Consider the following 113,644-nt stretch of genomic DNA (forward strand, 5'->3'; position numbering starts at 1 on the left):
GCTGGAGAAGATGGGACCTCATGGGGCTCTGCCTGTTCCAAGTCTATGGGTCAGAGCTGATGGCAGGTTTGGGGCAGTGTTAGGGGCTGCTCTGCTGCAGAGCATCTATCTGGGACCCTTCAGCACTGTGCCAAGCTGTCCAAATGCAGCGATATTCCCAGTGACCCCCGTGTCCTGTCTCTTTGACAGCTCTGCCCTGCCCGGAGAACAGCCAGTACCAGCTCTGTGGCTCCGTGTGTCCTGCCACCTGCAACGACCGAGCGGCCCCTAACAACTGCTCCTTGCCCTGCGTGGAGACCTGCCATTGCAACGAGGGCTTTGTGCTGGATGCTGGGAAATGCATCCGCAAGGCCGGCTGCGGGTGCGAGTTCCAGGGGCGTCTCTATGCTCCCGAAGAGCAATTCTGGGGGGACAGCACCTGCACCAGACGCTGCGTGTGCGACCCACAGAGCAGGCAAGTGATCTGCCAGGCCACGGGGTGCAGGACTGGGGAGCAGTGTCGGGTGGAGAATGGCCTCCAGAACTGCTACCCCATCAGCTACGGAACCTGCTCTGCTTCCGGGGACCCTCACTACACCAGCTTCGACGGGCACAGGTTCGACTTCCAGGGCGGCTGCCAGTATTACTTGGCTGGGCGGTGCCAAGAGAGGGACGAGCTGGTGGATTTCCAGGTCCTGGTGCAGAACGACCACAGGAGCCACCGAGCCGTGTCCTTCATCAGAGCCGTGGAGGTCCGTGTGTACGGAGTGAACATCACAGTCAGCAGGGACTATCCGGGCAGATTCCTGGTGAGTTCAGTCACTGCTCTGTTCTTCTTTCAGTCTTTGGTCATCATTTGTCCTACTCTTTTTGTGAGGTGAGCTGTGAGCTTCTTTGTCATTTAACTGTCCTGTCGTGGATTCACAGGGTCTGGCCTATGCCCCAGCCCATAACCATCAGGAGTGCCCTCTTTAGAGGGCCAAACCCCAAGGGTCCACATAGTTCCATAGGGCAGGCACACGGCCTCCACCACTCTGATGCTGGCCTTCGGGCAGCAGCAAACCCTGTCCCTCTCCGTGGCTCCTTGCAGTGAATTCAGCCACGCCAGACTCCTGCGGGTGGCTTGTCCCTGCCCCTTCCAGGCGCAAGGCTCTCAGTGAGTATTTGCAGGGACACCGGCAGCCTTTTTCAAAAGAAGGTAATGATTCATTAGTCCCCTGGCTACAGAATCTGAAAGTCCCTAGGTCAGCACAGAGAAGCAAAAGTTATGGCCGAGTTCAGACTGGCAAAGGCCCTCCGGAGGCACGCTGCTGAAGGAACCAGCTTTGCTTCTCTTCTCAGTGTCCATTCCTCTGTTTCTCAAACCCAAGTGATTTCCACAAGTGTCTCCATGAGCTCAGCTCATACCACAGACACCCGACATCGGTCGTGCCATTCTCCTCCTCCTGCACACCAGGCTGAGTCTGCATGCTTCGCTTGCCTGGCCTCCCACTGTTAGGTGTCAGTAGTTCAGTCCTTGCGGTTCCCATTGCCGTACTGGATTCTCTGTTGATATGGATTGGTTTCAGCCAGTCCTTCACAACCCATTCATATCACAGCAGACAGTTATGTGACCCAAACACCTCAAATCTCCTGTTCTGCTCCAACAGCGGCTGTTTAATTCTTCTGCACCCATTGGCTAGCAAACCCTTGTCAAATACATCACTGCCATGGATATCCTTCATAAAAATATTACTGCAAATTCCCACTTTCATCACATCACCAGGATTTTCTTCTTTTTTTCTTCTGGTCTTTCTTGTTCTTTGAATGTGCAACCATTGTCTTACCTGTCTCCTTAAGTTTTGGTTGTCATGTCTTCTTTTTCACATTCACACACGGTCGGCACCTGTGTGCGCATGTGTTTGTTCATCAATTGTATTTTCTCCCCTTCTCTTGTATTTGTTGCTTCTTGGGGAAGGGGGACTTTCCCCTACCTTTTGTGTTCTGACATTTTTATGTCTTCTTCCATTTTGCCATCAAGCTTCTTCATCTTTGTGGTGTGTCATCAATGTGGAACTTTCCTTCATTTGATGAGTTTGGTCGTCATGGCCATCAACAAGCCTGTTCTGTATCCTCAGCCCGTTTTTCTTCAGTTTTTTATGTGGTTGTTGTCATTGTTGAGCCTCTCTTCATTTTCAGGTTCAGTCACTGTTGTCAAGGCTTTCTTTATTTTGTTAATCCTGTTTGTGGTGTTTCCCCAATATGAAGCCACATTGTTTCCCTCCTTTATTAAAAGGATTTTGCTACACTCAGACTCTGTGCTTGCGAGAAGGGAAGTATTGCCTCCTGGAGGCACCCCGGGGGGGGTGGTATGTAATTGTCCCAGGTCACTGGGTGGGGGCTCGAGCCGGTTTTGCATTGCGTTATTGAAACGGAACCCCTGGGTACTGAACCCGGCCCTTGTTGCTGCCAACTCAGAGGGGCAGAAGGGTTGCATTGACAACAGCAAGTCTTTGTTTTTGTGTTTGCTCATTGCTGTGGTCATTGTTATCGAGTTTCCTTACTTCCTTTTCATGTTTCATCAGCATCATCTTTGATTCGCATTTGGTTGTCATCTTCATACAGCCTTCTGTGTTTTGTGGTGTCCATTATAGTTCAGCATCTCCGTTTTTGTGTTTGGTCATTGTCAAGGTGGCTTCCTTCATTTCAGTGTTCAACCAGTTTTCTTCATTTTCAGGTTTTACCATCAGCATCTTTGTCATCATCATCATCATCATCAAGTCTTTCTACATTTTGCTGTTGATCTGTCCCTCATTTCAGCATTTGGCTTGATGATCATGATCATGATGAAAAACAAATCTGAATACAACCTTGACAGTGATGACAGCCATTCTGCATTTGTAGGTTTGGTCGTCATCATTGTCGCAGTCACCAAGCCTCTCTTCAGTTTTATGTTGGTTTGCTGTCAGTCCCATCCATCTTTTTGTCAGTTTTGCATTTGTTTGTTGTCATCACTGTGTCTTTCTTCCCTTCTGTGTTTCATCATCATCATCATCATCATCATCATCAGTGAATCTTTTGTCATCATCAATCGTCATCACTGAATCTTTTTCATCTTTGGGTTTCTTTCCTGTCATTGTCACTCAGCCTCTTTCTTCTCATTTGCGATTAGTTACTGGCATCAGCCAGGCTTTCTACATTTCATGTTTGGTCGTCTTCACTTGCTATTGAGCTTGCTTCGTTCCCAAGTCAGGCTTGATGACCAAATACAGAAAGGAAGACATACCCAATTAGGCTGACAACAACCATTCTTCCCGTTTGTGTTTAGTCGTCATCATTATTGATCCTTTCTTCCTCTTTGTGTTTTAACAAGTCTTACTTCCTTGTTGGGTTTCACTGTCATCATCTTTGAGCCTTTCTCCACTGTTGGGTTTTGCATTTTTAAGCTTTTTTTCAGTGTTGGATTTCTCATCATCATCATCTTCAAACCTTTCTTCATTGTTATGTTTTGTCATCATCCCTGTGGGGTGATGCCATCCCTACGCACCACTTAGTGGCATGACACAGCATTGCAGCAGCCCTGCCTCGGTTTCCTCAATGGAGTCTTCATCACATTTCTGTTATGGATGTAGCTCAGTGCTGTAGCCTAGACACTGAAAAAGTTCAACCCCTCCTGGGGTATCAGAGTTCACAAGTCAAAGTCCAACATAAACACAAACCAAAAGACTCTTTGGACCCAATGGGATCAACTTTCATCCCTCTTCCTTTCAGGTGGGCTCTGGATGCAGTGGTTTCCTCAATGCCCACCAACAATTCCTGTTAATAAATCTAGTTAACAGCTGGTGTCATACAGCAAGGCCCTGGCTGCCATGGTCTTCAGTCTTTTCCTGGCCCAACCATGCCTCTTGCATGATGTGGGAGCTACCAGGCTGCTCCCCTTCCTGGTCAGTCCTAATGAATCTGTCTCTGTCCTTTTTACTGCACCCCCATCCAATAATAATGATAAATGGAGATATACCTATCTCATAGAACTGGATGGGACCCTGAAAAGTCATTGAGTCCAGCCCCCTGCCTTCACTAGCAGGACCAAGTACTGATTTTTCCCCAGATCCCTAAGTGGCCCCCTCAAGGGCTGAACTCATAACCCTGGGTTTAGTAGGTCAATGCTCAGACCACTGAGCTATCCCTCCCCCTATCCAAGACAAAAGGAAGCAGACTGAGGCTGAATGACCCTCAATGAGGGTTGTTATCTCTTCCAGACAGGGTTTGTACATCCCATCACAGTTACCTTCAAGCCTTTCTTCATTGTTGGGTTTCATCATCATCATCATCATCGTTCAGCATCTCTCCATTGTTGTGTTTATTTGCTGTCATTGATCAGCCCACAGCCTCCCAACTTGGCTAGGTTTTCGACTTTCTTCATTTTTGTGCTTGCTGTCATCACTCAGCCTTTCTCCAATCCTGTGGTTGGTTGGTGTCCTCACCAAGCCTTTCTACACGTTGGCCTCTGGCCATCACCATCATTGTCAGGTCTGTCCTCATGCTTCTGTTCAGCAATTGTCACCCAGGCTTTCTTTGCAGCAGTGTTAAGCTGGGCAATAATAACACAACAATGGAATGAGGTCATCATGATTGTTGTCCACCCTTCTGCATTGTCATGCTTAGAATTGACATTGTGGGATTTGATTGCTTTCTTCATCACCAGTTTTCATGCACCGGGATACTTTTCAAATGCAAAAATAGAAAATTAATAAAATATTCTGCAGAAAATGTTGAGAATTGAAAAATCAGACCCCTTCAACTATTAATGGAATAAAAAAAGCTTTCCAAATGCTTCAATTTTTGCTCTTTCTCCCCTTTCCACTTCTTTGGTGAGCTCTACTAGCCAGGTGAAAGCACAATTAAAATGGATCAGACTTGTTTTTATAGAACCTCAAGCATTTCAGTGCAAGGTGGGTAACCTGTGAGCAGCAGTGCTATGCAGCTGTTAAATTGGCTGCTTCACCTCACCCCAGAAGAAGTTGCATTTCAGAGCCAGGGAAACCAATCCTTGTATATGCATTTTATTTCCACTGATCACTTCGCAATTGCTCACAGCTGAACGGCTCACTGATCAACCTGCCATACAGCACTGATGACAGCAAAATCTCCGTGTACCAAAGGGGGCAGGATGCAACGATCCAGACGGATTTCCATCTCACCTTCGCCTTCGACTGGCATGGCCGGGTCACCCTCACTGCCCCAAGCACCTACGCCGGGGCCCTGTGCGGTCTCTGTGGGAACTTCAATGGCGACAAGGGAGATGAGCTGATCATGAGGGACGGCAGAGTGGCCCCAAATGCAACGGCCTTCGGGCAGAGCTGGCGGGTGGCAGAGACACCTGACTGCGCTGAAGCTGACAAGGGTGAGTGCTCCAATTTAGCTAGAGGAAAGAGAGGCAAATCCATGGGGAGCACAGGATGATCCTAGTGAGTGATCCTAGGGCCCCTCTGAGAGCACCACTGCAAAGCCCCACCGAGGGCTACTTCCAACGCAGCATGTACGACTATTGCTCCTCCGTCATGTGCCAGATACACCAGATACACTAGCTACACCGCGGCCTGCCAGGCTGCTGGGGTGACTGCAGAGCTCTGGAGATCTCACAGCTCCTGTGGTAGATTGGGCCAGCTTGGGCATTCCCTGTGGGCTGGACATTGGTCTGGGCTAGAGACAAACCGTGGCAAGGTGCTCTTTCTAATAGCGAGACGGGCGTGCTCAGGAAGGGCTCCTGGGAGCAGAGAACAGGGTGCTGTGGGGAGCACAGGCTGAGGGGATCACAGGGGCTGGCCAGAGAGGAGATTTGGGTGGGGTCCCCAGCAATGGGGGCGGCACACAGCCCACAGAACGAGGAATGGTGTTTATTAAAGAGAGATGGCTGCATTCGTATTTTTAACTTTTCTTAGAAAAATGGCATATGTTTTAATGCCCGAATGTTGGCAAAAACTAGAAAATTTGTCTTCAAAATAATATGCTCCGGCTCAGGCCCAAGTTAGAATTATTTCATTATTTTATTGCTGTAGTGCTGGGCATCCCCATCCTGGACCAGTACCCCATTGTGCCTGGCTCTGTACATTATTACTGTGATTTATTTGGTGCATTATGGTAGCTCCAGTCCTGGATCAGTCCCCATTGTGCCAGGTGCTGTGCATTATTGTTGCTGTTTATTAGGTGTATTATAGTACCCCCGGTCATGGAAAAGGACCCCATTGTGCCAGATATTGTGCATTATTATTGCTATTTATTAGGTGTATTACGGTAGCACTCAGGCACATCAGTCACGGCCTAGGGTTTTATTGTGCTGAGCCTGTACGTTATTAGTGCTATTCCTTAGGTGTATTATGGCAGCACCCAGGCACCCCAGTCACAGCCCGAGTCCCCATGGTGCCAGGTGCTGTACAAACACAAAGACTGTCCCTGCCCTGAAGACCGGCCCATCTAGGTACAGTAGAGCCCTACTTTTATGAACATTCATCTTACAAACCACTCCTCTGCCTCCGATGTGACTTCAGCCCTTCAGCCAACATTCAAGGGGCTGCGCAGGTTTGAACAGACCCCTGGGCTGAGGCAGGACCAAGTAACCCTAGGCCAGCCCTGACAGGTGTTTGTCCAGCCTGGGCTTAGAAACCTCCAGTGATGGGGATCCCACAGCCTCTCTGGGAAGCCTGTTCAGAGCTGAACTTCCCTGGTAGTTCAAAAGTTTGTCCTAATATCTGACCTAAATCCCCCTTGCTGCAGGATAAGCCCGTTCCTGCTTGTCCTATCCCAGTGGACATGGAGAATGAGTACTGGACTAGAAGGGAGCATGGCTCCTGGAGCAGGTTATCAAGCTGTCCTGCAGTGACTGAAGCCTGTGGTTACCGGCTTCAGGGCAGACTGTTAGGAACCGGAGCACAAACCCCAGACTGGTGGTGAGTGCTATACACAGATTTCACCAACCAATTATCACGTGTAAACCTCTCAGGCCCTATAACAGCCTAACCATGGAGTCACAGACAGCCCCCTTGGGTACTCTGATCTACCTCACCACCCACGTGTGCTTACCTTTAGGACAGATGGTCCCTTACCCCAACAATCCCAGCAATATTCAGGTTACTGCCACTCCCAAAGGGCCAGTCCCTTTAGACCTCACTCCAAAGGCAATGCTTGTATAGGGTTACCATATGTCCAGGTTTTCCCGGACGTGACCTCTGATGTCCTCCGATCTCTGTTCAGGCGGATTTTTGAAATATAAACAAATGTCCATGAGTTTTCCTTGCTCGTCCCCACAATTCCCGGCGTGCCCTAATGGTGGAATGCGTGTTTACTGGTTTGCTGCCTTTACTTCTGCGCTGCTGCTGGCAGTGGCACTGCCTTCAGAGCTGGGCAGCCGGTGAGTGGTGGCTGCTGGCCGGGAGCCCAGCTCTGAAGGCAGCGCCGCTGCCAGCAGCAGCACAGAAGTGAGGGGGATGTGCTATGGTGCTGGAAAGGACTGACTGCATGTTTGATTTCCATTTATTTTTGAGGCCATTACACTTGTTATTTATAAATGTTAGATATTCAAAGTGGAAAGAAACTACAGTAGAAACTGTATCCCCCATCTCCCCACCCCCCATCTTCTCCTCCTTCCATCTATTTGGGAATTTGAAATATGGTACCTATGCTTGTAGCCAGTCCCATAATAAACCATCCACAGGTTCATTGTATAGAAAAAGGAAACAAAGAGTTATTGACAAGGTTAAAACAGGTAAACATAGATGCACACAAATTAGTTCCAATCTTAAGTTTTGAATAGTAATAGCAGCTTCCATAATAAGCAAGCTTTATATGTCCTGTAGGGCGAACCCAGGCTAAGCACTGGGGATCTTTTGCTTGTGCTTAGTAATCCTTGTCCCTCAGAGTCCAAACAGCACAGAGCTACAGTTCCTCCTTGTTAGCAGGGGCGGCTCCAGGCACCAGCGCACCAAGCGGGTGCGTGAGGCGGCAAGCCACGGGGGGCAGCCTGCCGGTCGCCGTGAGAGAGGCAGTCAGGCTGCCTTTGGCGGGATGCCTGCGGGAGGTCCCACGGTTTCGGCGGCAATTCGGCAGCAGGTACACCGAAGGCGCGGGACCGGCAGACCTCCTGCAGGCGTGCCGCCAAAAGCCACCTGACTGCTGTGCTTGGGGCGGCAAAATACATAGAGCCGCCCCTGCTTGTTAGGGCTTTTTATCTGCTTGCACTTTTAGGGTATCTCTACACTGGAATTAGACACCCATGGCTGGCTCAGGCCAGCTGACTTGGGCTCACAGGGCTTGGGCTAAGGAGCTGTTTAACTGTGGTGTAGATATTCAAACACAGGCCGCAGCACAAGCTCTGGGACCCTCCCGGTTCCTGGAGCCCAGGCTCCAGCCCAAGCCTGGATGTCTGCATAGCAATTAAACAGTCCTTACCCAAGCCCCGTGAGCCCAAGTCTGCCGGCATGGGCCAGCCACAGGTTTTTAATTGCAGTGTAGACATACCCTGAGCTGCAAACTCAGCTGATGGGAAGGAATTCACTTGCACAACTCCTCTTCATGGGTGGGAATGCAATCAGCAGTCTTTTGTCCTCTTTGATGTTCCACAATAGTTCATCGGGTGTCAATGGGCCTCCCATGTGTGGCAGGACATAACACCTTTTGGGGGAGATCAGCACTTCACACTCATTAATGTATCTCTCCTGTCTGGCAATTTACACAGTCACAGAGGTTTATAATACCAAATCTTAAATTTTACCTTACAGCAGGGGTTCTCTCAACCTTTTTCTTCTGAGCCCTCCACCAACATGCTATAAAAACTCCATGGCCCCCCTGTGCCACAACGATTGTTTTTGTGCCTATCCAGTAGATTAAAAGCTGTACTAAATGGATAGCTATGCAGTTAAACACAGAAACACACAAACATCTATAATATAAAAAAGAAAAGGACAATATAGGTACAAAAATAAGAAACTGAATATTATTAAATTTTTTTTGTTTTACTTAGTGTGAAACTTGTTGCTGCTGCCTATCAACAATTCTGCCAAGACGTGGGGATGTCTTTGACAAGCACATGTGCACATCATGGTCAATGTTCCTCCTGGCTCGGTACTTTCTTTTCATTGCTGTCATGGCTGAAAATCCGGCTTCGCATAAGTAGGTGGTACTAAAGGGGATCAAACCTTTCAGCACTGCAGAGGACGCAGTGATGTATTCATGGGAACTCTCACCCCAAAACAGTCCCAGTGGCATCCCGTTGAACCTGGTTCTGAGGGAGCTGGCTGACCAAAGGGCAATGAGCTCTTCTAATAGTTTTGATGGGACGTTGGACAGAAGTTTAGCTTCAGTGTTCTCACTAAAGGGGGTTTAGAGTCCACGTGCGTGTAGCAACTTGTTCCGTTGCGAGTTCAGGAAAATAAGCATTACATTTGTTAAGATGCGCGGCTAGTTGAGGTTTAATTACGTCAGTGTTCACTCCTGAATGAAAGAACGTAAGAGCTCAAACATATCAGTCGTGCCCCCACAGACCCGAACTTTCCAGAGTTGTAGTTTTCTTTTGAATGCCTCTATTCTTTCACGCTGGGCAATAAAATTAGTGCTTCCACCTTGCATAATTTTATTCAGCCTATTCATGTCACTGACTATGTCTGTGAGGTAACTCAGCTTTGCCAGCCACACATTCTCTTTCAGCATGTGGGAAGGTGGGTTTGAGCACTGGCCTGCTAAACCCAGGGTTGTGAGTTCAATCCTTGAAGGGGCCATTTAGGGAACTGGGGTAAAAATCTGTCTGGGGATTGGTCCTGGTTTGAGCAGGGGGTTAGACTAGATACCTCCTGAGGTCCCTTCCAACCCTGATATTCTATGTCTGCAGATTCAAGTTTCTTAGCAGCTAAGAAAGTACATAACTCCTCCTTAAGATTAAATATACGGGCAATCATTCTGTCTCGAGATAGCCACCTCACTTCTGTATGCATGAGCAAGAACTGGTGCTCTGCACCCATCTCCTCACTACATGCAGCAAAACACCTGGAGTGTGTTGCTCTGGATTTAATAAAATTAACAAGGTTGCCGCTGTGTACGGAACATGGTGAAGACCTGGTTCAATATCTTTTGCAGCAAGTGCTTCTCGGTGTAAAAAGTAATGTGTCCAAATAGGGCAAGGTACAACAGCTTTTGTTTTGCACAACACTAGTCTGTTTTCCGGTCATTGCTGCGGCTCCATCAGTGCAGACCCTGCTGCAATTAGTCCAGCGGATTTCTGCTGAAATCATAAAATCATCTAACAGTTTGAAACCGTTGTCTGACTTTGTTGTCACCTTCAACTCTTTGCAAAATGAAAAAAACCTCCTTTTTTCCATATTCCGCACCTACCAAACATAGGCAAGTAAATGGGGCATTTTTTAAATGTCTGTGGATTCATCTAGCTGTATGGCAAAATCATTGTCACACAGCCGATCAGTAGGGTTGCCAACTTCCTACTGGCACAAAACTGAACACCATAGCTCTTCCCCCGCCCCCTGCCCACACCTTTCACAAGCCCCCCACCCCCACCCCCACCCCCCGCTCACTACATTCCCCCTTCCTCGGTGGCTCGCTCTCCCCCACCCTCACTCACTTTCAGGGGGCTGGGCAGGGGGTTGGGGTGCGGGAGAGAGTGAGGGCTCTAAATGGGGGTGCAGGCTCTGGGGTGGGGCCAGAAATGAGGGGTTCAGGGTGCAGGAGGGGGCTCTGGGCTGGGGCAGGGAATGAGAGGTTTGGGGTGCAGGAGGGGGCTCCAGGCTGGGGGGTGGGGCCAAGGGGTTCAGAATGTGGGAGGGGGCTGCTGCAGGTTGAGGCAGGGGGTTGGGGGGCAGAAGGGGGTGAGGGCTCTGGGGTGGGGCCAGGGATGAGGGGTTCAGGGTGTGGGAGGGGGCTCTGGGATGGGGCATGGGGCTGAGGTGCAGGGGGGTGAGGGCTCTGGGCTGGGGGTGCAGGCTCTGGGGTGCAGGAGGGGGCACTGAGTTTGGGGGGATCAGGGCTTGGGGTTGGGGTGCAGGAAGGGGTATGGGCTCTGGGCTGGGGGTGCAGTCTCTGGGGTGCAGGAGGGGGCACTGAGTTTGGGGGGATCAGGGCTTGGGGTTGGGGTGCAAGAGGGGGTACAGGCTCTGGGCTGGGGGTGCAATCTCTGTGGTGCGGCTGGGGATGAGGGGTTTGGGATGCAGGAGGGGGCTCCGGGTTTGGGGGGGCTCAGGGCTGGGGCAGGGGGTTGAGGCTCGGGGTTGGGGCATGGGCTTCCCATGGGTGGCTCCCAGTCAGCGGCGCAGGAGGGCTAAGGCAGGGTACCTGCCTGTCCTGGGGCACCATGCTACACCCCAGAAGCAGCCAGCAGGTCCGACTCCTAGGTGGGGGGAGCAGGAGGCTCTGCAGCACATGCTGCTCTCACCCGCAGGAACCGCCCCCGCAGGTCCCATTGGCCGGGAACTGTGGAACTGGTGCTCAGGGAGGGGGCAGAGCACAGAACTCCATTGGCCCCCCACCCCAGGAGCCAGACCTGCTGGCCACTTCCAGGGCGCAGCACGGTGCCCCAGGACAGGTAGGGAGTAGCCTGCCTTGGCGCTGCAGCACTGCCGATTGGACTTTTAACGGCCTCGTCGGCGTGCTGACCGGAGCCGCCAGGTCCCTTTTCAACCCGGTGTTCCCGTCAAAAACCAGAGACCTGGTCACCCTACAGATCAATGAACTGAGAAACTCTCTTCTGACATAGAAGTGATCCGTCGTTTGACTGTCATTTGACATCGGTAATTTTAGCCTTGGCCTTCTCCTCTCAAAACACTTCCTTTGTTATTTCAATAGCACATGGCATTATCAAAGTCTCAGCAATCATACACTATTTTTTTGTTTTAGCAATTTTCTGCTCCACTGTGTAGGATGATGACCATAAAAGCTTTTTATCTGCAGTAGTTGTGGATTTCATCACTGCTTTAGTATCAAAAAGTTCCCTGGCCTTTTGCTCAAAAAATGAATGGTGCTTGTACTTACAGATTTCGTGTTTTCTAATGAAATTTCTCTGCAATTTGCAGGGTTTCAAACATTCATTGGAGAGTACTTGTGCACAAATTACACACTGCGATTGAAGTTTATCTCCACTTCCAGAACAAATAAAACCCGCAATTCAAACAGCTGTCTTCGTATCTCCTAAATGTTGCAAGGTTATTAACGGGTTTATGTTTCTTACGCACACCACCTCCAGGCGGCTCTCCAGTCCTTAGGGTGGCTGAACTTGTTGAAGGCAGTTCGCTGTCATCACCTTATGGGGGGTTGGTTGTTTCGAAGCTGATGGTTGAATTAAAAATATAACACCAATTCAGATATAACGTGGTAAAGCAACGCTCCGGGGGTTTCACCTATAACGTGGTAAGATTTTTTGGCTCCCGAGGACAGCGTTATATCGGGGTAGAGGTGTATCTGTATCAGATATTTATTGTTCACGTTCACAACCATTTTTCCTGTGCTGTGTAACTTGTCCCGCTCTCGCTGAACTCATAGCTCCCTCCTTTCCACCTGGTAAATGGAGCTACAGAACCTGCCGGCATTAGACTCACTGGGCCCAGGGCAGAACCCAAGGGGAGCTGGAGTCATCTTGTTGGAAAAATCATAGTGCTAATGAAGCCTTTCCGTATTAGGCCTGAGTAAACCAAAGTTATGTTATGCTTGTCCAAACTGTGTTGGAAAGCTTACAGAACTCATTAGACTGAAGGCCGTGTATCTACCTAAGTCAGCTATTTCGCTTATCAGTTTTGTTTGGCTCCCCAAGTATATGTTGGCTCCCCAAGTGTATGCAGCTGTGTTCACATGTATGCATCCAAAGTATCTAGTACAAAGGGTCAACGGATGTATCTTGTGTCCCCTTCAGAATGACAAATGTATCCTCAACAGATGTATCTTGTAGCCCCCACAAAATGATATATGTATCCTGCATATCCAATTATCCCCTAACAGATGCATGTACAGGTTCTACAGGTCAACCAAATGACGTAGACAAACGTAGGCTAAGTTGTTTGTTTCGGGGTATAAAGGTAAGCCCATCTGGCCATGGAAGGTGTGTGTCTCTCTTCTGGCACTAGCCGATCAGAGCACCCGCTCAGCTGACCGATCAATAAAGGGTGTGGTACTTGTCTTCCTGTCTCCGTGCCTCCTTGGTGTAATTAGGTAAGCTCCAGGGGGAAACGAGCCCTTTTGGCTAACAAAATGGCGACCACGAAGGGACTTCTCTCCCTGTTGGGGGCGCTGACCGGCGGCCGAGGACGGCTCAGGAGAGTGGCCACCTTGAGCTATTGGTTTGCTCAAGCTCCGGGTCGCCGCAATCGGCCGGGACGGCTACGCCCCCTCCACAGAGAACTCCAGCTGACACGGAGGCAAGACAGTACCAGAAGAGGGGAGTCCACCTGCCAGACGTGGCCACTCCGGGCGTGGTAAGTGCGTTACCTCCTGGGTTTGAGGATTAACGCCCCCGAAGAGTGAGGGTTGGGACATTGGGCCCCTAATGGTAAAGAAACCCACAAATAGGAAGGTGTGTGTGGGTAAAAGCTTTCTGGTTAAGGTACCTAGGTTCAGACACGGCTAATGAATAATTCCATTAACTCCACGAGTCCGTGGGCCGTGCTGAACAATTACTGGGACTTAGAGCAGCCCCAGGGCTGGCTTTTCTTTTTGGTAGGGGTACTTTTGTTTCTTGTTCTATTGGTATGCTGGAAGCCAAAACTGTAACCGGGTCTAGGAGCGTGTGAACCCATCTTCTCCCCCCCCCTTCTTTTCCGTGTGGGTAAGGGACAGTCTAAACATTCCACCTCACCCCCTAAGGGTACCCCAGCATATTATATGTACGTACATTATGGTTCTAAAACCTGCAGGTATTTAGAGAATTGGAATCTTTATACGCGTGAAGATCCATCTAAACAATGCCCATTAAAAGGGATCTTTAATCTAGATAAGATCATATATCTCAGAGGAGCTTTTAATCACCAAAGAAAAGCCTCTGACACAGTGTGAGCAATTTGTCTAGAAACGGGTTAATTTAAAACTCAGCTTCGCCCAGAGATAAAAAGAGAAAGTTGTTTTATGCTCAAGGTCAAGCAAACCAAAGGCAGTACAAGTTACAGAACTGAGATTACATTTGCAAAGCTTAACTGTTTGGTGAGATCCAACAGTCTGACTTTGTGACGGATGCCGGTGCTGGTGTGGCTTGGTGACACTGGAGAAGCCAGAGGTAGCTGACCTGGACTAGAATCTCTGAAAGAGACACCGCAGGAGATTCCAGGGTGTAAAAGAACAGCCTTCCCAAGAGCAGAAGCATGTTGGAAATTCTGAACAAGCTGTATACAGGATAATCTCCCGTCCACCTATTCCCCTTTTTTGAATGTTATATACAGACGTGGCCAGTCTGGATATGTGTAAGTATGGGGCATTCATATTTTTTATGAGTGATGTGGAAGCGTTCCCAACACTCTCCATTGTTGTTTTATCATTTTAATGAAGCTTTAAAATTTGGTTATATGGTGTATTTTCTCTATCCTCCTGCAATGTCCTGCAATGTCAGCCTGATCACCTGACATGAGGCATAAATTGGTAACAGAAATTTGTCACAGTTTGGTGAGCAATAGAGAATGGGGAACCCTGTAGAATTTACACCATCTATTTTGTTTTACCCTTGTTGTTTTATGTTTGTTTTATTTGGTTCTGTTGGTGTTATATGTTGAGGATTGCATAATTAAAGGTGTGCCCACTCTCAGCTGCAGTAAGTCTGAGAACTGGAGAAGGGTTTAGCATTCCTCTCTCCACCCTGGTTGACCAGGAAGGGTGGCAGGTGAAAGGATCTACCCCCAGTCGTAGCAGGACTGGGCAATAGAGTAGTTGGAGAAAAAAAAATGTGTGTATTTGATAACTAGAATTGAGCAATTAAGAGCATAGATCATGAACCAGGCAGCAACTCAAACCTGCGCCCAGGGTAAGTTGCAGGCCTTGAGACAGGACTTCCAGTTAGAAAAGGAAGCCCTGGCTAAGCAAGTACCAGTCCTTTAGGGACTTGTTAAAATTTACTCATTTGTGCTCAGCATACGCCGTAACAGCAGTGTGTTTGCTACAAGAGGCAATTAAATAGTTAAACGCCAGTGGGCCATGCATTTTGCCCAGGTGGCGAGCCTCACACGGGAGGACTCGGGTAGTCTTGTGAATAAAATGTTTTAGGCAAAAGACCAGAAGGGTGGGGGCAGAAGCCCATGAAAGAAACGGTTCAGCAAAAAAAAAAAAAAGGATCGGGCCCAGGCAGGCAGGCAACAGACAGAGAGCTTGGAGAACAGGTTGGAAACTTTTGAGGGTCTCGTGGAAGGAAGAAGTAAGTGAGTATAAGCATGGGGATTTCAAATACTCAGAAGGATATTTGGAATGGCGATTTGAATTGGTAAGTGGCTGTTGGGAGCCAAGCAAGTGATATAAGGAAAGAGCAAGTGATCTGAAGGAGAGTGAAAAGTTAACTCTGTAGTTGCTGGAGGGAATAGTAGTTGAACTTTGTAAAAATGCTAAAGAGAAAAGTTCTTGGTGTTTTTTTTTTTTAAATGTTTGTAAATAAATTCAGGCAAAGAAATTATTAGATTGCAATCATTTGGCTATGAACAATTTTGTTGAATTAGCTGAAGAATGTATACAGTGCTATGTAAATGAAAATTTATTAGGCTCTAAGGCACTATAAGTGGTGATGTTTTCTTTCAGTGTTTAAAAGCAGGAGTTAAAAGTAAAAAGCAAGCCAGAAAGCATCTGTATTAATGCAAATTATCTAACTGATAAGGTAGAGGCCACTGAAATCTGGGCTGTCTATGAAACACATATAAGACAATATGGGGTAATTCCCTTGTTTTGCCTGAAATCAACAAGGGTATTTGTATATTTTAAGCAATAATTGACTGCCCAGAAGGGGTAGACCTCTGTTTTGGTCTTTCAGATAATCAAAGAAAACTAATGCCAGCTGAACAGCATTCAACGTATCGTGATTTACTGGCAGAGTAAAAATATTTTCATGGGATGGTCTGGTTTGAAATAAAGCAGAAGGCTTGAATTGAAATGCAGATATTTGTTTTGTTCAACTTAAAATACAAAGTGTTTGGATACATCAGAAAAATGTGATCTATTAAAGTCTAATATATTTTCTTAAGTAAGAGAAAGAAACTACATTGGCCAAATCTTTTAATTGAAAATTGTTGTTAAAATTTGCATACTAACAGTCTTTGGAAGCGAGGACATGAAAAGTTAACCCACTCCCCATATTGTGCATGGCATCCTTCTGGCTACCTCAAATTTCTAGCCAGAGGGCTGGGGATGGTGGGAAGCTATTGAACTAGAGCTTGTATTAAATGAACTCATCAAAGTGGGTGTGCTTGTCCTGGCTTGTTGTTCCAAAGCTCTGTAATAATGTTATTTTAGTAGAAGGGTATATGTGGCATATATTAAATAATAAGACTAATGTACTGTATAACAGCAATGTGTATGTGTTCATTGTTAACAAAAGGTGTATAAGTAAAAAGTAAAAGTCAAAAGGTGTATAAGTAAAACGTAAAAGTTTCCTTTGTAGGTTAAAAAAAAAGGAAGCCAAAAAGGGGAAAAGGAAAAAGAACGAGTTAAATGAGAAAAACTTTAACTAGCAAGCTCAGTCCAAAAAAAAAAAAAAAAAAAAAAAAAAAAAAAGAGATACACTGACTTCGTTCAAGGACACTTGGCTAACAACCAGAAAAGGGGGGCTGTACAATCTGCAAAGACACTAATGCAATGTGTTAGGTTTCCTTTTTACACAGGTAAAGACGCACTACCCGAAGACCCTAGCAGCCCTGCCACTCCATGGAACCTGGAGACCGGATCAATGTACAGGTCCACCAACGAAGACTGCTTTGGCTCCACACTGGAAAGGCCCTTATTGAGTCCTGCTGATTACCAACACCGCTGTGATGTGCCAAAGACTGATTGCTTGGACCCATGATTCTCACTGCAAAAAGACCCGTCCACATCAGGAGAACTCTCCTATATGATTAGCCTATTCTTTCTTCTAGTTCAACTGTGCTTCTGGACAGCAGGGAAAAAGGACAAGGTGACGTGCTAGCTAACCTCTCCCTTGTCCACTGACAGACCAACTGTGCCTTTGAACTTTTCTAGAAGAAACACTCACTTCACTGACACTGCCAAAGTCCAGGAATTCCTGACTAAAAAGGACATTGAGAACTGACCCTGGTGAAGAAACCCGAGGAATTATACACTGGCAGAAAAAAAACTTGTGGGACCCATGTTTGGGAATGTGGAATTAATTGGATTTTGGGGTTTATTCTACAGGCTGCGCCCTGTGTTTTGGATAAATCCTTTAGTATGTATTGCCCTTCCTAATTGGATTTTAAATGACATTGTCTTTATCCAGTTTTCAGATCACTTTTACATACCCAGATTGCTCACAAGGGGCTGCCATTAGCTTAGCACAACAAAGAGCCTGGGTTATTTCCTCTGGAGAAAGGGGAATTGACCAGATCCCTGTGGGCTGGGGCCAATAGTGTTGCAGTCATCTGAATTATTTTTCAAAGCCAAGAATATGCTAAGAAATTGGGCCAACTAGAAAAGGCCACTAGCCTTATTTTTGAAGCTCAGCTATCTTAAGTATAGGCTGGAGTTGGTAAGTTACATGTCATTTCCACCCTTAGTTCTATAACCCAGAAGTTACTGACAGAGATGGTATTGAATATCACTGAGGCTGGGAAGGCATTGCAGTGGGATCTAGTATGTTTAAAATTTCAGGATTTCCTCGATGACCAGCTGATGGCCATTTGAAGTGATCTTGAGCACCAGACTTGACCCACTGCCCTTACAGACATATCAGGAGTACCATCTGATCTGTGGTCATGAAGACATACTTGGACACTTTCTGGGTGGAAGTGTGTACATTTACAGTGCTCCTTCCAAGCATATGGACCGGTTGGGGTGGGTGTGGCTCCCACATACCGAATCCTGCCGGGTCCATGGGGAGGATGCATATGGGATTAAATTATTCACCGAGACATCTGGGAAATTAAACCACTGGGTATACCTACCTGAGTTATAGTCAGTGCCCCGATCCCTTAGTTGTTAAATGAACAAGGTTCCACTCTTTTGTCCATGCATTCATTCCTGGGTTGGGGGTGACTAAGCTTAAAAGAGCAGTTGTAAATATTTCTGCAGGGCTTCATTGCTTTTTGGCCTCAAGGTGTGAGAAAACTCAGCCAAAAGGTTTGGTGAGTATTCTCAAAGGGGGGAGTTGTTGGAAAAATCATAGTGCTAATGAAGCCTTTCCGTATTAGGCCTGAGTAAACCAAAGTTATGTTATGCTTGTCCAAACTGTGTTGGAAAGCTTACAGAACTCATTAGACTGAAGGCCGTGTATCTACCTAAGTCAGCTATTTCGCTTATCAGTTTTGTTTGGCTCCCCAAGTATATGTTGGCTCCCCAAGTGTATGCAGCTGTGTTCACATGTATGCATCCAAAGTATCTAGTACAAAGGGTCAACGGATGTATCTTGTGTCCCCTTCAGAATGACAAATGTATCCTCAACAGATGTATCTTGTAGCCCCCACAAAATGATATATGTATCCTGCATATCCAATTATCCCCTAACAGATGCATGTACAGGTTCTACAGGTCAACCAAATGACGTAGACAAACGTAGGCTAAGTTGTTTGTTTCGGGGTATAAAGGTAAGCCCATCTGGCCATGGAAGGTGTGTGTCTCTCTTCTGGCACTAGCCGATCAGAGCACCCGCTCAGCTGACCGATCAATAAAGGGTGTGGTACTTGTCTTCCTGTCTCCGTGCCTCCTTGGTGTAATTAGGTAAGCTCCAGGGGGAAACGAGCCCTTTTGGCTAACAATCTCAGGTGACCATCTGTGGGGACGGACCCAGCGCTGGGTGGGAAGGTGTTGAGAATGACCTATAGGCTGGGTGGTCCCCACCCCAGGGGCTGATGCCGAAGCCTGAGCCCCACCTCCTGGGGCTGAACCCTGTGCCCCACCACCCTAGTGAGCAGAGCTGTGCCTGCTGCACGTGCCCACAGCCCACATAGGCTGGGCTGGGAGAAGTTTCATGGGATTGAAGCTGACCCCTGCTGCTAGGAGCTGAAGCTGAAGCCCAGGGCAGTGGGACATGTCACCAGAGCTCCGGGCTTCAGCCCTGCGGGGGGCACCAGGGCTCCAGGTTTCAGCCCTGCAGGGGGCACCAGGGCTCCAGGCTTCAGCCCTGCAAGGGGCACCAGGGCTCCGGGGTTCAGCCCTGCAGGGGGCACCAGGGCTCCGGGGTTCAGCCCTGCAGGGGGCACCAGGGCTCCAGGGTTCAGCCCTGTGGGGGGTGCTGGGGCTCAGAGCTCCAGGCTTCAGCCCCACAATTCCAGGCTTCAGGCCCACAGCTCCAGGTTTCAGCCCCACGGGGGCACCATGGATCAAGGCTCCTGCCCCATGGGAGGCACCAGGGCTTGGGGGGGCGGGGGGCTCAGGACTCCAGGCTTCAGCCCTGCAGTTCTGGGCTTCAGCTCTGTGGGGGGCACCAGGGCTCGGGGATTCAGCCTCACAGGGGCACCAGGGCTTGGGGCTTTAGCCCTGTGGGAAGTGCTGGGGCTCAGAGCTCCGGGCTTCATCCCCATGATTCCAGGCTTCAGACCCACAGGGGCAATGGAGCTCTGGGCTTCAGCCCCACAGCTCTTGGCCTCAGCCCCGTGGAGGCACCAGGGCTCTGGGCTTCAGCTGCCGGCCCCCACAGAAACTGGCTCGTGGACCCCCGGTTGAGAACTGCTGCCTTACAGTATGGAAAGCAGATGTTATAGGCGAGATTAACGCAGGCAGCAACTCACAAGCAGTCCATCAAGCCTCAACACTGAACACATGCGTAGAGCTCTAAATGCCTATTTTAACCATACCGGTGAGCCAGACTGGCTCCAGCAGGGCATTTGTCAGCGTTCCCCGTGGGCCCCTCGGCATGAGCTGACCCCTGGGCTGCCAGCGTCACACAGGGGACCAAGGGCGGGTGTGGAATCCCTGTCACTGGAGGTTTTCAGAAGAGTTTGCACATCCCTAGACCCGTCAGAGCTGGCTCAGGGCAGGGGGGCTGAACGAGATGACTTCTCAAGGTCCCTTCCCTTGGGCTCTTTCTCTGTCCCTTTCTTCCACAGAGACTGCTCCAGTAAAAGCTGTTACCTCGCTAGGATTCTATGAGGCAGCTGGACTCCAACAGCAACATTTCCAAATGAAAATATTTTGGGTTTCGATTTATCTCACCCAGATCTGCACATTCCCTCTGATCTTCTCCTGCAGGCCTGTGACACAGTGGGAAGTAATGTTTTGCATGAGTACTGTGTATGCCTCAGTTTCCCCTGTGCGTTACACAAATACCTAGGCAATGGGACAAGGGGGTGTGATTTTTTGCTGAGACCCTAGTGGGCAAGTGTGGCTGCCTCTATCTGCCTCCACGTAGCTAATGGCCAAAACACTCTGTAATCAGCCTGGGGCCTTGGCCATAAGGGCCTCCAGCTGCCACCTGTTTGGTCTTGGGCTGCCCAGCTTCACCCCACTCCCATCAGGATTCAGCCAATCAGGCTAGTGTTTGGGGAGGGTTAAATACACCCCTGACCAGGCCCCAGGCCTTTATGCTCCAGGCTTGCTCTAGCAATGGATTGGGGAAGGACAATACAGCCCCCTGGGGCTTGGGTAAAGGATGGCTCTGTGTGGGGCCAGCCTGGGGTTCTTCCAGCTTATGCAGGTAAATAGTGGGGGGAAGGGGACTCTGTGATGCTTATGGGCCTGGGAGGTGAGGGGCCTAGCTGGGGCAGGGGGGGCTGTCATGGTTCTGTTCTGGGAGAGCCCTGGGGGTGGGACACAGCAACTACTGTAAAAAGAACAGGACTCCTTGTGGCACCTTGGAGACTAACACATTTATTTGAGCAAAAGCTTTTGTGGGCTACAGCCCACTTGATTGGATGCAACTGCTGTGTGGTATGAAGGGGACTGCTCTGGCTAATGGTAATGGCTGCCCCTTTCTCCCCTCAGCGGCTCTTACTGTGAAATGTCACTCAGACGTGGGGGAAACATCTCTAGGCAGGGGGTCTGGATTCCCTCTAATGGGTTTTCTGTGCTGACCCTGCTATGATGGGGGGGGGGGAGGGAGAGTGATAACACCTGGATCTTCACCCATTGATCTCCAGGTGTCCTCCGGGGCGGGGGAGGAACTGAGGGAAGGGGTTTGCCCAAGATCACCCAGGCCTCCAGAGTTCTAGCCCAATGTCCTAGGCTGGTATCCCTTTAAATCAGTGGGTCTCAAACTTTTTTACTGGTGACCCCTTTCACACTGCAAGTCTCTGTGTGTGACACCCCCCCTTATAAATTAAACACACTTTTTTAATATATTTAACACCATTATACATGCTGGGGACAAGTGGGGTTTGGGGTGGAGGTTGACAGCTCATGACTCCCTGTGTAACAACCCCCAGTTTGAGAACCCCCTGTTTTAAAGAACTTGTGAGCCTTCTCATGGTGCTTGCTGTGTTCTGAGCAGTGGAAGCTGGGAGTGTACAGTAACTCCTCACTAATGCTGTAGTTATGGTCCTGAAAAATGAAACTTTAAGCAAATCCAATTTCCCCATAAGAATTCATGTAAAGGGGGTGGGGTAGGTTCCAGGGAAAATTTTCTTTTTGCCAGATGAGCTAGAGAGATATACATGCTCGATAAGTTTTAAACAATTGAATACTGTACACAGCAATGGTGATTGTGAAGCTTGGTTGAGGTGGTGGAGTCAGAGGGAGGGATATTTCCCAGAGAATGCCTTACTGCTAAATGATGAACTAGCACTGAGCTGAGCCCTCAAGGCTTAACTCATTGTTAATGTAGCCTCACACTCTACAAGGCAGCATGAATGGAGGGAGGGGAGACCCACACTGTGTGTGAGAGAGATGTGCATTTCCCCTTTAAGTATGCTGATCGCACTTAAGTACATTGTCTTGTTAAATTAATCAGCAAGCTGAGATGCAGCTGCTGCCAGGAAGCTTCCTCTGTCTTGAGCTTTGTCATGTGTCCCCCTGCTCTATGGAGACAGGGGGAGCAGGGGGACACCCTGACATTAGCCCCCTTTTTCTCCCTCCCCTGCACAGCAAGCAGGAGGCTCCAAGGCAGAGGGCAGGAGCCGCACATGGCAGTGTGGGGAGGGACAGCTGAACTGCTGGCAATTAGTAGCCTGCTGGGTGGCTGCTGTGCAGGGAACTTAGGGGAGCAGGGAGCTGATGGGAGGGGGAGAGGGAGGGGGCTGCCAGTTCAAGCCCCCACCAGCTAACTATAACGAGCTGCTCTTCCTGCAAGCAGTGGACAAAGCAGGTGGCTGCACGTTAGAAGAGAGCATTGCACAACTTTAAATGAGCATCTTCCCTAACTGATCAGCAACAAAACAATGTTAACCAGGATGACTTTAAGTGAGGAGTTACTGTACCTAACAAGACCTGGTGCATTGTGTAATGCTAGTAGCCATGGTTACTCTGGACGCAGCTGTGCCCAGGAAGTGACTGCTTATAGGAGGAGGAGCAAAAGTCAGAACTTCCCAAAGTGCCTGAACTCTGAGGCCTTACTACTTTTGGCAGGGCAGATGTGGGTGGGGGCAGGCAAGATGGTTGTACCAAAGCCCCCCCAAACCTCTCTGTAAATAAAGTGGAAGGGGTGGGGCAAACTTCTCTTGATAGGCTTGGGTTTTTTTTGGTGCCCAATTTCAGACTTTAATGGGGTTTGGGTTTTTTCTGTGCCTCTTTTGGAACTGTCCCCCAGAACTGCTAGCCATGCCTAGAAATCCAGGCTGGCCCAGGGGCTAGGACAGTAGTTGAAGACTTGGCAGACCTCATCTGCCACTGCCTTCTTGGGCAAGTCAGTCTGTGTCTCCCTTTGCCATCTGTAGAACAGTACAAATATTACTGCCCTGCCTCCCGGGGGGTGTTGTGGGGATACAGACACTAAGGAAGGTGAGGTGGCCCAGTGCTATGGTAATGGGGTGGCACAGACAGACACCGTTAGCTGTTGGCCCTACTGGATTTAATGTTCTTGTCTTCCAGACGTGCCAGCCAAAAGACTGTTACTGTGGCTTATCCTGGCCTTGCTATTGGGTGAGTAAAGGGTCTGAAACTGACTCACTAAGCGTGCTAATGAACGGGCTAGTGCCTCCACTGGAGAGGACAAGCCTGGGCCTGCTCAGCTGTATCATGGTCCCTACAGTGTAACATCTCGTGGTGGCTTTCGTTTCCTATTTCACTCGCTGCTGAGCAGTGACAGGGTTGTAACCACCATTACATTTTGAGCACATGGATTTCTGCTGCTACAGTCTGAGCTTAATAAAAACCTTAGACAGGGCAGTGACTCTACCCATGGTCACCAGCAAAACTGGGAAGAGAACCCAGGTGAACTGATTCTCAACCTTATTCACTGGGCCACACGGCCTCCCCTAAGCTAATGGAGCATATTGCAAAAGGCGATGTGCCTCCCCCTCAGAGCCAGCAAAAGTGAACAGTCTATTGCTGCTGGCTAGTGGAGTTAATCCCCTCTAAGTCCTAGAGGTCCAGGTTGTGGCTATTAGGTCCTGAATTGATAGAGTTGAGTCAATAGAGTTTTTTATTGTTTGGGAACCAAACTAAGAAATCCAATTGGATTCAAATCAAAATCAACTTGGAATAAAAAACTCCAGTTCAAATTTGAATTGGTCAAAACATTTAGGTTGCCTCAAAACAGCATCTGTTTGTCTTTTCAGTTTGACCAGCACTAGGGTCTTTCATCCTCTTTGGCTTTAAAAATTGGCAAAATTTTTAAGTTAAATGAGACACTTTGCCTCTTCTGGGAAGGAAGAAAAATCAGCTTTCAGTTCAATTTGACACAAATTGTCAGATTTCAGAACCCTTTCTCAATCTAGCTGAGAACGTCACCAGCTCTCATCAAAACCCTGCCAATGACCCACATTGTCTATCAGGCTCTATTCTTTTCCTGCTAAGCCCCTGTATAGGGCAGGGAGGAACTTTACCCCAGTAACAGACCCGATTCATCTCCCTCCAGGTCCTTGCTCGGCAGACCCACTGGGCAAGGAGTTCGTCACTGTTTTCATGCAGAACTTTGTCTCTTCCTACGGCCTGCCCAACCTGGAGCTGCACATTGCCAGCTACTCGCCTAACACCACAGTTGACATCACAGTGAGTAGCTCCTCCTTCCACAGCCGGCTGCTGCTGCTCCAGCCAGGGGAACCAGTCTCCGTCCAGCTTCCCTCCTACACAGAGATGCTACGCAGCTCCAGGACCAACCACACGGTTCTGGTGGTGGCAGATAAGGAGGTCTCGGTTGTAGCCTTCAATGACAAGCTCTACACGACAGCTGCCTCTGTTCTGTACCCAGTGCGGGAGTGGGGCCAGGAGTATTACATCTTCACCCCATCTGGGGAGCCAGATGTAGCGTTCAAGGAAATGGCCATTGTCAACCATGGCCAACCCAACTTGGTGGACATCTACCTGAAGGGCTCAGTGATATTTGAGAACATCCGATACCGGGCCAGGACCAGGCTCCGTCTCTCCATGAGGGAGCTATCTGCTGTGCAGCTCCAAAGTAAAGATGACCTCTCAGGCAGTCGCGTGGTAGCACAGAGACCTGTAGCTGTCTTATCCGGCAACACGTGTGCTCAGCGGAACAGCCAGTGCAACCACGTCTTCCAGCAGTTGCTGCCAGTGCCTAGCTGGGGCAGCTCCTTCCTGGTGCCACCCCTGCCCTTCCAACCCCATTACGACCTGGTGTACATCACAGCAGCCCAGCAAACGGAAGTCACTGTCCACAAGGGAGCCAACGTCCAGGTCACGAACATGACCAGAGGGCACGTGGTAGAGCAGTGGGTTGGGGAGGCTCAGGCACTGTATATCACTAGCACAGCAGGTGTCCAGGTCTTCTTCTTTAGTACTGGGGCCAGGCTGCTGGGCAACTTCTCCTTTGACCCATTCCTGCTCAACGTGCCAGCAGCTGGGAGCTACTGTACATCCTACCTGGCCATCTCCCACCCCTACTTCACCAGCTATGTTCTCCTCGTCGTGCTGACCTCTGCTGTCTCTGGGCTATCATTCAATGGCAAGCAGATGCCCCCATTGGACTGGCACAGCATTGCCAACACCAGCTTTTCCTGGGCTGGAATGGTGCTGCCCCCAGACTCTGGCTACAACATCCTGGCTCATCCCCATGCCCCCTTCGGGCTGACCAGTGTGGGGATATCGCACATGAATGGCTACAGCTCCACGGCAGTGTGTCTCGACAAAGGTGGGTTGCTGATGGGTCTGCTGCGGGGAGGGTGGGCAGCTGGGAGTCTGGACTCCTGGGATCTAGTCCAGACCTTGGCCAAATCAGTTCTGCTCCAGATGGCTCAATATCCAAGAGACACACCAGGGTAATGGCCAGGAATAGAACCCAGGAGTCCTGGTGTCCAGCATACTGAGGAATCAATGTTCAACAAGGGCCACTATCCCTCAACCCTCTTCTCATCCCTCTAGTCTTGGGTCCCTGTAGTTCCATGCAATGCAGACCAGAGGAGAGATGCAAGGTGACCAGTGGTGAAGCATTCTGTTATGCAACCTCCAGCAGAACTTGTTGGGTCTCCGGCCACTCCCACTACCGCACATTTGATGGGCAGAGCTACGAGTTCCCTGGGCGCTGCACAGTCATCTTGGTCCGGACAGATGGACTCAGCCAGAGGCTACCAGCTTTCACTGTGACTGCCCGGAAGGGCTTGGCTGGCCTGCCGTCCCTGGTGATGCTGGAACTGCCTGATGATGAGCTTGTGGTTGAGCTAATGGGGCTGGATGCAAGTCATGCCTGGGTGAGTTCTCCAGGGGTGCACAGGGCTGGCAACTCTGCTGCACAGGGGATGCTGGGCTTGGCTAGGTTTTAGATGGGAGAAATCAAGCCCACTTCAGGTTCTGCAGGGTGGGGCTGCTCTCCCCTTGTCAGTACTGACATGGTGCTGGGGGGGGGGGTGCATGCTGCAACGTGGGGCGGGGGAAGCTTGGCAGATGGTGCTCTCCCCTCAGGACAGATCCCAGTGTCCCACTAGAGGGGTGGGGTGCTGTTGCATACCTTGCTGTGAAGGCAGCACCACCTGTGCAAGCAGATACAGGGGCATCTCTGCAAGAGCTCCGGTCCCTTTTTTAGGGTGACTAGATGTCCCAATTTTATAGGGACAGTCCTGATTTTTGGGTCTCTTTCTTATTTAGGCTCCTATTACCCCCACCCTCTGTCCCAATTTTTCACATTTGCTGTCTGGTCACCCTACCCTTTCTGGACCTACTGGGTCTGAGCATTGCACTTCTGAGCTGGTGGCAGCTGGGGCTGATCTGCACCCTATGGTCCTCCCACTGTAGACCAACTACCCAGCTGCTTGTCCAGCACCAGGGGGTTCCCCCTCATGCTGGGCTCTCGAGGTGGGTACATGGCCCTGACTCTCAGCATCCCTAATGCCAAGTATCCATGTCCCAGGCTCCCCTGCGCTGGGGAGGGACTGGGCTTTCATGGATTGGGTCAGCTGATACTGGATGAGCTGAGACCCCACCCCAGTACCAGTGCGGCTGATGGTGGGAGTCCTTCCAGAGTTCCATGACACCTCCTGACTGCTCGGCTTTTGCTGTCCTTAGGTCAACCACCAGCGTCAGCCCCTGCCTGTCTCCGTGGAAGGAGGGAAGGTCCAGGTCTCCCAGCACGGCGAGTCCAGTGTTCTCAAGACAAGCTTTGGCTTGCGAGTCCTCCTCAGTCAGCCGCACCACATAACCATCGGCATCCCCAGCAGCTACCACGGGCTGGTCCAGGGCATGTGTGGGAACAGCAATGGCAATGCCAGTGATGACTTAGTTACACCAGGGGGCACTCAGGCTCCAGATGCTGTTGCCTTTGGCAACACCTGGAGGGTCCCTGGTGGGAAAGAGCGGCCCTGCTGGAGCAAATGCATGGGGCGATGCCGTAGCTGCCTCTCTACCAATGTCTCCACTCTGCTTGGAGGCCAGGAGTTGTGTGGCATAGTTAGAGCTACAGAGGGACCCTTTGGCCCCTGCCATCTGGTGGTTCCCCCCCAGGAGTTCTATGAAAGCTGCCTGTATGACCTGTGCATGAGTGATGGAGCCCAGAAGTCCCTGTGCCCAGCTCTGGCAGCCTATGCTGCTGTGTGCCAGGCTGAGGGAGTCACCCTGGATGGCTGGCGGGAGGCATCGCACTGCAGTGAGTATCCCGAGTGTGTGAAGACTCATTGCCAGCAGCTGGCAATATGCTACACTCCCATAACACCTGCTACCCAGGGAGCCCACTGAGCCTGGAGCGCCTCCATCAAAGTGCCAGGAGTCCTGGATCAACTGCTAGACCAGGGGTGGACAAACTTTTTTTGGGGGGGGGGAAGGGAGCTGAGGGCCACATCTGGGAATAGAAATTGTATGGCAGGTCATGAATGTATCTCAACCCCAACTTTGGGAGCAGGAGGGGGTGAGGGCTCTGCTTGGAGGTGCAGGCTCCAGGGTGGGGCTAGAGATGAGGAGTTTGGGTACAGGAGGGGGCTCTGGGCTGGGACCAAGGGGTTTGGATGGCAGGAGGGAGATTAGGGTTGGGGCACAAGGAGAGGCTCAGGGGTGCAGGCTCTGGGTGGTGCTTTCCTCAAGTGGCTCCCAGAAGCAGCAACATGCCCCTTCTCCAGCTCGTACACGGAGGTGCAGCCAGGCGGCTCTGCATGCTGCCCCATTTCACAGGCACTTCCCCCACAGCTCCCATTGGCCAGGAACTGCAGCCAATGGGAGCTGTCGGGGCAGCACGCAGAGTGGAGCCCTTTGGCTGCCCCTACATGTAGGAGCTGGAGTGGGGTCATGCTGCTGCTTCCGGGAGCTGCGTGGAGCAGCCCCCAACCCTACTCCCCAGCTGAAGCATTGGAGCTGGGCAAGCCCCAGACCCCACTCCCCAGCAGGAGCTCGAGGGCCAGATTAAAATGGCTGGTGGGCTGGATCCAGCCCGTGGGCTGTGGTTTGCCCACCCCTGTGCTAGACCCTACCCCTTTTCCAGAACCAGGGTTAGAAACTAGAAATGTTGGTTTCCAGCCATGGGGGCCCCCCTTGTAACCCACTAGCTCCCACACCCCTCCCAGAGCTGGGGATGGAACCCAGGAGTCCAGGCTCCCAGCTGTCTTCTCTCTCTCTCTCAGCCAGTAATGGCTGGTGTCCTGTCAGCCCCACTCCACTGGGATGCAAAATTGGTATTGCCTTAAGGGGATGACTAAACCCAGATGTCTCTTGTCCCATGTGAAATTTAAATCCTCCTACAGGTGGGAGTGTGAACCAGCCTCCCTGCTGGGAGCAGGGTTCTATCCCTGGTTCCACTTTGCTGGGTGACCACAGGCTGGCCCTCTCTCTGCTCCCATCTGGGGATAACCCTGGGTAGGCTGCCAGCTAGTGAAGTGGGTTGAAATGGAGCAGCTTGATTGTGGGTCTAGATTGTGGGTGACCTCTGCTCTAGCTGAAGTGGTGGGGCCTCTGCTGCTCAGGCAGGAGGATCTGGCTGTTCTTGCCTGGGAAACTCAGCTGACCTGTGTAAGCAGCATGGTGACTATGTGGATCTCACAATTGATTGGCTGTCAAACAAGGGCAGGCCTATACTTCTGTGAATACCTGGGGGGGAGTGACCGGGGGGGGGGAAGAGGGTGCTGGAGAATCAGTACATGAACCCTCTGGGACTGGAGAATGGAGAGCAAGGAGAGAATGGAGTTGCTCTATAGCACATTAGAGGCCTGTGCTGTCAAAGGCTCAGTTCTAGCCCTGTAGGAGATGTGGTGTCCCTAACTTCTCACCATCTGAACCCCACAAGCTGGGAGAGGTGATCTCTGCTAGACAAGGCCATTTCCTACTAGCAGCTGATGGCTGTTGCCTCTTCTCTTCCTCTTCCAACTGCCTTGTCCTCTCTCGTTTCAGTGCTCCAGTGCCCCGCACACAGCCGCCTCCAGACCTGCGCCTCTGCCTGTCCAGCAGCATGTTCCAATCTCTCTGCCCCAGACAAGTGTCCTGCCCCCTGCCAGGAGACCTGCATCTGCCTGAATGGCTTTGTCCAGCGTGCTGCAGCCTGTGTCCCCCATGGAGAGTGTGGCTGTGCCCTAGAGGGACGTTTTCTGGAGGCAGGAAAGATCTGGGGGGAGTTTTGCCAGAGCATCTGCACCTGCCATGAGGACACAGGGGAGATGGAATGCCACAATGCCAGCTGTGGAGCACAGGAGAGCTGCCAGCTGGTGGATGGGGCATGGGACTGTCATCCTCTTCCTTATCTATCTTGCCTGGCTTACGGGGACTATCACTACATCACTTTTGATGGGCACAGCTTTCAATACCAGGGTAGTTGCAGCTACCAGTTGGCTGGGTCCTGTTCTGATGATGTCTTCTCCGGCATGGTCCCGTTCTACATCCAAATCCACTCCGGCATGAGCCCACTTGGCACTGCCACCAAGTCTGTTGAGATTGGGGTGTATGATAAGGTTATCTCCCTGAGCAAGCAGCAGAGCAGGGCAGTCCTGGTGAGTAGATAAGGCAGAAACTGGATTTCCCACTGGGGAGGATGGGCAGGAATTGACTCTAGAGTTTTGGAATGGAATGAAAACAACCTTCCTGCAAGACAGGTGGATCAAAACATTCCTTGTCAAAATCAACTTCAACCTTACAATCTTTTCTATAGAAGTTGAATCTAATGGGAAAGTTGACAGCCAAAAAGTCAACTTTTGACTAAACCTGAAATGTTTGCTTGTGGGGTGTGGGCTGTATTGTAGGTTTTTTCATAACCTCTGGGTGAGGACATATGTTCTGATTAGTCCTCAAAAAAGCTCCTTCAACGAAAGCTGAGCAGCTGATCTTGTCACTAGAGCTGTGACTCATCCCAGTTCCTACAGAATCTCTACCTTAATCCAGTTTTAAGAACTCCATAAACCTACAACCCATCTGGCTGCTCTGGCCTTAAAATTCAGGAGGGAACACAGCTAACCTGGTCTGACGTCAAACCTAAGCCAGTTTCTCAGTCATTCCTGCATCAAGTTATTAGGCTGGATCAGGTCTTGGTTTTGTTTGTCAGGTGAGGTAATAGCTCTTACTGGCTCAGCTTCTGTTTGGTGGAAGGGACAAGCTGTTGCACTTCACTTCTGGGGACAGTAACCAGAGTGTCCAAGCTAAATACAAGGTGGGACAAGCCTGGGAACTTAAATCCATAATTCAGCTGGATGCTAAACACCATGGACTTGGCAGACAGAGGGGTTTATGGCCTATTAATCTTAAAATTCACCCTGCTGCCTGCTAATCCTCCATTGTCCTACAACTGCAGAGGTTAAGTGCCTTCCTACAACACTTAAGCACAAGGGGTTCACATGTCTATCCCACCACACGTCTTGGCTGGACACTGATTACCTTCTCCAGACCTGAGACACACTTTTGAGCTTCAGAGCTCTCCAACAGAAGTTGGTCCAATAAAATATTACCTCACCCACCTAGTCTGTTCCAAATCTTGGTTTTTAGTCTCCATGTGATGACGGGTAAGGTAATCTTTTAGACCAACTTCTGTTGGTGAGAGACCGCTTTTGAACATTGCAATCAAATTTCACCTACAGGGGAAGCCATTCTAAGATCTGTACCTTCATTTCCATTGTGTGTGGCTGGCTTCCAGCCACAGTCCCCATATTTGTGTGCAGGCAGCTGGCCCGACATGCTGCTGTCTAATAGTGGCAAAGCCTCCTGCAGGCACCTCCTTATTGCCTTGGCTAGAGTCGTGCAGGAAAAGGCTCACCCATTCTGAGCAACTTCAAAATGTCTGATTCCAAATCAGAATGAAGAAAAACCATTGACTTTTCACAGGCAGCAAATGCTAGAAAACTGGCTTAGAGGACCAAAACAGGACTGGTTTTTAGGCAGCTGGAGAGGTGCCCTGGTGGATGCTAGTCCTAAGCAAGGGGCCTACAACAAGCAGGAAAAAGCCCTTCAAACAGAATTCCTCTGCTCCCAACCCCTGCAGCTAACCATGTCCCTCTGACCTTCCAGGTGGATGGGATATTGGTCCACCTGCCCTATATCCTGAAGAACCAGCTTGTGGTCTTCTGCACCAGCTGGGATGTGCTGGTGAAGACAGACTTTGGCCTCACAGTTGCTTTCGACTGGGACAGTCGGCTCCGGCTCAGCCTCCCTGCTGCCCACGTTGCCGGGGTGTGTGGCCTGTGCAGCAACGTGTCTGGGAGCGGAGGAGCAGCCTCAGGAGTTGGAGGCATGCAAGGCACTGCCCCCGAGTGTGGCCCTGCCATGTGCTATGGGAACTGCACTGCTTGCAAAGGGGCTCAGAGATACAGGGCCAGGGACCGCTGTGGCATGATGATGGCTGAGAACGGGCCCTTCATGTGGTGCCACAGCACCATAGACCCCAGCGGGTATTTCCAGGCCTGCATCTCTGACCTCTGCTCCCACCAGGGGAATGAGACTGTTCTGTGTCGTGCTCTGGCAGCTTATGCAGCCGCCTGTCAAGAAGCTCGGGTTCCTGTCGGGCTGTGGAGAAACGGGAGCTTCTGCAGTAAGTGAGAACAGCTGGACCTGGGTGTGGGGTCTGGTGGGTAGAGCAGAGGGGCTGGGAGCCAGGATGCCTGGATTTTGTTGCTGGGCAGTTAGTGGGTGGCCCAGGGTCTCCCACCTACATGACAGCATGAAAGTGATGGGCTGGCTGGAGCAGGAAGAGGATAGAATCCAGACTTCCCCTCCATTATATAGGTTCTGATCACTGCATCCACCTCCCAGCTGTGCTGTTATTGCACAACAGATGGGAACATGGGTGGATCAGTGGCAAGCCCAGATCTGCCTCTGCCTCTGTACATTTTTTGGGGGGAGGGGCAATGCTCCTCTTTGGAGATAAGAACAGGGGTCTGAGCAATATCCACCTAGATAACCGTGGCTCTTCTCTGCAGGCCCCCCAACGGGGTGGTGAAGCCCGAGAGAGCCACCTCCCCTGACACCAGTGGATCCCTCCAGTGCTGGAAGAGGGTGGCACGGTGGCTACAGGGGGATGCTGTTGGCCATACAAGAGACTGGGGGTGGGGATAACAGTTGCCCCTCTGGCTCCAGTGTCAAAGGCCCTGGGCTCAGTCCCTACCCATGGTGGGATGGTCAGGCAGCATCCTTGAAGCTATTGGGGTGGACTTCACCCAACCCTCTGCCTCTCTTTCCTGCAGGTCCCAACTGCCCTCCAAACAGTCGCTATGACCCCTGTGCCCCGGCATGCCCTGCCACCTGCTGCAATATCTCCCTCCCACAACCCTGCCCACTGCCATGCCAGGAGGGCTGTCAGTGCACCCCAGGCCATGTGCTCAGTGGGGACCAGTGTGTACCCCCAGCAGGCTGTGGTTGCCTGCACCAGGAACTGTACTGGCCACTGGGCAGCTCCTTCTACACAGCAGCCTGCGAGGAGAGGTGCAGCTGCCAGGCCCCTGGGAGGGTGGCATGCCAGCCCCACAGCTGCAGGGCCCATGAGGAGTGCAGCATCCAGGCAGGAGTGCGAAGCTGCTACCCTGCCCTCTTCAGGACCTGCTCAGCCTTTGGCAGGAGCAACTACATCTCCTTTGACCAGACAGCGTTCATCCTCCGGGGGAACTGCAGCCATGTCCTGGCTGAGACGCAGGCCGGAGGTAACCTGACCAGCTTTGCTGTCTGGCTGCTGAGAGGAGCTAACCAGGAGACGTGGCCAGAGGTCAGGGTCTATGGCCATAGACTTACCTTGTCCCAGGGCACTGCAGCCATCCAGGTGAGTAACAAGCATGTCATGTGGGCTCTGATGCTGGTTTGGATGGAAGTGGGGGCTAGTGGCTTGGAGCAGGGGATCAGGATTCCTGGGTTCTCTTCCTGGTCTGGGAAGGGACTGGGAGCTGCTGCCAGAACAGGGTATTGGACTCCTGGGTCCCACTCCAGGAAGGGAGCATGGGCTGATTATCCCAAGCTTGTGGGGGTGGGAATTCCAGCCTGGTCCCTGAAATGAGCTTGAGCCCTCTGGGACTCAGGGTTCCCCCTCACTAAAATGGGGTTAATTCCTAGCTGAGATACCAGCACTCCAATGCATGCCCTCCCCACAAAACTGATGGAGCAGAAGGCCTAGGAAGTGAGGGTTTGCAAAACCTGGTGCAGGAGGCTTCCCACCAGCGAAGCTTGTAGATAATGTTGGGGAGAGGGGGGGAAGAGACTGATATTCCCCCCCACACCCTTGGCTAGCAAGGAGATGGCCAAGGCAACCACAAGTACTAGGGCCTATGTCCATAGCTCATAGTGGCTGCTCCCACAAAGAACAGCTGCCCCCTGCTAGCTCGAGTGGTCAGCCTGTGCCAAAGTTCAGATTTGGACCCTGCTGGTGACCTGAGGGTTGAGGTTTTTATAGCCCATGGCCTTGCTGAGCACCGGTGCCTGTTCCTCCCCAGGTGGATGGCGTGTGGGGCTATCTGCCCCTGGATCTGAATGGCTCAGTGCACATCTTCCTGCACGGCAGAATTCTCCGCCTGGAGACTGACTTCGGCCTCCAGGTTGCCTATGATGGGGCCTCGCTTGTAATGATCAGCATCCCGGGACCTTACCAGGGGCACATGGCTGGTCTCTGTGGCGATTACAATGGTGTGTCAAGTGATGACTTCACACTGCTGGATGGCTCGGTCTCCCCCAATGCATCTGCCTTTGCCTCTGCTTGGAGAGCTGGCGTGGGACAGGACTGCTACACAGAAGGGGAGGGCTGGCAGCCCCCATGCTCCAGCCATGAAAGCCAACGTTGCCGCCACCTGCTGTCCAGGGACGGCCCATTCAGCAGTTGCCACTCTGCTGTTGAGCCCACGGCCTACGTCAACAGCTGCCTCTCTGATGTCTGCCTGGGGAACAGCACAGCCATACGCTGCGGTGTGATGGCCAGCTACGCAACCATGTGCCAAGCTGCCGGGGTTGCAATTGGCCACTGGAGGGACCTGGCTTCCTGCTGTGAGTTCACCCTCCCCTTCCCTGGACTAGATGGTGGGTGGGCAAAAGGGAATGGGTTAGTGGAACCCTTCCTCGGCCGGATCAGAACCAGCGAGGCCTCTCCCCAGGCAAGGACTAAAGGAAGGTCCCATCTCTGGGTATGGTGCTACACAGCATTGTAAGCCCAGGGTTTCAAGTCTGGCTCAAGCCTGAGTCCAGCTGAGACACAGGGTTCAAGCCCTATTGCTTACCTGTGTAGACACGGCCTCTGCGGCTCACCTAGACAAGGTGTGACATGTTCTAAACTCCTCCTGAATTAGGCCATGGCTAAGGTCTGGCTTATGCTACTGGCTTATAACAGAAGTATGTTACTCTGTGGATTTTTTATACCCTATATAGACAGCAGGAGCCTCTCTGTCAACATAGCTACTGCCTCTCATGGAGGAGGATTAACTACAGTGATGGAGCATTCTCCTATCAGCATAGTCCTCATAAAAGCACCGCAGCTGTGCTGATGCCATGTTAAGTGTAGGTGTAGCTGTGTCAGGGGTGTGAAGAGGTGTGATCCCTTCTTCCAACATTGGAAGAAGCCACTCATGTAAATGCAGCTGTACCAGCAAGTTGGTCCACTTTTAATTTTGTAGTCTAGACATGCCTGTATGGAGCCAGTCAAATGTGCATCAAAAATATGGGGCCTGAGTGTTCACTTTCACAAAGCTTCTGCCTTGATCAGAACTGTCTCCTGTCCAACAAAACACAAAAGCCAAATTGAACTATAGGGGATTTTTTTTTAAATGTAACTTTTTTCTGAAGTTGATTAGATCAACACTTGTCCATGCAGGGGAGAACTGGCTTTGAGATCGCTCTAGTAAAGACTCTGGTGTAGAGAATCCTCCTACAGTGTAGAAGAAGCATTTATTGGCTCAGGCTGGCAAGGATTCACTTGATATCACACCAGTAACCTGGGCAGTGAGGCACCACCAAAAGGGTGGCAGTGTGGCCTAGTGGATAGGGCTCTGGGATGCAGGAGACCCAAGACCTATTCCCAGCTCTGTCACTGACTTGCCAAATGATGCTGGGCAGGTATAGCTCTTCTCTGCCTCAGTTTCCCCATCTGTACAATGGGGATCATGACCTGTTTTGTGAAGTGACTGACATCTGTGGATGAACAGAGCTATAGAAGAGCTGGGTGTTATGAATGTAGGTGCTAACAGTGCTGCCTAGTAGTTGGAGCTGGGTGTCAGGACTCCTGGGTCCTATGTCCAGCTGTAGGCAGGGAGTGGGAGCTGGGGGCCTGGGCTCCTGGGTTCTGTTCCTAGCTCTGGAGGGAGAGTCCTGTGGCTGGAGCAGGTGAAGTCAGTACAGTGGCATGTCCTGGTACACTAGAGTTGCAGACTGATGTACCTCTGGCTTCTTCCGCCTAGCCCTGGACTGCCCTGAGAACAGCCACTATGCTCTGTGCATGGACCCATGCTCTGCGGCCTGTCTGGCGAAGGAGGCTGGGGTCCCGTGTCAGCGGGGCTGCATGGAAGGCTGTGAGTGCCACGAGGGCTACTACTGGGACGGCCAGGCCTGCGTAAGGCCGGGAAGCTGCAGCTGCTACAGCAACGGCACCGCCTACAAGGTAGGGAACAAACATGGCGCTGTCACCGTGGGGGCAGTGTCCCAGCCTTTCCCAGAGCTGCAGCTGGGCATCTGAGAGGGAGCTGATGGTGCTCTTCATCCTATGGGAAAAGCTGGATGAGGCCAAAACCACCAACCTCTTCCATGGAAACAGGAAGTGCCAGAATGACTCTGGGAACATCAGTGTTTGAGCTGACTTCAATCTGGGGCCACCTGTGGGTGCCTCATGGGAGACGTAGTGCAACTGGTGGGACTGGGACTCCATCTCCCATGAGGCACTGCAGCCTGCGCCCAGATAAAATGTCTGGTCAATTCTGCGGAACATCTGGGGTGTGGTTTTTGTTTTGTTTTTTTGACAAATGATTTTCTGATATGGAAGGTGGAGTGATTAGCCAACCAGCCCTAATTGTGCTGCTAGTCAGTCTAAATACACAGGTCTGTTGGGCTGCCCATAGGCATTGCTCCTACCAATAGGACCTGGAAAACCTGACAGCAACTATTGCTCCCCAAACTCCTCAAGTAGCAGCCACTACTGAAGTATGGGGTGGGAGAGAACAGAAGAGTGACCTCACTAGCTTTAACAGGAGAGGAAGGGAATAGAAAAGGCTAAACAGCAGGATCTCTTCTATAATAAATGCTATGGCTGGGATCTATTTCTATAGATTGGTCTTATCAGTGCCTTGGACAATGGCATGTAGAATACAGTGCACCATTCTGGTTCCCACACTCTCGAGAGATGCATTCAGACGGGGGTGGGGTGCAGAGAAGGACTATAGGGGGATAGCGAGAAGGCTTGGTTTGTTTGGCCAGACGCTTGCTGAGAGGGGAATCTGACTGCTGCCTATACATACGGCAGTGGGGAAGGCCAGGCAGGGAGAACTGGCCAACATTTCATTAACGTTGGCCAGTTAAGCCTCATTGTTCTTGGGCCAGGAGTCCGTTTGGGCATGGAATGAGAAGGTTGCTGATCAGAGTGAGGTTCTGGAACAGCTTCCCAAAGCTACCCAGCCTTTCATGAAGGAAAATGCTCTTGAGATGCTGGGCTAAGCTGACAAGCTAGAAGATTTTATCTATTGAGACGCTAGCCTCAACAGCCCCATTAAGTAGTTAAGCTTCACCATTTTAGAGATGAGGCATGGAAGGGAAGCAGCTTGCCCAAGGATGGCTATGGAGAATTTTGTAAGTGAGACCTAGGGATAGAACCCAGGAGTCCTTGCTCCAACCCCCCCCCCATAACCCCCTAGTCAGCCTCTCAGCTAGGTTTAGAGCAGGCCTGTGTGAAGAATGGGACTTGGGTCCAGACTCTCCATTGTAGATCATAGAATATCAGGGTTGGAAGGGACCTCAGGAGGTATCTAGTCCAACCCCCTGCTCAAAGCAGGACAAATCCCCAGACAGGTGGGGGGGGGTGTTACCCCAGTTCCCTAAATGGCCCCCTCAAGGATTGAACTCTCAACGCTGGGCTTAGCAGGCCAATGCTCAAACCACTGAGTTATCCCACCGCCTTCCAATGGCGCCTCTTTAACTACAACAGCTCAGTACACAGCTAGCATCCTGCTCTGCCCCCAGGGGCGCACATCCTCCTGGGATCTCCTGGGCACTGGCAACAGGAGAAACAGAGGTGCCTTCTGCATGTGGCGTGCACACTCCTCCTGAGGACTGACTCACTTTGGTCTAACTGCAGTTGTTGGGCCCAAGACCAGGGCATGTGGGTGAAACTGATGCTGCCTTCTGGCCTCAGGATCCCAGACTGGAGCCAAGCAATGGTGTGTTGGCCTGTTTTCTCTCCTAGCATAGCTCTAGGCAAAGCCAGCCCTGCTGGAGATGGGGGTTAAAGGCAACCCTCTAACCCAACAGGCTATGCTAGCTCTGCCTGGGTTGGCACTAGGTCTCTCTGCAGGTAGCTGGCACAGATGGCACTAGCCTGCCTTCAATTCCCTCCACTACCACTGTCCCCTTCTCTCCAGCTGGGAGAATCGCTCCTCTCTGCCTCCTGCAACCTGCAGTGCATCTGCCTGCCCTCAGGGAATCTGACCTGCACCCCTCACCGGTGCCCAAGCGGGAAGCCCTGCAGACTGAGGAATGGTGTGCGAGGCTGCTATGCGGAGTGGCATCCCTGCCTGGTGGCCCCCGGGCAGCTCCTCTCTACCTTCGATGGCTTGTCCGGAGCAGCCCCGACCAGTGGAGCCCATGATGTGAGCAGGATCTGCGAGCAGAACACCACAGGCTGGTTCAGGATCGTGTTGGAGAGCTGGCAGTGCCAGCCAGATGCCAGACATGTGGCCACAGTGTACATGTTCCTCAGTGCGGTCTTCATTGCCATTGACACAGAGGGCAAGGCCTGGGTAAGGACTGCCTCAACAGGGCAGGTTAGATCTCTTTGATCCATGGGGATGTAGTTTAGGATTGCCTTTATCCCAAACACACAGATCAAGCCACTCTAGCATCAGGAAAATCACCTGGCTCCCTGCACTATAGGGATTATGAAACATGGCTGGACAGCTTTTTCCAGCCAGTAGAAGGCAATAGTACACTAGCAGGCCATCTCTAGCCACATGAAAATTACTGCATGAGCTGCTCACCTGAATGGTGAGGGAAGATCTCATACATGAGAACCAAGGTCACTGGGGAGGTAGACCAGGCCAGGGGCCCACTTACTGTGGTATCTGGTCTCCAAAGGTGCAAGCAACTCAACAGCAGCCAACATCTAGAGAATCAGAAGTGAAGCACTGGAAGGGACCCAAATCCAGCCCCCTATGCTAAGGCATCTTACGACACTCTAGAGACCAGAGCTGAGCAACCACCTTCTAATCTGTTCCTTCTCCTTACCCCGTTAGGTCAATGGCCAAGAGGTCTCACTACCCACCAGCATCGATGCTGAGCTGTCTCTAACCAGGTCCCAGCAGGGCATTGTGGTCCAGTGGCTGGAAAAAGTGGAGGTCCATCTCAATGCCACTGGGGTGCTGGAGGTGATTGCAAATGGGTTGTATGCTGCTCAGCTCTGTGGCGCTTGTGGGAACTTCAATGGTGATAGCATGGATGACTTGATGACACGTGGAGGGACACCAGCCTCCAACACCCAGGAGGTCCTGGCTTCCTGGGTAGCTGAGGACTTCTCCTCTTCATGGTAAGTCCTAGCTAACAGGGTGACCCATCCCTTCTGGGGAGGGGATGACAGAGGGCTGCTATACAAGCTACTTATAGAGGCAGGATGGCTGTCTTCAGACCCAGGTTCAATTCCCCAGCTCTACCACAAGCTCCATGTGACTTTGGGCAAGTCCCTTAGTTTCTGTGTTGGTGCTCCGTGGTACAGATGGGGCACTGCTATTACCCCATCTCCACAGGAGTGTGAGGATAACCTAGAAATACAGGGCAGGAAGAGACCAAGAGGTCACCCAGTCCAGCCCCTGCACTGAGGTAGGACCAAGTAAACCTAGACCATCCCTGGCAGGTTTGCCTAACCCAGGGCTGGGCAAACTTTTTTTTTTGTCCCAAGAGCCACATCTGGGTGGGGAAATTGTATGCAGGGCAATGAATGTAGGGCTGGGCAGGGGGTTGGAGTGCAAAAGGGAGTGTGGGAGGGGGCTTGGGGCAGGGGTTGGGGTATGGAAGGGGGCTCAAGGCAGGGGTTTGGGGTGCAGGCTCCAGCCCAGCACCACTTACCTGAGCAGCTCTGGGGTGGCAGCAGGGCTAAGGCAGGCTCCCTGCTTATCCTGGCCCTGCGCCGCTTCCGGAAGTGGCCAGCATGTCCAGCAGGGCTCCTGGTGGTGGGTTGGGGCAGGCAGCTCCGCCACACGCTGCCCTTGCCGGTGGGTATCGCTCCCATTGGCTGCAATTTCCTGTTCCCAGCTAATGGAAGCTGTGGGGGGCGGTGTCTGCAGGTGGAGGCAATGCACAGAGCCCTCTGCCCTCCCCTAGGAGCCGCAGGGACCAGGAGCAGGGCCAGAGCAGACAGGGAGCCTGTCTTTCCCCTGCTGCACCCCAGGGCTGGCAATCCCGTGGACAGGATTGAAAGCCCTGATGGGCTGGATCCAGGCCGTAGTTTGCCCTCCCCAGTCTAACCTGTCCTTAAACCTCCAAAGGCAGCGATCCCACAACCTCCCTTAAGCTCTGGAATAGGCTTCCAACTTGCCTTAGAATTAAATTTTTGTTTCCTTAACTATTTGCAGGAAGGGAGATTTTTATTCAAGTCCCCATTACTGCTTGTCCTACTCTCAGTGGCCATGGAGACCAATTGATCACTGTCCTTCAGCTGTGTTCTCCGGTCCCCACTCAGTCTTGTCTCAAGACTAAACATGTGCAGTTTTAACCTTTCCTCATAGGTCAGGTTTTCCAATCCTTTGATCTTTGTTGCTCTCCTCTGGTCTCTGTCCAGTTTGGCTCCCTCTTTCCTGGAGCATGGTGCCCAGAACTGGACACAGTACTCTGGCTGAGCAGAGCAGGACCGTGACCTCCCAGTCTGTCTTACAACCCTCCTGTTAATACACCCTCGAATGATATTAGCCTTGTTTACAACTGCATCACATTGGGCCAGATTCAATTTGTGACCTGTTTACACCCAGCTTCTTGTCAGCAGTGCACCCACCTCGCAGTAACTCCCTGGTTTGTAGCTGTGCATTAGGCTTTCTCCTTCCTAAGAAGCTATGGTCTGGGCACAGGATCCCTGCCTGATATCTGGACTGTGCCATGCAGGTGCTCAGACTGGATGGGCCATCATGGTCCCTCCTGGCCTTAAATCTATGAAGCAACTTCTCCAGCTGGCTCTGTGGACCAGCCACTAGATGAGGGTGTTGCCCTCTGCTATATAAATATGGACCACTTGGCTGCTGGCTTCCTCCCTGACCCAGGCTCGTGTGTCTACAGCTGGAGCTGAGACCTGCAACCCCAACCCAATACCAACTGGTGCCTGGTTAACTTGCTGTGTAATGCCCTCCACATCAGCCTTGAAAGGGCATTACCACTAGTTCCTACCCCTCCTCTTGGTAGAAGGGTCTAGTGGGTAGGGCACAGGGGGAGGGAAGGATCTGGGAGCCAGGACTCCAGGGTTCTATCTCCTATTCTGGGAGGGGAGTGGGTTGGAACCAGGGGGATGGGTGAGGGCACTGGGCATCAGAATTCCTGGGTTCTATTTAATTCTCATGGGATGGGGGGGGGGCTGCTAGGTGTGGTGCTCCTTGAAATTTGGCTACACAGAATATGATCCTGACTGCAACTAAATTGCACTGGGACTAGAGCCATGCTCCAAATGCAGGCATAAGAAAAGCTTCCACTTGCATGGGGACTCAACTGACCTGCTATGGCACCTCCCTGAGGCCACTTGTTCCAGCCACGTCAGACCTACTGCTCTCCACTGATCTATATTTTTGTTTGTCCATCCCAGCAGTGGCAGAATCCTAACTGGAGGGTCCAGTCCAGATCAGAGGCTCGGAGCTGCAGACTAAGACTTCAGTGTTCAAATGTAACAAAATAAAGCTGAAATCTCTTGGAACAGTCTGGTCCCTTGTCTATTCCTCTGTCACCTTCAGGTGTCAGGGCCGTGTTGTCAATAAGGACCTAATACAAGGAAATAGTGAATGATTCATGAACACAGATAACAGATGCCACCCAGCACAATATCCCTCACACTGGGGGCAGCCCTGACTTTGAGGCATGTTCAGGTCCATATATAGTGCTCGCCAAGCCTGTCACATGCTGTGAACTAGATCTTAGGGGACTCATCCAGCTTTACACTGACTCTAATGGAGTCACTCTGGATTTACACCAGAGAACTGGGGTGTCCATGTACCATGCCAAGGGTGATCTCTGCTGTGTTGCCCAGAGATTAGAAACTCTCACCTGAAGAGTCTCAACTTCAGTGCCCTCCTATCCTCCATACAGCTGGTGGAGGTTTTCCAGCCTCTCTGACTAGTAATGAGCCTCTGTCAAACACGTCTAGGGGCTTTTGGCAACTTTTTTTTTCTCAAAAGAAAACAGGGGTGGGGGGATGACTCTCTGGTGATCTTATTCAAAACTAAAGCTTTGCAGTCATGGGCAATGCTCAGCTTCTTTTCCATTCCCCGTGTTGGCTGGGTTGGGGAGGAAGGTGCATTGTAAGAGATGGGTCTGGTCTGATTTTTAGGGTGTGGGTGGTGCTGGTGGCTCCTGACGTGCATACAGGAGGGCAGACTAGATCTGGTGATTCCCCTTGCTCACTTCCTGTGTAAGGCCCTCCCCATGAAAGGGCAATACCACTAGTTCCTACCCTCCTCTTGGTAGAAAGGCCTAGTGGGTAGGGCACAGGGGAGGGAAGGATCTGGGAGCCAGGAGCCTTTTAAGTTATTCAGCCTCTTTCTCCCACCCCAGGGAGGTGGGAAGAAACTAAGGAACAAGCTACACTTTGGGGGTTGGTGTTTTTTGTCTTCAGTGGCTTTTTTTTCTTTCCTCCCCACTTGTAAGACTTCTTTTTAATCTCTCGAGGGCAGTGGCTTTCAATGTGGGGGCTGCAGACTCTCAGATTTCCAAAGATTTTTAGCAGGGCTGCAAATGAGAAGCTGAAAACCACTGCTCTAGGGCATAAGTTGGGGATCTTCAAGTGTCAAACCTTCACAAACTGAGAATCTCAACTTCCAGAAGATGGAGGCTGAGCTCAGCACACTGCTCCTTCTCCCATCCCCCTCTGTCTGAGGGACTCTGTCCTCCTCCTCCACCATAGAAGCATGTCTGTGCCCCCCCACACACACACTTATCTCCATTCTTCCCCATGCCAGGGTCTCTGTAGGTACCCCTTTTTCCTCCTTTCTGTGAGGTTATTCAGTGAGAGGATGGGCTGAGATGGAAGGGTCTTGACACAACAAGGAGCAATGGTCTCAAATTGCAGCGGGGAAGGTCTAGGCTGGATATTAGGAAACACTATTTCACTAGGAGGGTGGTGAAGCACTGGAATGGGTTCCCTAGGGAGGTGGTGGAATCTCCATCCTTAGAGGTTTTTAAGGCCTGGCTTTGACCCCCTGGCTGGGATGATTTAGTTGATGTTGGTCCTGCTTTGAGCAGGGGGTTGGACTAGATACCTCCTGAGGTCTCTTCCAACCCTAATCTCCTATAATCCTGTTTAGGGGAAAGTAATAGACATGGTTGCAGCTGTTTGGTCACCAGCTGTCTTTTTTTTTTCTCCCCCCACCCCCATCCATTTTGAACCAAAATGGCTAGGGTTGTGCCTAGGGCTGCCAGAACCCTTCCTGATACTAAGACTTGACCTACTGCCGTGTCTAAAAGTTGTTTAAGGCCTTACTGTGCTTAGTCAATGGAAACACAGCCTGGTGCAAAGACCCATTGATTGCCTTCTAAAAACATCCATCAGTTTCCTTCTGTAGCCTGGACAGCCAGTGACAGTTGTCCTAGCAGTGCTTTGGGATGGCCTTGGACTGAGAGGCAGTGGGCTGTATTGGTTTGAATCCCAGATCTATCCTGGGGCTTCCTTCAGTCAAGGTGACTTCATGCTGCTGATGGCCATCTGAGAATCAGGAACTCTGCCGTAGTTCCACATAAATAGGTGAAATGGTCACTTATACCATGGGCTCAGCAGGGTAGGTACCGGCATGGTTGGCCCTGTTCAGACATAGTGGGGTTCTGATCTGTCTAGGACTCTATTGTGTGCTGGACTAGAAGCTTGGTACTGGTTCTCCAATCTCACAAACCAAGGCCTAACAAGATCCAAGGGATGGAAGCTGACATGTTCAGAAGTAAGGTGCAAAATGTTTAAGGGAGAGGGTAACTAACATGGGGAACATCTTACCAGGGGTCCTGGGCAATTCTCCATACACTGTTAAATCAAGATTGGATGTTCTTTCCAAGAGATCTGCTCTCATTCAATTAACTGGTGTGGGAATTAAATTCAGTGAAGTCCAGTTTTATGCAGGATGCCAGAATGTGTAGATGACTACAATGGTTTGGGCTTGTCTATGAAATCACACTTCACTAATGCCCCGGGGCTCTGAAACGCTCTGCCAAAACCTTCCACGCGTACCCTGCTAAGAGGGATAACACAAGCGCAGGGTGAGACAACGAAGCTGCACAAGGGTATTGAAAGGATTGCAAGGATTTATTGCTGTAGACACACTGATTGATATTACAGTGGCTTATAACTGGCCCTCAGGTATCACAAATACCTTGGGGTGGTTTGTGCATTTGTTTAGACAATTGCTGAGTCCAATGTCGGTGCAGTGCTGATCTTTGATGGTCCCAGGTGGAGCTATTCTTTGCTAAAAGAGAGAAAATAGTAATTAGCATCTACACTGAGCCAAAAACACACATGAACTAGAGCTGGGCTGCTGCTGGTTTGTGGGCAGGGGGTCCACAGGCCAAAAATTCATTTTGGGTCATTTTGGTTCACTCTCAACAAACTGAAAACTCAAAATTGGTGTTAGCTGGAACACAACTTGTTTTGACCAAATCAAAAGAGTCTGTGGCCACATTTAAAATGGAAAAATGACAAAAAATGGATAAATTCATTGGGGTCTTGGCAAACAGAAAATCAACAACAAATTAGGGTTGGGTGAAAAAATTTTCCTGGAAAACTGAATGAATTTTGTGCTTGTTGTCCATCGAACGTGTTTGGGATTTTTAGGTAAAACAAAACAAAAAAAAGCCCCCAAACTGAAATATTTCAATTTTGAAATGCTGTTGCAGTACCTTATGGAAGCTGTAGTTCAGGTTCCTCATATACCGATTCTCATCTATAGGCCAGGTTCCCAGGTAGGAATATATCTCCCATGATGCACCAGTCTTCCCTCTTGGTGAAGGGAGAGGGTCTATCATGGCAGTCACCTGGCTGTGTTGCATCATGGGAGATATACTCCAGCAAGGGAGCCCAGCCTATACATAAGAATGGTGACATGAGGCACCTGAACTACATCTCCCATCAGGCACTACAGCACCATTTCAAAATCTAAATATTTTGGTTTTCCAGTACTCAGTTTTCAATTAATCTAACTTTGTCATAAGAAACAGACACTTTGAGAGCGAGAGAGAGAGAGAGAGGAGAGAGAGAGAGAGGAAATAGTTTCAACACAACCCCAATTTTTCAAATCAGTTTTAGTAGAAATTTTTCAACCTATCCTAATCTTTACACAAGGCTCATCCCATCCCCACACAATGGCCTTGTAATTAAAGCACTGCATTTGGATGTGGGAGATCTCGCTTCAGTCCCCAGCTGGGAAACAGGCTTCCTAGGTTCTCAAATGCTACAGCAGTGTCTCCGCTCCTGTTCTGGGTCATGTTGTAAACCACAATTTCTGGGCCTCTGTTTCCCCACGTGTGAAACAGGCATGATCATCCTTCTGTCTGGCTAGTTAGAGACACTGGGGCAGGGAGCTCTCTTGCTATGTGGCAGGAGGTACCTGCAACTCATGCAATTGCAGGAGGTGCCTGACCCGGTGACAAAGGGAAAGCCAAAATGAAACGCAAACCCCACCCAGAGGGATGCGGGGCAACACTGCCAGGGATCCTGGAAGTGAGCTCTGCAGTGGGCCACCACTACCAGAGTACCGATGACTAGAGCTGAGATATGGTGGGAAGCTATGTTGGCTAGATGGCTTGAGAGAGGTTGGGAACGAGTGGGGTGTGGGTCTGAAAATCAATGGGATCTGGGCATCCTCTGGAGACACAGAATGGGGTGTTGAGGTTGCCAAAATAGGCCGTCTGCAGAGCCACTCACCACCCGGAGAAGTCTCTGGCCTTCCAGGCAGCAACGACCTCCGCGAGGTTCCCCGTGACCTGCCCGCTGGGCAGCCGCAAGTCATCAGACATGTTGCCATTGAAGTTCCCACAGGGTGCACACAGCTTGTTAGCCAGGCTCTCACCGACTCTCAATGTCACCTCCCCACTGGGGCTGAACAGAACCTGCAGTCCCGAGGCCTGGACCACGGCCACGCCGCCCTGAGACTCGCTCACAGACACGTTGGAGATCTTCGCCGGGAGCGGCACCGGGCGCCCGTTCACCTGGAACAGACAGACGGGGAGGTCAGGAAGACACGGGGATGAGTGAGATGGAGCGATAACATTGCAGGGCAGCGGGGCCTGGAGTCCATGGGCCACGTTGCAGGGCAGTGGGATCAGCTGGTTCTGTCAGAATGTGGAATTCCTCTCCCCTCCCATTCGGAAAATGACCGGTTTTGGCATAGAAACAATTGGATAAATTGGCAGAAAACATCAAGAAAAATCTGGCCCGTTTCCAAAACGGGCAGCACAAAAATCACTTCCTGTGAATGTTCGATATTCCCAGGATTTTAATTTCCAGCAGCTCTGTCTGCAATAATTGTAAAAAGCCGCTATGTCCACACACAACAGGAGGGGCAACGGAGGTCTTGGGTCTGCCTAGAGTCAGTTCTAGTAGGTTAGAGGAGTGGGCTGGGGAGAGTTTGAGAGCCAGGACTCCTGGGTTCTGTTCCCAGCTTGGGGAGGGGAGTGGGGTCTAGTGGGTTAGAGCAGGGGGGCTGAAAGCCAGGACTCTTGGGTTCTGTTCCCAGCTCGGGGAGGGGAGTGGGGTCTAGTGGGTTAGAGCAGGGGGGCTGAGAGCCAGGACTCCTGGGTTCTGTTCCCAGCTCGGGGAGGGGAGTGGTGGGCATCTAGTGGGCTAGAGCAGCATGCAGGGAGGGGTTGGGAGCAAGGACTCCTGGATTTTATTATTTAGTTAGAGCTTGGCTCTGATAGAAGGAAGCTCTCCCCTGTGTCTCAGCCAGTTCTCACCCGGTCCCCTCTTACCCACGTCTCCTTGTTCCTCTTGACAACGACAAAAGCCTCCGGGAAGAAGATGTAGATGGCTGCACCAGCCACCACTCCCCCGCTGCTGCACTGCTGGACCTCTACCACCACCCTAAACCAGGAGGGGGCGCTGCTGTTGCAGAGTGAAGCCACCTCATAGGCCCCACTGTCGAGGATCTTCCCCGAGGCGCCGTCGAAGGAGGTGAGCCGGGCTCCGGGAACCAGCGTGCACCGGCCTTCCCGCTTCACGCAGCCGCGCACCCCGTCCTGGAGCACACAGGCCTCTCCAGCAGGGCAGCTGTGTGGCTCACAGACAAGCCCGCCTGTGGCACGGCAGGTGCACTTCTCGGAGCAGTCGCTGGAGACAACGCTCTCCCCGGCCTGCAGGGAAATTCCCAAACAACTTGGTTAAATTTCCACTGGAGAGAGTGTCAAGTCTCCATATCAGCAGCGGGAAGCAGCCACATCTCCCTCCCCAGCAGGCAGCGGATGGGGACTCTGCTAAGAACAGATGCAGAAGCACTGATAATGCCAAGACAGACTGCCCAGATCGGCTGGGAGAGGCCTGATTTCAGGCGCCCACTCCCAGCCTCTCAAACAGCTGCTTGTCCCTCCCTTCATCTTTCAGCTTAAGGGAGTCAAATCTCACCATCCCTGGACTCCGTGGTATATAAACACCCCCCAGCGCGAAGCAGCGAGCAAACAGAAAACAGCAACACAGACACGAGTAAGCTGTGTGAACAGCCATTTTTTTGCCTTGCTGGCAATTCCAAAAGAAATTGATTCAGGTCAAACTGAAAATGAAATTCATCAAAACTTTCAGCGCATTGAAAAGTCCAAAATATATCGTGTCAGGTCAAACCAACTATTTTGTTTCAACAAAATCTAAATGTTTTGTTTCAATGTCCACTATTTTTAAACCCTGGAGATTGGCTTTATTCATACAACTGAAGGAAATTTTGAAACAGAAAAGCTGATTTGGACCACCCCCCCAAAAATCGAAATGTTTTGTTTCACAGGTGACCCTGTTAAAACATTTGCGATTGGTTCAGTCGCATGCCCCAGAATTCACAAAAAACCTGGTCCAACTGGCAGCCTATGGGACGGATCCAGCCTCCAGGACTATTCCATCCAGCCCACAACCACACATTCTACAACAAAACTGTTCTAATCTCTGCACAATGTGACCTCACATGCACCATCCCTGCAGGTCAGCAGGTAGCAACGGCAGCAGCCAGCCTGAGAAACTTCACACCCTGATAACCCAGCACCCACCTTGACGTAGCGTCCATCGCGCATACAGCCGCACCTGTCCATGGACATGCACCCCTCCCCATCGGCCGCATAGCCCACATCACACTGGCAGCCTTCAAAGCACTTGCTGGTGCATTGGGCAGGGGTGGACAAGCCAGCACAGGTGAAATCACAGGATCTAGTGCACAGCTCGTAGTGGCTGTTGGCTGGGCAGGCCAGGGCTGGAGAGAGAAACAGAGTAAATGCTCAAGCAACACTGCAGCAAAGCCATGTGTTTTAGATCCATCACCGGCACCCACCCACACACATAGGGGAGTGGGTCTGGTACAGCAAAGTCAGGTGAATAAGGGTCTAGCTACACTACAGATTTAAGCCGACCCATGTAATTACTGCAGTGGCTGATGTCCACGCTACCCTCCTTCTGTCAGTGATGCGCGTCCTCACCGGGAGCACTTCCACCAACTGGGAGCAGGGACCAGCCACCTGGGCTTCTCGCCTCCCCATTCCCAGCCAGGAGCGGGGGCAGCCACTCGGGCATCTCGCCTCCCTGAGTAGGGAGCTGGGCAGGCACAGCCTGGCTCAGAGCAGGCTCTAACTGCCCAGCGTTCTCCAGGGAGCCGTTTCAACTGAAGACAGCCAACAGCCGTTGTAAGGAGCACAGTGTCTACAAGGACACGGCCTTGCCCTGACTACACTGACAAAAGCCCGCCGCCGCTAAGGGAGGTGGAGTTATGATGTCGGTGTAGTCGGGCACTTACGCCTGTGGGACAAGGCTGTAGTGTGTACGCTGGCATAGCTCGGTCGCCTACGCTGCTACAGCTGGTTGGCACTTTAGCTTAAAACAGCACTCTTGACATCCTGACACAGACGGTCACAAGACACCTTTGGGTTAGTTACTTGTATCAAATCTTTGGGCCTTGCACCTTAGCTAGTTTGGCTATGCTACTGTTACAGGGTCCTGTAGGCTCTTCCGTTACTGCCTTCAGCCACACCTACAGCTTATGTAGCGTATGCCCATATACCTATAGCGACATAGCTACATGGGTCAATAGCAGTGCAGATGTTCCCACCAGGGCGCTGAGACCCACCCCCCAATCCTATTCACCGCCTGCACTCTGGTTTTGTGGCTGGGTTGGTTGGGTGGTTGTGTTGCCACGGAGATGCATCTTTTAAGACTCCAATGTTCTGGGTTCAATTCCCAGCTCCACCAGGGACTCCTTGGCCTGAGCAAGTCAAGTTATTTTTCTGGATGTTTCCTAGTTTGTTTGGGTTTTTAATGACCAAGCTGCTGATGATGAGCAGGTTTTTTGGGGGGTGGGGCAGAGAGAGGGTGGAGAGAAGGCTGGGATCAGGAGATCTGGGGTCCCAGGGAGTGGGGATGATGGGGTGGGGGCAAACAGAGGAGGGAAGAGGTCTGGGAAGTTACCTCAGCCCAGGGCTCTAGGTTGCTCTATAAACTTACGGCAGAAGGAGGCTGTTCTCCAGGCTCTGATCTTGGCCCCAGCTGCCTGGCATGCGGCCGCGTAGGCCTGGAGGCTCTGGCACAGGGTCTCTCCCGCCCCATTAGTGGCACACATGTCGTAGAGACAATGGTTGAAGTACTCGGCGGGGCTGACCAGCAAGTGACAGTCTCTGAAGGGACCCGAGGCAGTTCTGATCAGCCCACAGGAGCTCTCGACCTGGTACGGTGCTGTCTTGGCTGCATCGCAGACGGGGCACCTCTCACCACAGCCATCGGCGCAGGTGGCACCATCAACGGGCACCTTCCAGGAGGCCCCGAACTCATCCGCGTTCCGTGCGCTTTTCCCACCGGGCAGCAGGAAGTCGTCGTTCTTGTCGCCGTTGAAGTTGCCACACAAGCCACACACGTTTCCCTTGTAGGAGCTGGGGACGGACACCAAGGCGTAGTAGGAAGCATCGTAAAGGACTTTGAGGCCAAAATCGGTCTGGACCACGACATTCTTCCCCTCCTGGTTCACACGGATTCTCCCGCTGTCTAGGGCCAGTGGCAGAGCATAGAGCTCCCCGTTCACCTGTGCCAAGGAAAGGGACGTTTGCCCATCACTGCATTAGATTCCAGAAAGACTGACCTGAGCTTTGTCATGTAGCTTCCATAGGCTGATCTACTGGGGCTTCCTGGGACTCCGAGCCCATATTGGCTCTTCTTCCTAGGGTCTCTCCTCTAGCTAGTCCTCCAGGACACATACCTGGGCGAGACAAATCACCAAGGCCTCTCTCATTGCCGTCTATTTCTTTCTTTATCTTGTCTTAGCTTAATGCAGGATCTTGATGTAAATGCAGTTGGGAGAGGTTGGGTGGATTCTGGGGAGAGGCTGCCCCAATGTTCGCGAAGACGTAACCCAGACTACCACCATTTTTTGCCCCATGCTTGGGGCTAGACTAGTTCTAGACTCGGCGTAGAAGACCATCGGCATTTCTGAGTTAGTAGAACTGCTCTGAAAATGGGCTTTTTCCCACCCCTGCCCCAAGGAAAATTTCAACTTTTTTCTGCAAAACACCAAAATATTTCTGACATGGTGCCGTGGTGCCGCAGGGGGGTTTGTTATACAGTCGGGGGAAATGAGGCACGTAAAGGGGAAGGGACCTGCCCACAGTCAACCAGCAGAGCAGCTGGGAATAGAGCCCAGGTGTCCTTGCTCTGTTCTAGGTCCTTATCTGGCCTGCATTAATTTGGTATCTGAGCAGCCCTTTAGCATACACCTCTACCTCAATATAACGCTGTCCTTGGGAGCCAGAAAATCTTACCGCGTTATAGGTGAAACCGCATTATATCGAACTTGCTTTTATCCACTGGAGTGCACAGCCCCGCCCCACCGGAGCGCTGCTTTACTGCGTTATATCCAAATTTGTGTTATATCGGTTCGCGTTATATCGGGGTAGAGGTGTATTTATTGACAATCTGCCTGGGAAGCAGGGCAGTGCCATTATCCCCATTGTACAACTGGGAGGCACAGATGGACAAAGAATCTGTCTTCATTGCACAGCTCACCCGAGTCATTGGTACTCGATTCTGAGCTTAGCCGAGCCCGGGTGTGTCCCTCCCCATATTCCCGTGCCCTTGCCATCACCGGGCTTGCCCTTGTCTGCCTGGGGGGGTAGCTTGAGTGATGAGACACTCTGGGATCCTTTCCCAGTCAACTGCGAGAGAACTTGCCTGTCCTTAGGCAGGGATGTAGGAAGGCACTGGAGGACCATCCACACTTGAATGACTGACCCTGCATCAGCTTCCAGCCCATGTTGAAATTCTAACCCACCAGGAGCTGGGTCCGCTAGCCAGGGTTTAAAGCCCCAGGTCAAAGGTTTTTCCATGTGAACAGTAGAAAGGTTTGGGCTAACACACAGGTTACATGTATAGGGACGTGCTCAAGGTCACACAGCAAACCTCTGATGGAGCAGGGACAGGCACTCAAATCTCCCAAGCACCCTCCCCACGGGGGCCATCCCTCCCCTCCACTCCAGCCACTAAGCTATGCTGCCTCTGAACGTCAGGGCACCCGGGTCAGGCTGCGGAACAACCAGCAAACATGGCGTTGGCCAGCAACGGGGCTCAAAGCACAAAGGGACCTTACCACGACTGCCCATTTCCTCCCCCTCTCCACGGTGATGGCGTAGCCACGGACAGAGACTACCAGCGACCTCGTCCGAGCCACGCGACCATCGCCAGAGCTCTCCTTCTCCACCACCAAAGAGAAGTTCGCCAGTCGGGAACTGCTGCTGCAGAGCTCGGCTAAGGTGTAAGTGCAGGAGCCCTGAAAGTCAAAGGCCCGTCCGTCGAAGGTCAGGTAGTGGGAATCGCCAGCCACGGTGCATTTGCCGCAGCCCATGGCGTGGCAGCCCAGGACTCCGTTCTCCACCCTGCACTGCTCGTTGGCTCCGCAGGAGGCCTCCTGGCACTCGACGACCCCGTTGTCTTGGCACCGGCACCGTTCCTGGCAGGAGGCGCTGGCGTAGAACTCCTCTCCCTTCCTGTAGTACCTGCCCTGGTGCACACAGCCGCACTGCGCGACGGGGACGCACCGGTCTCCGCTCAGGAGGAACCCGGCATCACAGAAACACCCTTCGGCACAGGGGGCGTCGCAGTTGTCCGGTGCCGAGAGCCCGTGGCAGGTGGCAGGGCAGCCGCTCCCACAGAGCTCGTAGTGGGAGTTACGGGGGCAGGTGGGGCCTGCAGGAGAAGATCAGAGGGAACGTGCAGATGTAGGTGAGATAAAAGGCCCATTAAGGTACAGTGGACAGAACTGCGGTGGGTGTGAAACTGGGAGTCAGGACTCCTGGGTTCTATCCCCAGCTCAGGGAGGGGAGTGGTGTCTAGTGGTTAGAGTGGGGGGGGCTGGGAGCCAGGACTCCTGTGCTCTATCCCTGGCCCGGCTGCGTGAGCCTCAGGCCAATCCCCATTAGATAGCAATAAGCCACAAATGTGTGTGGCATGTGGGTGAGAAATTCTGACACACACCCACCGCGTCCCCAGCAGCAGGGGCTGGTGAGCACGCGCCCGTCCCTAAAGCAGAGTCCCGCAGGCGACACTCACTGCAGAACGAGGCCGTCCTCCAAGGCCCTATCTGGATGCCCCCAGCCTGGCAGGCTGTCATGTAGGCGCCGATCGCGTCGCACAGAGCCGAGTAATGCCCCTTGTACTGGCAGGTGTCGGAGAGACAATCATTGAAGAAGGGGGCTGGGTCGATGGCCCCGTGGCACTGTCTGAATGGCCCATCCCCTCTGGTGATGACCCCGCAGTACTGGTCTCCCTTGTAGGGTTGTCTCTGAGCCTCGCTGCAGACTGGGCAGTCCCCGGTGCAGCTAGACGAGCACCCCGGGACGTCACCAACCTTCCAGCTCTCTGCGAACTGGACGGCGTTGGCGGCCCGGCTCCCATCCCTCATGGTCAGATCTTGGCCAGGGCTCTGGTTGCCATTGCCACACAGACCGCAGAGGGCGTTGGTGTAGGTGTTGGGCACGGTGACCCGGACCAGGCCGCTCCCGTCGAAGGTCACAATCAGGGCGAAGGCAGTCTTGATGAGGACTTGGGCTCCGCTGACGTAGGCCTGTAGCTTCTCCTCATGGTAGAAAGGCAGATCCACAAAGACTCCATCCACCTGGAACAGACATGGCAGAGCCTGGGCTTAATTTTGAATGAACACCACTAGTTGGGGGCAGGGGACAGGGACCCAGGCCTCCAGAGTTCTATCCTGTGACGAAGTTGGGGATTTTTGTAGTGTTTTACGTGAATAGTATGTATGTGCCTCAGTTTCCCTGTGTTGCCTGTTTAACACGGTGGTGGGAGAGGGTTTGTTGTTGCAAAGGACCAGGAGTGACCTCGCAGCCAGAACCCCCGGACAATGGCCTGGAGCTGGGGAACCCTAACAACTGGTGACCTGGTGACTAAGAGGCCCACCCCAGCTTGGCAGTCAGCTGGTTCTGGCCAGTGGGAGGACAAAGGGCTGAGGAGAGCGGGCCCTGGTGACCTGACCAGCCAGTTCCAGCCAGAGGGGAACAAAGGACGGAAGAGAGAGGGCCCCAGTGACCTTATTTACCTGGGACAGAGGACAAAAGACGGGGGAGGAGCTGTTGGGGGAGGGGATATAGGATGCCCATCTGGAAGGAGGGGGCTGCTGGACTGGAGAGAGAGAGCAGGCAGAGCCCACCTGGCTGCAGGGGGACTGGGATGTGCTGTGCTGAGGGAGGCCAGGCCTGAGGCCCTGAGAGTTTCCTGTGCTGGGTTCAGATGCTCAATAAACCCTCCTGTTTTACGCTGGCTGAGAGTCGCTCTGGGCTAGAGAACAGGGGGGCATTATTCCCTCTGGGAGTGGAGGCCCCGGGGGTCCAGAGCGAGTGGACTCCCTGAGGGGGCCCACGGCGAGAGACGTGCTGAGGGCTCAGAGGGGAGTGGTTCCAGGAGGAGGAGGGGCCTACGGCTTGACCCCCGAGAAGGGCTATCGCACTGAAGGGAGTTGCCCCCAGGTATCATATGGAGCTGAGAGAGAGCACGAGTCCTGTGAGTCCATGACATATCCACAGCTCTGGGTGGGAGTAGTGTCTAGTGGTTAGAGCTGTGAGCCAGGACTCCTGGGCTCTATTCCCAGCTCTACCACTGACTGTCTATGTAATTTTGGGCAAGTCTTTGTCCTGCTGTATGCCTCAGTTTCCCTGTTAATTAAACAGGAGTGGTACGTATTCTTTCTACAGAGCCTGGAGACCTGTGCCTGAAAATCACCAAGGAATGGCTGAGTAGAAGCCTTGAGCTTTGTAACAGTAATCTCCTCCCCGTTTCCTGCGCCACAGCTCTGCGCTGGGCAGCTGGGCTGAGCACTGACATTGAGGGGAGAGCGCCCCCTACTGAGCCCCCACCCCCATTATGTAGCTGTGGATCATGCATACAACATGGCACTGAAATTTTCCAACATACCAGATACCTGCTTAACTATGGGCTCCTTGGTTTACACAGACACCAGAACTCACATCCTCTGTGGATTTACCATTGACTCCAATAGAGCTACGGCTGATTGACACAAGCTGGGATCTGGCCCCATTGACTCCAATGGAGCTGCAGCCGATAGACTCCAGCTGGGATCTGGCCCCATTGACTCCAATAGAGCTGCAGCCGATAGACCCCAGCTGGGATGTGGCCCCATTGACTCCAATGGAGCTGCAGCCCATAGACCCCAGCTGGGATCTGGCCCCATTGACTCCAATGGAGCTGCGGCCGATTGACCCCAGCTGGAATCTGGCTCCATTGACTCCAATGGACCTACGGCCCATTGACCCCAGCTGGGATATGGCCCCATTGACTCCACTTCAGCGATAGCCCATTCCCACCCACTGGGGATCTGGCCCCAAGATCCCCGCTCTTCAGAGGGCCATGGCTGTGTCCCTACCTGGATCCTGCGAGGGTGCTGCTGGCTGACAGTGATGGTTCTGCCGTACACCTCCAAGGTCATCACCTTGGCAAAGGACAAGGCCCTGCTGCCACGGTTGTTCCAGATTGTGATGTTGAATGGGGTTAGCGTGGGGTCCCTGGAGCAGAGCCCAGCCAGCTGGTAGATGCACGTGCCTTGGAAGTCATATCTTCTCCCAGTGAAGGTGGTGTAATGATGGTCCCCGGAGGCCGTGCAGGTGGAGTAGCTGATTGCGTGGCAGCCACGGACCCCATTGACCACGGCGCATCTCTCGCTGGCCTTGCAGCTGGTCTCCTGGCAAACCACCATGCCCAGGCGGGGGTCACACCTGCACCGAGAGCGGCAGTTCTCGTCGGCCCAGAACTCCTCGCTGGGTTTGTAGTATTGGCCATTATAGTCGCATCCGCAGCTCCCCACAGGGACACACTGGCCGGCACTCAGGACGTAACCATCGTTACACTGGCAGGTCTCCACACAGGGCTCCCGGCAGGAGGAAGGGGCAGTTCGGTCAGAGCAGCTGGCTGGGCAGGCGTTCCCACAGGCCTCGTAGTGGCTGTTCTCAGGGCAGGGCAGGGCTGGGATCAGAGTTGGGCGAGAATTACTAATAGCCAAACTGACTGAACAGCTATCCCGATGCATAAGACTGTGGTCCAGCCAATCCTGTATCCCACTTCCCTTTGAGGATGCTACACACTCAAGCATCACACACGCAGCAGCTAGCTGCAGACTGGAGTAAAATCCCTTCCTGACCCTGCAGTCAGTCATACCCTGAAACCTGAGAGCTGATTGAAAAATGAGGGTTTTCCTCCCATGGAAAATGTCAATTTTGGGTGAAAATTTCAGCTGACAACAAAGAAAGAGAAATCTAGAAAGTTCTATTCAGAAATGCTGTCCTAGTGCCTCCTGGGGGCCATAGTTCAGGTGCCTCATTCTCATCTATAAACCAAGCTCTGGGTTGGACTGCATCACCCATGATGCACCATGCTCTCCCCTTTTGGAAAGGGGAAGCAGTGCATCATGGGAGTCAATAGCCCTGGTGCATCATGGGAGATGTAGAGCTGAGGCTAGACCCCAGGAATCCAGACTCCCAGCCCACCCTGCTCTGACCCACTAGACCCCACTCTCTTCCCAGAGCTGGGGATAGAACCCAGGAGTCCTAGCTCCTAGCCCCCTGCTCTAACCCACTAGACCCCACTCCCCTCCGACAGATGGGATAGAACCTAGAAGTCCTGGCTCTGAGCCCCCCTCTGCTCTAACCACCAGACCCCACTCCCTTCCCAGAGCCAGGGATAGAACCCAGGAGCCCAGCCCCCCGCTCTAACCCTCTCCCCACTGGCCCCACACTCACTGCAGCCGGATTGCGTCCTCCAATCGCGGACCACGACCCCCTCCTTGCGGCAGCTGGCGGCATAGGCACCCAGCGCCTGGCACAGCATGCTCTTGGCACCACCGTTGAGGCAGACGTCGTAGACGCAGCTGTCGAAGAAGTTGTCCGGGCTGAGCTTGCGGTGGCATTCGCGGAAGGGGCCATCCACCTTGGCAATCAGTCCGCAGGCCTCATCCCGGTGGTAGCGCTGCCGCTGCTCCTCCTCACAGGTCGGGCATTTCCCTTGGCAGACGTGCCAGCAGAATGGGTCGCGGTCCCTCACCTTCCAGCTGGCAGCCCACTCCACCACCAAGCTGAGCCGGGCGCCAGCCGGCGTTGCCATGTCGTCTGCTGGGTCCTGGTTGTAATTCCCACACAGGCCGCAGGTGGCACCATAGTAGCTGCTGGGCAGAGTCACCTCCAGCAGCCAGTTCCAGTCGAAGGAGACCTCCAGGCCGAAGGCCGTCTGCAGCACAGCGCTCAGGCCGCTCTGGAAAAGCTGCAGCTTGCCGTCGGCCAGGGTCAGCGGCAGGCTGGTGACAATGTCATTCAGCTGCAAAGGGGAAGGGTGGGGGCATTAGGGTCGCGGCCATCCACACCTGGGACAGCAAAGGGCGTGCATGACAATGCAGCGGCGGAGCGCGGCACATTAGGGTACGTGTGCTCCGGAAGATGCTCTATACAATATAGGTTGGCGTTGTGTGTTGTGTTAGGAGTACTTGTGTATTGGAAGATGCCATACACAATACACGGTGGCCCTTGTGTGCTGGGGATACGGGTGCTACGGATGATGCAATACACAGTAGAGTGGTAGCGTGGTGTGTTGGGGGTGACTGTGTATTGGAAGACTGGGAAGGTCTAGGTTGGATATTAGGAAACACTGTTTCACTAGGAGGGGGGTGAAGCACTGGAATGGGTTACCTAGGGAGGTGGTGGAATCTCCTTCCTTAGAGGTTTTTAAGGTCAGGCTTGACAAAGCCCTGGCTGGGATGATTTAGTTGGGGATTGGTCTTGCTTTGAGCAGGGGGTTGGACTAGATACCTCCTGAGGTCTCTTCCAACCCTAATCTTCTGTGATTCTATGCCATACACAATACAGTGGCGGCCTTGTGTGCTGGGGGTGCGGGTGCAACGGAGGATGCAATACACAGTACAGTGGTAGCGTTGTGTGTTGGGGGTGACGGTGTATTGGAAGATGCCATACACAATACAGTGGCGGCCTTGCATGCAGGGGGTACAGATGCTATGGAGGAGGCTATAAGCAATGTAGTAATAGTGTTGTGCTGGAAGTACAGTGTATCGGAAGATGCTATATAGCACACAGTGGCAGCATTGTGTGTTTTGTTGGGAGTACAGATGCTACAGAAGATGCTACACAATACAGTGGTGGTGTATTGTGTTGCAGGTACCAGGGCTACAGAAGATGCTATACACAATACAGCGGCAATGTTGTGGTGCTGTGTTGTGTTGAGGGTACTGGTCTATCGGAAGATACTATATACAATACCATTGCAGCACTGGGTACCAGTGCTACAGAAAACGCTATATAGAATATTGTGTCGGTGTTGTCTGTTGTGGTATATTGTGTTGCAGGTGCTATGGAAGATACTATACACAATACAGTGGCAGCACTGTGTGTTGTGTTGGGGGTTCAGGTGTTTAAGAATATGTTGTGTTGCTGTGAAGCATGTTGTGGTGGCGTGATGCTATGTGTGCTGTCTCGTGCCACAGTTGCGCTGTGCAAAGCTGTGTTGTGTTGCCATGAGGTTTTGTGTGTTGCAGTCGTGCTATGCTGTGTTGTGTTGGTGTGAAGCACGTTGTGTTGCAGTTGTGCTGTGTTGGTGTGAAGTATTTTGTGTTGCAGTTGTGCTGTGTTGGTGTGAAGCACGGTGTGTTGCCCTTGGTCTGGCTGGAAGCCCGACCCGACCCGGGAGACTCACCCGGACTTTGCCGATCTCTTTCTTGTAGATGGAGATGTTGTACCCGTAGACGTAGATGTTGGTCAGGCGCACATAGGAGACAGCCTGGTTGCCCCCCCTGTTGTCGTTCTTCTCGTCGATGGTGAAGGGCTCCAGGGTGGGGTCGGTCCCGCAGTACTTGGCCAGGGTGTAGGTGCAGGTACCCTGGAAGTCAAAGTTCAGCCCGTCGAAGGTGTGATAGTGCGGGTCCCCCCAGCCCCAGCAGGTCTTCTTGTAGTCAGGGACACACGTTGCACGACCGCTCTCGACCTTACATGTCTCCTTGGTCCGGCATCTCAGGGATTTGCAGGGGTCTGCAGGGAGAGAGCCCAGCCGGGGCAGGATGGGAGGGTGAGAACTGGTTGGGGAGCTGGCATGGGGTACGCTCAGAGCCACCCCCATCAGCCTAAGGAGGTGTCCAACCAAAATGTTCAGCAGAACAAAGCAGAGGACAGGGCTAGACTTTCTATAACTGCAAGGCAGTAGCAGATCTGGGGAAAGAACCCAGGAGTCCTGGCCCCTAGCCTCCATTCCTGCTCTAACCCACTAGGCCTCATTCCCTGCTCAGAGCTGGGATACAACCCAGGAATCCTGACTCCCAGCCTCCCACCCCAACCACTAGACCCAACTCCCCACCTAGAGCTGAGATAGACCCCAGGAGTCCTGACTCCCAGCCCTGCCCCCCACTCTAACCCTTAGACCCCATTCTTAGCTGGTAGCATTGACAATCACCTATATACTCTGGCCCCGATAACCCCTCATGGCATGTTTACATCAGCCACTGTCCTTTACCTTTGTTGATGCAGCCCATGACACCATCTTTGATCTCACAGGTCTCATCACTGGCACAGCTGTGGGACTCGCAGCTCAGCCCTCGGGCCGGGCTGCAGCTGCATCTTTGCTGACACTCGCTCACCAGCACTGTCTCGTTGGGCTGTTTGAGAAAGGGGAAATAATCCCATGTCACAGAGCAGAAAAATCAAGTTCTGCTTCATCAACCTGTGGAACCCACTGCTGCAGGATATTAGAGAGAGGATGCTGCAGTGGGAGCTTGCTTAGATTTCTACTGGATCATCTCGTCTGATCTCCTGTAGAACACAGGCCAGGGAACTTCCCCCAGTTATTCCCGGGTTGAGCCCAATCATTCGTGTTTGGCTAAAGCATCTTCCACAAAGGCAGCCAGACGGGGTTGGAAGACACTAAGGGACAGAGAATCCAGCACTTCCCTTGGGAGTTTGTCCCACTGGTTAATCACCCACGCTGCTAAACAGCTGTGCCTTATTTCCGATCTGAATTTGTCTGGTGATGACAAGAAGAAAGAGCAAGTTACAGGAAGCTCCAGTCTCTTTCAGGGAACAGGCCGATCAGGGAGATGACCCCAGCGCTGTGGGATAGTGTTGATCAATATACATGGGGCTAACATTGAAAAAATCACATTAATGATATGTATTATTCTCACCACACACATTAATATGTGGGGGTCAGGATGGATAATCAGCTAAACATGAGCCGTGGCCGAAAGAGCTAATGTGATCCTGAGATGCATGAACAGAGGAGACTCAAGTAGGAGCAGAGGGATTATTTTGTCCTCTGTATCTGGCCCTGGTGTGACCGATGCTGGAATCCTGTGTCCAGTTTTGGTCTGCAGGTCAAGAAGGATGTTAATAAATTGAAAAAGGGGACAGAGAGCAGCCAGGAGAATGATGAAAACATTAGAAAACATGGCTTCTAGTGATCGACTCAAGGAGCTCAGTTTCTTTACTTTAACAAAGAGACGGTTAAGGAGTAACTTGATGCCAGTCTATAAGTATCTACCCAGGGAACAAATAGTTAATAATGGGCTCTTGACTCTAGCAGAAAAAGATCTAACATGATCCAATGGCTGGAACTTGAAGCTAGACAAATTCCGACGGGAACGAAGGCGTATATTTTTAATGGTGAGAGCAATTAACTACTGGAACTATTTCCCAAAGGTGAGGTTCATCACTAACAATCTTTAAATCATGATTGGATGTTTTTTTCTAACAGATCTGCTCTAGGAATGGTCTGGGGGCAGCTCTCTGGCCTTTGTTATGCAGAAGGTCCAACTAGTGGACCTTCTTGCCTCCAACAGTGGTCCCTTCTTGCCTTGGACTATACAAATCGATTAATCTATGACTATGCATTTAGCAGACAAAGCACTATAACATTATATTGTGGGCATATTTCTAGCAGTTACCAGGCCTGAACTGACCTACATCATCCTATAAACCGGTTTACTTGTGCTAAGTATCACATAATGCCCTGCATTGGCTTTGGGTGAAGCTGATGGAAAAACTGTCAGGATTAAGATAGGGGTGTTACCCTGGTACAAGCCGAGGAGATGCCTTCCCACCCATGTGTCAGAACACAGGGATAAGAGGTACACCACGGTACCCAAAAAACAAGATACAAAGATGACTGGTTACTTCTAGCCTCCGCATGATGGTTACAGCTTTTTATTTGTAAACAGGATGGGTGTAAAAAGGAGCAGTAACTTTGGACACACACCTTCTTTCTAAGGGGAATTCAACAATGTGGTATGCAACAGCTTCCCAGAAATTTCTATTGTATTGAACTCTTTTTTCCTGCACTATTTTTTAGGCTTGGAATGATTAGATTTGTACCGGCAAATGTCGACAAACATTGATTTCACCATACACACAAACCAAGGACAAAAATATTTCCATCCATAATAGTCGAAATTCACAGCTAGGCGAAGTAAGAAAAATGCTGCGTCTTATCAGAGTTTGATTTAAGGCTGTTCGCTTTGTGTATTTTGATGTGAGGTTGACAATTTGTGTTTTAATGGTTATAAAGTTGTAACTTTTTGAATCTTAGCAGCTACTGTCATTAATTAATTATAGTCTGACACTCCCCCCTCCATAATTATGTGCAACTGTGAAAACTTAAATCCATTAAAAAAATTAAAAATGCATCAAATCTACAAATGTTGTGCAACTGTTAAACTTTAAATCAAAACAAAAAATTAAAATGGTTAAAACCCACAGCTTTGCGCAACTGTGAAAATTTAAATAAGCCAAAATAAAATAAATGTTTAAAACCCACAAATTTTGCAAATTGTGAAAATTTAAATTGATAAAAACAAAAAATGCTTAAACATAAACCTCAATATTATCGGTTGAAATTATAAAACCATAAAAACTGAATTCTGCCAAGCTGAACTGCAAGGGGGTGATTACACTCCTATGAAGGACTCCGAGAAGACCTCACACCATAGTTTACCCAGGAATTGAAGGAGATCATCAAATCCTTCCCCAAACAACTCCACGAGAAACTCTACAAACTCATACCCTCTCTAATATCCTGGGACAGACACAGCTACACCCACACTGCATCAGCCTGGCTCTACTGCTATTACCTGTTATCGAGAAAGCTAACTGATGTTGGTTATTTGATCTCTTGAGTATCTTTCACAACACATCAAAGTGCGATTAAGGAGCTGACTACAGAATGCAGCGACAAGCGGCACATTAGGGTTCTTTGCCTGTCTCTAGAGATCGGGAATTAAGCATGGCCAATGGGTTGGATGCCAAGCCCAGGGGACCAATGTTTTGATCCAGCATACGCGCCCCTGGGCTGTAGATCTGCTTCGTTGCAACTGAGGAGCTAGTCTTAGGTTCCCAGTTTGGGGTAACAGGATCAGATCCTCATCTACCAGCAGGGGGCAGTACCTTGTAGTATCTCCCCTTCTCGAAGCAGCCACAACTCTCCACAGTCACACAGTCCTGGCCATCGAAGAAGAAGCCATCGTCGCACTGGCAGCCTTCGGCGCAGGTCTCCAGGCACGGGGTGGACTCGGTGATCCCGGCGCAGGTCGCAGTGCAGAGGTCGGCACACACCTCATAGTGGCTGTTGGCTGGGCAACTCAGAGCTAAAATAAAGAGAGAAATTATTGATTCACAGAGCCATAGATTTGCAGGAACCATCATGAGCAACCAGTCTGCCCCAGCCCAGATCTGATGGTCGAGCTAGAGCACAGCTTTTAGAGAGAGGTCTCCCTAGAAAGACGCAGAGGCCTGGAAACTGTCCTGTCCCTGGGGCAGCCATTCCCAGGGTCAGTTCCCCTCCCTGGGGAAAATCTGCCCTTTATTTCCAATCTCAATTTCTCTGACTTCATCCCCCAACCCACCAACCGTCAACTCTCGCTCTGCCTCTGCTAACGAGCCCTCCGCTCCCCGAAATCTCCTTTCCAGGTAGGTGCTGATAGACCGGGACTAGCCTCTGAGCCTTCTCTGGGTTAAACACACTAGTTCAAGCTCCTTCAGTCCCTGGCTCTTGGGCAGGTTTTCCAGCCCTCAGATCATTCCCGTAACTCTTCTCTGACCCCTCCCCCATTTCCGATGTTCTGTCTGACGTGCGGCACCCCAGAGCTGGGCACAGTCTCCAATTGTGGACTCCCCAATGCTGTATCTCAAGGGGACCCCATCTCCCGGCTTCTCCTCACTATCCCCTGCTTCTCCAGACCAGGGTCATGCTCACCCTCTTGGCCACAGCATCGCCCAGGCAGCTCATGGGCAGCTGCTTTCCAGGGTACAGCCCCGCCCCCACAGTCTGCGAATCTGACCCACAGGCTGTATCCCTCTGTGCAGAACTTTAGGACTAAGTGAACATGTGGCTCAGATTATTCTGTGCACCAGCATGGATGGAAATGGAGCCAAAGTGGGAGGACGAGGAGAGACTGGGTGAGAAGAGACAGATAAGCTAAGGGTCTGGAATGAGATGCCCAGACCTGATGCTCCCCAGATCAAGAGGGGTGAGCGGGACAGCCCTCCCCACCCCATCAGCATCGCGGCACTTACGGCAGAAGGAGGCGCTCCTCCAGGGCTGGATGGGGGCCCCGGCATCCTGGCAGGCCGTCACGTAGCTGTGGAGGCTCTGGCACAGGAGCTGGGAGTCTCCGTTGCCCAGGCACAGATCATTCAGGCAGTTGTTGAAATACACAGTAGGGCTGACCGTGCTGTGGCAGGTGGCAAAGGGGCCATCAGGGGCTGTGAGCAGCCCGCAGTAGTTGCGCTGTTTGAAGACGTCCTTTTTGGTCTCTTCGCAAACCGGGCAGCTGTTCCCGGCGCATCCATCCGCACAGGCCACTCCTGGGACTGGGATTTTCCAGGCGGAGGCGAACGCTGCCACGTTAGGGGCCACCCTGCCATCGGGGAGCAGGAACTCGTCATCCTGACGCCCGTTGTAGTTGCCGCACAGGCCGCACATCTGGCCCTGGTAGTTCCCTGGGACGGTGACTCTCACGTTGTACAGGAGGTTGTAGCTCACGGTGAGGCCGAAGTCAGTTTGCACCAGGACATTCCCGCCGTGCTGATACGCCCAGAGCCGCCCGTCGGCCATGACCACAGGCAGGTTGTGGGACACCCCGTCCACCTGGGAGAGAGAGAGCATTCCCTGTGAGTGGGGGGAGCGGACACTGGGGCGAAGGAGAGATGCAACAGGAAAGCATGCAGGCTGAATTCCACTCTGTTCTACGCACGTAAATCCCAACAGAGCCAGGGCCAGATTCGGTGTAAATCCAGAGTCACCCCTGACTGAAATAGGGTCAAGGCTGGATTCTTATTGCAGCTTCCCCAGGATAAATCCAGAGCCAGCTCACAGATTTCAGAGGCATGACTCCAGAGTCACTCAGGATCAACCCATCTCTTCCCCCGCCCCAGGTCTCTGAACCCGTGTAGGGGGGTCTAATGCTACAGCCCTGGAGGGACAGGTCCCAGATGCAGATGGGGGGACAGAGCTCAGCTGGGAGCACCCCTCTTAGCAAGTGGGCACTCTGCTGTCTCTGAGATGTAGGGACCGGCCCTGCTGTTCTGTCCACCCCACTACGGAGTCCACCCCTCCTTGGCCCATCCCATGAGCAAGACTTACCCTGATCAGCCCCCTCATGCCCTGCAGCAGGGCAAGGGTGGTCCCATAGAGGCGGATGGACACCAGCTTGGCCACGGAGACCTGCCTGGTGCCCCACGGCTTGTTCTCCAGGTGGACGGCGAAGGGCGTCAGCTTCTGAGCATTGGCGCAGGTCGTGGCCAGGGCATAGGTGCAGGTACCTTGGAAGTTGGCAGCAGTGCCATCAAAGGTGATGTAACGGGAGCTGCCGGAGACAGTGCAGGTGGCGGAGCCCACAGGGTGGCATCTCCGGATGCCGCCCGCCACCTTGCACTCCTCGTTGGGGCCACAGGACGAGCCCTTGCAGGCCACATCGCCGCCGGCCCGGCAGACGCACTGCTCCTGGCACGTCGGCTGGAAGGTCTCCCCGGCCTGGTAGTAAAAGCCCTGGTGGATGCAGCCGCACTGGGACATGGGCACGCAGCGGTCGCCACTCAGCACAAAGCCCTCGTCACAGACGCAGCCCTCCCAGCACTGGGCCGAGCACTGAACTGGGGCGTAGAGGCTGCTGCAGGTCGGCTGGCAGCCCCAGGCGCAGATCTCGTAGTGGCTGTTCCGGGGACAGGCTGGCTCTGCGACAGGAGCAGAATGAGGTGTCATTGCAGCAGCTTCTGATCACAGCTGGTGCCCCCCTGGAGGGGAAAGGCCCTGCCCCATTCCCCGCCCCGCTGAGCCAGCCAGCCCAACAACCTGGAGCGAGATCGGAGCCGGCACCCCCTGGGGGGAAAGGCCCCATGCCCCTTACCCTCCCCACCCCCACCAAGCCAGCCAGTCCCCGTCCTGGGGCTGGATGGGAGCCAGCACCTCCTGGAGGGGAAAGAACATAAGAACATAAGAATGGCCGGACTGGGTCAGACCAAAGCTCCATCCAGCCCAGTATCCTGTCGACCAACAGTGGCCAATGCCAGGTGCCCCAGAGGAAGTGAACCTAACAGTGATCTCTCTCTTGGCATCCAGCTCCACCATCTGACAAACAGGCTAGGGACCCCATTCCTTACCCATCCTGGCTAATAGCCATTAATGGACTTAACCTCCATGAATTTATCTAGTTCTCTTTTAAACCCTGTTATAGTCCTAGCCTTCACAACCTCCTCAGGTAAGGAGTTCCACAGGTTGACTCTGCGCTGTGTGAAGAAGAACTTCCTTTTATTTGTTTAAACCTGCTGCCCATTAATTTCATTTGGTGGCCCCTAGTTTTTATATTATGGGAACGAGTAAATAACTTTTCCTTATTCACTTTCTTCACATCACTCATGATTTTATATACCTCTATCATATCCTCCCTTAGTCTCCTCTTTTCCAAGCTGAAAAGTCCTAGGCTCTTTAATCTCTCCTCATATGGGACCCTCTCCAAACCCCTAATCATTTTAGTTGCCCTTCTTTGAACCTTTTCTAATGCCAGTATATCTTTTTTGAGATGAGGAGACCACATCTGTACGCAGTATTCAAGATGTGAGAGTACCATGGATTTATATAAGGGCAATAAGATATTCTCTGTCTTATTCTCTATCCCTTTTTTAATGATTCCTAACATCCTGTTTGCTTTTTTGACTGCCGCTGCACACTGCGTGGACGTCTTCAGAGAACTATCCATGATGACTCCAAGATCTCTTTCCTGATTAGTTGTAGCTAAATTAGCCCCCATCATATTGTATTGTATTTTTTCCAATGTGCATTACTTTACATTTATCCACATTAAATTTCATTTGCCATTTTGTTGCCCAATCACTTAGTTTTGTGAGATCTTTTTGAAGTTCTTCACAGTCTGCTTTGGTCTTAACTAGCTTGAGCAGTTTAATATCGTCTGCAAACTTTGCCACCTCACTGTTTACCCCTTTCTCCAGATCATTTATGAATAAGTTGAATAGGATTAGTCCTAGGACTGACCCTTGGGGAACATCACTAGTTACCCCTCTCCATTCTGAAAATTTACCATTCATTCCTACCCTTTATTCCCTATCTTTTAACCAGCTCTCAATCTATGGAAGGACCTTCCTTCTTATCCCATGACAACTTAATTTACGTAAGAGCCTTTGGTGAGAGACCTTGTCAAAGGCTTTCTGGAAATCTAAGTACACTATGTCCACTGGATCCCCCTTGTCCACATATTTGTTGACCCCTTCAAAGAACTCTAATAGATTAGTAAGACACGATTTCCCTTTACAGAAACCATGTTGACTTTTGCCCAACAATTTATGTTCTTCTATGTGTCTGACAATTTTATTCTTTATTATTCTTTCAACTAATTTGCCCAATACTGACGTTAGACTTACCACTCTGTAATTGCCGGGATCATCTCTAGAGCCCTTTTTAAATATTGGCATTACATTAGCTAGCTTCCAGTCATTGGTTACAGAAGCTGATTTAAAGGACAGGTTACAAACCATAGTTAATAGTTCCGCAATTTCACATTTGAGTTCTTTCAGAACTCTTGGGTGAATGCCATCTGGTCCCGGTGACTTGTTACTGTTAAGTTTATCAATTAATTCCAAAACCTCCTCTAGTGACACTTCAATCTGTGACAATTCCTCAGATTTGTCATCTACAAAGGGTGGCTCAGGTTTGGGAATCTCCCTAACATCCTCAGCCATGAAGACTGAAGGAAAGAATTCATTTAGTTTCTCCACAATGACTTTACGATCTTTAAGTGCTCCTTTTGTATCTTGAGCGTCCAGGGGCCCACTGGTTGTTTAGCAGGCTTCCTGCTTCTGATATACTTAAAAACACTGTGTTATTACCTTTTGAATTTTTGGCTAGCTGTTCTTCAAACTCCTTTTTGGCTTTTTTTATTACATTTTTACACTTAATTTGGCAGTGTTTATGCTCCTTTCTATTTACCTCACTAGGATTTGACTTCTACTTTTTAAAAGATGCCTTTTTATCTCTCACTGCTTCTTTTACATGGTTGTTAAGCCACGGTGGCTCTTTTTTAGTTCTTTTACTGTGTTTTTTAATTTGGGGCATACATTTAAGTTGGGCCTCTATTATGATGTCTTTGAAAAGTGCCCATGCAGCTTGCAGGGATTCCACTCTAGTCATTGTACCTTTTAATTTCTGTTTAACTAACCTCCTCATTTTTGCATAGTTCCCCTTTCTGAAATTAGATGCCACGGTGTTGGGCTGTTGAGGTGTTCTTCCTACCACAGAAATGTTAAATGTTATTAAATTATGGTCACTATTTCCAAGTGGTCCTGTTATAGTTACCTCTTGGACCAGCTCCTGCGCTCCACTCAGGACTAAATCGAGAGTTGCCTCTCCCCTTGTGGGTTCATGTACCAGCTGCTCCAAGAAACAGTCATTTAAAGTATTGAATAATTTTAACTCTGCATTTCGTCCTGAAGTGAAATGTTCCCAGTCAATATGGGGATAATTGAAATCTCCCACTATTATTGAGTTCTTTATTTTGCTAGCCTCTCTAATCTCCCTCAGCATTCCATCGTCACTATCACTGTCCTAGTCAGGTGGTCAATAATAGATCCCTAATGTTATATTCTTATTAGAGCATGAATTACTATCCACAGAGATTCTATGGAACATGTGGATTCATTTAAGATTTTCACTTCATTTGATTCTACATTTTCTTTTGCATATAGTGCCACATGACCCCCCCATGACCTGTTCTGTCCTTCCGATATATTTTGTACCCCGGAATGATTGTGTTCCATTGATTGTCCTCACTCCACCAGGTTTCTGTGATGCCTATTATATCAATATCCTCCTTTATCACAAGGCACTCTAGTTCACCCATCTTATTATTTAAACTTCTAGCATTTGTGTACAAGCACTTTAAAACTTGTCACTGTTTATTTGTCTGCCCTTTTCCCCATTCCTCGCCCCCCCACCCCTGAGCCAGCCAGTCCCCCACCCTGGGGCAGGATTGGAGACAGCGCCCCCTAGAGGGGAAAGGCCCATTCTCTCAGCCAGCTCAGGGGATAAAAACAGAGCAAAACCTCAGTTGCTGTTTGTCAGTGTAACACAATTGGTTTGAATGCAATGGTGCAGATTCACACCAGCTGGGATCTGGCCCCATTGACTCCAATGGAGCTACGGCTGATAGATCCCAGCTGGGATCTGGTTGAACTTATCCAGGTTTATAAATATTCTCCCTCATCAGAGATAAAGCAATGCCTAGGATCATGCATTGGAGACCAGGAGGGCGCCTCATGCTGGCCAGCCTGCCCTGTGCAGTAGCCCGGCTCAGGAACCCTTCCCAGCAGACACTCACTCCAGAAGACGTGGTATCTCCAGGGATATACAGTCAGCCCAGCGGCCTGGCAGGCTGAGGCATAGCCAGCGATCACCTGCCCTAGCACAGCCAACTGCCCCTTGGACGCACAGTAGTCGGACACGCAGTCAAGGAAGAAGCCCTCAGGGTCAATTTTGCTGTGGCACTCTCTGAAGGGGCCAGTTTTCTCCAGGATGATCCCGCATTCGGTGTTGATGCCCCGCTGGCGATTGGCGAGGGCTTCCAGGTCGGGACAGGCCCCCACGTCGACTTCGCCACAGCCCTGGGGCTCGGCCACCCTCCAGCTGCGCCCGGCACCCGCGCCGTCCTTCCCAGCCGGCTCGTCGCTCCTGTCCCCATTGAAGTTGCCGCACAGACCACCCAGGGCACTGGCGTAGGTGCTGGGCACTGTGACGGTGGCCCGGCTGTGCCAGTCAAAGGTGACAGTGAGGCCAAAATCTGTCTGGATCACGGCATCCCAGCCTCTCTGGTACATGGAGATCTTCCCTGTGCCTACTTGGTATGGCAGGTTGGTCAAAACACCATTCACCTAGGGATAAAGACAGACACCTTGATACAAGACTGTGCAGTGTTCACTGAGCCCCAGTGCAGAAATGCAACTGCCTCTGAGGTGGGGGAGCTGGGGAACAGCCACACGTAATGCCACATAGGGATGGCTCGCCCGGCTCTGAGATGCAGCCACATCTGGGGTAGGGCAGCTGATTCACAGACCACAAGTTACTGAGGAGGACAGATGGTCTCAAGGTTAAGGCACAGTATTGGGAGCTCTGGGTTCTCTCCCCAGCTCTGGGAGGGCAGTGGGGTCTAGTGGTTAGAGCAGGGGGGCTGGGAGCCAGGACTCCTGGGTTCTCTCCCTGACTCTGGGAGGGGAGTGGAGTCTAGTTGGTTAGAGCAGGGGGTGTTGGGAGCCAGGACTCTTGAGTTCTGTTCCCATCTTTCAGGTGAGTGGGGTCTACTGGTTACAGCGCCGGGGTAATGATAGGTTCTAGTCCAGACTTGCTGGGTGATTGTGTGACAGTTCCTTAATCTGTCAATGCCTCAGTTTCCCCAGCTGTGAAATGGGCACTTCCCAGCCTCAGGAAAGGGTTGTGTCGACGTCTGTGCTTTGGACTTCTCTGAAAGGGCCGGGCAGAGGCTACTACTGGACATGCGTCTGACGAAGTGGGTATTCACCCACGAAAGCTCATGCTCCAATACTTCTATAAGGTGCCACAGGACTCTTTGTCGCTTTTTACTACTGGACAGAGAGTTTAGGACAGGAAGTGTAGAAACTCAGGCTGACGTAGAAGCAGACCAGCTGGGGAGCCAGCCCTTGCGCTTGACTGGTTGGCATCTCCCCAGTCCAGGCTCACAGACTCACCATGATCTTGCCCCGAAAGGCCCAGCTGACAGTGGTCTCCACTCCGTAGACGTGGAGCTGCACTACTTTGCTGAAGGACACCGATCGGCCATCCCGGCGGGCGTTCTGCACCAGGACCCGGAAATCCACCAGCTCCTGGCTCTTCTTGCTCAGCCCGGCAAGCTGGTACTGGCAGGTGCCCTGGAAGTCAAACCTCTGCCCATCAAAGCTGCGGTAGTGGGAATACCCGCTGGTCGCACAGCTGGCATAGCTGATGGGGTAGCAGTTCTGGATGCCTTTCTCCACCCGGCACTGCTCCCCAGTCCTGCACCCCGCGACCTGGCAGCTCGCCTGCCTGGTTTGCGGGTTGCAGACACAGCGTCTCATGCAGGCACCGTCCCCCCAGAATTGCTCTCCAGGGGCGTAAAGGCGGCCCTCAAACTCGCACCCGCAGCCGGCCTTGGGGATGCATTTCCCAGCATCCAGCACGAAGCCCTCGTTGCACTGGCAGGTCTCCACGCAGGGCGAGGAGCAGTTGTTAGGGGCCGCTCGGTCATTGCAGGTGGCAGGACATGCAGAGCCACAGAGCTGGTACTGGCTGTTCTCCGGACAGGGCAGAGCTGTCAAAGGGATGGGACACGGGTCACTGGGAATATCACTGCATTCAACACATGCTGCAGCTTGAACCACCAGCTTCTTGCATCAGCCTCAGAGATAGATAAGAGCTCTACTACTGCTGCCCACTGAGGGAGCTCTCCTTTAGCTCAAGCATCAGAGGCCTGCGCTCTTGCCAATCATGACACTTAAAATAATCCCTCTGCCAGCCCACCAAAAAATGGAGAGATTGGTCAAAACTCATACAATTTTTGTAGGTTAAATTAAATAAATATCCTGTGTCAGGCGGGCATTGGTCATTTCCAGCTTCTGTAACCTGCAGCTCCCCACCGCCACCAACAACTGTTGTTAGGAGTTATCTGCAACGCGGCAGAGGCCAGAGTCCTGAGAAAACAGCCCTGTCCTGAGGGAGGTGGGGGAGAGTGCATTGCAAGACAGTCTCAGATTAAGGGAGAGAGAGACAGCGTGTGTGTGTGTGGGGGGGGGGTGAACACTGTCCTCTGTTGGAGGGGATGGGTCCTGCTGTGTGTGTGTAGGCTGCCCCCTGCTGGAGGGTATGGACACTGATCTGTGTGTGTGTCCCTGCTGCCCCCCTTTCTGCCCCATCTTTTCCTCCCTGCCTCCCAACCTCAGATCCTTCTGGACCCCAAACATTCAGCTTTCCACTCATCTGCTCTCCCACATTTCTCCCCACCACACTCTCCCCCCCAAACCCTCCTTGTCCCCCATATTATTCCCCCAACATGCCTCTGTCCCCCAGACCCTTTTCCTTTCTCTCCTGCCTCCCACATCTGCCTGCCCCCTAGTCTCCTCCCTGCTGCCTCCTTTGTCCCCCAAATTAACCATCTTCCAAGTCTATCCTCCCATCCCCCGTTGCCTGGAAGCAGAACCCTATAAGCACATCCTGGTGTCAGTCCCACTGGAGGGACGGGGGGGTTGCGGCCTTATTTATTAAGGGAAACTTTGTGATACTATGGCACGCAGGTTCTCAACCTGCCGCCCAATCAGCACACAGCTGCGGCCCATGTGACACCCTCATGGCCATACAGGTCGTATTGCATGCAGCCCATATCATAGGTGCTGACTCTAGGGTAACCAGATGTCCCGATTTTATAGGGACAGTCCCGATATTTGGGGGGGTTTCTTATATAGGCTCCTATTACCCCCCACCCCCATCCCGATTTTTCACACTTGCTGTCTGGTCACCCTAGCCGACTCCTATGGGGAAAAATTAGTGGGCGCTCTGCACCGACTGGCAGCCAAGCTCCCCGCCCTGCCCTGCCCCGCCTCACCTCCTCCTCCACCTCCTCCCCTGAGCGCGCCACGTCCCCGCTCCTCCGCCTGCCTCCCAGCGCTTGTCGCCACCGAACAGCTGGAGTAAACTCCGGGAGGGAGTGGGGAGGAGCAGGAATGTGGCGCCCTCAGAGGAGGAGGCGGGGAAGAGTCGGGGACAAGGCAGGGATTTGGGGAAGGAGTCAGAATAGAGGCAGGGAGGGGGCAGAGTTGGGGTGGGGACTTTGGGGAAGGGGTTGGAATGGGAGTGGGAGGGGGCGCAGCAGGGGTGGAGTTGGGGTGGGCCGGGGGCAGAGGGGGATCAAGCACCCACTGGCGCCATTAGAAGTCGGCGCCTATGGCCCACATAACGGATTGTTATGCGGCCCACAATGGTAAATAGGTTGAGAACCACTGTTGCAGCTCTGAGGGGCGACAGATGTGGCTTCCAGGTCTCCTCCCCAAACCGGGTGTGCTAGTAAATGGATCTGTGTAACAAGGATCTGCCACAAATTCCTTGCCAGAAACAGGCCAGCATGTTCCCACTTCCCTAAAACAGCCCGTCTCCCATCGACGCCCCTTAGAGGGGAAAGGCCACATGCCCCATTCCAAGCCCCTGCAGAGCCAGCCAGTCCCCCAACCTGGGGCCAGATGGGAGCCACTGCCCCCTAGAGGGGGAAGACTCCATGCCCCATCCCCTGAGCAGCCAGTGCTCTGAATTTCTTTGGCACTAGCTGCCATGATCAAACCAGGAGTTAACACCACTCACTGCAGCCTGTGAGACTTCTCCACTCAGAGATATCCACCCCCTCTCTCCGGCAGGCATCGGCGTAGCTCGTCAGCGCCCGGCACAGCATCTCCTTGAGGCCGTCGTTCATGCACAGGTCGTAGACGCAGTTGTCCAGGTAGATTTTGGGGTCGATCACGGAGTGGCATCGGCTGAAGGGGCCGCCCGCCCCTTTGGTGATCCAGCCACAGAAGGGCTCAGCTTTGTACCTGCCGACCAGCTCTGGGGAGCAGCTCTTGCACACCCCATGGCAGTCATCCCAGCAGAACCTGTCCCCATCCTCCACCTTCCAGCTCTTTCCAAACTCCACGGGGCTGGCAGCCAGTGCCCCCGTGGGGGTGGCAAAGTCGTCCCCAGGTTCCCCGTTGTAGTTGCCGCACAGGCCACGCACACTCTCCCAGAAGCTACTGGAGATCTTCACCACCAGGGAGCTGACCCAGTCGTAGGTGACCCTCAGGGAGAAGTCAGTCTCGATGACCACAGAGCCCCCACTCTGATACAGCTTCAGTTTCCCCTCCATCAGGGAGATAGGAAGGCGGGAGTGCTGGGCATTCACCTGGGAGGGCAACCACAAGCAATGGCCATCGTTTCAGGCAAACCTTTCAGCCCATGTCCTATTCCCAGCAACCTCTCCCTTAAAAACCAGGCAAGTCCAAAGCCCACCCAAGCCAAGTGGGGGAAGGGACAGCTCAGCTCAGTTGTTTAAGCATTGGCCTGCTAAAGCCATGGTTGTGAGTTCAATCCTTGAGGGGGCCATTTGGGGGTTGGTCTTACTTTGAGCAGGGGGTTAGACTAGATGATCTCTTGAGGTCCCTAATAATTTATGATTCTAACCCACTTCACCTTGAGCCACCTGGTGTTTACAAGAGATATTTCCCAAGGCAGGTAACTCTGTCACCACCTCCCACAGGTTCCCTGGAGCATCTACTGCTGCTAGAGGTGGGACCCTGATAGGTGGATCCTCTGCCCTGCTTGGCAATAGAGGCAGGGGAGATTTTCAACTGCAACAGTTTTTCAGCCCCAAAAAAAGCAGATTTGGTGACACCAAAACAATTCAATGAAAAAGAAAAATCCTCAAAAAAAAAATTCTGGAAAAAATCAAAATGTTTGTCTTTCAATTCAAGACAACTTCTCAATTCAAAAGTTCCTTTAATTTTTTAAAATGTAATATGTTGAAATCAAAATGAAACTTTTGTTTAACCCAAACCAAAAAAATCAACTTTTCAACTTGCCAAAAATTTCTAATTTATTTTTGTTTTGACCTGAAATTATTTTTTTATTTTAGAAAAGAAAAAGAAATATGAAGGAAGAAAAAAGAAAAAAAGAAAAAAGAAAAGAAGGGAGAAAGAGAAACCAAGGAAGAAAAATAAAGAAATGAAGAGGGAGAAGCAAAGAAAAGGCCGATGGATAGATAAGGAAGGGGATGGGTACACTCTTACCCTCACGAGTCCGTATTCATTTCTGACCACAGAGATGGTGTAGCCATAGACCTGCACGGTCACAAAGCCCACGTAGGCAACTCTCTGGTTGCCCCGGTTCTCATTCTTAGCCGTGACGTGGAAAGCTGGGAGAGCTGAATCCGAGCTGAAGGTCTTGGCCAGGGTGTAGGTGCAGGTGCCCATGAAGTCGTAGTTGCGCCCATCAAAGGTGCGGTAGTGGGGATCACCAAGCGCCCAGCAAGTTGCCACGGAGGTGGCCACGCACCCGGGTCTGCCATTAGTCATCTGGCAGGTCTCCTTCTTCCGGCACTGCACGGAGCTGCAGGAGGGCACTGGGGTTGCTGGGGACAGGATGGGAAGGAAAGGGCGAGCAGAGAGATAGACAGGACATTATAACAGGAAGCAAACTGGCCACCAGGTCAACCCATAGGGTCCAGTGGGTTGACCTGGTGGCTTAGAGCACATAGACAGGGTATTATAACATGGTGACGTATGGAGGGATGAATGGAAGGGAAGAATAGTTGGTGGAATTGATTGGAGATGACTGGATGGGTGGATGGATGGATTTTGCTGTGAATGCTCGTTGGGGTGACCATAGCAGGATCGTGCAACACCCCTGCCCTAGAGACACCCCCACACCCATCCATGCATGCGGTCCCCCATAGGGGCTATTCACACTGCTCACCACCCTAAGATTTCACAATTACAACAGGACAAGCACCCAGATACACCCCATAGCCCCCTTTTCCCTCAGATACCCCCCACTCACCACTCTGGCAAAGGGCGGCCACACCGTAGCCATTCTGCTGAGCGATACCGACGCTCAGCAGCCCAAAGGTGGCACTGGGGTGCTCCACTGAGCGGGCACTGGCCCCGATTCCCAGGTTGAACTCTCCCCAGGAATACTCCGTGCCAGGAATCGGGTTCCAGCGCACCCCGCTAAGGAGTCGCCGATCCATGGTGATGCCGGCGGCCGATGCAGTCTTGGCCACAATGATGGCATAGTTCTGGAAGCCCTGCTGGCCAGCGATGGAGTAGGAGGCACAGTAGCTGGAGACGTCCGGGATGCTGACCAAGAAGGGGTCGTAACGCATGATGCCCTGAGTCCCGCCAGTGCAGAAGAAGAAGACTTGAATGCCAGCACTGGCTGAGATGTACAGTGGTTTGGCCAGACTCACCTCCAACTGCAGGACCTGCCCAGACACCAGACCCTGGCTCCTCTGGGCCCCCCCAGAGAGATAGGTGAGTTGCGTGGCTTGGGAGGCGACCACGTATACCAGGTCGTAGCTGGCCTGGAAGGGCATCGGTGGCACGAAGAAAGCCGTGCCCCACCTGGAGATAGGCAACAGCTGCTCGGCCACGTGGTTGCACTTGGTGTTCTTCTGGGCACAGCTGTGCCCGCTCTGCACTGCCACCGGCTTCAGGGACACCACCCGGGTGCCAGACAGGTCCTGGCTGCTCTGGAATTGGACAGCCTCGTAGGGCGAAAGGGAGACAGTGATCTTGCTGCCAGCCGGGTAGACCTGCTCTTGGAACCTCACACTGCCCTTCAGGTAGATTTCCACGGTGGTGGGCTCCCGCCATGCCATGACGGAGAACTCTTTGTAGGTCCCAGAGACGTCTCCAGCTGGCGTGACGATGTAGTACTCTACGCCCAGGCTCTGGACCGGGAACACACCACGCTAGTGTCAGCCGTCAGCTCCTTGGCATTGAGCGACATCACCGAGACATCCTTGTCTGCCTGCACCAGGACGGTGTTGCAGAACTTGGTGGTGCCGGACATCTCAGCATTGGCCGGGATCTTCACCGAGACCGTCTGGCCCTGGCCGAGCTGGAAGCTGTGGCGGAACGGGGACTTATTCACCTCGACGGTGACGGTGGTGGAGGGCGAGTAGCCGGAGACAAAGAGCTGGAAGTCAGCCTGGGAGTAGCTGATCTGGTAATTCTGCATGAAGGCCGTGATGAACTCCTGGCCCATGGGGGCGGCCGTGCCGGGGCCTGAGGGGAGAGGGACAGAGAGGGGTCACCAAGTCGGCAGCTCTAGTGGGTTTTGCAGCTGCTTTTATGTGTCTTAGTGATGGAAAAGAGCAAATAGCAATGGCTAAAGCTCTCAGTAACCCATACACTGCTCTGCCAGCGCCCCTCAGTCCTGACCTGTAGACCCCAGCCGTGGGCAGCCCTTCACACAGCTCTGCTGGCCCTCAGTGGGGCCAGTTCACCTCTCACTCAGTGTAGTGTGATGAGGATTGACCCCACGGAAGTTACAGTCGGGTGTGTGAGAGCTGAGTCCAGGTGCTGCTGTGGGGCCAGCAGTGGGGCCAGCTCATCTCTAAAGCCAGTGGATTTACCCCCAGTGAGCTGGGAAACCAGATTTCAGATTCCAAATGTAAGGGGAAACTCAGTGGGGTGTTTGGTTGCTAGCGCCCAGTACTAAAAGGGGAGGGGTCGATGGGAAATCAGGACTGTGAGACTGACACTCCCCAGGGTCAATGGGGAGAGGCCAATGCTCCAGGTCAGCCTGATTGACAGGGCAGGCAGGCCAATGAGGGAGTCAGGAGGTCAGGGGGGTCCCGTCCTTCGCATGAGCTGGAATTATCTGGGTCAGATGGAGTGGGGCTGAGCTAAGGAGACAGCAGGGGCCCGAGTGGAGCTGGGGAGCAGAGCCGGGCCAGCCAGAGGGGCCAGAGAAGCAGCCCAGGGAGCAGGTGAGAGCTGGGAGAAGGGCCACAGAAGCGGCTGGGGGAGCAGACCTGCGCTGGGATGGGGAGAGCTGCAGCAACCAGAGCCAGAGGGGCCAGAGAAGCAGCCCAGGCAGCTGGAGGCAGAGCAGCAGCAGTGCAGAGGCAGAGTGAAGTTGGGGCTGGGGTGAGGCTGGGGCTGGAGCCATCCGGAGCTGGGTGCAGTGAGCAGCTGGGGAGAGCGAGGGGGACCCTGGGCAGCAGACCCAGCGCAGGGAGACACCCCCAGCCAAAAGGCCTTGCAGGTCAGACTCGGAGGGGGATCTTCACCCCAATGGGGCAGGGGTGATGCTGGGAAGAAGGGTCCTGCCATTTAGTGCCTGAGAGCATGTGGCCACCCCCAGAGCAAGTGTCCAACCTGCAGCATCCCTGCAGCACTGCCAGGGCCTGGGACGTGTGAGGAACAGACCAAACTTCCCCGACATCCCAGAGACGCTGGTTGTGATGTCCCTGTGCCACAGAGCAGGGTGACAGGTTTTCCTTTAACCTTTCCCGTTTTTTCCCTTTTTTTTTTAAATGGTTGTGGTTTAATAAATTGCATTTGCTTTGAACTGTATGTAACGATCAGCGGGTCAGTGAATCATCCCAGTGTAGAGAGAGCAGCCTGGAGTGGGGACACCCTAGCCCCTGCCATAAGTGACCATGACAAGGTTGGAGGTCGAACCCTCAGGAACCCTGGGCCCAGCCTTGTTGGGGTTACGAGGACTCTGCCACACAGGAGATGGAAGGGGAGCCCCTGAGGTCAGGCAGGCCTCTGGGTAAAGGGAGTGGGAGCGAGGACTCAGATCCTTTCACTAGCCCATTTCACCAGAGTAGTGTATAAGCCAAGAAAGTTCCCCACAATAGCGGGACCATTCTCCTGCTTACACAGATACTCCTGGCTCTAACCACTAAGCATCTCCCTGAGCTGGGGATGGAACCCAGGAGACCTGGCTTCCAACCCCTTGCTCTAACTAAGAGACCCCACTCCCAGAGTCAGGGACAGAACCCAGGAGTCCTGGCTCCCAGGCCCTCCACCACTCTTGCAGGCCTCATAGCCCAGCTCAACCCTGGCAGGAAACACCCCTAAATCTGGGGTAACCAGCTCTGGGGGGGACCACCATGCCCCTCCCTGCCACTAGCACTGCGGTGGGCAATTGAGGCTGAGTGTCGGGGAAAAGGCATGGCCAGAGGGGAAGGGGCATGGTCGAATGGTGGGTGTGTCCACGTGGGAAAGGCATGGCCAGAGGAGGAAGGAGCATGGCAAAAAGGGGAAATGGGTGTGGTCAGATCAAATGGACAATGGCGTGGTCAGCAGGAGAAGAGGTGTGGTCAGAGGGAAAGGGGTGTGGTCACAAGAAATACAAGAGTGACCAGGGGAAAGGGCGTGGCCAGAGGGGAAAGGGGCGTGGCCAGCAGAAGAAGGGGTGTGGTCAGAGGAAATGCAAGAGTGACCAGCAGGCAAAGGGGTGAGTTCAGAGAGGAAAGCAGTGGCCAAAGAGGAAAGGGGGTGTGGTCAAATTGAAGCAGGGTGTTGCCAGCAGACCCTTGCTCTGTGCCCATCCTCTGCTGTATTTGCAGCCCCTTCCCCAGCTCTGAGGCAAAGAGGCTGCAGGAGGGGCAGGGCAGAGGGGAAGAGCTAAACCACCCCTGCACCCATGCACACTGACATGCACACACGCTGACACACACAAACACAGAGACACACAGACATATGCTGACACACATACACACACGCTGATGTACACACACTAACGTACACACACTGATGCACACATAGGGTGACCAGACAGCAAGTGTGAAAAATCGGGACGGGGGGTGGGGGGTAATAGGAGCCTATATACGAAAAAGACCCAAAAATCGGGACTGTCCCTATGAAATCAGGACATCTGGTCACCCTATGCACACATAGAAACATACACTGACATACACATGGAGATGCTGACTTACACACACACACACACTGACATGCATAAAACATCCAGAGACACACTGACACACAGAGACACATGCTGACTCACACACTGACACACACACAGACACACACACTGACACACATACACACACAAACACGCAGATCTACACACACATTGACATACACAGACACACTGACATACACAAACACACAGACACATGCTGACACACAAACACGAAGACCTACACACACTGACATACATATCTATGATAGCATACGTGCTCACACGTGCATGAGCACGCACACACACGCTGATGAGCTCTATGCAGCTCCCTCTCCCCTATTGCATGTGAAAAGTGAGTATGATGCACCCTCCAAGTGTGCAAACTGGAGCCACGTGAGCTTTGCACACCTGGGGCATGGTCCCAGCTGGGGTGGGCAGAGGGGTGATACCCCGGTAGAGTGTAGCAGTAGCTGAAGTTATGCCACACCCCTTCCTCAACATAGGGGCATGGCTAAGGTAACGGGGCATGGTCCCAGCCACCCACCCCTGAAGCAGGAGCAGTTTGCAAACGTTACAGCAGCCCCAAGGCTGTGTGAACTGTGCCGATCTGGAGCAGCACCCCTAGAACCCCGGCTGTGCTGGGCACCGGGGAGGTTGGCTCGAGGGGCTGGCCCAACAGTGAGCTTGAGTTTACACAGAGAGAAAAATCTGACCCATCGACTCCAGTGGGGTTACTCCAGATTTATACTGGGGTGAGCAAGAGGTGAATCAGCTCCATTTACCCCAGTGAAGTCACTCCTGATTTATAGCAGTGTGTGTGAAAGAGAGATCAGCCCCACTGATTTACCCAGGGTGACTGGAGAATGTTCCGTCCCTCCCTGCCCTGTGGTTCCCCCCTTGCCCAGGTCCCAGCCCCTGGGTGCTCTTTACTGCCCCACTCCCAGTCTAGTAACCCCATGCCCTGTTCCGCCCCCGGGACCCTCCCTCACCCTGAGCTCCCCTGGCCCTGGGTTGGATCCCCACTCACCCGCCAGCAGCACCAGGCCAGCCCAGAGCAACAGCATCCTCCTTGTCACCATGGCTGAAACACAAGGGGGTTAATCAGGGGGTTAATCAGGGGAGACAGAGTGGGGGGCTTGGGGTCACCTTTGCCCCAGGAGTTGGGGAGCCTGGGGGGAGCGGAGGTGGGCAGACCAGGGGACCTACTGAGTATGGGGATGGGGGGAGGCAGCACTGATGGGGAATTGGGGTTCCCAAGGCGACAGGGAGCCAGTACTCCTGGGTTCTATTCCCAGCTCTGGAAGAGGAATGGGGCTTATTGAGTTAGAGAGGGGGGCTGGGAGCCAGGACGTCTGGGTTCTATCCCCAGCTCTCGGAGGGTCTCCTGTCTGTTACAGGTTAATGTAGATGAATCTCGCCCTCCCTCAGTCTCTCTCACACCCCAATACTGTCCCAACCACAAAGGGTTAAAATAGGACCAGCCACCCCTATATTGCTTTAGCAAAGTGGTAATGGAGGTGGGAGGAGGAGCTGGAGACCGCCAGGCATGTGGTCCCATAAAGACAGATCCCCCTGAGACCCATCCCTCCTGGCATGAGGTCAATCAGCAACTTCCCCTGTGGCACGTCATTCCTTCATTGGCTATCAGGTGGTGTCCTGCACCTACTCTAATGCCGCTGGGATTGGTCACTGTTGGCAACGGGATACCAGGGTAGATGGGCCCATTGGTCTGATCTGTTCTGCTGGGTCTAGAGGGAGGTGCTGCCTTATATGGGCCCTGCAGTGCTCCCCACCCCAAAACATCCCTGTCTGTCGCTTATCTCTCTGGTCCTGCTCCAGAGCAACCCCCTTCTCCATCTACCCCACACTCTCCTCTGTCACCCTCCATTAGCTGAGTATCTGCTCCCCTCTTGTCTCTCTCGCTGTGCCTCAGTGCACATCTGTCTGTCCATTGATCTGTCTATGTCCATACATACCCGTCATGTGGCTAGCTAGCCACTCACCCATCCCCATGTGAGCCCATCATCTATCATCTACATATACACCTTCTATCTATCCCTATATACAAACTCTCCCTCCCGCATCCCCATACACACCCTCTATCTGACGGCCACTGAACTTGAATCCCAGCAGCATTAAATCTCCTGCCCCCTCAAAAGTCCCCTCCGGTTCCCCCACCCCACCCCACCCCTTTGCAGAGTGAGTGGCTGGGGCAAGAGAGGAAGGAAAGAATTTGGACTCACCTGCTGGGAGCACCTGGCTAGCTCAGCAGCGGAGCCTGAGGGGCTTATATGGCAAGGGATTCCCCCGGGCGGGTGGTGACACCCATGGGTGAGGCAAATGGGTCGAGTTTCATCACAGCTTCCTGGAGGAGGGCAATTCTACACAGAGTCGGCAAAGGGAGCTGGAGAATGAGGTGTAGAGAGATGACAAATAGGAGGGGCTGTGTCAGAGGGTTACAATCTCTGGACTGGGAGAGAAGGCAGAGTCAGGTCCCTTTGCCCTGTAATTCAAAGAACGAGGGGATGGGACAATGCAACAGAGGCCTGTGGAACTCCTCGCCACAGGGTGCCCCTGGGATCAAGGACTCAGCAAGGCTTGCAAAAAGGGCAGAGTTCTTATGCAGTTGCTGCAGTTGAGGAAGAAGCATCAAAGTATTATGGGATAGAACCCCACAATGCCTTGGGTTAAAGAGAAATGCCCCCCCCCCAAATGCCACTAGCAGGTTTCTTTACCTTCTTGTGCCAAACCCTAATCCTAAAACCACCACAGACAGGATACTGAGGTATTGGGTCCCTGTAGCATCTGTGAGGGGTGGACATGGCAGAGACAGGGGATGTGGGTTGGATGCCTCTCCTGAGAGAAAATGTTTCATCAATTTCTTTCCTCTCCATTCACCCACGATTAAAGAGGCCACTGCTGGACCTCCAGCTACTTGAGCCCCCTCACTTCCCAAAGCCAGGGATAGAACCCAGGAGTCCTGACTCCCAGCTCCCAACCCACCAGACCCCATTCCCCTCCCAGATCCAGGGATATAACCCAGGACTCCTGACTCCTAGCTCCCCCTGCTCTAACCCACCGGACCCCATTCCCCTCCCAGATCCAGGGATATAACCCAGGAGTCCTGACTCCCAGCCCCCCAATCCCTCTGCCCCCCTGAATCCTCATCCTCTCCCCACCCCCCCATGCAGCCCCACCCCTTGGCCCAGCACTCCTGCATTAGTGTCAATATTTGTGACTGTTTTCACACAGGCTGGGTCAGGTCAGGACCACCGCAGACATAGCTTCCTCATCCCACCGTTGACACCAGTGGAGGCAGGGCAGGCACTGTCATAGCTGCTCCACTGCCAGGACCTCTCCCTGAGCCCCCTTTCCCCCCTTCCTGTGCTCCTAGGGCATCCACCTCTGCCAGGATCCTTCTCTGATCGCCCCCGGCTGCACACCCCATGACACTCACCTCCAGCACTGCCAGGATCCCCTGATCCCCCTCCCAACCTGCACTCCCCATGCCTCCCCTGCTTCCAGGATCCCCCAATCCCCTTCACCCCCAGTCTGCACTTCCCATGCTGCCCACCTCCCCCGCTGCCAGGATCCCTCCATTCCCCTCCCCCCGCAGTCTGTGCTCCCCACACTACCCACCTCCCCCACTACCAGGATCCCCCCCAGCCTGCACTCCCCACACTGCCCATATCCCCCGCTTCCAGGATCCCCCGATCCCCTTCACCCCTAGTCTGCACTCCCCATGCCACCGCCCACATCCCCTGCTTCCAGGATCCCCTGATCCCCTTCTCCCCCCCCCCCGCCTGCACTTCCCATGTTGCCCACCTCCCCCGCTGCCAGGATCCCCCAATCCCCTTCACCCCCAGCCTGCACTCCCCACACTGCCCACATCCTCCGCTGCCAGGATCCCCCGATCCCCTTCACCCCCAGTCTGCACTTCCCATGCTGCCAAGATCCCCCCATTCTCTTCCCCCCCGGCCTGCACTTCCCACACCGCCCGCCTCCCCCGCTGCCAGGTTCCCCCCATTCCCTCCCAGCCTGCGCTGCCCACCTCCCCCACTGCCAAGATCCCTGCCTGGTGTCGCTGCAGGGCTGGGGACCCCAGCACACTGCCCTTTCACACAGTGGGTACGGCAGGCCCCACATGTCCATCGCTGGCACGGCCGGTTCCCTGCAAACTGGCCACAGTTGAGTGAATGGCAGGCGGACCGTGGTCCGTCACAGCTCAGGGGATCCCGCGGCCTGGACACTGTATCGCACACCTCTGTTTGGGGAACTTCTCTGCCTGACTGCAGGGAGCGCGCCGGGGCCATGCCCTGCCCCCAGCCGGGGGGACATGGGGCGCTGCTGTGAGGAGCCAGGGCTGTGAGCATCCATGAGAGGAGGTGTGGAATGAGCACCTCCACGGAGCCCCCACAGTGCTCCCCACAGCACAGCCCCCTATGGAGCCGCCACCCCGCTGCCTGCAGTATGGCACCCCCTGCTAAGTCCCTCCTGTCACCCTCCCTACAGCACAACCCCTACTGACCCTCGCCCCCCTCCACCCCCGCCCTGCTCCCTGCAGCACAGCGCCCCCTACTGACCCCGCCCCGCTCCCTACAGCACAGCGCCCCCTACCGAGTCCCCTCCTGCTACCCTCCCTGCAGCACAGCCCCCTACTGACCCTCACCCCCCTCCACCCCCGCCCCGCTCCCTGCAGCACAGCATCCCCGACTGAGTCCCTTCCCTGCAGCACAGCGCCCCCTACTGACCCCCGCCCCCGTCCACCCCCGCCCTGCTCCCTACAGCACAGCGCCCCCTACTGACCCTCGCCCCCGTCCACCCCCGCCCTGCTCCCTGCAGCACAGCATCCCCGACTGAGTCCCTTCCCTGCAGCACAGCGCCCCCTACTGACCCCCGCCCTGCTCCCTGCAGCACAGCATCCCTGACTGAGTCCCTTCCCTGCAGCACAGCGCCCCCTACTGACCCCCGCCCTGCTCCCTACAGCACAGCGCCCCCTACTGACCCCCGCCCTGCTCCCTACAGCACAGCGCCCCCTACTGACCCCCGCCCTGCTCCCGGCATCACAGCGCCCCCTACTGACCCCGCCCTGCTCCCTACAGCACAGCGCCCTCTACCGAGTCCCCTCCTGCTACCCTCCCTGCAGCACAGCCCCCTACTGACCCTCACCCCTCTCCACCCCCGCCCTGCTCCCTGCAGCACAGCATCCCTGACTGAGTCCCTTCCCTGCAGCACAGCGCCCCCTACTGACTCCCGCCCCGCTCCCCACAGCACAGTGCCCCCTGTGGAGCCTCCACCCCACTGCCTGCAGCACAGTGCCCTGTACTGACCCCCCCCACACCCCTCTCCCTGCAGCACGGTGCCCCCTACTAAGTCCTCCATGTGCTCCCTGCAGCATGCCCCCCCATACTGAGCCCAGCACCTGCTCCCTACAGCACAGTGCCCCCTACTGAGCCCCCACCCCCCTTCCTGCAGCATGGCACCCCCTGCTGAGCCCCCACCCCCCCCCTTCCTGCAGCCCAGTGCCCAGCCCAGCCTTACACAATCTCTCCCCTGCCTGTCTGCAGGTGGGTGAGGCTCAGCAGCTGTATGCTCAGCGCTAACCCCTGCCTGGTGTGGTGTTTGAGAAGGAGGAGAGCCCATGTTCCCATGCAGCTCTGCTCACAGCCCAACCACAGGGAGTTCCCCCTCACCCTGGCTCCCATGGCCTTGGCCAGATCCCCTGCAGGGCTGGTTCACACCTGCTTCCGTGACTCCAGAGGCGCTACGGCCGACTGCCAGCAGCTGGGAAACGGGCCCAAAACCCACAGGGGCAGAGGTGGCCAGGCACAACTCTAGGGGAGGCCTGAGGGTTATTTTTAGCTGTTTCAATATGTTTAGTGAGTAATAGAGATGCTATGGAGCTGGATTCCCTCACAAAGGGTGAATCCGAAATGACTCCCAGTGGAGTCACTCCTGATTTACAGGGGTCACTGGGCTGAATCCCCTCTTGCTCCCCCTGGGGTAAATCCAGAGTGACTCCACAGGCGTCACTGGGGCCAATTCCCCTCTTACTCCCCGCTCCGTGTAAATCAGGAGTGACAATAGAAAAATCGGCCCTACTGACCACCATGAGTTACTCTTGATTTACACCAGGATGAGCAAGAGGAGAATGAGCCCCAGTGGAGTCACTCCAGATTTACACCAGGGTGAGCAGGAGGGGAATGAGCCCCAGTGACCCCCCCCCATGGGTTACTCCTGATTTACACCTGGGTTAGCGCAAGGGGAATGAGCCCTAGTGACCCCAATGGAGTTACACCTGATTTACACCTGGGTGAGTGGGAGGGAATAAGGACCAGTGATGACCTCAATGGGTTACTCCTGATTTACACCTGGGTTAGTGCAAGGGGAATGAGCCCTAGTGACCCCAATGGAGTTACACCTGATTTACACCAGGATTTGTCAGTGTTGCATCTCGCTCCACTCACTATTTACCCTCTTATAAAGGCCAGTAACTTTTATCTCCCCCAGCTAGATACACACAGGCACAAAGCGAGGGCAGCTAATGCCCAATTACCATTTATCGACTTCCAATGCCTGCCTGCGCCCCATCCAGGCATCGCTGTCTCAGTGCAGTTAGCGCTGCTGTGTGCCAACAGGACAGACAGACCCTGGGCTCAGCTCCCTGAGTCACCACCGGATTCTGCTCTCAATCGCACAGGGTAAATCTGGTGTAGCTCACGGTCTGTGATGGGGTCATGCTTTGCCTGGAGGAAACCAGGAGGAACTCCACAGATTTTAATCCAGATTCTGATGTCCATTATGCTGGTGTCAATCGGCCTCACCCCTTTCACCCCAGTAGCAGTAGCACCAGATGCTAATCTCCACGACCTTGACTTCCGTCCAGAGATGGACTAGCTAACTGAATGGAATTACCAGAGAGTTAATCCAAGATGAATGAGCAGGGAATGAGCCCCATTGATCCCAGGGGAGTTACTCCTGATTTACACCAGGGTGAGTGAGAGGGGAATTGGCCCCATTGATCCCAGGGGAGTTACTCCTGATTTACACCAGGGTGAGTGAGGGGGAATTGGACCCAGTGACTCCTTATTCCTGCAGTGTAACTGACTCAGGGGCTGTATTCACTGGGCTATGGAAGAGCCATGCTGAGCGTTGTCATGCTCATGCTCCTGAACTCAGCCCTGGGGCTCTGTGTGTGTAAGCAGCCCACAGCCCTGTGCACACATTACACCCCTGTTAGCCCAGGGTGTTAGTCAAATATTTGCAGATACTTTTCTACTCATGGCACCTTCAGAGGCATGATACTTCCGTGTGCAAAATACTTGCTGATGTCAGCTCTACCACTAGGGCAAATTCTAACCAGGAAGCACCCTTCCCTGCCCAGGGCTGGGGCTAGAACCCAGGCTCCCAACCCCCTGCTCTAAACACACTAGATCCCCAACCCCCTCCTAGAAGGGAGACCAGAACCCACAAGTCTAACTTCTACTTCTTCTCAATACCAATGTTTATTTGGGGACCAGTCACCTTACCATCATAGACTATCAGGGTTGGAAGGCACCTCAGGAGATCATCCAGTCCAACCCCCTGCTCAAAGCAGGACCAACACCAACTAAATCATCCCAGCCAGGGCTTTGTCAAGCCTGATCTTAAAAAACTCTAACAGAAGGAGATTCCACCACCTTCCTAGGGACCCCATTCCAGTTCTTCACCACCCTACTAGTGAAAAAGTTTTTCCTAATATCCAACCTAAACCTCCCCCACTGCAACTTGAGACCATTGCTCCTTGTTCTGTCATCTGCTACCACTGAGAACAGTCTAGATCCATCCTCTTTGGAACCCCCTTTCAGGTAGCTGAAAGCAGCTATCAAATCTCCCCTCATTCTTCTCTTCTGCAGACTAAACAATCTCAGTTCTCTCAGCCTCTCCTCATAAGTCATGTGCCCCAGCCCCCTGATCATTTTTGTTGCCCTCTGCTGGACTTTTTCCAGTTTTTCCACATCCTTCTTGTAGTATGGGGCCCAGAACTGGACACAGGAAGGGATAGCTCAGTGGTTTGAGCATTGGCCTACTTAGCCCAGGGCTGTGAGCTCAATCCTTAAGGGGGGCATTTAGGGAACTGGGGTAAAAATCTGTCAGGGGATTGGACTAGATATCTCCTGCGGCCCCTTCCAACCCTGGTATTCTATGAGATGAGTCCTCACCAATGCCAAATAGAGGAGAATGATCATATCCCTCAATCTGCTGGCAGCACCCCTATGTATACAGCCCAAAGTACCACTAGCCTTCTTGGCAACAAGGTCACACTGTTGACTCATATCCAGCTTCTTGTCCACTGTAACCCCTAGATCCTTTTCTGCAGAACTGCTGCCTAGCCATTCGGTCCCTAGTCTGTAACAGTGCATGGGATTCTTCCATCCTAAGTGCATGACTCTGCACTTGTTCTTGTTGAACCTCATCAGGTTTCTTTTGGCCCAGTCCTCTAATTTGTCTAGGTCCCTCTGTATCCTATCCCTACCATCCAGCATATCTATCACTCCTCCCAGTTTTATGTCATCTGCAAATTTGCTGAGGGTGCAGTCCATGCCATCGTCCAGATCATTAATCAAGATATTCAACAAAACCAGCCCCAGGACCAACCCTTGGGGCACTCCGCTTGATACCAGCTGCCAACTAGACATGGAGCCATTGATCACTACCCTTTGAGCCCGATGATCTAGCCAGCTTTCTATCCACCTTATAGTCCATTCATCCAGCCCAGACTTCTTTAACTTGCCGCCAAGAATACTGTGGGAGACCGTATCAAAGCTTTGCTAAAGTCAAGGAATAACAAGTCCACTGCTTTCCCCTCATCCACAGAGCCGGTTATCTCATCATAGAAGGCAATTAGGTTAGTCAGGCATGACTTGCCCTTGGTGAATCCATGCTGACTGTTCCTGATCACTTTCCTCTCCTCTAAGTGCATCAGAATTGATTCCTTGAGGACCTGCTCCATGATTTTTCCAGGGACTGAGGTGAGGCTGACTGGCCTGTAGTTCCCCAGATCCTCCTTCTTCCCCTTTTCAAAGATGGGCACTACATTAGCCTTTTTCCAGCCATCCAGAACCTCCCCCGATCACCATGAGTTTTCAAAGATAATGGCCAATGGCTCTGCAATCACATCCACCAACTCCTTTAGCGCCCTCGGATGCAGCGCATCTGGCCCCATGGACTTGTGCTCGTCCAGCTTTTCTAAATAGTCCCGAACCACTTCTTTCTCCACAGAGAGCTGGTCACCTCCTCCCCATGCTGTGCTGCGCAGTGCAGTAGTCTGGGAGCTGATCTTGTTCGTGAAGACAGAGGTAAAAAAAGCATTGAGTACATTAGCTTTTTCCAAATCGTCTGTCACTAGGTTGCCTCCTTCATTCAGTAAGGGGCCCACACTTTCCCTGACCTTCTTCTTATTGCTAACATACCTGAAGAAACCCTCCTTGTTACTCTTAACATCTCTTGCTAGCTGCAACTCCAAGTGTGATTTGGCCTTCCTGATTTCACTCCTGCGTGCCTGAGCAATATTTTTATACTCCTCCCTGGTCATTTTTCCAATCTTCCACTTCTTGTAAGCTTCTTTTTTGCGTTTAAGATCAGCAAGGATTTCACTGTTAAGCCAAGCTGGTCACCTGCCATATTTACTATTCTTTCTACACATCGGGATGGTTTGTTCCTGACACCTCAGTAAGGATTCTTTAAAATACAGCCAGCTCTCCTGGACTTCTTTCCTCCTCATGTTATTCTCCCAGTGGATCCTGCCCATCAGTTTCCTAAGGGAGTCAAAGTCTGCTTTTCTGAAGTCCAGGGTCTGTATTCTGCTGCTCTCCTTTCTTCCTTGTGTCAGGATCCTGAACTCGACCATCTCATGGTCACTGCCTCCCAGGTTCCCATCCACTTTTGCTTCCCCTACTAATTCTTCCCTGTTTGTGAGCAGCAGGTCAAGAAGAGCTCTGCCCCTAAGTCAGTTCCTCCAGCACTTGCACCAGGAAATTGTCCCCTACGCTTTCCAAAAACTTCCTGGATTGTCTGTGCACTGCTGTATTGCTCTCCCAGCAGATATCAGGGTGATTGAAGTCCCCCATGAGAACCAGGGCCAAATCCCCAGCTGGAGTAAATCAAAAAGGATTCATTAATTTCAGTGGCGCTACAGTCAATTGTCCCCAGCTGGGATCTGGCCCCACTGCTTTATTCCATCCCTATGGCTGGGGTGCAGCTACTCTGACACCTCATCTGCCAGATTTCAGGCATTTATCTGATGACCTGGAGCAAACTCATCTTTTTTCCCTAATCTGATAATCCCCCAGCACTTTACCTACTCATGTTACAGTGTAAGACACCCTAGGGCCCAGAGCCAAGGCTGCAGCTGGTTCATGCATCACAGGAGTAACACAGCCACAGGTTGAGTAGCAGACCTCAGAATAGAACCCAGGAGTCCTGAGTCTCAGCCCCCCCGAACTAACCACCACCAGCCCTCACTCCCCTCCCAGGGCTGGGATAGAACCCAGAAGTCCTGGCTCCCAGCCGCCCTCCTCGCCCAGAGCCAGGATTACAACACCATTCCCCAGTATGCTGCTTGGGAACCTTCTGCTACAGGATGTTATTCTCACATGCAAATTAGAATCAAGGTCTTCCTCATGCCTCAAAATCACAGATGTAGAAAAGCCCCACTGAATTAAATCAGACATCTCCCTTGCAAATCCTTTCCCCACAGCTGCTGCCCGTGTTTACCCTGTCCCCCGAGTTGTAATTCTGAGAAAGGCCTGTTTGTTTGCTAAGTGCTCTCCTCGTATTAAGTTGCAGTTTCAACATGAAGCTGGCAAATAAAGTATTAAGAGGAAAGTCCTGCTCTACAGGACTGGCGAGTGTGAAAGCTGGGTTTGGGGGACAAGGCACACATGAGGATGGCCTAGTCTCGCTCAAACTATATACAGGCCTAGCTAGGTTGGTCAGGAGTGAGAAAACCCTCGTGGCATAGCTGTGCTGCCAAAAACCCCAGTGTAGACCCAGCTATACCAACAGAAGAGCACTTCTGCCAACACAGCGAATGGCATTTGGTGGCATGGCGTTCCTACCCCACCAGAAAAATTCCATCTGCTGGGGTCTACACAAGGGGTTTGTGCCAGCCTAGCTACGCTTCTCCAGACCTCAGAGGCTGCCAGTTGGGACAGCAAGGACTGGAGGATCTGGATGCTGGACAGCAGGTGAAAGAAGCGTGTGCTCCAAGAAAAGCAAAGAGAGGCAGGGGACAGAGAGCTACATAAAGTCCCCCAGGACTCTTCTCAAGCAGCACAAACAATCGCTGCAGAACATAATGGAGCAAACCACCCCCAAATCTCTCTGCGCCATGGATGGTGCGATGTACACAGAGCCATTCATGCCACATGTGCACATGGCACCTGCATGGCCAGCCTCCCGTTCCATGTGGATGGAAGATAGATGGGTAGAGAACTGCCACGATGCATGTTGTGAACCATGCCAGGTCAGACAATGAGCTCCCAGTGAGTTTCAGTTAAGGCTAGAAGATACCATCGTGATCATCTAGTCTGAACTCCTCTGCATCGCTGGCCACAGAACGTCACCCACCCACTCCTGTAATAGACCCCTAGCCTCTGGCTGAGTTACTGATGTCCTCAAATCACGATTTAAAGATTTAGTGTTCCAGAGAATCCACCATCTACACTAGTTTACACCAGCCAATGACCCGTGCCCCATGCTGCAGGGGAAGGTGAAAAAACCCCAAGGTCTCTGTCAATCTGACCTGGAGGACCATTCCTACCTGATCCCAAATAACGCAGTGAGTGGTCTACCTTTTAATAAGGCTGCATGTGAGGTTTTCCAGCTGGTGATACCCCTCAGTGTTTGCTGTTCTTAAGCCGTCTGGTTTTTTGCACTCAATAAAGTTTGCTTTTGAAAATCTCTGTTTGTTTTATTGGGTGTCAGACGTGTCCCAAACCAAATCTCCCGTGTCCCCTGCCCTTCCTCCCCCACCATGCCAACTATCACATTCACAGCTACTTGAAGTCTTTAAATCATGATTGGAGCATTCAACAGCAGAGTCAAGGGAGAGAATTAGTTCAGGAGTGGGTGGATCGGCTTATGTGGCCTGCATCTTGCAGGAGGTCAGACTAGATGATCATAATGGTCCCTTCTGATCTTGAATTCTATGATTCTATGATTCTATGACAGCAGACATTTATAGGATCAGAGAAATGTCAGGCTGGAAGGGCCTCGAGAGGTCACCTTGTCCAGTCCCTCACGCCAAGAAAGACAAAGTAAACCAAGACCACACTGACAGGTGTTTGTCTAACCTGTTCTTAAAACCTCCAGGGACGGGGATCCCACAACCTCCCTAGGTCACCTGTCCCAGTGCTGACCTAGCCTGAAAGCATGGATGACTCATGCACCCCCCCTTCGGGGAGGCTAGCCCCCCGCCCCTCCCCTTCCACCCAAGGCCCCGCCCCACTCTGCTCTTGCCAGTTGGCCCACCAGTGCAGCCCCGAACCCCTGCCAGTGCCCAGAGCAGCCCTGAATCCCAGCCGGAACTGCTGGTGCCTGGAGCAGTCCGGAGGGCTGAGCCCTAAGCCCGGGCCACCCAAAGGAGCTCTGAGCCTCACAGCGGCCTGGCCAGGGGGCCGCGGTAGGAAGCAATAGCGGAAGTTTGAGGAGACGTAGCCTCCCCCAATCTCCATTACCCATCACCCATACCTTAGAGTTCCCAATATCTAACCTGCTACGCCAATTCCTTCTTGTCCTACTCTTGATGGACGTGGAGAAAAAATTGATCCCCACGCTCAGTATAACAGCCATTGACATATTGGAAGATTGTTATCACGGCCCCCCTCAGCCTTCTCTCCTCTGGACGAAATCACACACATCCCACAGTGGAGTACACTACACAAAGCAGCACACAGCAGTGCTGTGCTCTGTGGGCCAAGTGATCTTTCTGGCACATAAGCGATGTGATCTTTCAAGGCCACCCTCAGCCCTACCACCCTCCATGGGCTTTGATTCCTGCCCTCGCATCTGGCTGTCCTAAATCGGCAGACTGCCTTTCCACTCTGCCCATCCACCCGTCCAGGAGCATGTCAGGAGCGTAGTATTGGAGAGACATGGTGGGCAAGGGAATATCTTTTGTTGGACCAACTTCTGCTGGTGAAAGAGACGAGCTTTCCAGTTCCACAGAGCTCTTCTTCATGTCATCGGTCAGGCATGGGAGGTCATTGTCCCGCTCTGCTCAACACTGGAGAGGCCTCGGCTGGAGTCCTGGGTCCAGTTCCAGCTGCCGCTCTTTAGGAAAGATGAGGACATATTGGAGAAAGTCCTAGGGAAAGCAACAAAAATGATCAGAGGTCTAGAAAAGGAACAGTTCTTTAGAAAGAACTGGGCCTGTTGGGTCTAGAGAAGGGGAGGCTGAGGGGGGACCTGATGACAGTCTCCAAATATGTTATGGGCCGTTATAAAGAGCATCAAGTGTTCTCCATGTGCACTGAAGACAGGACAAGCAGGAATGGGCTTAATCTGCAGCAAGAGAGATTTAGGTTAGATGTTAGGAAAACCTTTCTAACTCTAAGGGTAGTTGAGCTCTGGAACAGGCTTCCAGGGGAGGTTGTGGAAGCCCCGTCATTGGAGGTTGTAGCAGGGTGGTCCCCTGCTCCTGCCCTGAAGGGGTTAAAAACAGCCCTGGGAAGGGGCTGTGGCTGGAGAAAGCAGCCTTTAGGCTGGGCTGATTGGGGGAAGTGGCTGCAGCTGGGGCCACGCCCCAAGCTGAGCAACAGGGCCTTATAAGAAGTCCAGGGAAGCCAGAAGCAAGACAGTCTCTCGCTCTCCATTCAGAGGGAGATGGGCCTGGCTGCAGGGAGCTAGACCGGGTACCTGAGTGGAGCAGGGTTGGGGAAAGGCTGGGGAGCTCCAGCCTGGAAAGCCCCAGGCTGCCGCCTAGCAGAGGGCTAACAGGTACTGGGGGTTGCAGAGGCAGCCCAGGGGTAGGACAAAGCAGCAGGTCCAAACCCTCCTTGCCAGTGATGAATAGGCTGATACTGCAGCCTGCCCCAGGACATGGGGCTAGACAGTGACTGGCAGTGGCCATACACTGAGGCAAGGTGGGGATAGAGGGTGGGAGTTCCCTGGGGAGGGGAGACCTGAGAGAAAGGGGTTACTGCCGGGGGGCAGCACCCCATGTAAAAGGGCACCGGGGTCCAGGGAGGGATTTGGGGCCAGGGAACAGGCAGATCACTGGCCTGCAGAGGGCGCTCCGTGCTAGAAACCAAGCTAATTCCCCGGAGTCACCAGCAGGAGGCGCCGCAGGGGTGAGTCTGACCCATTACAGAGATTTTTAAGGACAGTTGGACAAACACCTGTCAGGGAAGATCTTGGTTTACTTGGTCCTGCCTCAGCGCGGAGGGCTGGACCATGGTTCCTTCCAGCCCGACCTCTCCATGATTCCCCACTTTGCTTCACAGCTGTGAGGTGATACACACCATGCAGCAATACCAAGGAGAACAGCTGCCTGGCTGTGCCCCAGAGTAGCCAGAAAGCATCACCAAGCACCCGTTTCAGTCTACCAAACCCGCCTTCTGCAGCCATCTCCTTGCTGCTCTCCAGGTGTCCGGTGAAGGGTTCCAAAAACCAGGGAACAAAGGGTAGGCCAGGTGTCACGGAGCCACCGGGCGATGCTCTGGAACTACTCCCTACGAAGCCAGTCAGGACTCTGATGAAGTCTCCTCTCTCTGAACAGACTGTCTCCAGGGCAAGAAGCTCACACAGCTTCGACCTTCCTGGGTCTGATGTCGGAGCATTCAGCATCCCCTTTTCACACCGTGCGCTTCCCTCAACGAGTCCGCCCAGGCGGGGCTCCTGGGGAAGCCAGAGGTCCCTGCACCCCAACTCCACAGTCAGACGTGACCCTCAGCCAGCCGGTAAAACAGAAGGTTTATTAGATAACAGGAACACAGTCTAAAAGAGAGCTTGTAGGTATAGAGAACAGGACCCCTCAGTCAGGTCCATCTTGGGGGGGGTGGGGAGCCCAGACCCCGGTTCTGGGTCTCCCTCCGTTTCCTCAGCCAGCTCCAAACTGAAACTCTCCAGCCCCTCCTCTGGCCTTTGTCTCTTTTCCCTGGCCAAAGGAGTCACCTGGTCGCACCCCCCTCCTGGGTCTCAGGTTACACAGGTGCAAATAGCTGGGCAGTCTCACCTGCCCCGAGGGCCTCAGCAGAATCACACACCCAATTCCCACCACCCAAGTGTTGGTGCAGTACACAGGGAAACTAAGGTACACACAGTATTAGTATAGGACAGTAAGACTCACATGCAACATAACAAGATGACTAAAACCCCACTTCGTCACATCAGGTGCCCCAGAATCACCACTGGCATTGCAATTCCAGGATCTAAACTAGGAATTATGTGGGGCAGTTCTCTGGCCTATGCTATGTAGGTCAGACTAGATGATCACAATGGTCCCTTCTGGCCTTGGAATCTATGAACCCCGATGTGAATATGCCATAGCCCTACTTGCATCTTTGGGGAAAGCTCTGTGTGCCCAAAGACGTGAGGGCCACACACCTTCCCAGACCAGCTGCCATTCACGGCAGTGAAATATCCCTGGTGATCCACCAGCACAGTGTCATGGATTCACAGCATCTGGGTGCTACCCTGGCCTTGAAACAGGCTTCCCACCTTTATTGAACCAGAGACCCCAAGGGGGGGGTCGCACTGCTCCATGCAGCCTCAGTGCCGCCAAGACCAGGCCATTGGGCTCCAGCACTCCTGGGTCTGCAATCGGACCTCAGATAGGGGCTTGCCCTTCCTAGGGAGCAATGCAGAGAGCAAGGATCTGCAGTGATGCTGCCCAGACTTTTCAAAACCAGGTGGCTTTGATCAGTCACCCGGAATCCAGCATGCTAAAGACCTTAGGTCAGCATGGGAAAGGGAAGCATAAGACAGAGGTCCATCCTTGCTCTCTCTGTCCGAGTGAGTCTGTCTGTTCACCACAGCATCCTTAAAAGACACCCCCTTGGTTTTCAGGTTTTCACTCTCCTTCCCTGCAGGGCTTTGGAGGCAATCGCCAGCTTTCAGCTGCCCCAGTAGCCTGGCCCACTCTTTGGCTCTTCCATTGTTCACACCAGGTCTTCCATGCATGGGTGGAAAGTCCAGCCAGTTCTCATTCAGCTGCCTCATTCCAAACCCAGCCTCCACCCCATGGCTGTTATCTCCCTTGTCCCAGGGAGGAGAATAAGTCTGTCCCTAGTGGGTAACCATAGGCAGTGGGTAGGTTACCCCAAGTCAGGTGTAGGGTTCACTAGAATATGACAGAAAACTCCCACCTTCATCCCAGCTTTCACAGGCTGGAGAACTAGCAAAGTGGGGCAGGGCCTCCCCTCTATTGCCTCCCTGCATTTGGGGCAGCCCATTGCTTCACATCCCTCTCTTATGTCCTGCCCTTCACCCAGAGTCACAAGCCCACACAGCCAGAGACGGCCTTGCCCACCCGGAGGGCAATGCTGTGGGTGCGCCAGTCCCAAATCGATTGCTCCCCAATCAGTAGCCATCCACCAGTGCAAACTCCTGGAGCGCAGTGTTTCAGCACTGCCTAAGCAGCTCTCTGGGCGGGAGGGCTGGGGTGAGCATAGCTCACAGACACAGTAGCCTCCCCCTGTAGGAGGGGGGAATTTTTGATAGCCTAGAGCCCAGTAACAAGCTTAGACCACTGCCCACAGCTGGAATACCAATTGTTATACTCATGGCTAAAGCAGCTAGACAGGCCATTTCTGAAACTTTAGCACAGGGGTCGGCAACCTTTCAGAGGCGGTGTGCCGAGTCTTCATTTAGTCACTCTGATTTAAGGCTTCGCGTGCCAGTCATGCATTTTAACGTTTTTAGAAGGTCTCTTTCTATACATCTATAATATAGAATTAAACTATTGTTGTATGTAAAGTAAATAAGGTTTTTAAAATGTTTAAGAAGCTTCATTTAAAATTAAATTAAAATGCAGAGCCCCCCGGACCGGTGGCCAAGACCCGGGCAGTGCGAGTGCCACTGAAAATCAGCTCGCGTGCTGCCTTCAGCACCCGTTCCATAGGTCACCTACCCCTGCTTTAGCACAACTAATAGACCAGGAGGGGAGGGGAAGTGAGTGGGCACAAGGCATAAACATGCCTCTGTGCCCTCCTGACTTGAGGTATTTTCCCGAAGCATCCAGTTGTGCAAGATGGGAAGTCTGGCAATAGGTAGCTATTGCTATGTGAAGTCCAGCTGGTTAACTGATGGGAAATGCCCCGCCTGACAGGCTGGAAAACTCCACACTTAACTTAGCTTCTGCTCAGCAGGTTGTTGTTTTTTTAAATGCTCAAGCTATGCGATGCTAACAAATTGGGTATAAAAAGAGGAAGAGATCTGAACTGGGTAGACACTTGAACTCAGACATTTCTTGGACACCTCTCAAGTCCCCCTGCAGACAGAAGGCTGGCCACTGGATGTCTACAGATATCCACTCGAGACCTCCTCAAGATCTTGGGTAAATACTAATCTGGGGTTAATTTGGGGTGCTCTGCTAACCTGTTGCGGATGTGTATAAGGACTGGAGGCTAAATCAAGTAGAAGCTTTGAGTGAAAGCTCTTTTGTTTGCCTGTTTGCATCAACTATCGGCCAGACGAACCGTGTCCCCATTGATTTATTTCCTGCCACTGCTTTGCAAAGAGAAAAGTTACCAAGAACTTTGAGTTCAGCAAAATCCCAGGTAACATCCCAGCCAAAACTCCTGTGTCTGCTGGTGCTTCATGCGCCGTTCCAAACACTCAGTTGCTCATCTCTCAGGCCCATGTGGGACTGGTCAGGGGGCACCCTGTCTCTAAAACTAGCATGTGGACTTTGCACCACTGTACTGGACCCATGCTTCTGATGGTGAGATGCCAGATAGAACAAATAATTGGTGTGAGCCTCACGAACACTGAAGATAAGTCAATAGGGTGATGCTGCTGCTGCAAAAAAAAATGGTCATTCTGGGCTTGCTGCGGGGCAGTTACCCTGCTCCTAGGAGACAAGGAGTGAGGGCAGCTGAGGTAGGCTGCTTGGAGAGGCAGCCACACCCTATCAGGCTACAGCTGGCCCTGATATAGGAGCTAAGGCAAGAGCTGGGTCAGTCTCACTCCAGCCTTGGAGTGAGAAGGACCTCGCTGCCTGGGAGTTCATGGTACCTGAAGCAGGGCAAGGGCAAGGGGAGCTGGGGAGCTCCAGCCCAGCAGCTCCCCAGGCTGAGGTCTTCTCAAAGGCCTAGGGAGATACTGGGGCTGCAGGGAAAGGCAGCTGGTCTAACCCCCTTGCCCGTGATGAGTGGCCATCACAGACTGCAGTTTGCCGCAGTGAGGGGGGGCTAGATGATGACTGGCAGTAGCCACTGAGGCAAGGTGGGCATGGGGGAGGGGGTTCACCTGGGAGGGGAGGCCCAGAGTTATGGGGTACTGCTGGGGGGCAGAACCCCAAGGTAAGGGGCAGTGGGGTCCAGGAAGGACATAGGAGCGTGAGGCAGGAGAGACCCTGGCCAGCAGGAGGTGCTCTGTGCTGGAATTGAGCTAATTCCTGGATGACCAGCAGGAGGCGCTGTGCCTGTGAGTCAGCGACCTACTACAGGGCTGTTGTGACAAATTGTGGGTGTGTCACGCTGTCCTGCAGTGGCTCATGAGTGTGGGAACCAACCTCAGGGCAGACTGAACTGTGAGATCTACACTTTGATTTCACCAACCAGCTCGCAACTGCAAACTCCTCAGGCACGATGACAGCTGGACCATGGAGTCACAGCTGCCAGCCCCGTGGGGTACTCCCACAGGCATAGTGTGACTGCTATGTTGGGGGGGGAGCACGCACACACACACACACGCATGCTGAAGCCAGACCTCTTGGTTCACTGGCTCTCTCCCCCTGCCTCCAGTGGTACCTGGGCTGCTGGTGCTGGGGGAGACAGGACAGTGAACAGGGAGCCTCAGCTGTTGCTGCTGACCACTGCGGCACTGGCTCCTGCGGTGATGTCACTGCTCTGGGGCTGCTGCTGCCACCCAGGGAATGCCACATGCTGGGGTCCTACTTCCCCCACCCCCAGCCCTGCCATTCCCATGTCCCCTTGTCTTCCACATCCCCTCCCCCTTCCTCTCCCCTTGCCTCCCTTCCCCACTGTCTCTTCTCCTTACCCCACCCCCTTGCTCTGCCCCGCCTCCCATGGGCACTCATGGTTGTAGAGTAAACAGGCAGTCCCTAGGACCCAGGAGGCGGCCTCCAGTGGCTGAGGCAGGACCCAGAGCAGAGGGGAAAAGCAGCTTGGTCTGCTCCCCACAAGCCGAAACGTGTTGAGGGGGGTGCAGCATGGGAATGACAAAGCCACCGCCTCTCCCCCTGCCCCGGGTGAGCTGAGCAAGCTCTGCAGGCAGCTCAGTGCTCACAGAAATGGGGGGGGGAGTGACATGTGACCCCCTCATGCTTTGCCTCTGTTTGGGGGGGGCAATGCCCCTCCCTGTCCCTCCAAACTACGCCTATAGGTATTCTGTTCTATCTTGCCACCTAGCAAGTTTGCCGTTGTGATAGATGGGTCCTGACACCAAAAATCATAGGAATATTCAGGTTACTCCCAGTCCCAAAGGACCAGTCACTTACCCCAGGTCAATTGCACATTAAATCTCCCACCAAAGACAATGCTTATAGCCAAGTCTGTAACACGCTATCTAAAGATTTATTAACTAGGGAAAGGAAATAAGAGAGTTATTTCCAAGGATAACGCAGGTAAATACACACACACACACATATTAGTTTTAATTTTTTTTCAAAAGGTGACAGCAGCTTCTATAATAAGCAAGCGCCATATGCCCCTTACAGCTAACCCAGGCTAAGCACTAGGGATTTCTTGCTTATGCTTAGAAAACCCCTGGGAGATGAAGGGAAAATGGGGAAATGCCAACCCAATTTCAAACCAAAAAGCCTTTGGGGTGGCAGGGAGATGGGAGGGTGGGGTTCCAGAGCACCCTCAGAGTGTCATCTAAAGGACAAGTCCTCCAGGAGGATGTGAACCCGCTTGATAGCATGCTAGGAAAACAGCATGTTTGATTGCTTAGAAACTGGGCTGTAAGGATCTTGAATGTGCCGGTGTGACACTCTGTACCACAGGGCAACACCCTACACCCCCATGTTTATCTTTCTAAAATGATAGTGTGGTGTCCAGTGCAAAGTTTGTCATGCTGGGTGTTTTTGGAAGGCTCCTGATGCACTGAGCATGGTTGTTATAGTGATTTTATAGGAATTGTTACAGTAATGTAAGGTTATAACTATATACATGAAATTATGAGGCTGAAAATGTATCCTCGTGGCTTAAAGCGAGCCCATGCAAAAACTCTCCAGGAAGATCTAGGTCAGATATTAGGAAACACTAGTTCACTAGGAGGGTGGTGAAGCACTGGAATGGGTTCCCTAGGGAGGAGGTGGAATCTCCATCCTTAGAGGTTTTTAAGGCCCATCTTGACAAACCCTTGGCTGGGATGATTTAGTTGGTGGTGGTCCCGTATTGAGCAGGGGATTGGACTAGATACCTCCTGAGGTCTCTGCCAACCCTGATATTCTATGATTCTAACAGAGAGACAGTTCACACCTCGTCAGGGCAAAACCAGCCCATCTTCATAGGAACAATGGACACTGGCTTAGGCAGCAACGAAAGAATCTGTTAGAACCTCAAGGGAGTCACCCCCCCCCCCCTTTCTTTGTTCAGTTTGAAGCCTGGTCTACACTAGGCGTTTAAATCGGTTTTAGGAGCCTAAAACCGATTTAACGCCACAACCGTCCACACTAGGAGGCACCTTATATCGATTTTAATGGCTCTTTAAACCGGTTTCTGTACTCCTCCCTAACGAGAGGAGTAGCGCTAGTATCGGTATTACCATATCGGATTAGGGTTAGTGTGGCCGCTGATCGACGGTATTGGCCTCTGGGCGGTATCCCACAGTGCACCACTGACCGCTCTGGACAGCAATCTGAACTCGGATGCAGTGGCCAGGTAGACAGGAAAAGCCCCGCGAAGTTTTGAATATTTCCTGTTTGCCCAGCATGGAGCTCCGATCAGCATGTGTGATGATGCAGTTAAAAATCAAAATAAAGAAAGAGCTCCCGCATGGACCATGCGGACGTGATCGCTGTAAGGGCAGGCAAATCTGTTCTATCAGCGCTCCGTTACAGAAGACGAAATTCAAAATCATTTTTTTTAAATCTCCAGACAGACGCCATAGCAGGGGCTCAGCGCACTGCTGCGTGACAAGCGTAACGGAAAGCCAAAGAATCAAATGGACGCTCATGGACTGGAGGACTCAAGCTATCCCACAGTTCCTGCAGTCTCTGAAAAGCATTTGCATTCTTGGCTGAGCTCCAAATGCTTCTAGGGTCAAAAACAGTGTCCGCGGTGGGTCAGGGCATAGCTAGGCAATTTACGCACACCCCCACCCACCCCCAGAAGTGAAAGGGAAAACAATCCTCTCTTGACTCTTTTACATGTCACCCTATCTTTACTGAATGCTGCAGATAGACGCGATGGTGCAGCACACAACACCAACATCCTTGCTCCCCCCACGCTATGGATGGCTGATGGTACAAAATGACTGGTATCCGTCCTCATCATCAGCCTATTGGCACATGGGGCAGTGCAAAAGGACTGGTAACCATACTGACTAGCATCTGTTAGGTCGATCAAGGGCGCCTGGCCCTAATTTTTCCTGGTAGATGGTACAATATGGCTGATAACCATTGTCATCATAGCAACAGGGGGCTGAGCTCCATCAGCCCCCACCCTTCATGTGTAAAGAAAAGATTCAATTGCCCCTGAACTAGCAGAGGGATGCTGGGCTCCTCTCCTACACACTCCTTACTGTCCTGTCTGGACTATCATAGCAACTGGAGGCTGCCTTCCACTCATATCTCACTAACAAGTCACTGTGTCTTATTCCTGCATTCTTTATTACTTCATCACACAAGTGGGGGGACAATGCTACGGTAGCCCAGGAAGGCTGAGGGAAGAACGGAATCAACAGGTGGGGTTGTTGCAGGAGCACCCCTGTGAATAGAATACAGCTCATAATTTCTGCAGGATCTGACACAGAGCAGCTGTGCTCTCTGGTTCTCTGATACAGTGATTCTCTAGTACACTTGCCCATATTCTAGGCAGGACTGATTCTATTTTTAGATACCAAAAAGGAGGAATTGACTCAGGGAGTCATTCCCAATTTTGGCTTTTGCGCCCCTGGCTAAGAGCAGCCAGGGGCACTTATGACAGCAGCAAATGGCACAGTGCAAAAGGACTGGTAGCCACGATCATCTTATTACCAATTTATGGTATGGTAGATGGTACAATATGGCTGATAACCATCTCTGCTATCATGCAAAAGCAAAAGCATGCTGCTGTGTAGCGCTGCTGAATCGCCTCTGTGAGCGGCATCTAGTACACATACGGTGACAGTCACAAAAGGCGAAACAGGCTCCATGATTGCCATGCTATGGCATCTTCCAGGGCAATCCAGGGAAAAAAGGCATGAAATGCTTGTCTGCCGTTGCTTTCCCAGCGGAAGGAGTGACTGACGACATTTACCCAGAACCACCCGCGACAATGATTTTTGCCGCATCAGGCACTGGGATCTCAACCCGGAAATTCAAAGGGGCGGGGGAGGCTGCGGGAACTATGGGATAGCTACGGAATAGCTACCCACAGTGCAATGCTCCAGAAATCGACGCTAGCCTCGGACCGTGGACGCACACGACCGATTTAATGTGTTTAGTGTGGCCGCGCACACTCGATTTTATACAATCTGTTTTGTTAAACCGGTTTATGTAAATTCGGAATAATCCCGTAGTGTAGACGTACCCTGAGACTGCGATGAAGTGATGCTCACCTGACTCGGGGTGGGGGGGCGGCAAAGCCAAGAGGGAAGAAAGGACATGATAAAAGGGAGAGGCATTTTGCCGTGCTTTCTCTCTTCCACCTACATCTACAGACACCACCACCACCAAGCAACTGAAACTCTGATCAAAGGGGAGAGCCTGACTGAAAAGTAACCAGCCAGCCTGTGGTGAGAAGGATCTAAGTTTGTAAGGACACTGAAAGTTTTTTAAGAGCAGCTTAGAATGCGTTTTGCTTTTATTTCATTTGACCAAATCTGACTTGTTATGCTTTGACTTATAATCACTTAAAATCTATCCCTATAGTTAATAAATCTGTTTGTTTACTCTACCTGGAGCAGTGCGTTTGGTTTGAAGCGTGTCAGAGACTCCCCTTGGGAGAACAAGCCTGGGACATATCAATTTCTTTGTTAAACTGACTAATTTATATAAGCTTGCAGCGTCTAGGGGGCATAACTGGACACTGCGAGACGGAGGTTCCTAGGGTTGTGTCTGGGACCGGAGATATTGGCTAGTGTCATTTGCTTGCAAAGAGCTGAAAGCACCTTACATGCCAGAGGCTGTGCGTGAACAGCCCAGGAGTGGGGATTCTCACAGCAGAGCAGGGTAAGGCTGGCTCCCAGAGTCAAGGATTGGAGTGACCTAGCAGATCACCAGTCCGGGTAACACCAGAGGGGAATTTCACAGCCGCGTAGCAGGGCAGCAGAGGGGATGGGAAAGATGCATTAAGATCTATGGATAACAGCCGTGGTTTCACCTGAACTCATAAGTACCAAGTTAGTAGAGGGTTAGAGCTCACCCTGGTTCAAGTGACCCTGCTTAACACAGTCTTGACGGAGGAAGAGATTTGTCAATAATGGGAATTGGGGTAATGTTTGTTATCACGCCGCTTCGTACTGCTGTCCACTGAGTGGGAAGGGAGGGGGTCAAGGTGTTGGCCTCATGAAACCAGAATCATCGACAAATGGGACATAGCCAGTGCGTGTGAATGGAGGGTCTGGAAGAGCCCCAGTGGCTGGGACGTTCCCACTAAATGAGTAACAACCAAGAGGCAGGAAATTTTCCCCCCCCCCCCCCGCCTCCACTGCTCATCAGGGAAGCAGACCAGAGGCTCTGAGCTGCAGAAGGAAGGGGAAAGGTGTCTGGCGCCTGGGGAAAGAACTGAGCTGGCAGATATACAGAGGCTTTACCTGGAAGATGGAGAGGAGTCAGAGAGAGGAAGCAAAGATGATTCCTGCCACAGCCTGGTACAAGGGTCTGGAGAGAAAAGTAGATAGAAATCTGGCTAGATCATTGGGCTCAACAGGTAGTGATCAACAGCTCGATGTCTAGTTGGCAGCCACTATCAAGCAGAATGCCCCAGGGGTCAGTCCTGGGGCCAATTTTGTTCAACATCTTTATTAATGATCTGGATGATGGGATGGATGCACCCCCAGCAAGTTTGCAGACGACACTAAGCTGGGGGGAGAGGTAGATACGCTGGAAGGTAGTGATAGGGTCCAGAGTGACCTAGACAAATTGGAGGATTGGACCAAAAGAAATATGATGAGGTTCAATAAGGACAAGTGCAGAGTCCTGCACTTAGGGCAGAAGAATCCCAGGTACCACTACAGGCTGGGGACCGACTGGCTAAGCAGCAGTTCTGCAGGAAAGAACCTGGGGATTACAGTGGACAAGAAGCTGGATCTGAGTCAGCAGTATGTCCCTATTGCCAAGAAGGCTAACAGCATGTTGGGCTGCATTAGTAGGAGCACTGCCAGCAGATCGAGGGAAGTGATTATTCCCCTATGTGGCACTGGTGAGGCCACATCTGGAGTACTGCGTCCAGTTTTGGGCCCCTCGCTACAGAAAGTATGTGGACAAATTGGAGACAGTCCAGTGGAGGGCAACAGAAATGATTAGGGGCTTGAGGTACATGATTTACAAGGAGAGGCTGAGGGAACTGGAGTTATTTAGTCTGCAAAAGAGAAGAGTGGGGGGGGGGGGGATTTGATAGCAGCCTTCAACTACCTGAAAGGGGGCTCCAAAGAGTTTGGACTTCAGAGGGATAGCTCAGTGGTTTAAGCATTAGCCTGCTAAACCCATGGTTGTGAGTTCAATCCTTGAGGGGGCTGCTTAGAGATCAGGGGCAAAAATCAGTACATGGCCCTGCTAGTGAAGGCAGGGGGCTGGACTCCATGACCTTTTGGGGTCCCTTCTAGTTCTATGAGATAGGTATATCTATGATGTTCTCAGTGGTGGCAGATGACAACAATCATCAATGGTCTCATGTTGCAGTGGGGGAGGTCTAGGTTGGATATTAGGAAACAGTATTTCACTAGGAGGGTGGTGAAGCACTGGAAGGGGTTCCCTTCCTTAGAGGTTTTTAAGGCCCAGCTTGACAAAGCCTTGGCTGGGATGATTTTCAGTTGATGTTGGTCCTGCTTTGAGGAAGGGGTTGGACTAGATACCTCCTGAGGTCTCTTCCAACCCTAATCTTCTATGATACTGGGTTCGTGGCAGGAAGCCATCTAGAGAGATGGAGTGAACTGGCCCCCATAGATCCCATCTCAGAGTCATGTAGGCCACAGACTGTATGGCGGCAAACTAAAGGGGTCGCCCCCAAGGTCCTGCTTCCAGGCTGGGGTGGCGTATCTGCGAGAGCTGTAGGAACAGGTGTGTCGTAAAAGAGATCCCCTCACCCACCTTGTCTGTCTATTATCTGACCAACTTCTCTTAGGGGTGTCAGACATGGGGGGGTTCAGTCTCAGGGCATCAGACATGGGGGGGCCAGTCAGTCTCAGGGGGACAGACACAGGGGTGATCACACTCAAGGGGGTCAGACATGGGGAGGCCAGACTTGGGGGGTCAGTCTGACCCCAGGCGGTCAGTCTCGGGGTCAGACGTGGGGGGGTCAGTCAGTCAGTCTCAGAGGGGTCCGTCTGGGACGGGTCACACTTGGGGGGGGGGGTCAGTCAGTCTTGGGGGATCAGTCTTTGGGGGAGCTGAGACTCAGGGGGTCAGACACTGGGAGGATCAGTCTTGGGTGTCAGACACTGGGGGGGGGTCCAGTCACACTTGGGGGGGTCAGTCTCAGGGGGTTCAGTCAGTTGCGGTTAAGACAGGGCAGGCTCAGTCTCCTGGGGATCAGTCTTGGGGGGGTCAGTCAGTCAGTCAGACGCTGGGGGGTCAGTTGTGGGGGGGTCACACTCGAGGGGACCAGTCAGACACTAGGGGGGCTGTCTCAGTCTCAGGGGGCTGAGATCCGGGGGGGGTCAGACACGCGTGGGTCGGTCTCGGGGGGATCAGACACAGGGGGTCGGTCTCGGGAGGGGGGATCAGACAACACTGGTTTCACGGCGCAGATGTTGGGGTGCCCACTCAGAGCCTTACAGCTCCCCCCGCCCCCCAGCGCGCAGCCACGGGCTCTCCGCGGCGCGTCTCGCGGGGCCGCTCCCGAGTCCCGCCCCGCGGCCCGTGCCCGGCGCAGCGAGCTTGGCGCGTCCGCCGAACCCCGCCCGGGTCCTCGAGCCCGCGGTGCCCGGCGGGCGGGCTCCCTCTGCTGGGCGCTCCTGGAACTGCTCGCTCCGGGAGCCCAGGGCGGGGCCATGGTCCGTCCTGCATGGGGCAGCGCTCACACACACCACAGCTACGTACTGCGCCCAGCTCCGGCTCTGGTGCGGACGGAGCGGGGCCCAGTGCCGGGGGGGGCCTGGGAGCCAGGACTCCTGGGTTCTCTCCCCAGCTTTGGGGGGTGGGGTCTAGTAGTTAGAGTGGGGGGCTGGGAGCCAGGACGCCTGGGTTCTCTCCCCAGCTCTGGTTGGGGGTGGGGAGCTGGGAGCCTGGCTTCTCTCCTGAGCTCTGGGAGGAGAGTGGGGTCTAGTGGTGGAGCTGAGCATTATGACTGCTGGGTTCTGTTTTGAGTTCAGTGTGTGACCTTTTACCCAAGCTGCTGCTGCTTGCCTGGCTCAGTTTCCCTGGGTGGATACACTCCTATGGCAGTAGCTGATGAGGGTGGACCCAGGTTCATATCCCGGGACCTTCTCCCTTTCCCAGAGTTCCTCCTTATATGGAAATCAAACTGTGGGTGCCATCCTGGAGGGGCGTTGGAATCCGTGTGTGTGTGTGTGTGTGTGTGTCCCCGTCCCCATCCCCTACTTCACTGGAGCACATACAAGGTAACAACCTCATAGTGCTGCACCTTAAAGATCTGACTCCTGTAGCTCAACAGGGGTGGTTCTGTGCTATGGAGTCTCAGTTCCCCCTATCCTATGGGGCTGGTAGCTAGCCAGGGCAGGGTTAAGACAATTGGGGACCCCTGCAGTCCCACCCCCAGTGCCATGCCTCCCCCCAGCAGCATGTGGTCACCTTCTTCCCCTCCAAAGTAAGAGCAAGGGACTGCTGTCCTCCTGCAACTGGGATGTTTGTGCTTAGGTGGGAGGCTGGGCCACCCCCTTTGTGCCCCCCCCCCCAACTCCCTGCTGGGGTAGGGCTGGCATGACCCCAAGGGCAGTGGGGTGGGAGACTGACACCCCTTTGTGATGCACAGGGGATCTCTTGCCCCTCAAAACGATGAGCTCATGCTTAGACAGCGTTGCTGCATCAGTCACATCAGGGCAGTTCCCCCCTCTCTGAGTGATGGGCTCAGGCTGTCCGCAGAGGCAGCAGCATCACTGCATTGGTCACACATGGGGCAGCTCCCCACTCTCTCGACAATGGGCGCACACTCAGGCAGGAATCCGTCATTTTTTTGGGTCAACCACGTGGACAAGAGTCTCTAGATTTTTTCAATGTACCTGGGAGCCTGCTGGACTCTCATGACTCCAGGAGCTGGCACCCCAGACTGGAGGCTATAATGCCTATGCCTTAATCCACCATTGCACCTGCTGGTCTTCAAATACACTGATCCCTGAGAATACTGGACCTGTCCAAGGAGTATAGACTGTGCCCCAAGTAGGATAGTGGGGGTGGAGGGGTAGAATCCTAGTTAATCGCTGCTCTGAAGCAATCTATTTCCTGAACACAGCGCTTCCCAACTGTCCTTGGCCAATTTTTGTCCACCCCCCACCCTTGTTACATTGTGCTGGGTGCAGTGCTCTGCCCCAGACAGGGCTGCTTCTCAAGGGCAGCATGCTTCCTATTCAGCCCCTTAGACATGGTAAGAACTCAATTATCAGTGCTCCCCTGTGAAGGAGAGAAGTGATTTTATAGCCTGGGAAACAGAGGCGTGGAGAAGGGAAGTGAATTGCAAAAGGCCTGCGAGGGAGACAGTGGTACAACTATCACCAAAATCTAGGCGTTCTGACTCCCAGCCCCACCTGCTTTAACTACCATACCCCACTCCCCTTCCAGGGCTAGAACCTGGGAGTCATAGCTCCTAGCCCCCCCTAGAACCACCAGACCCATGGATAGAACCCAGGAGTCCCAGCCCCCCTGCTCTAACCACTAGATCTCACTCCCCTCCCAGACATGTGCTAGAACCCAGACTCTGTAATTTTTTTGGCCTGTAGACAATTCACCATTCTCTCCCAACGTCTCCCAGCTGGTGTCTGCAGGGACATCCGGGTTGTGGTGTCGCTGGGTCCCAAGGACTGGGTTGGGTGGTGTCGGCGCCTATTGTTATCTGGTCGCTGGCGGGGGGTGGGGGGAACATTTGTGTCCTCTCAGGTTCTCTTGCTCCCTTGCTCATGATAATTGAGGCTGCAAAGGAATTAACTCAGGATCTTTTTGTTCTTTTAAACAATAGGTAACTCATAACCACCATCCCCCACACCCCCTCCTCCCCTGAGGGACCTTTGCCCCTTTGCATGATCCAATCTCCTGCTTTGGAACAATGTGTTCCAGAAGGAAGGCTCTTAAAGCACTCTGCAGGGAGCACCCACCCAGCACTAAGATGCAGCCACCTGGGGGTGGGGCAGCTGGGAAGCAGCCACACAGAGGTGGTGCCTGGGGATGACTTGCCACACAGGGACTCATCACCCAGCACTGAGATGCAGCCATCTGTGGGGCAAGGCAGCTAGATAATAGCCACACAGCAACACCACATGGGGATGGCTCGTTTGGTGCTGAAATGCAGCTACTTCTGGGGTGGGGCAGCTGGGGAACAGCCACATAGCAGCAGTGCATGGGGAGGACTCATGCAGGGCTCAGATGCAGCCTCCTCTATGGCATAACAGCTGCGCCATAATTTGGGATGCGACAAGAAAGGGAACCCTGTATCTAATCCAGTCGTGAGGGGTAGTTTTTACACAGATGGACTGTATATGAATTTAACCAGGACTATGGCTGGTCTGAGAACACAGATTCCGTTTTACAAAGAGTTTCAAGGTTTCAAAATTATTTTTTCTTCCTCGCCAGGACAAAAAAAACCCCAAGATTGTTCAAAATGTTCACAGAGGGATTGAGAAAGCTGCAGCCCAGCATAGCCAATACCCCGGTGGTTAGAGCCCTCGCCTATGGACTAGAGCAGGGGTTCTCAAACTGGGGGTTGGGGTAGGGTTTGCATGACCCCAAGGTATAAGTAGGGGCATTTCCAGCAGATCAAGGGATGTGATCATCCCCCTCTACTCAGCACTGGTGAGGCCTCATTTGGAGTACTGTGTCCAGTTTTGGGCCCCACACTACAAGAAGGATGTGGATAAATTGGAGAGAGTCCAGCGGAGGGCAACAAAAATGATTAGGGGGCTGGAGCACATAATTTATGAGGAGAGGCTGAGGGAACTGGGATTGTTTAGTCTGCAGAAGAGAAGAATGAGGGGGGATTTGATAGCTGCTTTCAACTACCTGAAAGGGGGTTCCAAAGAGGATGGATCTAGACTGTTCTCAGTGGTAGAAGATGATAGAACAAGGAGTAATGGTCTCAAGTTGCAGAGGGGGAGGTTTAGGTTGGATATTAGGAAAAACTTTTTCACTAGTAGGGTGGTGAAGAACTGGAATGGGTTACCTAGGGAGGTAGTGGAATCTCCTTCCTTAGAGGTTTTTAAGGTCAGGCTTGACAAAGCCCTGGCTGGGATGATTTAGTTGGGTTTGGTCCTGCTTTGAGCAGGGGGTTGGACTAGATGACCTCCTGAGGTCCCTTCCAACCCTGAGATTCTATGATTCTATGATTCTAAGGGCAGTGGGGTGGGAGATTGAGGTTATTACAGGGGAGTCACAAGCTGTCAGCCTCCACCCTAAACCCCTCTTTGCTCCCAGCATTGATAATGGTGTTAAATATATAAAAAAGTGTTTTTAATGTATAAGGGGGGGGGTCACACTCAGGTTTGCTATGTGAAAGGAGTCACCAGTACAAAAGTTTGAGACCCACTGGACTAGTCAAGCACTTTCCTCACATGGGATAAGGGAGACACAGCTTTGAGGCTTAAACCAGGCAGAGAAGGGGCTTGAACCCATGTCTTCACTCCCCAGCTAAATATCCTACTCCCCCAGCCTGCCGGCTAATTCAATCAAACCTGCTAGGTGCAGAAATGTCATGCTGGCACTGAGACTCCCTGTCCCCAAAAAGTTTTCTTTTCATTGAGTTTGCTCTTTTCCCAAGAGAAAAAATGTTTCCTGAAAAGTTCCTGACTAAGCAGGACACTGGGGTGAACACCCTTTGGTGTCGGCAACCAGGGCCGGCTCCAGGCACCAACATTCCAAGCAGGTGCTTGGGGCGGCAATCTGCAAGGGGTGGCAGTCTGTGTGTTTTTGCCCCCAAGCAGCACGCCGAATTGCCGCCGCGGGCGGCGGGGGCAGTCCGTGTGCCGTTAGGGCAGCACACGCGTTTCCGCGGCGGCAGCAATTCGGCGGCAGCTTCTATGTTCAGCTGTCTGCGGCAGCGCAGCTTCTGTCTTCCAGCTGAACATAGAAGCTGCCGCCGAATTGCCGCTGCCGCGGAAACGTGTGTGCTGCCCTAACGGCACATGGACTGCCCCCGCCGCCCGCGGCAGCAATTCGGCGCGCTGCTTGGGGGTAAAAACAGTAGAGCCGGCCCTGTCTGCAATTGGCCTGGGATCTCCATCAAGCCTGCAAGGACTTTGCAAGGCCCCTGGGATGGCTGGGGTGGCAGGGAATGAGGAATGGGGCCTTTCCCCACTAGGGGTTGCCATGAGTGATGAGTTGAGTCCATTTATTCTGCCCGGTTCCTAGCAGGACAGTTGCCCACAGCCCAAGCCTCAGAACCCATGTCCCTTAGCTCCCAGAAGACAGGCCAGGGTCCAAATGGTTCCCCAGCACCCAAGCCCCCCACCCCCTCCCTGCGGGTCAGATTGGTATCAATGCTGGGTCAGCCTGTGCTTGCCGTGAGATGCACAGAGACAGCCACATGCTAAGGAGCTGAGGGGTGCGGGGGGCACCGTGTCCGGGTCAGACCTAGTGGGGCCAGACAAGGTCCCCTGGGAAGGCAGAGCTTTGATCCTGACATGGGGCATCCACCCCTGGATTCCACATCATCAAAGAGATGGGGTGAGGGGGGCTGGGATCTAGGATTCCTGGGTTCTATCCTTGGCTCTGGGAGGGCAGTGGGATCTAGTGGGTTAGAGTGGGGAGACTGGTAGTCAGAACTCCTGGGTTCTAACCTCAGCTCCGGGAGGGGAGTGGGTTCTAGTGGTTAGAGCAGGGGGAGCTGGGAGGACTCCTAGGTTCTAGCCTCAGCACACACAGGCAGAACCTCATTGATGCTGGAGTTCCCTCACACCAGTCCTCTTGCAAGGCTCATCTGAGCAACATGTGTTAAAATACAGCCCAGTGGAAGGTCATACATGGGTGGGGACACAGACTGTCAGTCAGGCTCACTGGCTGGGGGGGAAGGGGCTGTACCCTGGAAAGCAGCAACTCTGGGAAGAACCCAGGTGTCCTGGTGGAGCCAGCTGCCCATGAGCTCCCCAGGCAGCGCTGTGGCTAAGAGGGTGAGCGTGACCCTGGGCTGCAGCACCAGGGGGATAGCGAGTTGGAGTTGGGGTCGAATCAGGAAGACAACTGGAGCCTGCACCCAGCTCGGGGGGGGGCGCACGTCAAACAGAGTGTCGGGAAATCGGGGAGGGGTCAGAGAAGAGCCTCAGGAATGATCCGAGGGCTGGAAAACCTGCCCAAGAGCCAGGGACTGAAGGAGCTCGAACTAGTGCGTTTAATCCAAAGAAGGCTCAGAGGGGACTAGATCTCTGTCTGTCTGACCTCCCCAGGGAGGAGGTTTCAGGGAGCAGAGGGGTCATTAACCCAACAGACAAGGGCAGAGCAAAAGTCTATGGCTGAGGGATGGAGCCAGACACATCGAGACTGGGAATAAGGTGCAGATTTCCCAGACAACTGCCCCAGGGAAAGGAAAGAGTCTCCGACCCTCGGAGTCTTTCCATGGTGATCAGGCACCTCTCTAAAAGCTGCACTCTAGCTCGATCATCAGATCTGGGCTGGAGGCCAGGATCCCTGGGGAGGTTCTCAGCCTGGGCTAGGCAGGAGAGAAGAGTGGGTGGGCACAACAGTCCCTCCTGGCCTTGGGTTCTATTAATCTATTAACTCTTGTATTAGGTGTAGTTAGTGGTAGGGTGGATAACCCCCAGCTGGTACAAGAGCCCAGCCCGAGCCCAGCCCAGACACACAATAGACAGACCCTGCTCTAAAGAGCTGATGCAGTCAGCCCCACACTTTTCAGGATTGTGCCCCCCTTACACCTGTCCATGCGCTCCTGCCTCCCGGGGTCGGGAGCAGGGCCGCAGCTCCAGGAAGGGGGGATCACAGACAGGGATAAAGGGGCTGAGGGTGGGGCAGCAGCTGGGGGGCGGGGCTGGGACTGGGGCCGGGCGCAGAGCCGCAGCCACTCCATGGTTGGGGGCTGAGGCTGGGGGCTGCCCCAGGGCCAGGGCAGAGCTGGAAGCAGAGCAAGGCTGAGTAGCGCTCCATCCCCACCCCCTGGTTGGCCCAGGCCCTGCTGCACCTCCCCAAACGTTCCTCCATGCCCCCCTAGGGGTCACGCCCCACAATTTGGAGATCTCTGGTCTCGTGGATTAATCTAATTAATGGGTTTACCCTATAACCCTTCTGTGACATAAGGAGGTGGTGGTGTCTCCATTTTACAGATGGGAAAATTGAGGCACAGAGAAATTAAGCAACCTGCCCCTGATGAAAGTTAGTGGTAGAGCCAGGCCTTGAATACAAGAGTCCTGACTCCCCTCCTCTCCCCAAACTAGGAATAGAACCCTGTAGTCCTGGCTCCCATTTCCCTGCCCCTGTCTCTAACCACTAGACTACATCATAGAAGAGACCATGCTCAACATCTTTACCTTTGTCCAAATTCTGCACAGAACCGCAGAACTATTGTCTTTGGAAAGACACAGCATGTCCTCTACTAGCCTCGCGTGGCTGGATTCTGTGTAGTCAGAATGTATTGGCAAATATCCCCAGGCTCACACCGATGAGTTTCAGTCATAGCTTGGAAACTGTCCCTCTATCTCACTAACCACTTATATGGCCACCATCAGCATCCCAGCTCAGTGCCTCACAATCATTAACAGATTTTTTTCTCCCCATGGCCCTACTGTCAGGTAGGGAAACTGAGGCACAGAGTGAGACAGTAACTTGCTCAAGGTCACCCAGGGAGTTCATGGCAGAGCCAGGAAAATAACTCCTGAGTCCTGGCCCAGAGTCTAAGCCAAGGTGCCCCTCCCCTGCCCTGCTGCTTCCCAGGGCACAAAGCTCTAGCCAGAGGTGTACAGAAAAGAATCTCAATTGTGCTCCACAATCTAAGTTCCCTCTAAACAAAACTACACAATGCTCTAGCTGTCATGGTTGCAAAAAAGCCTTGAAAATGTGATGGAAGTGTAACCAACACAGTGCTGCTGCCTGAGTTTGCAGAGAGCCTGAATCAATTGCTCTGATAGTGTGTCGCTGTACCAAATGCAATAGATGCAGTGACACAGATTGGAACTGGCTCCCTCAGAAAGCCCCACATCCTATTCCTGACCCAGCTAGTCCCCCTCTTGCCCTTATCAAGTTAAGCAAAATCAATATTACATCTTAAATGTTTTAAAAGAATGTGATCAAGGTTGCAAAGCCAAGCACTCCAAAGGTAGGAAATGCCAGAGTTAATGCTGTCTGTGCAACCTTAATTTAGGCATCCACATTGTGAGATCACATATGCTGTTGTTTCCAGAAGATGCCAGCCTTGTGCTAATGAAGTAACTGATAGCAGTAGTAGGTTGTTCTGCTCTGTGCAGACCAGCCACTAGAGGTGGATGAGACATACTTTTCCAATAGGTTCCATAGAATATCAGGGTTGGAAAAGACCTCAGGAGGTCATCTAGTCCAACCTGCTTAAAGCAGGGCCAATCCCCAGACAGATTTTAACCCCAATTCCCTAAATGGCTCCCTCAAGGATTGAGCTCACAACGCTGGGTTTAGTAGGCCAACGCTCAAACCACTGAGGTATCCCTCCCCCACAAACATTGGCTGACAGCAGAGGACTGGTGAGACTCAGAGCACCTCAATTCCATTCTAGGCTTTGGAGAGGAGCGTGTTCTTGTGGTCACAGCCCCTTCTGTCCATTTCTCCCCAATTCTGACCCCTTCTGCCTCACCCAGCCAGTCCCTTCCCCAGTCCTGTCTCTTCCCCACCCCCAGTTCCTTGTCCTAGGGTACGTCTACACTACCTGCCGATCCGGCGGGTAGTGATTGTTCTATCGGTGAACAATTTATCGCGTCTAATCAATCCCTGATCACTCTGCCGTCGACTCCAGAACTCCACCGCTGCAAGAGGCAGAAGCGGGGGGGGAGCGGCAGCGGTCAACTCGCCGCCGTCCTCACGGCCAGGTAAATCGACTTAAGATACACCAACTTCAGCTACGCTGTTCGCATAGCTGAAGTTGCATATCTTAGGTTGACACCTCCCCCCCCCCCCCCCGCGCGCCAAGGGGAGACCTAGCGCTAGTCTCTCCTCACCCCAGGCTCCTTGTCCAGCCAGTCCTAGTCTCTCTCTCTAGGTGCCACCTTCCAAGTCCCAGTCTTCATCCCCTGGCTCCCAGTCTCCCCTGCAAGACTCCTTGTCCCAGGCTTCTCCCACACCTGAGATCCAGCTGTTGTCTCCTCTCCATTCAAGTCCAGCTACTCCCTCATCCATGCTACCCGGCTCCAGCAACGGGGCATGGGAGAAACACCGTCACTGCTGCCTGTTCCACTTCCACAGCATGTGGAGGAGCAATTCCAGGGAAAGTCCAGCTGAGACCCAGCAGCCCTAGGCTGGAGCATTCCCTGTTCCGCAGGGATGTGCAGACCAAGCAATGTAGGAGCCGTAGGCTGGAGCATGCTCAGTGCAGATGAAATCATTGGCTAATTTAGCTGCCAGCTCTATTGAGCACATGAGAACTGAGAGTTTCATTTTTAGCCAAATTCTGGCAGATTTTCACAAACCCAGGAAAAGGCACATCCCTGACACCAGGGGGACCACCCTCTTCCAAATTTCCAGTCTCTGCTCCAAAGCACTGATGTGCTAGAGCTGCTCAAGGCAACAGTTGTAAAAAAAAAAAATTAACACAGGCAAAACAAAGTCAGGGTGACCAGATGTCCCAATTTTATAGGGACGGTCCTGATTTTTGGGTCTTTTTCTTATATAGGCTCCTATTGCCCCCACCCCATCCTGATTTTTCACATTTG

The 113,644-nt window shown here is 52.6% G+C and overlaps 2 protein-coding genes across 3 annotated transcripts; one reads left to right on the forward strand and one right to left on the reverse strand.

Annotated features, from left to right (window-relative positions):
* The first annotated feature begins 20,636 nt into the window (after positions 1-20,636).
* On the forward strand, positions 20,637-41,125 carry LOC123351807 (IgGFc-binding protein-like). Of its 2 annotated transcripts, none has more exons than XM_044991456.1 (13): positions 20,637-20,749; positions 23,077-23,127; positions 24,065-25,300; positions 25,531-25,856; positions 26,668-27,244; positions 28,972-29,564; positions 31,069-31,588; positions 32,241-32,809; positions 33,474-34,017; positions 35,421-35,620; positions 37,587-37,964; positions 38,457-38,746; positions 41,000-41,125. In XM_044991456.1, the coding sequence occupies exons 1-13, from the start codon at positions 20,659-20,661 to the stop codon at positions 41,058-41,060; spliced, it is 5,436 nt and encodes a 1,811-aa protein (XP_044847391.1). In that variant the 5' UTR covers positions 20,637-20,658; the 3' UTR covers positions 41,061-41,125. The 2 variants fall into 2 exon arrangements, with proteins under 2 accessions (XP_044847391.1, XP_044847392.1); XM_044991457.1 differs by having other exon boundaries at positions 41,003-41,109.
* Positions 41,126-43,698: 2,573 nt separating this feature from the next.
* LOC123351806 (IgGFc-binding protein-like) lies at positions 43,699-74,650 on the reverse strand. The gene is made up of 19 exons (XM_044991455.1): positions 74,243-74,650; positions 73,474-73,814; positions 72,017-72,590; positions 69,382-69,980; positions 68,001-68,550; positions 63,758-64,347; positions 62,689-63,262; positions 61,561-61,760; positions 58,640-58,781; positions 57,830-58,161; positions 55,873-56,443; positions 54,504-55,099; positions 52,160-52,724; positions 51,201-51,796; positions 49,073-49,643; positions 47,632-47,831; positions 46,357-46,737; positions 45,311-45,594; positions 43,699-43,856 (listed from the first exon to the last, which is right to left on the reverse strand). Exons 1-19 carry the CDS (start codon positions 74,565-74,567, stop codon positions 43,847-43,849), a joined length of 8,001 nt encoding a protein of 2,666 aa, XP_044847390.1. The 5' UTR covers positions 74,568-74,650; the 3' UTR covers positions 43,699-43,846.
* Positions 74,651-113,644: the final 38,994 nt, after the last annotated feature.

This window comes from Mauremys mutica, chromosome 17 (assembly GCF_020497125.1).
Source record: "Mauremys mutica isolate MM-2020 ecotype Southern chromosome 17, ASM2049712v1, whole genome shotgun sequence".
NCBI classification, from domain to species: Eukaryota; Metazoa; Chordata; order Testudines; family Geoemydidae; genus Mauremys; species Mauremys mutica.

Bases quoted from the DNA above. Each gene is read 5' to 3' on its own strand.
- LOC123351807 (XM_044991456.1), top strand. From the start codon at position 20,659: ATGGATTGGGGAAGGACAATACAGCCCCCTGGGGCTTGGGTAAAGGAT. The intron at 25,857-26,667 runs GTGAGTTCTCCA...TGCTGTCCTTAG, and splicing joins TGGATGCAAGTCATGCCTGG to GTCAACCACCAGCGTCAGCC. The intron at 35,621-37,586 runs GTAGGGAACAAA...CCTTCTCTCCAG, and splicing joins GCAACGGCACCGCCTACAAG to CTGGGAGAATCGCTCCTCTC.
- LOC123351806 (XM_044991455.1), bottom strand. From the start codon at position 74,567: ATGCGTTACGACCCCTTCTTGGTCAGCATCCCGGACGTCTCCAGCTAC. The intron at 69,981-72,016 runs GTGAGTGGTGTT...TCCCTTTGACAG, and splicing joins GAGAAGTCTCACAGGCTGCA to CTCTGCCCTGTCCGGAGAAC. The intron at 63,263-63,757 runs GTAAGTCTTGCT...TCTCTCTCCCAG, and splicing joins GCATGAGGGGGCTGATCAGG to GTGGACGGGGTGTCCCACAA.